At 38.8% G+C, this 144,179-nt stretch overlaps 3 protein-coding genes across 8 annotated transcripts; 2 read left to right on the forward strand and 1 right to left on the reverse strand.

Annotated features, from left to right (window-relative positions):
* Positions 1-2,806: 2,806 nt before the first annotated feature.
* LOC127448923 (sodium channel protein type 2 subunit alpha-like) lies at positions 2,807-71,953 on the reverse strand. 2 transcript variants are annotated; one of them, XM_051711878.1, is made up of 27 exons: positions 71,785-71,953; positions 61,439-61,761; positions 59,472-59,590; positions 59,262-59,351; positions 56,521-56,649; positions 56,192-56,283; positions 53,139-53,390; positions 52,751-52,814; positions 52,366-52,507; positions 49,600-49,806; positions 48,643-48,918; positions 45,360-45,698; positions 45,103-45,232; positions 41,549-41,787; positions 41,263-41,436; positions 40,731-41,087; positions 36,675-37,163; positions 27,676-27,808; positions 16,200-16,354; positions 15,897-16,070; positions 15,411-15,533; positions 11,436-11,717; positions 11,275-11,328; positions 10,807-10,944; positions 9,064-9,168; positions 8,415-8,685; positions 2,807-5,228 (listed from the first exon to the last, which is right to left on the reverse strand). In XM_051711878.1, exons 2-27 carry the CDS (start codon positions 61,706-61,708, stop codon positions 4,033-4,035), a joined length of 6,000 nt encoding a protein of 1,999 aa, XP_051567838.1. In that variant the 5' UTR covers positions 61,709-61,761; positions 71,785-71,953; the 3' UTR covers positions 2,807-4,032. The 2 variants fall into 2 exon arrangements, with proteins under 2 accessions (XP_051567838.1, XP_051567836.1); XM_051711876.1 differs by having other exon boundaries at positions 55,892-56,283.
* A 9,947-nt stretch (positions 71,954-81,900) lies between these two features.
* LOC127448925 (uncharacterized) lies at positions 81,901-98,828 on the forward strand. Of its 5 annotated transcripts, none has more exons than XM_051711883.1 (12): positions 81,901-82,034; positions 84,800-84,891; positions 85,502-85,602; positions 85,702-85,906; positions 86,218-86,443; positions 87,802-87,914; positions 91,257-91,469; positions 92,088-92,196; positions 94,596-94,737; positions 94,924-96,267; positions 97,383-97,432; positions 98,546-98,828. In XM_051711883.1, the coding sequence occupies exons 3-12, from the start codon at positions 85,511-85,513 to the stop codon at positions 98,551-98,553; spliced, it is 2,502 nt and encodes an 833-aa protein (XP_051567843.1). In that variant the 5' UTR covers positions 81,901-82,034; positions 84,800-84,891; positions 85,502-85,510; the 3' UTR covers positions 98,554-98,828. The 5 variants fall into 5 exon arrangements, with proteins under 5 accessions (XP_051567843.1, XP_051567842.1, XP_051567845.1 ...); XM_051711884.1 differs by having other exon boundaries at positions 82,017-82,034; positions 84,751-84,891; XM_051711882.1 differs by having other exon boundaries at positions 81,924-84,891.
* A 9,476-nt stretch (positions 98,829-108,304) lies between these two features.
* On the forward strand, positions 108,305-130,047 carry LOC127449531 (fidgetin). Its single transcript, XM_051713018.1, has 3 exons — positions 108,305-108,446; positions 109,168-109,359; positions 128,840-130,047. The coding sequence occupies exons 2-3, from the start codon at positions 109,329-109,331 to the stop codon at positions 130,045-130,047; spliced, it is 1,239 nt and encodes a 412-aa protein (XP_051568978.1). The 5' UTR covers positions 108,305-108,446; positions 109,168-109,328.
* Positions 130,048-144,179: the final 14,132 nt, after the last annotated feature.

Below are 144,179 nucleotides of genomic sequence, written 5' to 3' on the forward strand. Positions count from 1 at the left end.
TTAGTGAAACACAGCGGACCATGTCATTTCAACATGGTGAAACACATTGAAGGGGGTGACCCACACCATGTATAATAAAAACACTTTTTACAGAAAACTATTATGAGTACAGTCTTCATCTCATGTGAGTGTACACCATTCAGATCACTCTTCACCAAAGCACAGTTCATTTGTTAATGTGTAAAAAAATTTAAATTAGCCCCAAATTACTGAATGCACCTTTAATAAATAGTGTTACAACTACCTCCAGCCTCACAGCCAAGAAAAAAAGTCTTATATGGTAGCTACCACCTTCCCAAAAACACAGTTGGGCACCTGAAAAATTCAGCTGAATGGTTGAATTGAATTGCTATTTTGACTGCTATTTATTATATTTGGATTATTTATTAATTGTTGAATGGCACACAAATTCCAATACAGCTGCTGATAAACTGGATACAAAACACGTCCAGAATAAATGTCTTAGTCTTTTCAGTTACTGGCTTCCCAAAATCTGCTTTATTTGGGAAAACTACAGTGGATGTCTGCAAACTTTTTGCTCTGCTTTAGAGGAAATAAATTCATTTTGCACATTCAAAACAGAAGGTATTACACGTTTGCAAATCATAAACATTTTCAAGGAACTCCCAAAAAAAGAATGCATTTCTCTGATGTGTACTAAACAGACTGTGTAGCAATGATACAGTTTGTGAATTTGAGATGTACTTCCAGACGAATATAATAAGTTTAACTTTGGTACAAAAAATATGATCTTATTCTTTTGGCTTTTAAAATAATGTCACCATGTAATTAGTTAATATAGTGCATGCAGTTTACTACCACACTACGAATGAATTATGACGACCACTGATTGCTTCATAAATTTTTATGTACATTTAAAACCAGGACCTGGCCTTCACATGTAGCACTGTGCAAAAAATGTAAAAAAATAAATAAATAAGTCAATAATAATAATAATAATAATAATAATAATAAAAACAATAACATGAGCTTGAAACTACTATTTACAATATAAACAATAAAGAGAATGAGATTAAAGCACATTGATGGTGGTCCCAGTACATACACTCAAAACATATATATCTCTCACTCTCGCACATAAATAAGATCTCATAACCTTTGTCTTTCACACACTCAAACACACACACACACACACACACACACACACCTCTTGCACACAGACTGCATGCATCCAAATGACAGTTTAAGTGTCGTGTAAAAGTGCTCCTCTACAGAGTTGAGTACAGAGTTGAGATACAACGTGCCAGTATATATATATATATATATATATATATATATATATATATATATATATATATATATATATATAGTTGTGCTCAAAAGTTTGCATACCCTGGCAGAAATTGTGAAATGTTGGCATTGATTTTGGAAATGTGATTGATCATGCAAAAAAACTTTTTTTTTTTTTTAAGGAAAGTGATCATATGGAGCCATTTATTATCACATAGTTGTTTGGCTCCTTTTTAAATCATAATGGTAACAGAAATCACCCAAATGACCCTGATCAAAAGTTTACACACCCTTGAATGTTTGACCTTTTTACAGACACACAAGGTGATACACACAAGTTTAAATGGCAATTAAAGGTTAATTTCCCACACCTGTGACTTTTTAAATTGCAATTAGTGTCTGTGTATAAACAGTCAATGAGTTTGTTAGCTCTCACATGGATGCACTGAGCAGGCTAGGTACTGAGCCATGGGGATCAGAAAAGAACTGTCAAAAGACCTGCGCAACAAGGTAATGGAACTTTATAAAGATGGAAAAGGATATAAAAAGATATCCAAAGCCTTGAAAATGCCAGTCAGTACTGTTCAATCACTTATTAAGAAGTGGAAAATTCGGGGAAGTCTTGATACCAAGCAAAGGTCAGGTAGACCAAGAAAGATTTCAGCCACAACTGCCAGAAGAATGGTTCAGGATACAAAGAAAAACCCACAAGTAACCTCAGGAGAAATACAGGCTGCTCTGGAAAAAGACGGTGTGGTTGTTTCAAGGAACACAATATGACGATACTTGAACAAAAATTAGCTGCATGGTCGAGTTGCCAGAAAGAAGCCAATGCCACAAAAAAGCCTGGTTACAATATGCCCGACAACACCTTGACATGCCTCACAGCTTCTGGCACATTGTAATTTGGAGTGACGTGACCAAAATAGAGCTTTGTGGTCACAACCATAAGCGCTATGTTTGGAGAGGGGTCAACAAGTATTGTGCTCCCTGAAACAACCACACCGTCTTTTTCCAGAGCAGCCTGTATTTCTCCTGAGGTTACCTGTGGGTTTTTCTTTGTATCCTGAACAATTCTTCTGGCAGTTGTGGCTGAAATCTTTCTTGTTCCGTTTAAAGTTCCATTACCTTGTTACGCAGGTCTTTTGACAGTTCTTTTCTGCTCCCCGTGGCTCAGTATCTAGCCTGCTCAGTGCATCCACGTGAGAGCTAACAAACTCACTGACTGTTTATACACAGACACTAACTGTAATTTAAAAAGCCACAGGTGTGGGAAATTAACCTTTAATTGCCATTTAAACCTGTGTGTGTCACCTTGTGTGTCTGTAACAAGGCCAAACATTCAAAGGTATGTAAACTTTTGATCAGGGCTATTTGGGTGATTTCTGTTATCATTATGATTTAAAAAGGAGCCAAACAACTATGTGATAATTAATGGCTTCGTATGATCACTATCCTTAAATAAAAGACCAGTCATATTTTCAAAATCAATGTCAACATTTCTCAATTTCTGCCAGGGTATGCAAACTTTTGAGCACAACTGTATATATATATATATATATATATATATATATATATATATATATATATATATATACAGTATATGCATTTCTTTTTCTTTTTGTTCAAAATAAAATGAGGATGTGAGACATGTGGCTGTCTGATACGGACACATTCAGCAGGGTTACATTACTGTTTCCTGTCACGTTCACCAGAGTGTACATTCAGGCTTCTTAAAGTCTGCTAACATTATGGTAGTCACTGTAAGGTAAATACATGTCTCATATTACCCATCGTCTGTGGTTTGCAAATTGAGGGTTTGAATCAGATACACTTTGACATTTTCAATAATTCAGTTTGTCTTTTTCTACTATCAACAGTGGAAGATTATGTTTGTTTAATCCATTTTCTGGTTTGTGTTCAGTAAGGCAGTGTATACTGTGTAGGTCTACATCATCATCCAATAATAATAATAATAATAATAATATAAAAACATTCTATTTTGTGATAATCCTGATTAGTACAGTAGCATTCTGCTCTCAGCTTACTGAGTGATTGATTTCCAAGCACTTGGATCCTACCTGTGTAAATGTGTGTGATTTTGTTCGGCATGCGCTAATGCTAAAGTAAATGAGGTCCTGATGTAGGTGCATTCAGATAATTCACTACCAGATATGATCGACATTCCCCTTCACAGACGTGCTCTTAAATGAAGTAATTCAGACAATCAAACCCATGAGTAGAAAAGTTCAACATGATTAAAAAAAAAATGAGCTAACAAAAATGTGCAGGTATATAATACGCCATTCAATAAGAAAGACACCAGCGGTAGTGTTAGCACTAGCTACTGGTGACTATAACAGTTTCTTTCAGTCCTCAGGATTGTTAAACAACACTTAAAACTAAAAGACAAACTCACACACCACTCTATACTTGCCATTTTGTTGGGCACCAGCGTCTATAGGGAAACAGCAGTCATACTCTTTTAAACATGTGTGTGTGCACGTTTGTTGTGTTGACACTGGCACTGTCCTTAATGAACACTCTCCATCAACACCATAAATGCATCCTAAGGCTAGCTCGGTGCGCACACACACACACACACACACACACACACACACAATAGTCTAGACACACGCATATACACACACTCCGCTCCACACACGCTCAGTTTGGCATTAGTTCCAAAACAGCTCGAGGTGAATTGCACCTCGTTGCTCTTGCTTCTCTCTGTAAACAGTGTCTCAATTGAAAAGAACAGTCTCCGGTTCAATCCCTCGTTCATTTTTTTCTGTCCCTTGCATCTTTTGCTTTGTCCTCCTTCTCTCTCCTCTCCTTCTCATATTTGACCTTCTCTGACTTGGCCACGCTGTTATAAGATGGTGGAGAGGCAGAGGAGGGAGTCATGTCCGTTTTGTCCGATGCAGAGTTCTCTTGAAACTTTCCGATTACGAGCACCTCCTTCTCCTGGATACATATGCCTCTGTCCTGCAGCTGTTGCCGGTACGCTTTGGAGGCCTTCTTTACGGTTATCCTCATGCGGTACCGTCGGAAGGCCCTCTGGATGATGACAGCGGACATCTCCTCCTGTTTACGGCGGAGGGTTGTTGTGATGGGCTCATAGGAGACTTTAGAGGGGTTGGAGGCCATGAAACGATCCTCCATCTGTCCTCGCAGGGCATCCATCTCACCCTCCTCCCCAAGGACCCTCAGCGTGAAGGCAAACAGGATGTCGAGGCAGTGGATTCTGTCCCCACTGACCATGGGCAGGTCCATAGCTATCAGCTGAATCTTGTTGGGCTTAGGGATGCGTAAAGGAGGATCCAGAGCATCCGCGAAGTCGGAAAGCTTGTCGTACTCCACGAACTGTGTGGCGTCGGGGTCAAAGCGCTCCCAGACTTCATAGAACATTTCAAAGTCATCCTCGCTGAGCGGTTCGGCACTCTCCTCTGTGGCTACACTAAAGTTCTCCAAGATGACAGCAATGTACATGTTCACCACAATCAGGAAGCAGATAATGATGTAGCTCACAAAGAAGAAAATACCGACCGAAGGGTTTCCGCAGTCACCGCGGTATGAGCTGCCCGGGTGCTCTGTTTCGCTGTCACAATCTGGAGTTTGCTTATTCAGGATGGGCGCCAAAAGGCCGTCCCACCCTGCAGACGTGGTGATCTGGAACAAGCAAAGCATAGAGTTCCCAAAAGTCTCAAAGTTGAACATGTCGTCAATCCCTGCCTCATGCTTCACGTAGGCAAAGTTGGACATTGCAAAGATGGCATAGATAAACATTACCAGGAAAAGGAGAAGGCCAATATTGAACAAGGCTGGAAGTGACATCATCAAGGCAAACAGGAGGGTACGAATGCCTTTGGCTCCTTTTATGAGACGAAGAATGCGACCGATTCTGGCAAGTCGGATGACTCGGAATAAGGTTGGCGATACAAAGTATTTCTCGATCAAATCTGAGAGGAACATGCCTGACAAAAAGAGAAACAAACATAAAAATGCAATAAGTGATGCCCCTTATCTCAAGAGTCTATAAGTTTCATGATATTGTTACAACAGACAATTTAAGGTTCAATTAGCATACTTGACTAGTAGTCAAGTATGCACTGCATTCTTAGCATTGCAAGGGATGCCTCAATAGTTAACATTAGAGTAAACGGTATTCTTCTATGGCCAGTTTTCTTTATCAGGTCAACTACTGTCACGACAAAGCCGAGTAAGTTACTAAGTCAGCATATTTATTGGCAGCTACTTAAAGGGACAGTTCACCCAAAGATGAAAATATCCTAGGTTTGTATTACTTTCTTTCTTCAGCAGAACACATTTGAAGAAAAACAGAAAAATATCTCAGCTCTGTAGGTCCTTAAAATGCAAGTGGATGGTGATCAGACTTTTTAAGCTCCAAAAATAACAGACAGTCAGTATAAACTTCATCCATACAACTCCAGTGGTTAAATTAATCTTAGTCTTCTAAAATGATACGATCGCTTTTGGTGCGAAAAAAGATTAATATTTAAGTACTTTTTAACTATAAACCATTGCTTTCAGTAAGCTTCACGAGAGGGCAGAGTTCACACGGTCTCTGGTGTGATGTATTTGCATTGGCATGTTACGGACGTAATCTCACATTCTCCGCTCAGTTGAGATATCCAGGATAAGCACACAAATGCACCATTGTGAGTTAAAAAACATATACAAATACAGATCTAAACCGAAACCACTGAAGCTTCTGTACAGCGTTACTTCTACTCAGTTGTAAACAGCGCTGCTCTTCTGGGTGTGTCGCACATGCCACCAAAAGCGATCGTGTCGCTTTAGTTGACAGTCATTTAACAGCTGGAGTCATACGGATGATGTTTATGCTGACTGTCTGTTCTTTTTGGAGCTTCAAAAGTCTGATCACCATCCACTTGCATTTAAATAACCTACTGAGCTAAGGTATTTTTCTATTTTTCTTCAAATGTGTTCTGGTGAAGAAAGAAAGTCATACACACCTGTGATATCATGAGGGTGAGTAAATGATGAGAGAATTATCATTTTTGGGTGAACTATCCCTTTAAATAATACACAAATAAAAATATATTTATTCGACCAAGCATTCATGCCTGAGTCTGCATATTTATGTAGTTTCAAGAAACCCCTTAAGTAAAGAATACCTTTAGGTGTAATTGCAAGGCAGCTTCAGGATTTTTCTTTTTACCTTTTGTGAGGGCATTTTTTTAACCATATAAAACACATGACACCCTTTCATGTAGAATACTTTTAATCAATTTATAAAAAATGCATTTTCAATCTAATTTATTAGGTTGTTACCAATAAAATTTGATCATCATCAACTCAATATGACAATATGTTTGACTTGGCCTAGAATAAAATATAGTACAGTAGATTATACAAACAAAACAGAAGAAATTCATTATGGGGGCATTTTTTGCACCCACATTTTGAATTTCGGTGACATTTTTGCCCCAAGCCCCCATTCATTTCAGACCCTGTTGTAAAGTTATTGTCACTAAGGGTTTTCTGAACTTTAGGGGTTTTTGGCAACTGGACACTGGCCTTAAAGGAATATTCTGGGTTCAACACAAGTTAAGCTCAATCTACAGCATTTTTGGCATAAGGGTGATTACCACAAAAAATTATTTCGACTCATCCTTCCTTTTCTTTATAAAGAGCAAAAATGGAGGTTACAGTGAGACACTTACAATGGAAGTAAATGGGGGACAATTTTTGGATGGTTTAAATGCAGAAATGTGGCGCTTCTAATTTTATAAAAGCACTTACATTAATTCTTCTGTTAAAACTTGTGTATTATTTGAGATGTAAAGTTGTTTAAATCATAATTTTTACAGTCAGGGTTTTATGATTTGTTGACATTACATCGTCATGGCAACGAAGTTGTAAAATTGGCTATAACTTTACACATAAAAGGTTGGTAAGTCATTTTATCACACTAAAATCATGTTTGTATGCATATTGTTTATGTCTTGTGGTTATACTTTTGAAAAAGTTCAATTTTACATTTTTGGAGGGTTTAAAGGCAGAAATGTGAAGCTAATTATTTTATTAAAGCACCTGCATTCATTCTTCTGTTAAAACTTGTGTATTATTTGAGCTGTAAAGTTGTTTAAATTGTAATTTTTACAGTCATTTTAGAGCAAGGGTTGGCAACCTATGGCACGTGTGTCAGCATTGGCACGCGGAGAGATAATCACTGGCACACCAGCAGTGGTGAGAGAGGAGTAGGCTATTTTATTTATATAAATTCCGTACCTGCATTCTTATCTACATCTTGATGTAATCCTTCCTCGTGATCACGCAGCCTGTTTTCATGAGCTGAATGGGAGGCTAAACAAAAAGTTAAAATCTGACGAGACTGCAGTATACCCAACAGATTCGTGCAGCGCATGCAAGCAATTCGCGCATCACGAGCCGGCAGCGCTTCACTTTTGGTTAATCTTGCGAGTAAATGCGCCCACTTTTTGCGTGGATGATAGCCTACATTCCTTGTTTCAACACGTGATGTGATAAAGAAAACACCACTATTAATCCTTGAGATTTCGAACCCAGCATACACACCCTCCTTAAACCTTGGTCACACTCAAAATTACATTGAACGATTAAAAGAGAAAACATAAAACCACATCGTGGGATTCAAAAATCCGAGTCTATACAAAATATAAATTAAACCTGTAAATAAAGTTTTATTTTGACCAGGAAAATAAAAAATGGCACTCCATGTCAAAAAGGTTGCCGTTTTAGGGCTTGTTGACATTACATCGTCATGGTAATGAAGTTGTAAAACTGGCTATAACTTTCCACAGAAAAGGTTAGTACGTGATTTTATCACACTAAAATCATGTTTACACACATATCCTTTATGTCTTATGGCAATACTTTTGAAACAGTGAGTATTTTAACGTTCAGAAATTGGCCCTCATTCACTTTCATTCACTGTAACCCAGATTTTTGCTTCTTTTTTTTTTTTTTAAAGAAAAGGAGGGACGATTAATTTTTTATTTTTTTTTTGGTAATCAGCATTATGCCACAGATGCTGTCGATTGAGCTTAACTTGTATTGAACCCGGAACATTCCTTTAAGATATTATTATTATTAAAATAGTCTGTAGAGCCATCAAGAATCCCTAAAACTCTTACCAACAATTGACAGAATCACCACCACAAAGTCAAACACATTCCAGCCAATGGTGAAGTAGTAGTGCCGCAGGGAGATCATCTTGAGCACACATTCTCCAGTGAAGAGGACGATGAAAACCAGGTTTATCCAGTAGAGGATGACGTCCATCTCCTTTGTTTGGTCGTCAGTTTCCACCATCATGGTCACCATGTTTAAGCAGATCAGGATCATAATGACAATGTCGAAGGCTTGTTTGGTGATTAAGTCAAAGACAAGGCCCTGAAACTTGTTCTAGTGGGTAATAAAAAAAATAAAAAATAGCATTACGAATGGGTCAAGTCACACTTTTTTGCCATTCGAGATTAGAATTTGCCTATTCTAAATACAGAAGAAACAGACTTGGGACAATTCCACACATACAACGTGAGTTCTTTTAAGGACAGTGTTATGTTTATTGATTCCCTGAACACACTTTAGCATGCAGTATTTCTGCACAAAAACCTGTGTCATATTCAATAACCACCCGCAATCCAGCTTCCTTAGTCCTTTAGTGAATCGGGTGCTAAAATTACACAGGCAGCGCATGCAAATACATAATGCTATCAGCAGCTGAAATGTATTCTTACTGACTTCCCCCCTCAATGTGAGTGAGCTGTGTGTGTACCGTACCGTAGGCCTGGGAATTGGCTTTTGAGGCTTTTTAGATCCCAGTTTCTTCATGGCATTGTAATATTTCTTCTGTTCTTCTGTCATGAAGATGTCCTGACCTCCAAGGTAAAGAGCAAATACAGAAGACTGGTTACAACCACAGTTTCATTACATGTCATAACACATCACAAACACAAAGCAACCAGGCTTCTCCCAGATCTTCACCTGTGAACTTAAGGAAATGTCAGAGGCAGAGCCAGTTCAACTCATACCTGGTTCTATGTTCACGTCTCTCAATAGACTACCATTGTGTGCTTTGTAAACAAAACCAGTTCAATAAAGTACCATTGTGTGCTCCATAAACAAAACCACAGATGATGTACGTATAGCATTACGTCACTTTGAAAGTAAACCGAAAAACAAACAAACATACAGAGGTTGATTTTTCACATCTGGATACTTTATATTGTAATAAGCGCCATATTCCTAATCAGTTGTACTAAACAAAGATGGCAATAACTAAGGTACTAACAGTTAAATTAATGTGTTTAAAGGAATATTCCAGGTTCAATTCAGGTTAAGCTCAATCAGCAACATTTGTGGCATAATGCTGATTACCACAAAAATGTATATTGACTTGTCCCTCCTTTTCTTTAAAAAAAGCAAAAATCTGGGTTATAGTTAGGCACTTACAATGGAAGTGAATGGGGGCCAATTTTTGAACGTTAAAATACTCACTGTTTCAAAAGTATAACCACAAGACATAAACAATATGCATGTAAACTTGATTTTAGTGTTATAAAATCATTTACAAACTTTAAAGTTAAAGTTATAACCAATTTTACAACTTCGTTGCCATGACGATGCACTGTCAACAAAACCCTAAAACTCTAAAATGACTGTACAAATTACAATTTAAACAACTTTACAGCTCAAATAATACACAAGTTTTAACAGAAGAATTAATGTAAGCACTTTTATAAAATTATAAGACTCACAATTCTGTCTTTTAAACCCTTCAAAAATCATCCCCATTCACTTCCATTGTAAGTGCCTCACTGTAAGCTCCATTTTTGCTTTTTTTTTAAAGAAAGGGAGGGACGAGTCGAAATAATTTCTTGTGGTAATCAACATTATGCCACAAATGCTGTCGACTGAGCTTAACTTGTATTGAACCTGGAATATTCCTTTAAGGGTGAATCTCACAAAGAAATGTTTGGGTTATATTTCACCCTAAAATTAAAAGAAACAAATATAATTTTAGGACTATTAAGATTTGCATTGTTTCATCGGGTAAGGTTAATTTTATAATAATTTCTACTAAAATTTTCATTACTGTAATGTAAAAAAATCTCACTCTTTACTTTTACAGGATGCAAAAAAAATCTTATTTAATGCAGTACAGTAATGAAATTCACCAAGAAGCAATGATTTAAAAATATAGATATATATTTTTGTCTAAATCACAGCCAATATGCATTACAATTTAATTAATATATATATATATATATATATATATATATATATATATATATATATATATATATATATATATATATATATATATATATATTTTTTTTTTTTTTTCACTTTACAGTAATGACACTGAGATTTTTTAGCACAACATTAGGCTACTGACAATTGGGGGACATTTGTCAAATTGCAAAAAACTGTGATGGTTCTAAAACAGACTTCATGTTTTTTATGCAAAATCTTGACTGTTTTCATGAGATTCACCCTTAAATCTTCAGTGTATATACTTATCTTTTTCTTTTGCTGATTGAAGTTATCGATGATGACACCGATGAAAAGGTTGAGGGTGAAGAAGGAGCCAAAGATAATGAAGATTACAAAGTAAAGGTACATGTAAAGGTTTGATTCATAGTCAGGCTGTTGCTCCAGCTGTATATACAAGAAAATAAAGAGGCATGTTTTTGCACGATCACAGATGCATTATTACTTATGCTATATAAAACCTTCATAGTACTTAATTGACCTATCTTCATAACCACACTCCTGAACATAACTCACTTTCACTTTCTTGTTAAAGTATGTTATTTTATCTTATACAAGCTTAATATTCAGAGGGCGGGACTATATATTTGCCCAACCAATGTAAGACAGGGGGAGTGTTTGGGAAACCTGTTTTAAAAACAGCTATTTCATTTTGTACCGCTAATGGAGGATAAAATGCACAATTCACCTTTAACACTGAGAACAAAAAATACTTACATCACGGGAATCCACAGCGGCATACATGATGTCCATCCATCCTTTAAATGTGGCCTTGTGGAAAAGATACCAATTATCAATAAATAGTGAATCTACTACAATAATCCACCTAATACTTGGCCCATGCATTTTAGATTCTCCGAAAATTCCTGCTTTCTCACCACTTGCAGTAGGGCCAGGTATCCGGCTCCCACATTATCGAAGTTAATCTTCACGTTTTTCCAGCGCGCTGTGTCATTGTTTTTGATCAGGGCAAAACAATCAGACTTGTTGTTGACCACACTGATAGGAATCATCTCATCATTGGTGATATTAACACAATGATAGTATTTCCCAGCAAAGAGGTTCACCCCCATGATGCTGAAGATCAGCCAGAAGATCAAGCACACCAGCAGCACATTCATGATGGAAGGAATGGCTCCCAGCAGAGCGTTCACGACAACCTGGAAGCAAATAAAATCATGTCACACACGCATAAGCTCACATATATGCACTTACTGCATGCTCTGAAATCTTGCTATAGATATGGGAGCTGTGGAAACTACAATATAATATCAGAGCTTTTATATATGAATGGCTAAGACTTGCTGGTTAAAGCTAAATCCGTTCCTGAGAAAAAGATTCTCAACATGAATTATCGCTGGCTGAGAGTGTTTTAAGCTTTGCGAAGTTAAGCCTATTTTATCCTGCTTAAGACTGATTACCTAAAGAACTGAGTAAATGTAACACTAATATGACGAATAGTCCAAGGTTTTGTTCACACTGCACACAAATATGATTTGGTTTTCAAATCAGTTTTTTAGGACTGACTGTGTACATTGTTTTGTAAGTGATGATCCGCTTGTTCAGTGTAGATACTGTATACAGTATCTGGTTGCTATGGTAATGATGTACCGAAAGTGTCAGCCATATGCCAAGAGCCTTTCTACCACAAGTAGCTGTCAGTGTTGAAAGAGAGTACGGAAAATTGAAAATGTTTGGTCTGCTTATGATCATGATGACATCTCACTGTGGTGCTGAACTCACATAAGAGAACATTTTATGCATTCACACATTCATTTGTTCACTAGATGTTAATGTCACATACTGTAGATCGCTATATGTGAAAATGAGTGTATTGTACAGTTCCAGACAATATTTTGCATATGAATGTGGTTTGGATTGGGTGTGTAAACATCAGATTTCATGTGGATTTGTTTAGACTACAAAAAACTAAACTTAACTCAAATATTGGACATCAAAATATCAGATTTTTGCTGCCTGTGCCCCAAACAATTTTAGAAACACTGGATTATGGCTTGTATCATTCTGCCTTGATATATTTAATACCTAATTACCTAATTAATTAACTCAAATTAATTCAAAGTAGCACATAGCACACTGGACTTCAACATGTGAACATCTTGGAGGTGTGTAACACACATTTGTTGGAGCTACTAGAATTGTGGAGGAAACAAAAATGAAAACAGAAAAAAAACCTTGTGGAGACACGATGACGTCACAACATTTGTTTACTGCAAATGAAAAGAGACACATAAAAGAGAAAGAAATTTAAGGTCAAAGGCACAAACAACACAACAACCACCACAGAATCATCAGAATAGGTCAGAGAGTTTCCACCACTGCACATGCATGCAAAGAAGCATGCACATTAAAGATAAAGGTCCAAAAATACTACAGTCTACATACAATATTCATTTATTCAACATGTGATCAGCTTGTCCTTGTTAATATTCAACATGCAAAAGGAAAATAATTCCAAACCACAATGTCTGAAAAAATTTAGCAGTATTAGCAATTAACAAAGTACAACATGATCCCGGATCAACATCCTTGTTGGAGTTAGGAGTTAGGGAAAGGGTTAGGTCTGGGGTTGGGAGCTAGGATAGCATTTGTATGAGGGGTGAAATTATTCCCATCAAAAAAAAAAAGAAAACAAAAAGATTAAAAACAAAAGCATATGGTTTGCCACCCATGGTCCGATATATGTTTGTACCATGGTTAATCTCTAACGACACCTCTGAAAATACATTTTCGTCTCGACGGAAATGTTTGTTGACAAGGTTTTTTTTTTTCAATGCTAACAAAGACAAGACAAAAAAGATGCAAAAAATAATAATTTTGCAAGATATTACCAATGCACTAACAATGTTTTAAGAAGATAAACAATCTAGAAAGAATAGATTCACTGTAAGTAATCCAGTCATAATATGTTGGGGATTTTCCGACTTTAGCTGCGTAAGCAAAAAGACCTGATCACTGTTTTCCTAACAAGTAACTAATTTCCCCACTCAAATAGATCCAATATACCGTATATGACATAAAGCAGCTGTGTCCACAACATAAAGGTAATATTACAACTCATGGTAAACCATAATGCAATATCATAAACTGTTTAAAACACAGAAAAGTTAAGCATGAAGAAGTCTCTAAAGCATGAAGAATTCACAATACAAAACTTCTAAAAACCAGCCAATACCCCAGAATACTCATTATACACCATTATTTCAGGGGTTTGGGTTTTCTTGACAAGGACAGTTTTCACATGTTGTAATTTACTTTTCTTTTAAATATTTGATAGATGTTTAAATTAATAATTTTATTACATTTTGCAAAATGTTTGAACATTTGGTTACAGTTTCTCACAATTGTGCTCATTATTGTCAACTAAAATATGTTATTTTCATCAACTAAAATTATATGCTATTTTAGTCAGAGTAAAATTTGCTAAAATGAACGAATATTGTATGGCATGACAAAATACTGACTAAATGTAAAGGACAGTTTGTGATCTACTCATGGGTACAATCATAAAATTAGAATTAATCTAATAGAAATAAGGCATTCAATTTAAGTTTGATTTCATATAGAACCTTAAAGGGATAGTTCACCCAAAAATGAAAATTCTCTTATCATTTACACACCCTCATGCCATCCCTGATACTGTATGTATGCCTTTTGTTCTTTTGCAGAACACAAATGAAGATTTTTGGAAGAATATCTCACCTCTATTGGTCCTCACAATGCAAATGAATGGAGACCAGACATCTGAAGGTTCAAATATCACATAAAGGCAGCATAAAAGTAATCCATATGACTCCAGTGGTTTAATCAATCTCTTCTGAAGCAATCCAATCGTTCGATCATGATTTAATGCTCAGTTACACTTCCTAGCGCTTGACGCATGCGCAGAGTGCTAGATGGTGCTATAGGAAGTGTAATCGAGCTTGAAATCATGATCGCCAAGGAGACTGCTGTCAAGATATATTGTGAAAAGGGAATTACATTTTGGTCTGCTCTCATTCAAAACCAATTGGATCTCTTCAGGAGACATTGATTAATCCACTGGATTTGGAATAGTTACTTTTATGTTTCCTTCATGTGATATTTGGACTTTCAGATTTCTGGCAACCATTCACTTGCATTGCATGGACCTACAGAGCTGTTTGTTGCTACAGCGTTGTTTGTGTTCTTCTGAAGAAAGAAAGTCATACACATCAGGGACGGTGTAAATGATGAGAGAATTTTCATTTTTGGGTGAACTATCCCTTTAAAGTCAAATAAAAATCGAAAACATTTTCAAATTCAAAATGCTACATATGCTTAGATAATGGAAAATAACACAGAGGACTGAAATACTTTAGATACCTTAGAATATAATTTAAATAACATAGTTTAAATCAAAATACAATGTTATCACCATTACTTTACCATGGTACTGTCTATTTTTTTAAGCCATGGTGAGAAACCTCTGCTAGTGAGGTCATGTGAATACTTTAGCTCTAGAGATTCATTGTACCCCGTACTTACATTCAAGCTACACAAGAAAACATAGAAATCCTGTAGTAGTCCCAGAGTAGTGATGCCACCCCTGTCCACAGAACCGTTATACAAAGCGAACTGTGAGAAATTTGAACCGTTACACTGCAAACTGTTATCCAATAAATTCTCTGTGATTTCGGGGTACGTTACATTTAAGGTTAGTGATAATGGTTATGATTGTTTGATAAGAACCTTTTTCCAGGACCAACCAAGGATGTTTACACAGGAGGATGTTCTACTAGGGTAAGTCATATTCTGCATAATGTGAGTGTTTTGTGTGTGCTTGGTTACGTGTATGTATCTGTTTGTCTTACCCTCATTCCCTCAAAGCGTGACAGTGCTCTCAAAGGTCTAAGAGCACGCAGTGTTCTCAGGGACTTAATGGCACTTAGTTCAGAGTAACCAAGGGCATTTGCTACCAGACTCACCAACGACACCTGCAAAATGCATATACATATGCACACATACAACCAAACATAAGCACACCCAAACATGTAGGTTACACCTGTAACATCTGTAAGTTAGAAAGTAATGCAGTATCTGAGATCATGTGTTTAAAGGAGCTCAGCAACTCCGTTTACAATGTAATTGAATACAGATTTAAATGTGCTATAGGCAATTTTTTGAATACTATATCAACTATATATTAGAGCAAAACAGCTGAGATTGCGTACAGCACCTTTAAATTGTCACACATGTGAGTTGTTCACAACAGCTCATTTAGTTGATCTCCAAAGCATCTTTAACACACTGTCCACCACACAAACAGTTGCAAATCAACATGTGAGATCCATACATACATCAACTATCAAGAAGTCAAGCCAGCACCAGGCGTTGGTGAAGTATTTGGCGAAACCGTATGCAACCCATTTCAGAAGCATCTCCAAAATAAAGATGTATGTGAAGACTTTATCCGCATATTCCAACACCGTCTTTATCGTCTTACGCTGCTCGATGTAAATGTCCTCAAATGCCTGAGTATGCACATATATACAAAATTAACATAGGAAAGCTGAATGTTGAAACTGGTCAAATAACACAGTGTACTTTTGGCTTGCTTGTAACAGTTGTGGGTGGGTATGTTATTGTGTGTGGGAGCTCACCAGCGCTCCACTGCTCAGTAAAATCATGAAGATGATGAAGGACTCAAACCAGTTGTGCTCTACAATGATGAAACAGGTTTTCCTGAGATTCCACCAACTCTTCCAGTTTCCCTTCTCCGTGTCCACCTGACAGCACTGAAACCTTATCACACAGCCTGAGCAAAAGACAAACGGAAAGTGTACAACACAATAGTTGATCAGAGTGAACAAAGTAAACATTTAAAAAAAGTTCAAGTCAATATTAACAACCTTACTTTGATTTATTTTTGTATTTATTTACATTGATTTATAAATCAATAAATCCAATTTTGCTTAGTTCCAGCAGTTTTCAAAGCTATCTATTTCCTCTAATTGTCATAACTTTTATTACATTCATCACAACCAGCATTGAATCACAAAGGTAACATACACTGAACAAAAATATAAACGCAACATGTAAAGTGTTGGTCCCATGTTTCATGAGCTGAAATAAAAGATCCCAGAAATTTTCCATATGCATTGATTAGATTAGATTAGGGCCTAATGAATTTATTTCAATTGACTGATTTCCTTAAATGAACTGTATCTCAGTAAAATCTTTGAAACTGTTGCATGTTGCATTTATATTTTTGTTCAGTATATATAGTAATGTTAACTTTTACTTCTGAACAAGAGTATAATTGTCGCCCATCCTTTTCCCCCCAAAGTGATATATTTCGAGCATTGTTATGCGAGTTACTCAAAAAAGTTATTCACTACACATTACTAATTACTTATTTTAAAATTGTAATCCGATTACTTCACTGATTACTTCATCTAAGAAGTAATCACATTACTAATTACAATTTAAAGTACTTTATAAAACTCACAGAAAAGCTTTTGTTTGGTCATTTAACGAATTCAAAATAATGTATTTCCTACTTGTTCATTGACTCGTTAGGGGAGGTACTCCCTTCAACTTCAAATGCAAACAGATGTGCAGTTTATATTAATGCAATTCATGTTTTAAAGGGTTCATGTCAAGAGGAATAAAATTTTCCTTGATATTCTGACATATAAGAGGTCATTCTACTATAAAACATACTGTAAATTCAAGAACTCAAAACTTAATCACCAATACAATAAAAGCATTTATTGAAAACAAGCTGCCAAAATGTCCTGGTTACGTTCGTAACCTCCGTTCCCTGATGGAGGGAACAAGACTCTGTGTTGATGTAGTGACATTAGGGGTCACCCATGGGAGCCCCAAACACCTCTGATCTTTGAGAAAAGGCCAATGAGAATTGGCGAGTGGTATTTGCATGCCACTCCCCCAGACATATGGGTATAAAAGGAGCTGGCTTGCAACCACTCATTCAGGTTTTGTGCTGAGGAGCCGAGACAAGGTCCTGGCCATTTCAGCGGGTAGTTCAGTGTTATGGCAGGAGGGACACAACGTCTCGTTCCCTCCATCAGGGAATGGAGGTTACGAAAGTAACCAGGATGTTCCCTATCTGTCACTCATTCGATGTTGTGTTGATGTAGTGACACTAGGGGTCCCTATACAAAATGCCACAACTAGCTGAACTGTGTTACATGAACTGGCGGTGCGAGACTGGCAGACCATTGTGTGCCTCGTAGCCAGTACACCCGGACGTCACGTAACCTCCCCCAACGCTCTTATGAGCGTCGTACGGTACCCTGCACCTCGGGGACAAGTCGACTGCCCAAAAAATGGGTCCGGGATGTGATCCAAATAGATGCGCAAAGCACACCAGACACAGCAATGACAAGGCTGGGTCTGCCTCCTCCTGGGGCAGCGCTTGCAGGTTCACCACCTGATCCCGAAATGGGGTCGTGGGAACCTTGGGCTCAGTACCATGTGAGAGTATCCCGGACCAAACTCCAGGCACGTGTCGCCGACAGAGAATGCATGCAGGTCCCCTACCCTCTTGATGGAAGTGAGCGCAGTCACTGGGGACGAGACGCGGTCCGGGAGGATTCAGCCTCATCGCGCCTCTAAGGAACCTGGTCGTGCTTCCCAAGAGACTTACTCTTCATGCATCATGGTGCGCCGCTATAGCAGCCACGTACACCTTCAAGGTGGAGGGGGACAGCCGCCCCTCCAGCCTCTCCTGCAAGAAGGAAAGCACTGACCCGACTGCGCATCTCTGGGGTGTTCGTGTCGGGAAGAACACCACTTAGCAAACAGACGCCACTTCAAGGCATACAGGTGCCTTGTAGAGGGAGCCCTAGACTGAGTGATCGTGTCTACCACCGCGGGCGGTAGGCCATTTAGGTCTTCTGCGTCCAGTCCAAGGGCCAGATGTGGAGATTCCAGAGGTCTGGTCGTGGATAATAGATGGTGCCCTGTCTCTGAGAAAGAAGGTCCTTCCTCAGGGGAATTCACCAGGGGGGACCAAGCCACGCTTGGAGGCGTCTATCGTAAACATGACGTGTCTGGACACCTGCACTAAGGGGAGCCCTGCCCGCAGAAATGCAAGGTCTGTCCAAGGGCTGAACAGGCGGCGGCAGATCGGCGTGATGGCCACGCGATGTGCCCCGCGGCACCATGCCCATCTTGGGACTCAAGTCTGAAGCCAGTGCTGAAGTGGTCTCATATGCTGCATCAACCCGAGCGGCGTGACCGCCACCGAGGACACCATATGCCCCAGGAGCCTCTGAAAATGTTTCAGAGGGACCGCCGTTCTCAGCCTTAATGCCTTCAGACAGTTCAGCACCGACTGCGCACGCTCGCTCGTAGAGACTGAGTCTAAATCCATGCAGAGAAAAGAGATGCTCTGAACTGGGGAGAGCTTGCTCTTTTACCAGTTGACCTGAAGCCCCAGCTGGCTGAGGTGGCTGAGCACCAAGTTCCTGTGCGCACACAACAAATCCCAAGAGTGAGCTAGAATTAGCCAGTCATCGAGATAGTTGAGGATGCAGATGCCCACTTCCCTTTCGTGAAGGCGCGAGGTGACAGGGACAAACCAAAGGGGAGGACCTTGTACTGGTATGCCCGGCCCTCAAAAGCAAACCACAGGAAGGGCCTGTATCGAGGTAAAACCGAGATGTGGAAGTACGCGTCCTTCAGGTCTACCGCTGCAAACCAATCTTGATGCCGGACGCTCGCTAAAATGCATTTTTGCATCAGCATCTTGAACAGGAGTCTGTGCAAGGCCCGGTTCAGTACTCGCAGGTCCAAGATTGGCCACAACCCACCGCCTTTCTTTGGTACGATGAAGTAGGGGCTGTAAAACCCCTTCTTCATCTCGGCAGGAGAGACAGGCTCTATCACACAAGGCAGCGGCATTCTCGCCCATCACTGATGTGAAGCGGACGCCATTGAACCTGGGCGGACGCCTGGCGAACTGAATCACGTAGCCGAGTCAGATGGTCCTGGTCAGCCACCGCGACGGGATGGGGAGCGCAAGCCACACCCCCAAGCTCCAGGTGAGGGGGACCAAGGGAACAATCGCGTTGGACGTACCGGTGAGTGGGGCCTCGCGGCGGGGCACCATGCCTGCCATAAATGTGCAGTGCCCGGCGGTCATGATAACAACAGCTGTGGACACCAAATGTGTGACCCAGGAAGTGAGGAAACCGCTCTTTTCTTGAAAATGTGGGTACCGCAGCCCTTTGGGCATGAGGCGAAATCATAAGAAAAGGAAAACAAGGATTCTCCTTCCGGCCCTCCAACGGGGGATGGAGTGGTCTGTTTACCAGCTCCAGGTCTGTAGCGGGTCTCCGTCTCCCTGGGTCGCCTGTCTCAGGGGCGCTTCGAAGCCTTCCTCAGGTTCTTAGTTGCAGGCTGTGAGACGGGTGGCGTCTGCTTCCTGCGGGTGGCTCCATGCCAGGGCCGGCCTCCTGGGGCGGGCTGCGGCAGAGCCGGTGTTGCTGCCACAGGGGGACGCCCTTGGCAATGAGCATACGGGGTGCGGGATCTTGAACCGTGCCGCGGCAGGATGTGCTGGATAGCCTCCGTCTGCTTCTTAACCATCGTGAACTGCTGGGCAAAGTCTCTACGGTGTTGCCGAATAGACCAACCTGGGAGGTGGGGGCATCAAGGAATCGTACCTTGTCATCCTCCTTCATCAAATCAAATCCCTTTTATTGTCACACAACCATATACACAAGTGCAATAGTGTGTGAAATTCTTGGGTGCAGTTCCGAGCAACATAGCAGTCATGACAGTGATGAGACATATACCAATTTACAATAAACATCAGATTTACACAACACAATTTAAAATCTAATATACACATAATTACACACAACACAATATACAAATAATAACATACAATGTACAGTATACAATACACACAATATTGAATACACATTATACAATATTTTTTTTATATACAGGTGCATCTCAATAAATTAGAATGTCATGGAAAAGTTCATTTATTTCAGTAATTCAACTCAAATTGTGAAACTCGTGTATTAAATAAATTCAGTGCACACGGACTGAAGTAGTTTAAGTCTTTGGTTCTTTTAATTGTGATGATTTTGGCTCACATTTAACAAAAACCCACCAATTCACTATCTCAACAAATTAGAATACACCATAAGACCAATAAAAAAAACATTTTTAGTGAATTGTTGGCCTTCTGGAAAGTATGTTCATTTACTGTATGTACTCAATACTTGGTAGGGGCTCCTTTTGCTTTAATTACTGCCTCAATTTGGCGTGGCATGGAGGTGATCAGTTTGTGGCACTGCTGAGGTGGTATGGAAGCCCAGGTTTCTTTGACAGTGGCCTTCAGCTCATCTGCATTTTTTGGTCTCTTGTTTCTCATTTTCCTCTTGACAATACCCCATAGATTCTCTATACGGTTCAGGTCTGGTGAGTTTGCTGGCCAGTCAAGCACACCAACACCATGGTCATTTAACCAACTTTTGGTGCTTTTGGCAGTGTGGGCAGGTGCCAAATCCTGCTGGAAAATGAAATCAGCATCTTTAAAAAGCTGGTCAGCAGAAGGAAGCATGAAGTGCTCCAAAATTTCTTGGTAAACGGGTGCAGTGACTTTGGTTTTCAAAAAACACAATGGACCAACATCAGCAGATGACATTGCACCCCAAATCATCACAGACTGTGGAAACTTAACACTGGACTTCAAGCAACTTGGGCTATGAGCTTCTCCACCCTTCCTCCAGACTCTAGGACCTTGGTTTCCAAATGAAATACAAAACTTGCTCTCATCTGAAAAGAGGACTGTGGACCACTGGGCAACAGTCCAGTTCTTCTTCTCCTTAGCCCAGGTAAGACGCCTCTGATGTTGTCTGTGGTTCAGGAGTGGCTTAACAAGAGGAATACGACAACTGTAGCCAAATTCCTTGACACGACTGTGTGTGGTGGCTCTTGATGCCTTGACCCCAGCCTCAGTCCATTCCTTGTGAAGTTCACCCAAATTCTTGAATCGATTTTGCTTGACAATCCTCATAAGGCTGCGGTTCTCTCGGTTGGTTGTGCATATTTTTCTTCCACACTTTTTCCTTCCACTCAACTTTCTGTTAACATGCTTGGATACAGCACTCTGTGAACAGCCAGCTTCTTTGCAAATGAATGTTTGTGGCTTACCCTCCTTGTGAAGGGTGTCAATGATTGTCTTCTGGACAACTGTCAGATCAGCAGTTTTCCCCATGATTGTGTAGCCTAGTGAACCAAACTGAGAGACCATTTTGAAGGCTCAGGAAACCTTTGCAGGTGTTTTGAGTTGATTAGCTGATTGGCATGTCACCATATTCTAATTTGTTGAGATAGTGAATTGGTGGGTTTTTGTTAAATGTGAGCCAAAATCATCACAATTAAAAGAACCAAAGACTTAAACTACTTCAGTCTGTGTGCATTGAATTTATTTAATACACGAGTTTCACAATTTGAGTTGAATTACTGAAATAAATGAACTTTTCCATGACATTCTAATTTATTGAGATGCACCTGTATATAAAATGTACAGTAGGTTGTATTGTACTGTATTGACATTCAGGCTGTCAGTTGATAGTCAGTTGCCAGTGTGTTGTTAAGAGAGAATATAATTTATGACAGTCCAGTGTGAGATAATAAGATTAATAAAGTGCAGTGCTGATGTATATTGATCGTGAGAGATCAAGAGATCAAAAGTCTGATCGCTTGGGGGAAGAAGCTGTCATGAAGTCGGCTGGTGCGGGTCCTGATGCTGCGATACTGCCTGCCTGATTGTAGCAGTGAGAGCTGCCCATGGCTCAGGTGGCTGGAGTCTCTGATGATCCTCCGAGCTTTTTTTACACACCGCCTGGTATATATGTCCTGGAGGGAGGGAAGCTCACCTCCGATGATGTGTCTGGCAGTTATCACCGCCCTTTGCAGGGCTTTGCAGTTGTGGGCGGTGCTATTGCCGTACCAGGCGGAGATGCAGCCAGTCAGGATGCTCTCTACAGTGCTGGTGTAGAACCGTGTGAGGATGTGGCGGTTTGTTCCAAACCTCCTCAGCCATCTCAGGAAGAAGAGGCGCTGATGAGCCTTCTTCACAACGGCCTTAGTGTGGACAGACCATGTGAGTTCCTCAGTGATGTGGACACCGAGGAACTTGAAACTGCTGACTCTCTCCACTGGTGCTCCATTGATGGTGATGGGGCTGTGTTCTCTTTCTCTTCTCCTGAAGTCCACCACAAGCTCCTTTGTCTTGCTGACATTGAGGGAGATGTTGTGCTCCTGACACAAGCATGTCAGAGTGTGCACCTCCTCTCTGTAGGCTGTTTCATCATTGTCAGAGATCAGACCTACCTCCATCGTATCATCAGCAAACTTAATGATGGCATTGGAGCTATGTGTTGCCACACAGTCATGTGTGTACATGGAATACAGGAGTGGGCTGAGAACACAGCCCTGTGGGGCTACAGTGTTGAGGGTCAGTGATGAGGAGATGTTACTGCCCATTCTAACCACCTGGCATCTGCTTGACAGGAAGTCCAGGATCCAGCTGCACAGCGAGCTGTTTAAGCCCAGAGCCCAGAGTTTCTCATCAAGCTTGGAGGGCACTATGGTGTTGAATGCTGAGCTGTAGTCTACAAACAGCATTCTCACGTAAGTGTTCCTTTTTTCCAGGTGGGAGGGAGCAGTGTGTAGTGTAGATGCAATGGCATCATTAGTGGAGAGGTTGTTGCGGTAAGCAAACTGCAATGGGTCCAGTGAGGAAGGCAGCACAGAGCAGATGTAATCTCTGATTAGTCTCTCAAAGCATTTGCTGATGATGGGGGTCAGAGCAACAGGACGCCAGTCATTTAAGCAAGTGATTTTGGATTGCTTTGGTACAGGCACAATGGTGGACATTTTGAAGCATGTGGGAACCACAAGCAAGGAGAGGGAAAGGTTGAAAATGTCTGTAAAAACACCAGCCAATTGGTCCGTGCACGCTCTGATGACACGGCCCGGAATGTCGTCTGGACCCGCGGCTTTACGGATATTCACCCGTCTGAAGGATCGGGTTACATCCGCTACAGAGACGGAGAGTGAACTAACCTCTGTAGCTTCGGCCGCGAGAGCTCACTCCATGAGGGCGGTGTTATTTCCCTCGAAACGAACATAAAAAATATTTAGCTCATCCAGGAGAGAGGCAGCGGTGTTCACGGCAGAGTTTTTATTCTCTTTAAAGTCCTGGTCATCTCGACCAGGTTGAGCCAAAGGTGGTGCTCCTGGACCACCATGGTGGACATCGCCTGCCCGAGAGACTGCGCCGTGACCTTCGTCGCCAGGAGGGTGAGACCTGCATCAATCCCAGGTCAGAACTACCCTCGTGCAGTTCTCTCAGCACCTTGGCTTGGTGCACTTGCAGGAGAGCCATGGTGTGAAGGGTGGAGGCGGCCTGTCCAGCGGCACCGTAAGCCTTAGTCGCCAGTGACGACGTAAGCCTACAGGCCCTGGATGGGAGTCTCAGATGGTTCCGCCACGTGGCGGCGTTTTGTGGGGAATCGCCGAGTACCCCCTGGCAGCCCCACCGTCGAGGCTAGTGAGAGGGGAGGAGCCCATAAATCGGGTCTGGGCAGTGATAGGTACCCGCCACGATCTCGTGAGCTCATCATGCGCCTCCGGGAAGAAAGGAACCGGGGCGGGGCGTGGCCGTGAGCGGCACTCTGAGCCCAGGAACCAAACGTTGAGCCTTGAGGATTCAGGGGGAGTGGAGGGTTCCACTCCAGCCCGACGCTCGCAGCCGCCCGGGCAAGCATGGCCGCCAGCTCTGCTTCAGCAGAGGGTGAGAGCCCAGTCGAGTCCTCGGCGTCAGACTGGATGAGCCCACTCTTCGATGCTGCAATCAAGTGCTCATCCTCTTCGCGAGCCCCGAATGAGATCGCGAACTTGCCCTGAGACGAACTGATGGTCTCATCCCAGAACTCAACCGGGGCACACGAGCGTACTGGGGAATGGGAGGTCCGTGGGGGGTTTCCCGGCGGAGAAGCTCCCGCTGAGGTCCTCAAATCGCCCCCAGTGCTAACCGCCGTGGCCTCATACCCGTATGTAGAAGGACAGAGTCGGGGAGCCGCTGGGGTGGCTTTCCCTCTGACAAAGGAAAGCCACGAGCGCAATTTTGCCATGGTCATGTTCTCGCAATGAGGACTTGACCCATCCATGAACGATGTCTCCACGTGGGCAGCGCCCAAGCACGTGAAACAGCGATCGTGGCAGTCAGAAGCGGAGAGATAGCGACCACAACCAGGAATTATACACAGATGGAAAGGCATCTTTAAAAAGATGCTTCATCTGTGCCACTCTTTTAGTAGGAAAATATACTCTTTTATTTGGAAGAATATACTCTTTTAGCTCAGCACAACCGCTCGGCTCGGAAGAAAAAATCTGAATGAGTGGTTACAAGCCAGCTCCATTTATACCCGTATGTTATTCCACTCGCCAATTCCCATTGGCCTTTTCTCAAAGATCAGAGGTGTTTGGGGCTCCCAAGGGCGACCACTAGTGTCACTACATCGACACAACGTCGGGTGAGTGACAGACAGGGAATGCCCCATTCTCTACTTCCGAGACTTCCCTACATCACTTGGGGTACTCATTAATTCAAGACGGTCTCTACGGCACCAACATCAATGCCTACTTTAAAATCATCACATCCACTGGTGCTCACTTGGCACGTAAACAGAGACAGAAAGAAAGACAAAAGGCCAACTGTTTTGTTGCTTAAACTACTCAACAAACTGTACTTTCACCTATCAGCGCTATTTTTAATTGTTGGTGTATGTAAACATGCATTAGATGGACGTCTTTGACAGTTTTGATTTGTTTCCGGTGATGTGCACCTCAGTGCAGGATGAAAGTGGATGTGTGCAGCTTGTGAAGCAGTCACAAAACGAGTCTTTGCCAAGGAGTTGTCACTGAAGTATAAAACACTATTGAACCCGATCAAAAATGTCAGTAAACAGTCCAATTCATTAATATTTCAAATGTCATGTTTGTTTATGATGCTGACACACTGTCTAGACCGGGCGCATTCGTTGACGCAACGCAGCGGCTTGAGGCTGTCTACACCAGGCACATCGACACAAACTTTCTGAAACATTTCTTTGTGTTGTTGGCAGTAGTATCGCCAGCGCAAAATGGAATGGGATGCTTCCATGGTTCATGTTCCGGTTGCTAACTTGTTTGTAACGTTTGTTTTGTTTCCTAGTCTTGGCCTATTCCTGTGTTTACCCTGTTTTTGTTTTTGATTTATTTGTTATTAAAGTTAAGTTGCATCTAGATCCCGCTCTCGTGATTTCCTTCAAACATTACACATTTCTAATGTTTTGGTGCTTGTTTTTTCTCTTCTGATTGAGTTTAAAAAATGGCTGAATTTGAGGGGCTGCATGCTGTTAGTCAATCATAACAGAGGTTTAAAGGAGGAGCTGAGGCAAAAATCCAGCTTTTCAGAAATATGGTCAGAGACAAGGTGGAAAATAATCATATATTACAAAATTATGACTCTTTTGGTGAAAAAAAAACATTATGAACATTATCAGTGGACCTTAGGGAAGATAATGAAACTATAAAAAAATGAGCGTTTTATGACCCCTCTAAATGTATTTTATAATATTATTTTAGAAATATTTGTAACCCAAGTAAATAATTAACTTAAATGAAAGTCAGTAACTGTAATCTCATTACAATATATGAAATGTAATGCACTACACTACTTTTTGCAATAAAGTAATTTAAAGTTTCACAACTGCCTATTACAACAGACATTAATGGTTAATTTTAATTGGTGCATCACCACTTTCGTCACCATGTTGAATTTATGTAGTCATTAATAAAGATCACAATGACATATAAAGAGGGCATTCAAAAAGAAAGGTCAGAAGTTATCACTTATGGTTTGGATGAAACATCACACCCTGAATGCTAAAAATGTCTTTATCTATTGGACTGTAGTGGACACCATGCACCAGAGGGTTAAATGACTGCGTTAGCTATTGGCAAGATTTTATGAAGACAGCATTACTTACAACTGTTACCTAAAATAATGCCTAAAAAACTATTTGGCTATTGTTTAAAGGGATAGTTCACCCAAAAATGGAAATTATCTTATCATTTACTCACCCTCATACCATCCCAGATGTGTATGAATTTCTTTCTTCAGCAGAACACAAACAAAGATTTTTAGAAAAAGATCTCAGCTCTGTAGGTCCATACAATGCAAGTGAATGGTGATCAGACCTTTGTAGCTCCAAAAATCACATAAAGGAAACATAAACATAATCCATATAACTCCTGTTTAAATCCATATCTTCAGAAGCGATATAATAGGTGTGGGTGAGAAACAGGACAATATTTATGTCCTTTTTTTACTCTAAATCTCCACTTTAACTTTCAGATGTGAAAGTGAATCTAAACAGGCACCACATGTGACTTTCAGATGTTTAAGTGAAAGTGGAGAGTTAGTGTAAAAAAAAAAAAAAAGGACTTAAATTTTGATCTGTTTCTCACCCACACCTATTATATCATTACTGAAGATTTGGATTTAACCACTGGAGTCTTATGGGTTACTTTTATGTTTCCTTTATGTGATTTTTGGAGCTACAAAGGTCTGGCCACCATTCACTTGCATTGTATGGACCTACAGAGCAGAGATATTCCTCTAAAAATCTTTGTTTGCGTTCAGCAGAAGAAATAAAGTCATATACAGTACATCTGGGATGGTATATGAGTAAGTAAATGATGAGAGAATTTTTATTTTGGGGTGAACTGTCCCTTTAACATTAATCAACAGCTTGTGTGTCTTAGGTGACATCAGCTGAAAAGGGCAGAGCAGGTTTTAACATTTTGATGAAAGATAACAAAGAAAAATATTTAATAACATGAACACTGATGAAACGTGCACATCAAGACCGGGCCCATGTATTGAGAAAGTAACTGGGGTCAATTTGGATTTCATGGTGATTTTAAGGGAGAAGATCTGTCTATACAAGCTGGACCTTTCTCACACACACACACACACACACACACACACACACACACACACACACACACACACACGCGCACACACGCACAAACCTTCAGTGAAGCAGGCCTCTGGATCCAGGGACTCCTCCGGCTCCAACTCGATGGACTCCGCCCCCTCTCCAGGGGGTCGGATATCCACCGTGCTCCCCTCTGAGGAACTGAGAACCGCATCTACCGGAAGCTTCTAAACAGATATCCATGCAGCCACACAATTAGACACAAGAAAGCAAACACACAAATACACACGCAAGATTAGGCTGTATTGAAGCACGTAATTTTATCCAAAATGCCTTAACAGTTATTCTCACTATCATGCAATTTCAGATCATTCAAAAGTACCTACAAGCCCGTGGATTTAGAGATTGATTCAAAGGATTTTTTTTTTTTTTTTAATTAGCAGCCAGGCATGAATACAAAAGTCTCTGGCTTCACCATACTGTTTAATCTCACAGTCAGCTGTGGGTACATTTGATGTGCCTTCATTCCTTCCTCATGCATGTTTTTTTGTTTCTCAAGGTGCAGTTTTTTCTCATCCAAGCTTGTGATCTTGTCATCAAATGTTGAGTGCATTAAAGTATTTGCATGTCCCTTGCAAACGTCAACCCTTTACCTCTCCCCACCCCTTCCAAAAATAAATGATTGCTATCAGATAATCCCAATACATTTGGATTAGCATGATTCAGATTATCACATGAGCCCACCCCACTGAGTGCAATCCCTTGATTGACATGAAAACACAGGCTGGAAGTCCATTCCGTTAAGCAGTGGTCAAGCTTCGGTCCGTCAGTCAGTTTGAAGAGGAGGGGAGCCGCATTAGTGTTAACTAACACCAGAGCCACATGCTAAGTCTGAGACAGCATTTGATTAGCTTTGACTGGGGGAAAGAACAGTACCAGAACTGGAGTAAAACGTAGGAAGACCAGGTGATATAGTATTAAGAAAACATATTTGCTTATCTATCTTAGCTCAGAGAGATTTTCTGTTAGATGACATCATTTTCCAATGATATTAAACACTACAGAGTCCCAGGTAACAGACAATGTACAGTGACCTTAGGTACTGGGTAAAAACTGGACAAAATTACATTATTTGACATAGTAATTATGACACATTCCTGACCACAGCGTCGTTTTAAGCCTAATACAATTGGGGGTGACTAAGTTACAAACCCCTCTGTTGGCCTTGTAGCCGCAAGAAGATATAAAACGGTTGGTCAGAGAAAAAGAGAAAGGGTTAAAAAAGTAAATCTAAGAGGGTGCTGTCTAAAACTGAGCTGGAGCACTGGTTGCCATGGCACCCAGCTAATGCGGCACGGGGGAATGATGTAAGCATGCTGTGTGCAATTTCAGAATCTTCCAGAATGTCTCTAACATTTTAAATTGCAAGAATACTATTAGAGGCAAACCTGCAAAAAAATCTGCCCTGACCCCAAAGAGACCCTTGGACTGATCTTAACCTTAACAACATTTTTGATGTTGGATCTAAAGCAAGTCTTATCTATGGATCAATGTGTAAAGGTTAAAACCTTCTGGGCATTATTTTAGGAGCGCTGGCATTAAGTGCAGCGCTATGCCATAAGTCATAAACGCAAAGTCAGTGGGCATGACCATGAAAGTTTGGTATTTTTGTGCAAGCATGCGCTAACTCTAGGCGCAAGTGGGTTTGGCGAAATTGATCGTGCAATGCGTAAATGGGCTGGGTCAAGTGCAGTTTAATTCTGTGGTTTTCTCCGGTTACTATTCCACCGTCTGCATCCTATTATATAGTCCACTTCCTCAAGCACCATTGATATAAACCAAGACAGCACAATCATAAGAAGTTGGTAGTGTAAATGGATTGTATGCAATGAATTAGAAGAATTGAAAATTACGTTCTTTTGTGCATTAACCACGTCCTTGATGATTGTCGGGCATATTTCTATGACAGTGACACGCTTCTTTTATAGCTAATGTATGCATGGAAAATTTGATTCTCATCAGAATTTGGATGTAAGTATTATTAATAATTTTCATCTACTGACACACAAACCATGGCTAGTATTAACAGTGATTGTATCGGCATGTACTTCACTTCTACCGGTCGATTTTGAGAAACGAAATTCATTTATTGAAACATTAAAAAATTACACAAAAAATATTTCTACATTGAATTACACTTCAAACGAAACAAGCATATAATAAAATAACAAAGTAGTCAAAAAAATCATACTAATTCCAAACATTTTACTCTCTCCAACTTCTTCCATTGGCCTGTTTTGCAGTGACTTAAAAATCACTCTACTACAACAGGTGAAAGAATACCATTACAAATTAGATCATAAGTACAGATCATAAATACAATTGTAAATGTAAACATATTAATAATAATTGAAAAATAAACCATGACCTATAGATAGTTTAATACAAATCTCATAGGCATAAATGTTTGTTTAATAAAAAACGGTTACAACTCTTATCATCAGGGATATAATTTGATGTCCCTCTATATTTTCAGAGTTTGGATATGAAATTTGTTGGTGGAATATCCAAACTGCAAATGCATGAGCTGAGTTTAAACGTTGCGCTGAGTTAAGATGTGGTTTTCAGACGTCTTAGCGCAATGACCTATTTCTCAGGAAAATAGCAAACTGCGCTTTGCGCCAATTCATTAACATGCAATACACCCACAGTTTGTGCGCATACACCCACAATAGTGCAAACACTCCTACCCACGCCCACTTTTGCTTTGCGCTGGCACAAAAATTGTGATTAGAATTAGCATTCTCATGAAAATTGGACAAGATGTTGCGCATGGTCGTTGCACGTAGCGCAGTGCTTTGCGTGCTCACGAAAATAGAGCCCTCTGTTTCATAGTCCCCTGTTACTCTCTGGTATCTCTTTAACTTTGGTCTTTAAATCAGATTAAGGACAGATCTATGGTTTCATTAGCAAAACCAACATCTTCATTAAACTAGGTTGTGGGGAAAAGGTGGTACAGAAGTTGAAGGCCCCGGCACACTCACGGCAGAGCGCTTCTTCGTTCTTTGCTCAAAGCAAGAAAGAAGTTCAAAACGGCTGAGCAACAACATACTGTTTGCGAGCATTCAGACACCAGCCACGCTGCTGAGGGAGAAGAATTTAGAGAAGCATTTACCTGTAAATATGAGGTCTCACAAGACTACAAGTAAAACATCATCTACATAATATGACAATAAAATGTGTTATAAATGACTTTATGCCTCATTCTATGAGCATAATTCACACAAGATCTGTAGAAGAAGCTGTTTTAACTACTCAATGATGATTTAAAGTAATATATAGAGTAAATAATGTGTAATTTGTAATGTTTACCTTTTGCATTCATGGCGCTAATGCACCAACATGCAACATGCATAATATATTTTAAATTATGATGATACTGATACTACTGCAAAGATAAGTGTTCTAAATGCATCACACCCATTCGTTCTTAGATTTGGTCTGAAGTGTGCCGGGGCCTTTAGTCAAGTTTCAAGGTCAATATTTTTCTTCTTTCCAACAAAGTGGATCTAACCAATAAAGAACACTTTCTGATTTTTATATATGTGAAATCTAAAATAATTTAATAATAATTTAATCAAATTATCAATTCTACACCCCTGCAGGTTGAGACAAAAGCCCTCTAGGGGTCAATTGGTCTCATGACACTTTAGTGCACCATTATTGCAACAGTTTACAGTGCAATATGAAGTATCACAAGCATGAACCGCTCATACTAGCATATTTGTGAACAATAATCAATATTTAAAATGGTTGTTTAATATGGAAAAAAAATAAAATTATCCTGAGACAAACCACAATAGGTTTACTCAAAGGCAGTTAAAACCTTGTACCAAGTTTGTAACTGACTCAATTACTGCAGCCTTCCACTATGGACAAAAGTACCTTTCATCATTCCAATATGGATCATTTCGAATGCAGATGCAGTTAAACTTGCAGTGTGCCGTGGACTAATCTACAATGACTTGGAATAATTAAAACCATTAAATGTATTTTTCTATCAGCTCACTTCTACGCAAACACGCACACACACAAATGCACTCGTGTACACTCAACCACAAGCTCTCTCACTCTCTACTCTTGGGTAATTTAGCTCTAAGTGCTCACTGAATGCTTGTACAAAAAACCAAAAAAAACATACAAGCTAATGTAACAAAGAGATGATCGATGGGCTACTGATGTAAAATGATGATCTTGCTCATTCCATATGACTGAAGATACTGCAAAGAAGCCCAGTGCTACAACAGAAACACAAATTCATGTAGAAAACAACAAACCAAACAAAATACTGACAGCTGTCTCTCTTTGGTGCAAATAGGGTTGTTTAAGAGGGAGGGAAGGGCACAGGCATTGAGAAACGAAAAACAAAAAGGGCAATCCGATCCAAAAAGAGAGATAAAATGAGAGAGAGACGAGAGTTTGGTCTGATTTAGATGACATAGTCTCCATGGTTAGTGTGGGTGAGGAGGAAGGTGAGTCTCTTACAGGGCTCTCTCAGAGAAAACGTGGGGTTCGTCTGTCATAACGCTGCAATAACAGGTCACACACAAAGAGGAGATACACACTTCACATAACATGGATAATAACGTCAGCAACTTCAACACTGAACCACTTAAATTAGATTTAGAAACAGATCAAGTTAGAAGAGGGGAGAGAGAAAACATTAAGCACAGTGACAGTTTCACTGGAGAAGCATGGAAATGTACTGAAATACAAACACACACACAAACACACTCTTTTATGGTGGGGACATTGCATTAACTTCAATTGTTGAATTTTTTTTTATTTTTTTATTTTTTTTATATTAAGCTAATGATATTTTATATCTATGGAGCCACTAGAGGATAGGGAGGGAATTTATTTTCTGTCATAGTTGTGCGTTTCCCTTCAAACAGTTTTGCATTTCTTCACAATATGCTTTGCATTCCCTTTGCTATAGCTTTATCTATTCCTTACAAAAATTAACCATGGTTTTACTACAGTAACCATAGTGTAATTATGGTATTTTTTTATTACAACCATAGTAGTGACACAATTTACTATGGTTTTACTACAGTAATAATATTTTAACCATGATTTTCATAGTAAAAGCAAGGTACTTATACAGGAAAACCAAAGCTATGGAAATAAAAATCAGAATCACCCTGACATTAAAAAACAAAACAAAAAAAAAACTACTTTTTCTATAGTAATACCATGGTTACGGTGTGGTACAAAAACCATGCCTTTAGGAAAAATAACAATGGTTTCCTTATAGTAAAACTGCAGTAGCCATGACTTTAGAAATATATTTGGTGGTAAGAAATCGTCTCCGGTTACACATGTAACCTCGGTTCCCTGAGATGAAGAGAACGAGACATTGCGAGAATTGCTTTTGGGGAATTCCTTCTCCGATGACCTAGTTGAAACCCTTGTACAATAATGCCAATCCTCTGATTGGCAATGGTGTTTGAGCTGCGTCCCTTTAGGCGCACAGTTGGCCTATATAAGCGGGCGCAAAAGCACCATTTCTTCACAATTTTCTGACTGAGGGACAAGAGCCCATCGCTTGCCCCTCGAAACTCTAAAGTAGAAGTGCAGCTAGCTTTCACAATGTCTCATTCCCTTCATCTCATGGAGCCGAGATGTTCCCTTTTGATTCAGTCCACTCAACATTGCTAGAATCCGGGGTGGACTGGGGAGAGAAATCAGCCTGGGATTTTACAGAGAAACTGGCCCAAAAGTCACTGTCCTTTTCTACATATCGCTGCCCCCTTTGGCATATTGCAGCGCCATTTTGTGGCCCATTCTGCATAACACGGTGGCTCATTTCAGCTTAGTCCCAGTTCTCCTGATGGCCAGTCCGCCCCTGATCGGCCCCAACGTGCGTTGGCCAACCGGAAAAATGCCTGGTATGCCAGATTACCAATCCAGCCCTGGCTAGAATCTCTTTTGGGGAACAGAGTCCCATCATGCCGCACTACATAATGTCATACCCCCAGAGGAATAAACACTTGAAAAAAGACAAGTCTTCAAGTATATAAATTAATGAATAACCCCACATGGTGAAAACCAGATAGAAAGTTAATCTTAGCCTGGGAATCTATATGAACCATATTAATATACACAGTGTAAATTTAACCTTTTCACAACCAGGGTTTTATTTTTCTTGGAAGTGCTTAAGAGTGAGAGGAAGAGCTGCTCCTCTTCGGTAGAAAGTGCTTCATTGCTTGTGACTGCTTTTGTGCCACATTGAAGCGCTCTGCAAAGCCTTGCCATTGCCAAAGAGACCATCAGGAGACACCGGAGTGTCGAGGAGGGTGGCTTTCTCTGCATCACGCATCTCCGTGAGAGTCAGCCAAATATGCAGATTCAGAACCACCAGGTTTCTCATTGCTTTACTGATGGCCTGAGTGGTGGATTTCGTGAGCTCCGTATGGACCTCCGAAAAGAATGGTGCACTTCTCCCGACCGCGGTCTGCTGACGACGGCTGGTTTGCAAATACCACTCGTCCAGTCTGGACTTTTCCAGCTCTTCTGGAGGGGATCACTCAAAACTGAGCTCCTCAACCACCCTATCGAGGCCACGAAGAATCTCCTTGTCAGTGGTGTATGCACATTCCTCACCCTCACCGGGGGGAAGGGTCAGCAACATCCAGCGAGGGAAATGGCATCATCCCCATCATCAGAACCACCAAACGTGAAGAGGCCATGCACTCCAATAGAGGGTCGGAGCTCATCATGTGCATATTGTATTCTCGACGACGTTGGATCAGAAGAATGAGGGGCTTGCAGGGCTTGCGCCGGCACGAGATCCTCCTCAAAATCATAAATTTTTACCTCACGGCCCCGCCGTGCCTCCTCATGTGGTCCCTCTGGATCTAACACAGAAGAGGTGGGTGGGAGGGCACAGGAGGCTGGATCATCCCTCACAACGTCCGGAGACTCATGCCCTCGCAGTGAGGGCAGTCTGTCTCCATGAGTGACTCAGCTCTCATGTTCAGCTCTCAGTTCTCATGCTGTCATGTTCATCTGACCGTGGGATGTGCCGCTCGCATAGGGAACACTTGCAGAACAACATCTTGAAAAAGACGTGTTGCACACAAGATACTCTTTTCGTGAAAAGCCTTAAGGCTTATGGATAATATATAAAAGGATACAGTACTCCTGCCGGAAGGCTGTGTGAAGCGGGTAGTTCTCTCGCTGAAGCGGCGCATCGTTCAACAACGAGCATCTAAAGCAAAGAACCAGTTCACTTGGCAGCGAGACAGAGAAAAGCTTCACCAGAACCAGAAAGGGGAGTGGTGATTTCTCTCACTGCAGGCACTGAAGCACAGGTGATGAGTCATCCTGTCCACATCTAGCAGAGAAGAAGATCCCGTCTGCTGGAAGGTGTATGTCAACGGCGAAGCAGAGAGGGTCTCCAAGATGAGAAGATGTTTACTGTCTTGAAGAAAATTCTTAAGAAATCGTGATTTCGTGCCTGCTTATATAGGTCAACTGCACACCTAAAGGGACTAGGCTTAAACATCAATGCCAGTCAGAGGATTGGCGTTATTGTACAAGGGTTTCAGCTAGGCTGTCGGAGAAAGAATTCCCCAAAAGTGATTCTTGTGATGTTGAGTGGACTGAATCAAAAATGAACCATGTACTATTTTATTAAAGCTAACCATGTTTCTTTTTTCTTTTCTTTTTCTTTTTTTTTTTTTTTTTTTTTTTTTTTGTGTGATAAGAACCGTGGTTTGAAAAACCATGGTACATGAATCACAAATTAACCATGGTGTTACTAAAGTAAAACTCCCCAGTTTTTTCCCCCCAGAATGATTATTATTTTTATAACCATTGTTATGGATTTCATGTATCATTACTATGATTTTATCACAAATGTAAATAGTTACTGTAGTAAAACCATGATTAATTTTCACAAGGGATATATATAAAGATAAAGCAAGGGAAACCAAAATAATTGTGATATTTAAATAAATATAAATGTAAATACTTCCCTCCCTGTTTTCTGAGGGGCTCTGTATCTTAACCCTTAACCCTACCCCTAAAACTAACCCTCCCTTATGACGTTTCAAACCTATATGACTTTCTTTTTTCCGTGGAACACAAAAAGAGATATTAAGCAGAATGTAAGAGATTGGCAGCCTCAGTGACTATTGACTTTCATTGTAAGAAAAAATATTAATGTGACGGTCCATTTCGGTCCATACCACTCTGTCTGTCTCCTGTTTTCCATTGAAGAAAGGAAGTCAATCAGGTTTGGATGACATAAATTTGATTAAATAATTACTTTTTTTTTTTTTTTTTGTTAACTATACCTTTTTAACTTAAGTTGTTTTCCTCATGGGGACAACTGACTGGTCCCACATTGATTTTATTTGATTTATTATCCTTGTGGGTAAAACTTGACTAATACAGACAAACAATAACACACACACACACACACACACACACACACACACAAACACACACACACACACACACAGAGATAAGCATACTCAATTTCACCCTGGGCAAGGATGCTGAATTTAGCAATTTCCTCAATGCACTCATTCATAATCTGGGATGCATGATGCCATGCCTGCTCAGTTGGTCGTAAATAATACACATTAGAGTGTGTGAGAGGTTGTGTGTGTGCCAGACAATGTATGTTTATGAGAACATGTTCTGATATAATGAGTATACTCAGTAACTCTACCTGCTACAATGCTCAGAGGTTTGTCTTAACTAGCTGCTGATGAACATGGTCAAACTGGCCTGAAGCCCATGGCACAACAAAAACAAACACAGATACACACGCACAATGGGCTGCAGCTCTGAGCAGAAGATAATGTATGACTCAAGACAACTGTTTGTCCCCTTACAGGGAAAGAGACATTGACTCCTGATCATTTGCAAACACACCTACATCAATGAAATAAAACAAAGTTTTCATAAATTTAAAACATTATATTAAATAGCAGCTCTCTCCAACACTGAAACAAAGACTCAGACATGTATTTAATGCATATTAAAAGTGATATATTTGGTTGTAGAGGGCTGGCTTACCTCTTTACTGCCCTCCACATCAGACGAGTCGCTACTGAAGTCCTCCGTGTTCAGATTTTCAAAGTCCGACTCTCCCACCGCAATCGGTACTGTAACCGTGAGGCTGGGATTGTGGATGAACGACATATAGTCGCCCTCCTCAATTCCATACTTAACATGACCTTCGACCCCATTACCAGGAGAGATGCAGCCCTCCTTCAGATAGTCTTTAGTGAGATCAACGGCGACTGGAGCATGATTAGACAAGCAGTTCTTGCCGTCTCTGTGGAGGTCATCAAGGGGTTTCTCCTCATCTAGAGAGCGTGGTTTGGAGCCAGCCAGGCAGATGCTTTGCACGAATTGACGCAAAATGGACTTCACAAGCGCGATACCTTTCTGGATTCTACCCACTGCGATCTGTAGGTTGTTCATTTCACTGTCGTCATCTGTGGCGGCCAGATTGTCAGCACTGAAAGAGCTCAGCAGTAAGGCCAGGAACAGGTTCAACACCTGCCACACAACAGCACCAAAACAACATACACAAACTCAGAATCAGAAAGGTCAACGCTGATGAATGAATTCTACTCTGAAATGATCATGATGTGTAGTCATATTGGTTACATCAGGGTAGGGGTTAATTCTGTTTTGATTAATCAGAGTAATTTCGATGTGCTTTAAATAAATATTTGTGTATGTTTTACTGATGTACTGTATTTCGATGTGTAGACCTCATTCACAATAGACATACAGTATCTTTGATGGCATGCACGGAACAAAGATGTGTAAAGCTCCTAGATCCCATTTGATTTTTCACAACTCGTATTGTCTGGATTTTGCTGTCTACTGAGTGTTCTTGGAAAGATATTTTTCAACGTTTTTTTGTTTTTTTTCACGGAACGATCCAAAAACACTTTAAATTACAGTACAGCCCACTGAAGAGACTATAAGTCTATCCATCACAGCATTGTTGTCATTCCCATCAAAAATCAAAGATGGTGCTGCTGTGAATAATGTCTATTCATCTTCCAAAACAATCTATGAAACTGTTGCCTTGGACGTACTGTAATATTCCATTCAATCGGCATGGATGCAGCATCATGCAAACCCAAATGCTTCTGATTACTGATGCCATTGTAGAAAGCCATATTTTTTAATTTATTATGCAACTGACAGTGTCCAAAAATGGCAGATAGAAGTAGAAGAAAACAGCTTTAAATGAGCCATTGATATGAATGGAGTCTTTGTATCATGCAAGTCTTAAAGGGGTCATGATGTGCCTTTTTTATTATTTTAATATGTTACTTGTGGTTAACTTATAATATTAGTACAGTTTTTTGCACAAAAAACAGTCATATATTTTCCACCCTCATTCTGACCCTGTCAGAAATGCTCGGTTTTTGTGCTACTCTCCTTTTAGACTTGACAGTAAACGCCCACTGTTATGATTGGCTCTCTGCTCTTGACTTACCTGCTCTCTCTCCTTGCCATCTCACTGCTCACCATTTCTGGGCGGGGTTACAGAAGTGATAAGGTAAAGTAGGCGTTGATGTGTTATTGTGGAGGCGGTCAGATGCAAATGTCTACCACAGTGTGACATCATAATGTGGAGGAAGTAGAGAACGAGGCATTTTGGCAGCTCTTTTGCAGTGAGGAGGAAGTTTTCAATTCTGAAACTTACAGTATGTTTTTATAGTACAATGACCTCTTATATGTCAAAAGATCAAGGAAAAATTTATCATGACCCCTTTAACATTTTAAACACATTTTTCAAAATTACTGTTTATTTCTTTAAGTGTAAAATTTGTTTATAAGGAATAGTTCACCCAAAAAATGAAAATTCTGTCATTATTTACTCAGACTCATGATGCTGCAGACTCGTGTGACTTCCTTACTTCTGTGGAAAACAAAAATAAACTTGTTTTGAAATCTTCCACACATCTTTTTGCAATATAATGAAAGTGACTGTGGGCTGTCAAGCTCAATAAATGTCAAAACATCAAACCTCACTGTTTCTTGCACATCTCATGACCAGTGCGGTTTTATGCTATTGACGTGTTGCCATATTTGATTTGGAATGGATGAAAACGATTAATGATTTGATTTGACTAAATTTTTGTCTGTTCTTCAAACAAAGTGATTGTATGACTTCAGAGGACTTGGAATATAGTACATGAGTTGTATCAACTACTTTTACAGTGGTTTTATTTTGTTTGAGTCACTATTCACTTTCATTATGTAGCAAAAAGAGGTTTGAAAATTAGCAAATGTTATTTTCTTTTGTGTTTCACATTAAGGTGAGTAATTAATGACAGAATTTTAATTTTTGGGTTAACTATTACTTTAAAGGGTCATGAAACCCCCCCCCCACCCCCCCCACCCCCATGTTTGTTGGCCGGCCGCTGTTCCAGGTGTATTTGTGGAGGCTGTTCTGTTTAAATGGCGCCGATCGCGTCCTCTCGCCATGCGTCTGATCATAAATAGGATATCACAACCACTTGTACAAAAGCAGAAGACCGATGATATAAAACTGAAAACTCAAAGTCATGTCAATTCTCATTTTTATCTACTTTACATCAAATTTCCGGGATTTAGGCCAGTTGTTTACCGGTGTTACGTCGTCATGATAATGAAGTTGAAATACTGGATAACTTTACACAGACAAGGTTAATAAGTGATTTTATCGATTGTAGAACGATTTTAGAGTCATGTTACAAGGTATTATGCTGAAGTATTGTGGCTATACTTTTAAAAACTGAGTGTTTTGTGTATTGGACCCGTTTACTTTCATTGTATGTACCTTACTGCACGCGATTTGTTTCTTTAGAAAAAGAGAGATGAGTCTAAATTATTTTCTGTGGCAATCAACATTATGCAACAAATCCTGTCTATATAGTTGATCTTGAATAAATATCTAAATTATTGTAAAGTCTCAAAGCAGTGCTGGTTTTGGTGGTAATGTCTGCTGTTCTCACTTCATTCTCAAAAGTTTGGACAAAATATCCACATCTTTTTGCAGATTTGAAAACGGTTCTATTATTTTCACTCTTCGCACTTTTGTCCCATGACTAATGTACAATCCCAAATGCATTTGTTTTCATCTTCACTCTTAATGTGAGGTTCAGCAGCCATCTCTGTTGTCTGTTTTGGAAGTAGATCTTGACCACCTCCATTTTCCCTCTTCCCGCCCACAATACCAGCCCACATATTTACATATTTTCCCGCCCATTTCGAGATTGTTTCTAGTCTGAGCAGCGAAACATTGAGGATTAAGTAGGTGGGTTGCCCGACCCTTTAAAAGGAAAAAAAATATACCTAATGCAACACGGAATTTCAATATATTATGTGAAAATCAGGCTGAAGCTGAACTCAGCTGTACCTACACCTACTAATTCAGCTGAATGTACTGAACCAGATGTGAACTGTCCCCTGTGAATCTGCCAAGTGTCTAAACAAGTACCTCAGATAACTCACAGTGACCTTTATTTTGCTGAGTACGACGTATTCTTGGATCCAGGGTCAGAAATTAAGAGGGGCTTGGGGGCTATTGTTATTCATAACATCTGAAATAGATCTTAATATTCTATTCTAAGCCTAGTTATAAAAATTATCACATAAAATAGGACTTAATGTTAATTTTAGGGGTAGGAGGAAATAAATTCTCAGTCTTCTGTAATTATTCAGCTTGATAATTTATGTTAATAAATGTATTAAACTGAAATATCTGCATAAAAGAATTACAGCATAATTGTATATGTTTAAAGGAAAAGCCCTCATAAATGTAAAAAATGCCCCTGAAAATTCAATCCAGGGACAATAATTGCCCTTTATGGAAAAGTAAATTTGGGACACTGCCAGCATCATTTTTGGTTGGTCTTGGAAAACCATTTTCATCAAACAAACAACCCAATCCCCCTAGTCCTAACCCCAAACCTAAAATCTGATTGATGGCTCAAGATGATCGATGAACAAGTTCTACTTGGCAAATTACAGTCACCAATGAGGGACACACAAAAGGGAAGAGGGAAGATAGCGAGAAACCCTCTTTTGTCCGTATCTTGGTTACATGATTGATCTTACCACCAGATTCCCAATGACCATGACCATCATGAAGACGATGAGACACATCGTTTGTCCTGCCACTTCCATGCAGTCCCACATTGTCTCGATCCATTCACCGCAAAGCACTCGGAACACAATCAGGAAGGAGTGGAAGAAATCATCCATGTGCCAACGCGGCAACTCGCAGTCCTCTGAGATATGGCAGACGCATTCACGATAGCTCTTTCCAAACAGTTGCATGCCCACCACAGCGAAGATGAAGACGATGATGGCCAGGACAAGGGTTAGATTCCCCAAAGCACCAACTGAGTTACCAATGATCTTGATCAGCATGTTCAGAGTAGGCCAAGACTTCGCCAGCTTAAACACTCTTAACTAAGACCAGAGAGAGGAAAAGAGAGCGAGAGACGATAAGGAGGATAAGGAATTTAATTAACTTTTCTACACATGGAAAACACCATTTCATAATTCCTTGATTTTCAGACTTTCCATGACTCTGAAAACCCTGAATGTAGAGACAGAATGGTGGTGGGAGGAGAGCATTGCTCACCAATCTAAAAGAGCGCAATACTGAAAGCCCCTCCACATTGGCCAGTCCCAACTCCATCAGGCTCAGGCTCACGATGATGCCATCAAAGATATTCCAGCCTTCTTGGAAGTAGTAATATGGGTACAGAGCAATAACCTTCAGACACATCTCTGCTGTGAAGATTCCAGTGAACACCTGTACAGATTATATTAAAACAACACAAAACAGCAAAACAAAATAATTTTAGGCTTTATCAATACATTTAAGCATTGCTCTGAAAGTTAAACAGTTGACATTCAGAGCTTACCAGGTTGCCCACTGACAGCACATGGCTGAACTCTTTAGTCATTGGATAGTGTTCCATAGCCATGAAGAGAGTGTTGAGGACAATGCAGATGGTTATGGCCAGATCTACAAATGGATCCATCACCACCATGTTCACAATCTTCTTCACCTTCAACCAGGCTGGACAGCAATCCCAGATCAGGAAACCGTTGGCAAACTTGTACCAGCAAGGAGGACACTTCTGCCGTGATTCCTCAAGTTCTGTGGACAGATCAATACAGCTCCAAAAGTTACAAGGGTTCATTGTCCTTGTGAAGCGTAGGACCTACAGTGGCCCCAAAATGCATTTGGACACTTACTGTAAGTTGCACTTAAAAATGTATAAATGTAGTTGACTTAGATAAGAAAACAAGCTAAAAAACACTACCCAAAATTTTGTTAGCTTTCAAATGATAAAACAATAAAATACTATTCAAAATGAAGACAACAATTATTTGGACACTGTCTGGTTGTCAAGCGTTAGTGGCATATGTCCATAATTAATATGATGAACTACACATGTGATTACTCTGCTAGGACACCTGTGTGCACATGAGGGGAACTGATTTCAAACATTCACTGAAAACTGGGCTTGTGAAGTTCAAACCCCTTGAGCTCCATTGTACCCTTGAGCACAGCCCTACATTGCTCCAAGAGGGCTGTCCCTGTAACCTAACATGGCGCCACTCTATGACGATGCCAGGAACAAATTCTGTTGACCCAGGTCATGTGGCAATCAATAAAGATTCTATTATCTGTTGATGTATGAAAAAATTACACCATTGATTTTGAATGTGTTGTATAACTGAAGCAGCGATGCACAATGAATGGCATCATGACGTTAACACAATTGATGTTTTATGGGCAATGAAATATAAACCAACCTCAATGTTGTCCTATGTTCAACACACAGTGGGTGAGTAATGAATGGCTCATTTTCAGAGATTGATCTACACAAATATGGGGCATATGAATGTGGAATTGATATGTGCCCATTGTTACATGTAAATAAAGATCGACCGATATGGGTTTTATAATGGCCAATGGCGATATCCAGAGAGCCGATATATCACACAATTTAATATAGTAAATAACAAGCATAAAATTGCTTGCTCTTATTTAGCACTATATTTATTCAATTTCACACTAAACTTTAACTTTGTAAAAAACTATCTAAAAAAAAATAATATTGGATTTTAAATGGTAGATAGCAATTTCTTCTGATTTATATTTTGGCATCAAATTTTTGTAATTTATTTGCACATGAAGAAATATTAATATATTAGGAAGAAGGAAATAACAGTACACACAGTAGTCCAGCAACCATGGATGGCATATCCATGTTAGCAATCGCATTTTCTCAAAAAATACAGAATCAAACCAACTGCACATACAATGCATAGTGAATAAGACATTTACGTGCAGCACACGTGAAGCTCTTTTATTTTGAAGTTGCACTCACACGCTCATGCAAATCCAGTGCAAGCCGCAATCTTCTGACATTTTAAACGGCCTGGATCACCTGCTTGGATTGTCACGGAGTGACCATCATGATTTGTGTATCAGAGGAACTTTTGATCCTGATCCTGAAGTTTTGATTCTGGCTGATAGAATACATGCTTCAGAGGAAGATATTAGATGAGCGCTCGACTGGAAGAAAATGCTGGATTTTTGTGAGGTTCGTGAATTTTAAACGAGATATCTGCATATTTGCAGATGGTATATAATATAATTTTATTGATATTTGCCTTATATCATTATAAAAGAATGTTAAAAGTGACAGGGAACTGCTGAGGAGGGGCTGATAGAATATGTGCTTTAGAGGTAAATAAATGAGCTCTGCACAGGATGCTGGATCTGCTCAAGTTTTGTGAGGTTTGTTTATTACATCTATTCAAACGAGATATGTGCATATCTGCAGACGGTATTTGATATTAGTTTTATTGATATTTGCCTTTTTATCATTAGACAAGACAGTTAAAAGTTTCAGGGAACTGCTGAGGAAAGAGAAGGAGAATGAAACAGGCGAGCACTTTAACATTATGATCTCAAACGCATCTGCCGCAGCTCTGATATGTGGACCATTTAAATGAGACTGTGTTGCACACTGGTCTATTATTGCAGTAACACGATGGCACATAACAACAAAACGAACCGTGACTGATCGTTTACATGTCTCAGTCACTTCACATGCAAGCAGGCGATTCTCAGCGCCCACAAGAAACAAATCGGCCAAAGGGGAAAATGTATCGACCTCGGCGATATATCGGTCGACCACTACATGTAAACGTACATCTAAAGAGCTGGTTTATGATATGGTTTGTGAAAAGTGTGTATGAGGGAGTGTATGTGATGAGAATATGAGGTTTAGTGTGTGTGTGTGTGTGTGTCTGTGTATGTGATGAGACGTTAAATGATAGTTCACCCAAAAATTAAAATGCTCTCATCATTTACTCACCCTCATGCCATCCCAGATGTCTATGACCTTCTTTTTTTTCATAATACAAATTATGATTTTTAGAAGAATATTTCAGCTCAGTAGGTCTATACAATGCAAGTGAATGGGTGCCAACATTTTGACGCTCCAAAAAGCGCATAAAAGCATCATAAAAGTAATCCATATGACTCCATATTTTCAGAAGTGATATGATTGGTGTGGGTGAGAAACAAATCAATATTTAAGTCCTTTTTTACTTGAAATTCTTCTCCTAGCCCAACAGGGGGCAGTGTGTATGAAGAATGTGAATCACCAAAAACACAAGAAGAATGTGAAAGTGACCTGTTTCTCACCCACACCTATCATATAGCTTCTGAAGACATTGATTTCACCACTGGAGTCATATGGATTACTTTTGTGCTGACTTATGGGATTTTGGAGCTTCAAAATTTTGGCACCATTCACTTGCATTGACCAAAAGAGCTGAGAAATTCTTCTAAAAATCTTCATTTGAGTTCAGCAGATGAAAGAAAGTCATACACGTCTGGGATGGCATAAGGGTGAGTAAATGATGAGAGAATTTTCATTTTTGGGAGAACTATTCGTTTAAGTCTTACTGAGTGAAGAGGTTTGCGCACATGCTCAGAGGAGATCAGAAATAATTGTATTAGTGCGTCAGCAGTGTGAGCAGCTACGTGACTTTAAAGTCAGTGTTTAAAGGTCAGAACATGAGTGTCAGAGTGTGTGCACATGTGTGTATGTGTATGAGTGTGAATGTGGCAGTGTCCTGTCAGCATGTGAGTCAGGGTGTGTGTGTAGTCTGTATGTGAATGTGTGCAGTAGGCATGTGAGGATCTTTGTGTGTGTGTGTGTGTATGTGTGTGTGTGTGTGTGTGTTTACTTAACAAACCTCCCTAAAATTTAACTAAATCTGACCAACTTCCCTTTGGAAAGGGATGTCTTCAAATGGCAAGGGTTAGGGTTTGTCAATAGTAATTATTATTAACATATCAATAGAAGTCAGTGGGATGTACCCATTTATATAGCTGAGTAAACAGGTGTGTGCATGTGTGCGGTCAGGATGTGTTTGTACTTCAGACCTTCCATAGTATTTGTCAGAATGCTGGCCACACTCAGAGCTCTTTTTCTGGCCACTGTCTCGTCCAGATAATCAGACAGCTGGTGTGATCCAGAACGCTTCTTTCGCACTTCAGACTCGGTGGTTGTGCCCTAGAAACAGACAAACAAATCAATACACATGAGTGTAGTATTATTAAAATACAAGGTCTAGTACATTTCCTTGTGACTGAAATGTAAATAGGTATATTACGTGTGTGTTTAAATTAATTTGCTCTACCTCAGGTAACAAACGTCCGACTGGTGATGTCGGCACCGAAGTCCCGCCCACCAGAGAGACCACACCATTGCAATCGACCGTGCAGTGCATCTTCCCATTGGCTGGAAGCATAATCCGCGGGGCTAGGCTACAGTGACTGACTGTGGAACTTCGTCTCTCAATGCATCGAGGTACGAAGAGCGATTCGCGGCGACTGTCGCTATCCTCAAACGTACTGTGCTCATCATCTGCAAAATCATTCTCCGAGCCAAAGTCCCGCGCTCTACCACGAAAACTGAACAGGCTTGCACGGCTGTTTCTCCTTGGGGAGAAAAGAGAACCGCGGATGCTGAGCAGAGACTGAAAGATAAAAAATATAAGAGACAACATTAGGTACCGTAAACATTTACATTTATTTTTATTTTTAACCTTGTGTGACCCCTGGTCCACATGTGTGGACGTTGTATTTTGGCTTCGCTATACGCAACACATAATTTAAACCGACTGAATACTGTTCACAAGTATATACACTGTCATTTAAGGGTTAAACTTCTGGCGGAACGTGTCATGTGACACCAAAGCTCTAATAAACATGATGTCTACATATGTGGAAAATGGGACCTTATTCCCTCAAAAGTAAAAAAATACATGTTAGTTATTTTGAATAACTTTCAACATTAACACATCTGTGGGTCATTCCGCTTCATTTCAAAATACATTTTGATATATTTTATTTTGTTAGCACTGTACAATATGGTTGTATTCATTAACATTAGTAAATGCATTCCTATATATTTACTGTGCATTTTCACATTGAGAATCAATGAATTCATCCAAAAGCTGAAAATGTTGCTTTCAGAGGCTCTATATGGAGTTAGGATGAAAATAGGATGCGTTTTGAACCGTTCTGAGACCAGTGCAAGCAGACAGCACGCTGGAGGTTAAGTCATTCACTAAATAGCAATGACTTGAGCAAGGGAGCATCCTATAGCTTTCTATGCAGCCAAGTGCATTCACTCCTAAAATCTGACCAAAAGTTCAGTTTCATGCTGCAGATGATGTTTGGACCACAAAACATGTTTGGAAGACAATGGTAATCAGTATCCAACACTCCTGGAAACATAATAAACTATTTGATGAAAACAAAAAGACTTCTATAGTTTGGTATTATTTAAAATTTCACAATTTAGTCCCGCTGTCCACATATGTGGACATAGGATTTTTTTTATTTTTAATTTTTTGCTTGTTTATTAGGTCCTACTAGTTACAAATCAAAAAGGGAAATGGAAAATGCACACAGCAGTCACATTCGTGTCTCAGGAGATTAAAGACAGGGTTTTACCAAGATAACACTTGCCAGACATATCTAAAGAACTACTTGTACAAAATTGGATGTAGACTTGGTTGTGTTTGTTATGACATTAGAATGACTGCCCTTGGCAGCTGTTGGCAGTTCCACCAGTAAAGAGATTCAGTATAACTTTTAGTTATTCTTCCTGTTTAATGTTATCAGACATACTCAGATGTATTTTATTAAGTTCAGATGAATTAAAGGTTCAAAAACCATTAATTAGCATCTGGATTATATTTGAAGCATCTGTGTATTGCATCTGTGCCACCTTAAATTCACATCTGAGCCCTGTATACCTCAGTGCACAATTACAAGTTTTTGTAATGCTGGACTCATGCTGAGGTGTTTAAAATATGGGGCAAAAAAACAAACAAAAAAATGCCCCTGTCCTGAAATCCTCTGTTTTTCTATATGTTATTTAATTTATTTCTTAACATTCTACTTTAGGCCTATCTAGCTATGGGTTTAGACACCACAGCACAGCATCAGAAGCAGAATTTAGCCAGGGCTGGTTGAAGATGGCCCAGAATTTTCTAATGTAGGGTCGGGAATCATTAGGAATTTAACGATTCTGATTTGACTTCAAGATTCTGATTCCATTTACAATTCTTTTAGTAATTTTGAGGATTAAATATTTGGGAATAAGAAATGCAATTTTTATTGAATTTACTGAACTTAGCAACCTGTTACCAAGTGATGAGGTCTTTTAATATGATCTCATATAAAAGCAGATTTTAGAGAAAAATGTTAGTGCTGGGAAAGTAAAAAAAGCCAATAATTCAAAATGGACTATCAAATAATGATATTCTAATTTCATAATGAATAGTGATGTATGTTTTACATTGTAGACTCACAAGATGTTCATAAAAGTAATCAGATTATACTGGTTGCACAGTATGTTTCGCACAGCTGATTTACCCTGCATCTGAATGCCCATACTTCTCTACTATATTATATACAACAGTATGCCAAAAACAGTATGCCAATGGAGAATCCACAGTATTCACGAAGCAGTAAGCGAGAAATACCCGGATGTCCTACTATTTCCGGTGAGATTCTGATGTGCGGATTGACTAGACACTACTCCCTATGGCTCAGTATCTAGCCTGCTCAGTGCATCCACGTGAGAGCTAACAAGCTCATTGACTATTTATACACAGACACTAATTGCAATTTAAAAAGCCACAGGTGTGGGAAATTAACCTTTAATTGCCATTTAAACCTGTGTGTGTCACCTTGTGTGTCTGTAACAAGGCCAAACATTCAAGGGTATGTAAACTTTTGATCAGGGCCATTTGGGTGATTATTGTTATCATAATGATTTAAAAAGGAGCCAAACAACTGTGTGTTAATAAATGGCATCATATGATCACTATTCTTAAATAAAAGACAGTTTTTTTGCATGATCAGTCATATTTTCAAAATCAATGCCAAAATTTCACAATTTCTGACAGGGTATGCAAAATTTTGAGCACAACTTTATACCAAGATAACTGTTCCTTGTGCTTAAATGGTGCTTGTTTAACGAAACCAGAGCAGATAATTTTCACGGTTGTTGTTATTACGCCATATACTCAGATCACGAGTCAATACACACATTCCCGAATGAAGTATGTCCTAAATCTAGTCATACTTTTTGCATGCATACCTAAAAGAACATACTATTTTGGCAGCAGATAAGTGCATCCTTCATCAAATACAGTACATGTGATAGTACTCGGTTTTGGACGCAGGGTTAGTGTTCCATCTGCATATGCGGAAGAATGCACACTCGAGAACCATTAATGCAATCGAAAGTCATCGAAATAATTCAGTTGAATACTTTTTATAAATGGAATGGATTTTGAATAATTATATTTTATTATATAATAAATATTGTATTTGAAGAGTTAAACAAATGTTTACCAAACTACATTTCCCAAAATGGTAATACCACACAAAGCAGGAAATCACCTGATTTGGAGTGGAGCACTTTTTCTCATATGACAGTCGGTTGGCATCTATGGAGAATCGAAATCCAGGCCGTCTGATACTGTCCTCTGACGCTGACTTATGGAACTTCTCCTGATCGGCTTTCTCTTCTTCCTCCCTTTGTTTTCGTTTCTTCCGCCGGTTCCGTCTCTCTTTCGCACTCTTGGAGCTGAGTCTGGACCCCCCTGAGGAGCTCTCCTCCGACAAGCCCCCCCTCGCACTGTATTCCCCACTCTCTGTTGCTGCTGCAGCGGCAACCTGCCAACCAATCACAGCACAGGCACCGTTGTCAGGGGCAACCAGGGGTAGACTTAGTTCCAGCTCACATAACGAAAGCAGAGATGGAAAAACAGTAAGGAGGGAAGATTAATTTATGTGAAAAAACTAAATAACAGGTAATATTTGCATTGTTGACCTGTCTGTCTGTCTGTCTGTCTATCTATCTATCTATCGTGCAACTGCCACAATACAGAACTTACAACAAATTGTCACGATTTTGGAGTTAGTCTGCCTCTATCTCTTTCTACTCTCTCTCTTTTTCTGTTTTTCTCTTTGTATCTTCCTCTAGTTTCTCTCTTTTTCATGTTTAATAGGAGAAAGGACACTCCCTCACTCTCTCTCATTATCTGTTGGTTTCCATGGTGACATGGCAGTGATAGCCGCAGCAGTTCCGTGAAACTTCAGAGATGACGAAAGCAGAGGATGAGATGAAAGATCAGAAAACATGTATAAAATAATGATCAAAACAAAAATTATGAGAAAAACAAACAAACCTGGAAATTAAAATAACTGTAAAAGTGTCAGTGTGTCAGTGCATGTTTTCTGTTAATGTAAGGCTTGATACTGTACATGTCCTCATTTGTGCATTCTAATATACATGCTGTGTAAGTGTGTAGGTGTGTGTATACTGTATACATTATATGCATATGTGTCTGCTACCTGTGCCTCTTCCTGCTGCCTCTTTAGCTGTTCCAGCATGGCTTGAAACTCTTCTTCTTTCTGCTGGGCTTCTTCTATGGTGGCCTGGTTCTGCTCATCATATGCCATGGCCACCACAGCCAGGATGAGATTCACTAGATAAAAGGAGCCCAGGAAGATCACCAGCACAAAGAAGATCATATAGGGCTTTCCAGCTGCACGTAGTGTCTGCGAGAGAGAGAGACATGCAATAATACACGTACACACACTTTGGCTGCTTTTTGAAAGAGAGAGAATGAAAAAGCAAGTAAAATGTTACTGATTGTTGATGTTGGAGGGATGTTGGTCTAATGTCTTGAGGAGGATAAAAGACTTTAATGATACTAGGGTGTGGCCTAATACCTACAAAAGTATACTAAGGATTGGCCTAGGTTTAACAGAAGGATGATTGTGTGATCTAATGCCTAGAGGAGGGAAAAAGGGGTGTGCCCTCAACTTAACATAATTATTCTGGGTGTGGTCTAATGCTTTGAGGATGACAAAAGGGGTGGGCCTTGATTTTACAGAGGGATTTTGGGTGTGGTCTAATGTCTAGAGGAGGGCAAAGGGGTGTGGTCTTGAATTTACATTAAGGATTTTGGGTGTGGTCCAATGCCTATTTGATGTCTAAGGGGTGTGGCCTTGGCTTTACAGTAATATGTTGGCTGAGGTCTATTGCCTATAGAATGACAAAGGGGTGTGGCCTTGACTTTTCAGAAGGATTTTGGGTGTTTTAATGCCTAGAGTGGACAAAAGGGTGTGGCACTGACTTTACTGATGGATTTTGGGTGTGGTCTAATGCTCAGAAGAGGACAAAGGGGTGTGGCACTGGCTTTACAGAAATACAGTATGTTGGATGAGGTCTTTTGCTTAAAGGATGACAAAGGGGTGAGGTCCTGACTTTACAGAGGGATTTTGGGTGTGGTCCAATGCCTAGGGGATGACTAAGGGCTGTGGCACTGACTTTACAGATGCTATTTGCACCCTGGTGCAAATAATGGTATATGCTGTTTACACCACAGTGCAAATAGTGGCAGATATTATTTGCATCCCAACCCTGGTGCAAATAATGGTAGATAACATTTGCACCTATATTTAAATACTAACATACAGTATGGCATTCACTAGAGAATGACAAAGGGGTGTGTCATTGACTTTTCAGAAGGATTTTGGGTGTGTTCCAATGCCTAGAGCGGACAAAGGGCTGTGGCACTGACTCTACAGATGCTATTTGTACTCTGGTGCAAATAATGGTATATACTATTTACACCCCAGTGCAAACAGTGGCAGATACTATTTGCACCCCAACCCTGGTGCAAATAATGGTAGATAACATTTGCACCCATATTTAAATACTAACATACAGTATGGGCATCACTGCAGTGTCTTTATTGTGTTTATTTAGAGTCAGACACAGACACACTACATTAACCACTACCCCTAAACCTAACCTTAACCTTACCTTAGAAAAAATAACCTTGGTTTTACTACAGAAACCATAGTTTCACCATGGTATTTTCTGCAAATTTACAGTAACCACAAAATTATCTATGGTTACTATATTACCATCATATTACTGTAATAACACCATGGTTAATTGCATTAAAACAACTGTGACCAAATCACTGCGATGAAATCAACATTATATTCATTTTTATCTATTATTATAAGTAGTATTAAAGGAAATATTAAGAGTGGAATCAGGAAACTGGATGGGAAAGAGTGGGACAAAACACAGATTCGAACCGTGGTCGCTAGGACAATGCTACACACTCACATACCGTCTTTACACCCCACAATACTGCAGCGACATCTATTGACTAGTTTGTCATATATTTCTGGGGTGCAAATAGCTGCGCTGTGTGGCAGATGATATTTACACTGGGGTGCAAATAGACACTCTTTAAAAAAAAAAAAAGGAATCCACTCATGCGTCATGCATGAGTGCAAAACAGATGTGATGCAAATATTGCCAGCACACTGCTAGGTAACATTAGTAAGTGATAGCTAGTAAAACTGATACTTTGCTGTTTTGACCAGCTTGTCAGTCGTCCATGATTTTATTTTATTTTTATATCGCAGGGTGAAATGTAATTTGTATATAAGGTGAGAAATATTAGGGAGTTTTTATTCGGATGGCATTCTACAAGTTCGTGAGTTTTGGTGTCAGGTGTTAGATGCCACTCGCACTGGTCCGGCCAAATAATTTTCCACATCAGCCTTGACTTTACAGAAGGATTTGGGGTATGGTCTAATGCTTAAAAGAATTTGTTTCTTACACCAACCTATCGGTTCGCTTCAGAAGACATTAATTGATCGAATGGAATCGTGTGGATTACTTTTATGCTGCCTAAATATGCCTTTTGGACTGTCAAATAGCCAGCAGCCTGATGGCACCCGTTTACTTACATTATAAGGACCTAAAGAGCTTCAACTTTTTCTAAAACTCTTAATTTGTGTTCTGCTGAAGAAAGACAGTCATGCACATCTGGGATGGCATCAGGATAAGTGAATAATGAGAGAATTAAAATTTTTGGGTGAACTATTCCTTTAATGGAGAGGATGAAGGGACATGGTGTATACACTTTACAGAAGGATGCTGAGGTATGGTCTAATGCCTACTGAAGAATAATAGGGCATGGCCTACATTTTACAGAAGGATGCTGGTGTATGTCCTAATGCTTCTGGTGAGATATTGGAATGTGTCCTAAGGTGAATGTGGACACTAAGGTCAGGTGAGAGCTGTACCTGCTGGTAGAGGTTTTCCCAGAAGTCTTGTGTCATGAGTCTGAAGAGTGAGAGGAAGGCCCAGCTGAACGTGTCGAAGCTCGTGTAGCCATAGTCAGGATTACGGCCCACTTTTATACATGAGAAGCCCTCTGGACACTGCCTGTTAATCCAGACATTTTGATATATTGAGTTTGTGAAAGAGTATTCAGTGATTAAGATTAAGAAATGTAGTACACAATGCCAATGGAGGCCATTCTTATACAGTATACACTTAACCAACTAAAAAGGGTCCAATGTTAGATTGTCAAGCAAATAGTTCTGCAATAGTCCAACTGACTCAAAAATGGTTTGAAGTTTTGCTTTAAATTGGACTAGCATATCAAATTTGAAAGAACCTACTCACCCTGCATCGCTAGAATTTCCACAAAGCAAAGCATCTCTACGGCCTGGGAGGTAATAATAATTGTCTGAGAAGGGAAAAAGCACAAGATAAATGTCAAGGAACATTATAAAAAGATAGGTGGAACATATACACACACACACATATAAGTTTCTAGCCCTCAATCCTCTAGCTGGTCTAAATTAAGGCTAGTCTTTGAACCATACTGACTGCGAGGTAATACACATACACAGTAATAAGAGTGCTTAAAGCACTGAATGACCAATTTTTTTGGGGGCCAGTGGACCATTCCTTACACCCGTAAGGATGTGTAGTGTCATCGAGCGTCTCAATAACACACACTCAGACAAACAGAGGGAGATGCACACAGACACATACAGACTTCACTTACTCTCATCACTGCTGTACTCTGTCCAGTTAAAGGTGGAGTTGCGCAGCTGTAATCCGACGCTGAAGTTGAGCGTGGAGGTCTGGTTTTCAGTGACGTTGACCTCTGGCATCTTCACACATTTCTGCCGAAGGTTTCCCATGAACAGCTGCAGCCCGATCAGAGCAAACACGCTCAAACAGAAGACTGTCAGGATCATTACGTCTGACAGCTTCTTCACAGACTGGATCAGAGCGCCAACGATGGTCTTCAGCCCTGAGGAACACGCAATGGCGGTCACCAACTCACCAATACACACACCAACTCAAACAGTGTGAGGAGCCATTTAGACTGAATGCGTTTTTGCACTACAAAACGCAGCGAAACAAATAGAACAGAATGCAGGTGTCTCCAGACGCATTTTGAAAAGTTCTTTTAACTTGTCACGGCGTCTAAAAAACTTAGCGTTCCTGCACGAGACAAAGACGTCTGTCTAGCGCATGTTTACATTAAAAAACAATTGAAAAACAGCGCAAAAGAGTGTTCGGTGTGAACGGCCCCTGAGACCACATATACATACAGCTACATTCCTTGACCATAAAAAGTAATTATCCACTTAAGTCACACTTAAAAATCTATGTCTTGTGGAAAATTAAAAAAAAATTTGTATTTTTTTGGGGGGGGGGGGGGGGGGGAGTCAAAATAAATCAATTGTTCACTCAAAGTGTGAGATAAAGTGTCTCATCCTAATTTTTTCCCCTAACATATATGCTGTTAATTCTTTCTAAGAAATGTAACACTTTAACACTTTACAATAAGGTTCCTTTTAGTAACATTAGTTAACAACATTAGTTAACATGAACTAACAAAGAACAATTGTATTTTTATTAACTATCATTAACAAAGATGAACAAATACTGTAAAAAACTATATTGTTAATTGTTTGTTCATGATACCTAATGCATTATCTAATGTTAACAAATGGAACCTTATTGTAAAGTGTTACCAACATTTTTCAGAATCTTCACACAGGTGTTTTCCATACAAGGACAGTTCATAGTGACCCAAGCTCCAAACAGAACAAAAACACCATTAAAGCAACATGGAAGTAGCCAATACTTTATATTACAAGTCTTCTGAAAGGAATAGTTAACCGAAAATGAAAATGATCTTATCATTTATTCACCCCCATCCCAGATGTGTATGATTTCCTTTCTTCTGCAGAACACAAATTAAGATTTTTAGAGGAATATCGCAGCCCTCTTGGTCCATACATTGCAAGTGAATGGTGACCAGAACTTTAAAGCACCATAAAGCACATAAAGGCAGCATAGAAATAATCCATAAGACTCCAGTGGTTTAATCCATTCAGAAGCGGTATGATAGATGTGGGTGAGAAACAGATCAATATTTAAGTCCTTTTTTACTATAAATCTCCACCTTTTTCCAGCCATGACCAGTAGGTGGCGATAAGCAGGAAGAATGCAAATTGAAGAAAAACAAAAAAAACAAACAAAGTGAAAGTGGAGATAGTAAAAATCTACATAAATATTGATCTATTTCTCACCTACACCTACCATATGACTTAAGAAGACACAGATTTAACCACTGGAGTCATATGGATTACTTTATGTGCTTTTTAGGGCTTCAAAGTTCTGGTCACCATTCACTTGTATTTGTTTGGACCTACAGTGCTGAATATTCTTCAAATAATATTTGAAGGCAAGAAAGAAAGTTGTCTTTGACATCTGGGATGGCATGAGGGTGAGTAAATGATGAGAATTTTCATTGTTGGATGAACCATTCCTTGAAGTAATTTGGTGGCTTTCTTAGCTTTTTACAGTGTAATTGCCATGAACTGTCCTTGTATGGAAAAGAGCTGCTTCAAAATTTCTCCTTCCTTGTTCCACAAAAAAAAGAAAAAAAAAAAACAGCATACAGGTTTGGAAAGACATGGGATGAGTAAATAATGACAGAATCATTTTGGGTGAACTATTCCATCTAAATTTGCCATTTTCCACATATTTTAAACTCTATTTTTGACATTTACTATTTCATTTGATGAGTATAACAACATAAAACTAATGAAACATAATTTTTGTGCTTTAGATTTCTGTTATACATTTGTAAAAAAAAAAAGAAAATAAAAAAACATCAAAAGCCTTTGGCAATTACGAAATGATATGTAAAATTAGTGTGTGCGTTAGTTGAATGAATGTTTGTGATATTGCATATTAACAACATATTAAAGCATGCAGTGTAGGACAGTGAGTGCAAGTGTTGTGTATGTGCTTGTGTGTGTGTGTGCGCATCACAGCAAGATCCTGCAGTGCTTCACACACTCACACGCAACACAGTACGTAACAGACACGGCCGACGGAGCACATGCACATAGAACAGCAGACAGAGGAGAAGAGAAGAGTCAAGGGTCTCAAATTCTCTATCTCAGGCTATAGGCTTCAGCAATGTCTCATGCAAAAATAACAACACAAATCAAAAAACGCACAGTTGTCTATTTCCCAAGGTATGATGGGAAAGTTTCCCAAGGCATGAGGGTCTTTGGGAAATAACAGAGCAGAGCCCGGCTAAAGGGGGTATAAGGAGAACTACAGAATGTGTTTTTAAAAGCCTGGAATCCCATTTTTACGCCCGGGCGGATTCCTGCTTTCTCTGACCGCTGGGAGTGACAGAATGAGAGAGAAAGGCCAGTGGAGGAGATGAAGTGAGCGAGAGAGCTCAGATGGAGTGAGAGAGGCAGCCTGTGAGCTAGCCCTCACCTGGAATCACTGATATAGTTTTGAGCGCTCGTAAAACCCTGAAGGTTCTCAGTGCTGAGACATTGCCCAGATCCACAAATTCTGTTACATATCTGTAGGTGGAGGGGAAGGGGAAGGGGGGAGGGGTCACGCACACACGCACACCCAGGCACAAACACACACACACGTAAGGACAGGACAGGGCAGCAGAGGGAAACGTCACACAGAGACACACACCTGACTGACACCTGTGTTTGCGCTTACATACGCGCGCACACGCATGCGCACGTCTATATACACACACGCACATACATCCCTTACCTGGGATGACTGAGATAGTTTTCAAAGCTCTGAGCACTCTGAAAGTGCGGAGAGCTGACACATTGCCTAGGTTTACAAACTCAGTTACATACCTGTAGAATCAAATAGAGAGTTACCACATTGCACACGCACACACAGGCGCACACTGACAAACATACTCACTCAATCGCAACCAGTACAGCTTCACCAGCTTCAATGTGTCCAAAACTATCCAAGTAAACTCTCAGTAACAGTTCAGGAATAACAGCATAAAGCATTTGGATCATTTCTCATATGCCTTTTAATATGTGATAATAGACAGAGGGGCATCTGTCCTCAGAGATACTCACGCCATCAGAATGACACTGAAATCTAGCCAGTTCCAGGGGTCTCGCAGGAAAGTGAACTTCCCCACGCAGAAGCCCCGGGCCAGGATCTTAATCAGGGACTCGAAGGTGTAGATCCCTGTGAACGTATACCTGGACATATGCAAACAACACCTCAATAATATGGCTCAAAAAATGAAAGAGAACAATGAAGTTGTATGGAATTCAAACAACCAAGCATGAAATGGTTTGACGAACACGATTTTTGTTTCTGTGTTGACAAATTTCCGATCACATCACCTGTAGTCAGACCTAAATACAGGTCTAAACAAGGTCTAAAACTTTTTGTGATCGGATCACAAAAACCACATGCGAATGTGGTTAAAAACACATGTAACCGCATCACATTTGAGGTGTAAATGCGAATCCGTCCTGTAAGCTTCCCGGTAGCAGTGAAGCACCACCCCTCACATGTCAATCAACTGCTGCTCTAAAACAAGAGTTTAAACTTTGTCGGTTACAAGCAGCTTTAAAAGGGGAAAAAAAACATCCAATCAACAATTTTAAAAAGTGGATATATTAACAAGCATGAGAACTTCATGGATCTTCTAAAGAGTGTCTGAAATCAACATGCACGAACACTTATGAGAAGCAGCTCAGGTTGCTACAGGTAATGCACTAAAATAACGGACAGTTCGAAAAGTTGCTTTTGTGCTTATATTAAATTTCAAATGCATTTGGGAGATTTAACACGCTGTTTTTTTTTTTTTTTTTGTGCTTTCTTTGTCTTTTCTGACTTTGTTGAGGTTTATTATCATGCAGAACAACACTAATAGTGATTGATGTATGTCATCATGATACAGAGACCCTCCCCTCCAAATCCAATCACAAGTGGTCACAGGAGAAGCATTTAAGTGACCAGGTGTAAACAGTGATTTCCAAATGTGATCGGATCACCCGAGACGCATCTTAATACCAGGTGTAAATGGGTCAGAGGGTCCCGGCAAAAGAGCTCTGCAGCTACCGCCCACTTTTAATGACACACCCAGTCTGTGCCCTACACTATCAAACTACTTGTATATTTGTATATACCTGACTATTCTGCAACAAACTTAAAATAAATAGTTTCTATACTTTTAATTAACAACTTTTAAATTCAATTACGTCATTCGAAATGCTTCATGGGATTGTAGTTCATTCCGTCGTGTAACTTTGTGTCTTGGATCTTGTCCGATTTTCAAATGCTATTTGCTTCAAATCAAAGTTTGTGATGTTGTGATTCACCTTGGGACGGGTTGGTTTGGTTCATGGATCAGAACTCTTTTATGGAGGATTTTATGAAATCACTATGGAAAGAATTTATGGGAAAATACTCCCGGAACCAAGTTGGCTGAAAAAGTGGGTGGGCACTGTGGTGCACTATTAAAACAGGAAGTTGGGGCAGGAAATATCAAAGAGATGGTCCTTCTGCATTAATAGCTCATTGACTTATTCACAGTACTGTCGCGGCATCTTTAATTCCTTACAGGAATGAAAACAAGGCTGTAAAGGAATAGACTTAAAGGGATAGTTCACACAAAAATGAAAATTCTCTCATGATTTTCTCACCCTCCTGGCATCCCAGAAATCCACATATAGGGAGCATAAAAGTAATCCATATGACTCAGTGGTAAATCCATGTCTTCAGACACTATATGATAGGTGTGGGTGAGAAACAGATATATTTTAAGTCATTTTTTATTATCATAAATTCTCCTCCCTGCCCAGTAGGAAATGCACAAAGAATGTGAATCACCAAAAACACAGAAGAAGAATGTGAAAGTGGAGCAGGGAGGAGAATTTATAGCAAAAAAAAAAAAAAAAAAAGACTTAAATGTTGATCTGTTTCTCACCCACACCTATCATGTCGCTTCAGAAGATATGGATTAAACCACTGGAGTCTTATGGGTTACTTTTATGTTTCCTTTATGTGATTTATGTGGATTTTGGAGCTTCAAAATTTTGGCACCAATTCGCATACATTGTATGGACCTACAGAGCTGAGATATTCTTCTAAAAATCTTTTTTTGTGTTCAGCAGATGAAAGAAAGTCATCCACATCTTGGATGGCATGAGGGTTAGTAAATGAAAAAATTTCATTTTCAAAGTCTCTTCAATGGGGTGTAATGTTATTTAAAGTGTTTTGGATCATTCCGCTGATGAAACATTTAAAAAAAAACATCTTTCCAACAAATTTCAGTTGTCAAAAAATTCCAGAAAACATGTGGTGGAAAATTAGATGTGATCGAGGAGCTTTCTACAGCAGATGTCACTGAAAAGACAGTAAGTCTATGCGTCTTCTTTTCATTCACGTCAAAAATCCAAGATTCTGTTACTGTGAATCAGGCATAGCCAATAGACTTTTGTTTATTTACTATTCATAGGTACAGTAGGTGGTTTTTAGAATTTAGGGGAGGGGAAAATCCCATGCTAGGGAGCATTTTACCAGACAAATATTTGCATATGACTATGCAAAATGAGTCATAAATATTTTTGGTTCATTTTCCCATATTTACATTTCAAATATATTGGTGTTTTCTCTTGTAATTTTGTCAACTTTTAGGAGTGAAAAGCTAACAGACATGGACTAAAAGACACAAAACACCAGTTTTGATTTCATTCGGTCTTTAACAACACCTAATGACTAACTTATGTCACGTTAGGCCATAAAGTTTGAACATTTATATCCAGCAAATATGCATGACTATGTTAAAAGTAAGACTTACTCCACATTCTTGGCCCAGTCCGGAGGATTACTAAGGGTCATGAAGGCGCAGTTGGTCAAGATTGTGCACATGATCACAAAACTGAACAGCGTGAGCAGCAGTCAAGGAATACGCACAAACAATACACAACAAACAAAAACACACATACATAAAACCCATTTACAACCTGCCAACATGCTTGTATATGTCCATTCAGCTGAAAAAGGATATGAATGCACCAGGATCTTGATGGAGATTCTCCTCAAAGGATTGAATGGGCTCAAAATGTACAAGGCCGGCGTAGCGTTAAAGCGGAATATAGCCTTCCCTCGATTCAATACTATAAAGGTCTGAAACAGAGAAATCCATAAGAAGAGGATTGTGGTTACATTGTATGTACAGTACAGTACAGTGTCTTTACAATCTCTTTTCAAATCAGTTTCAAAGGATATTATCATTTCATAGAATTGGACAAATTTAAGACTTTAAACGGTACAAGACTGCAGTACAGCAGGCAGTCTAAATACTGTTTTGAGGAGGAACTAATAATTGGATTTGCAAAAGTTTGTGAGGTTGGTGGTATTATGTTTTTTTAGAGCTACTCAGATTTGTTTTAGGCATGTTAACTAGATATCCACCTGCAAAACTGACCACTATAAATAATGTAATGTTTTGTAATGTAACGTACATGGTAATATATAAATTAACTGATTTTATCAAAGTAAAAAAATATATATATTTATATGATTAAATCAACCTGACTTCATTAGGTTACACCAACAATAAAATGTATGGGTTAGATCAAGTAGAAGTTACTCCTTAAAGTAAAAGTTTACCCAAAAATGAAAATCTGTCTTGATTTACTCCCTCATGTTGTTCCAAGCCTCTGTGACTTTACGGAACACAAAAGGAGAAGTTTTATGTATTTTCAGTACAATGACTAGGTAGAGTGACTCAGTTAAAAAAATTCTCTCATCATTTACTCACCTTCATGCCATCCCAGATGTGTATAACTTTCTTTCTTCTGCAGAACACAAATATATTTAAGAATATCCCAGCTCTGTAGGTCCATACAATCCAAGTGAATGGTAATCAAACCTTTGTAGCTCCAAAAATCACATAGAGGAAACATAAAAGTAATCTATTTGACTCCAGTGGTTAAATCCATGACTTCTGAAGCAGTATGATAGGTGTGGGTGAGAAACATTAGTATTTAAGTCCTATTTTACTATAAATTCTTCTCCCTGCCCAGTAGGGGGCGATATGCATGAAGAATGTGAATCACCAAAAACACAATAAGAAGAATGTGAAAGTGAAAGTGGAGATTGGCTGAGCAGGGAGGAAGATTTATAGTAAAAAAGGACTTAAATATTGATCTGTTTCTCACCCACACCTATCATATGGCTTCTGAAGACATGGATTTAACCGCTGGAGTCGTATGGATTACTTTTATGCTGATTTATGTGATTGTTGGAGCTTTTAAATTTTGGCACCCATTCACTTGCATTGTATGGACCTACAGAGCTGAAATATTCTGCTTAAAATCTTCATTTGAGTTTAGCAGATGAAAGAAAGTCATACACATCTGGGATGGCATGAGGGTGAGTAAATGATGAGAGAATTTTCATTTTTGGGAGAACAATCCCTTTAAAAATGACCCAAAGGTATCATAGGTACTCCAGGTGGCTCATATATCATATTCTAAGTCTTCTGAAGACATACAACAGGTTTTTAGCACTAAACACACTATGAAAGAAGATTTTCTCTGAAAAAGCACAAATATGATGCACAAGTTGCATGTACTACTTTTATGATACTTTTCGGCCCGTAAAGTCAGCCACGATCAACTCCTGTTGCATCAAAACAGGCCGGGATATTCATTAAAATTTCTCACTCTTTGGATGAACTACTCCTTAAACGTGAAAACTGCATGTAACCACTTTTTACAGTGATATTCTGCTTTGTTTTCTGATTTATGTCTGTAAAATAATAAGTATTTATTACAGTTGGATGGACAGAAATTCTTATCAAGTCTATGCAGTCTTTTAGCAGTGTTTTGTGTACAACTGCTTGTAGAGACTGTCATGCCAATATCTGTAAAACTTTTTTTGTGTGTGTGTGATTATTAACAGTACAAGTCTGAAGTACAGCTAACAGTCTAAATGCTCTCTCTTATTTCTCTCATTTCACTTTCGTACTTTTTGGTTGCTGTAGTAGGTGTCCAGGTCCTCCAGGGGGACAGACACTAGGTTGGGCGGAATGTCTCCGTAGATGAAGGGCAGGGATTTTCCCGCCTCCAGATCGCTGTTGGGTTTCGGCCCATTTTCGTCATCATCATCAGGCCGTCTCTCGCCTTTGGGCCTTTGGGCCGCCTCCTCTGCGATGCGGCGCTCGATAGCAGCGAGAGACTCGGGTGTGAAGGGCTGGAAGCTGTCAGGTCTGGGTGGAACGAGCAGCTGAGCAGCCATATTGACATCCTGCACTGGTAGCTGCACCAGCTAATCTCCGGTCACTCTGGGAGCTGAAGGAGGGAGATCACACGTTCAATAAACCACGTACACACAACAGCTACAGGAGGTCAATCATTGGAGTGGATGTCTTTAATCTTTTTGGATTGAGTCATTCGGTGGCAGTTGAAAATGTGAAATAACAACCAACATGCATTTATTTACATAACACAGGAAGCTAAAGAGAAGAAATCATAACTGGAACCAAAAAAGAAGCTGTTAATATTCATGCAGTGACATTAGATACAGCTTATGTGCAAGTTTACAGAAATAGTTGATTATACCAGCTCTGTGTGTTACTGTAGGGCACATTGTTTTTTTTTTTATCTATCAGTCCAACTGGAAACCAAGTTGTGTTTACAAGACACTGGGTTGATACAATGAGCGCTTTTGACATTCCTGAGCATCTGTGTGCAGATGATACACGGTTATATCTTCCACTGAAAATTGAGAATAATAATTCTTTAAAGTCCCTCACGGACTGCTTGGATGATGTTAAGCACTGGTTGTAAAATAACTTCCTCCAGCTCAATATAAGTAAGTCAGAAATAATAATATTCAGCCCACCTAAATATAATGGAGAAAGCCAACAGAATAGCTCCTGATGACTGTGAAAGACGACGTAAAAATGATTGGCATCACACTGTATTTGACTCCACTCTTAAACTTGATAAACAGGTTAATCCTGTTGTAAAAGGCAGCTTTTATCTGCTTGATTTTACTAAATTAATACCTTTACTTAATTTTAAAGATTTGGAGACATCTGTGCATGCTTTTATTACATCTTGCCTGGACTACTGTAACAGTCTTCTTTCTGGAATCTGTCAGCTTGTGCAGAATGCTGCAGCCAGGTTACTGACTGTTGCCCCAAAATTATTGAATAATCTTCCTCTCAAAATTTGCTTGTCTCCTTTAGTTGAGACTTTTCTCAACTCTTTATATTGGCCTTTGAGTCTGAGAAATGAAATTGAGGACATACAGCAGTATGCTCTGACATGTTTGCAGTCTGCGTATCTTGTGTTTTTACATAAGTGATATGCGTGTTTGTGATCATTTTACAATGTTGGTTTGTTTGTGAAGCACTTTGGCAAAATCTGTGGTGTAAAATGTGCTGTATAAATAAAGCTGAGTTGAGCTGAATTAAGACTTTTGAGGTAGGACCAATCACTGGATTCCCCAAAAGTTTTGTTTGCCAACTATTGTTGCATTGTTACAAACATAGTTCAAACGGTTTAGTGTTTCCCGAAACCATAGTTCCAACAAATATTCGCAAACAGCATCAGAAAGTTGTTTGGTTGGAACAACAGCTCTCCACTTGAGGTTATAAGTATAGTTCTTAAAAGTCTTCTTTGTTGATGTCATTTGACTTCTCTGAGGCTTCTGTACCTGTAATCCATATATATCTTTCATTCTTTCAAAACTAGACACCATTTACACTCACTTAAGAAAAAGGGTTGTATGGGGGTTACTGCAGAAAGCGGTGTTCTAAAACATCATGTAAATGAAAATGCTGTTTTCCTAACGTATTTTAAAGGGATAGTTCACCCAAAAATGAACATTCTCTTATCATTTACTCATCCTCATGCCATCCCAGATGTGTATGATCTTCGTTTGTGTTCTGCTGAAGAAAGAAAGTCATACACATCTGGGATGGCATGAAGGTGAGTAAATGATGAGAGAATGTTCATTTTTGGGTGAACTATCCCTTTAAGGGAATGAGAGTTTTCTGCCTGAGAATGCAGCTTAAGTATCCATGTAAACACATTAGAGGAGTTCTTGTAGATTTTTGAAGACTGCACGTGTGCGTACGTGCTCAAGTGTGCCAGGAGTACCCCGGAGAATTGCAGCACAATCCTGCTGCCACTACATGGTGCATTTAAACGTGAACCACATTTAGCCAAATACATTTAAACTCAATTCCTGTCATTTAATCATAGAAAACATTCCCTGTCTTAGGTCAGTTAGGATCAGTATATTTTAAGAATATGAAATGTCAGAATAATAGTAGAGAGAGTGATTTATTTCAGCTTTTATTTCTTTCATCACATTCCCAGTGGGTCAGAAGTTTACATACACTTAGCTCTGCCTTTAAATTGTTTAACTTGGGTCAAATGTTTTGGGTAGCTTTCGACAAGCTTCTCACAATAAGTTGCTGGAATTTTGGTCCATTTCTCCAGACAGAACTGGTGTGACTGAGTCAGGTTTGTAGGGCTCCTTGCTCGCACACGCTTTTCCAGTTCTGCCCACAAATTGTCTATCGGATTGAGGTCAGGGCTTTGTGATGGCCACTCCAATAACTTGACTTTGTTGTCCTTAAGCCATTTTGCCACAACTTTGGAGGTATGCTTGGGGTCATTGTCCATTTGGAAGACCCATTTGCGACCGAGCTTTAACTTCCTGGCTGATGTCTTGAGATGTTGCTTCAATATAGCCACATAATTTTCCTTCCTCATGATGCCATCTATTTTGTGAAGTGCAGCAGTCCCTCCTGCAGCAAAGCACCCCCACAACATGATGCTGCCACCCCCATGATTCACGGTTGGGATGATGTTCTTTGGCTTGCAAGCCTCACCCTTTTTCCTCCAAACATAACGATGGTCATAATGGCCAAACAGTTAAACCTTTGTTTCATCAGACCAGTGGAGATTTCTCCAAAAAGTAAGATTTTTGTCCGCATGTGCACTTGCAATCTGTAGTCTGATTTTTTATGGCAGTTTTGGAGCAGTGGCTTCCAGGGCTGGAGTGGGATTCATATTCAGCCTGGGATGTCATGTCCAAGTCAGCCCACACCCAAAAGGGGGGTTGGGTGTGAAGATGATAACAATAAAACAAGATCACAGCAAAAATATACAATATATGTAATTACTTGAAAATTATTTATGCTCTCCATGTCATTATACCACATACGGCATTCACTAAGATTTCACTTTGTCATAAGACATCATTGTATGTGTTGTAAAAATAAGTGAATGTTAAAGGGATATTTGATCATTTCCTCACCCTCATGCCATCCCAGATGTGTATGACTTTCTTTTGCAGAACATGAATGAAGATGTTTAGAAGAACTGTTGGTCCATTCAATGCAAGTAAATGAGAAGCAGTGAGAAACAGATCAATAATTAATCATTTTTTACTATAAATCTCCACTTTCACTTTCATAAGCACTCTTCTCTCTTAAGAGTTCTTCTTCTGTTTTTGGTGATTTACATATGCATATCGCCCCCTACTGGGCAAAAAACTTAAATATTGATCTGTTTCTCACCCACAATTATTATATAGCTTCTGAAGACATGGATTAAACCACTGAGTTGTATGGATTACTTTTATGCTGCATTTATGTGATTTTTGTACCTTCTGAGTTCTGATCACCATTCATGTGCATTGAAAGGATCAACAGAACTGAGAAATTCTTCTAAAAAGCTTCATTTGTGTTCAGTAGAAGACAGAAAGTCATACACATCTGGGATGGCATGAGGGTGAGTAAATGTTGAGAGAAATTTCATTTTTGGGTAAACTAAGTTTATTTTAAAGAATATCTAGGCACATAATAACACTATAGAACTGTAAATATTTATAACTCTTTCAAGATGTACAGGCTCACACTTTAAATGGTCAGTGCTTTGTATTTTAGATAATTAAAATAGCAACAGATCCAGTGAAACAATTAAGTTTGAGTGATTGTGTTTACATTTTTACATGCCATTCAAAAATGTGCCATTTTACAATGATAAGAGTGAAATAAAAGACTTCAAATAACACATTTGTACTTTTCTTTTACTTGGAATGTAAATGTTCAGGACAAAGGCAAAATTGTTACTGTCTCTTTAAGAGGGTTTTATCACATGATACAACATTGAAGGCACTCTGTGCAGTTTATTTCGTTGAGTTTATTTTTTTGAGAGCTGTAAAGTCCCATTATTTTCGTACCGTGTCGTGCTGTTGCATCTGTATTCATTTACTTTAAGTATTCTGTTATTTTGTGACAAAAAATAATTTTGCTATTATCATTCTGCACTGCTAGGGAAGAGGATTTCAGAGATTAATTGATTGAGATTGTGAGACTGCAGTCAGTATTAAACTTGTGATGATCTTGTACCTGAAGCACGTTCATCCATTCAGCTATTAGTAGCCTATCTGTTCTCGATGGATCTTCCGTGATCCTTCCCCCGCTGTCAAGTGAAGCAAATCAGTTTGGTCTCTCACAGGCTACTCTCTCATTTGTTTGGGTGTGAGATGATAAAATACAGACTGCGTCCACTATAATATGGAACGCAATTCTGATCTTTTATATACCGGATGTTACGGACTGTTGGCAATTGTTATGCGACATATGATGAAAGTTTGTCAATCAACATGCTGACCTAACCAGCCCAATTTTTGACCGGCCAAGCGGGAATTCTCCCGATCTTCCCTACTGCCACTCCGGCCCTGGTGGCTTCTTCCTTGCTGAGCAGCCTTTCAGGCTATGTCGATATAGGACTCGTTTTACTGTGGATATAGATACTTGTCTACCTCTTTTCTCCAGCATCTTCACAAAGTCCTTTGCTGTTGTTCTGGGATTGATTTGCAGTTTTCACACCAAACAATGTTCATCTCTATGATACAGAATGCATCTCCTTCCTGAGCAGTTTTATTGCTGCGTGGTCCCATGGTGTTTATAATTGGGTACTATTGTTTGTACAGATGAACGTGGTAACTTCAGGCATTTAGAAATTGCTCCCAAGGATGAACCAGACTTGTGGAGGTCCAAAAAAACAATTCTGAGGTCTTGGCTGATTTCTTTTGATTTTCCCATGATGTCAAGTAAACAGGCACTGAGTTTGAAGGTAGATCTTAAAATACATCCACAGGTACACCTCCAATTCAGTACACCTATCAGAAGCTAATTGGCTAATTGTCTAAAGGTTTGACATCATTTTCTGGAATTTTCCAAGGTGCTTAAAGGCACAGTTAACTTAGTTTATGTAAACTTCTGACCCACTGGAATTGTGATATAGTCAATTAAAAGTGAAACAATCTGTCTGTAAACTATGTTTGGAAAAATTACTTGTGTCATGCACAAAGACTTGCCAAAACTATAGTTTGCTAATATTAAATCTGTTGAGTGGTTAAAAAATGAGTTTTAATGACTTCAACCTAAATGTATGTAAACTTCTGACTTCAACTGTACCCTTTGTTAACAGCATTGTGGAAGAGCCCTTTGTGAAAATCTTACTTTCATTTGGAATGACCCTTCGAGTGGCGTCCCTTTTTTGCAGTGCCCTTCAAGGGCACAAAAATGCCATTTGGAATTCGGCCAATGTCTATACACATTTTCTGCTATTTTTTTTTCTGTGTTTTCTGTACAATCATTTGCAAAGACTCCCATGCCATTATTTGTACAATTTTTTGTAGAAATTATTTAATTATTGTAGTTTAATCCATTTCTGATAAACCCACCCTTAAATACCATTGGAAGCTAAGGAAACAATATCATAATTAAAGCCGATAAAGATGCTGTTAATATTCATAAAGTCATATTAAATACAGCTTGTGTGTGTGTTTACAGAACTGGATGATTATACCAGCTCTGTGTGTTACAGCAGAGCAGGGGTGTCAAACTCAGTTCCTGGAGGGCCACATCCCTGAAGAGTTTAGTTCCAGCCCTGCTTCAAAATGCCTCCTTGTAATCTTCAAGCACTCCTGAAGACCTTGATTAGCTGCTTCAGGTGTGTTTAATTAGGGTTGGAGCTAAACTCTGCTGGACTGTGGCCCTTCAGGAACTGAGTTTGACACCCCTGCAGTAGAGCAGCATTGCCTGTGGGTCAAGAGGGCATAAATAGCCAGTCTGGAATTCTGCCTTGAGTGTTGAGGTCAGACCTGCGAGCTCCAAACTGGGCTTGTACACAGAGCGAGTCAGCTACTGTCCCAGGGGCTCCATGACCCCTATGAATCCCCCTCCCCTCCAAGATTCACTCTTTTAGAGAATGGAGACGTGTGTGTAAGGGAAAAAGAGAAAGAAAGAGGCAGAGATGATGGCACACTGTGAATGCCTAACTACAATGAAAAGCCTCATACTTCAAAATACATAGTGAAATGAAAGCTGCCACATTATAAGTCACACTGAGGCCAAAAACCTCACTGGAATGACGATTACATTCTTAGGAGAGACAGCTGAGTGTACATCTGGCCATCTGAAATTGATTTTAAAATACAGCCTAGAAATCTGTGCATTTATACATCTTTAATGAAAGAATCTTGCAGCTCTTGGTGGATTCAAGACTTTAAAGCCCAGATTCTTGAATCAAGATTGTAGTTATATTAAAGGCAAACCCATCTCCAGCAGGCTTTGCCAACTATGAAGGATTTTTTTAAGGAGGTCTAAATCAATTACGTGTCTAGAGAAAGTAAGGCACGTGCGCCCATCTATCAGAATGATTCTGCTCAAGATTTTGTTCTTTAAAGGTACAGTATATCTCTTTGCCTCACTCCCCCAATGTAGCTCTAGACCTGATTTAAAGGTTCCATTTATACAATGCCATTGTAAAAGTGCAAATAAACTGACCTAATCAATTTATCCATAATACAGCTGTCTAAATGTTCAACTATCAACTGCAAACAGCATTTTATCATTTAACATTTAATTCTTGTATTTTCTAGAACAAAAAACAAAGATTTCTTTCACACAATTTGCAACAACAAGCAACAGTTGACACTGCTCCAAACCACCCACAATGCACACCTCATAGTCCACATGCAAGTACAAGGCCATAGTAGACCACATTTCGCCAAGCACACCAAAAAACAGAACTAACATTACCAATATACCTTATTTCATAGTATTGTTTTAAACAATCCAGTTCCTGCCCCTTTGTGAGATGAACAATAACATGAAAACACTGATGAAAATAGGCTATTACAAGCATGTGAACAAATAAAATGCAATACCTTTTTCCATTTTTCACAACAACCCCATTCTTACACACACAAGCACACATACTCAAATGCACTATAAGTTTGCTAATCATGTTATTGTGCAGATCTGTATGACTATAGAATGTGAACTGCATTTAAATCAATCAGTCCTTATTAAGACAGCTTGATTTATTCAATTGAAACTTACAGAGTTTAGTTTCTCTACATTCAAGCATATATCCAAACTGTTTTCTAGACCAAATATTCCTGGGTGCCTTTATCGGCACCAGACTAGATTTCAGTGTGCAACTGTGACTAATATTAGACAAGCAACTGTTTGAGTGTGTGTGGGTTTGTGTGTGTCTTTCGTGCGTGTGAGCACTGTGAGCTGTCTCTCTCTCTCCCTGCCGTCACCCAGTCAGTTCAGCCTGTTCCCTCTGAGGGCAGAGATAAAAAAACAACTCCCTCATCCATGCATCCACCCATCCACCCATCCAACCAAGCACTCATCCAATGAGCCACTTATTCAACCCCCCTCCAAAAACAAGCCAACCCTCTGGGGTGCCATTATTCCCAGCTCTGCCCCATAATGCACACCTGTCTCCAGGGTCAAACCATACCTCAGAGAGACCTCAATCCTTTTGGCAAAATTTGAGCATTCAGTACAGTATGCTTTTAAAAATCCTGAATACAACACATGGTTTTTCAATGTGCTCTAAAAAACCAACTGTCAAACACTGAGAAATTAAATGATATAAGCATATATTCAGCAGCATGCATGTTGATTTTTTCCAAACGTGGCCCTTGTATAAAAACTGCTATTGCCATACAGAGTTTATAATTAAGGCCTGATCACATATTCATGACTTCCAAGGCTCAAGTGACCATAAGTGCAAAATATATCACCTCCTTGGCCTCTGCATGCTACATTTTTACCAGGATATTGAAAGATCTTGACAGTGTGTCAGTTAGAATATGGAATGAAATATTCCTGGCCAGCTCCACTCTGGGCATCCAAAGTGTATAAGAATTTGCCCTCCAACCTTTTTGTCATCACAGTCATGGACAAATACATATTTAGACACTCCATGTATGTATAGGATTTTTGACCGATGTGGGGCAAGTGACCAGCCACTCCGATTCACACAGTAATTCTGCTTGATCACATCTAAACTCAAAAAGAGCACAAAAAAAATCTACATTTTCTAAATGTAATGTAGCATTGTTGTTTTTAGTCGCGAATCTGACACGTTTTCCTCAACTGTGCATTGAAAGCGTGTTGCTTCAACGTGGTTAATGGGAATTCGCAACAGCTGCTGTCCATGGTGCTGAAACACAGGTGCGCGCGCTTCCGCCTCGGCTCAGCTCAGGTCATCTGCCACGCGTTTTTTTTTTTTTTTTTTTTTTAATGATCGGTTTCTATGGGAGCGTGACAACGTTGACGCTTACGTATTTCACACTGGTTATTCAGGTATTATAAAAGTTGTACGTTTCATCTCAAGGCCGTTCGAATGCAAACCGAAGGTTACAATGCATATGTGAGTTCTCAACACTTTCAACGTTTCAGCAACGTCAAATCCACAGCTACGTCTGTCCATGCAGTCTATTTTTAAGGTACAGCCTGTTCCGTAGGATTCCACTGATTACTATCGATTAAGATTGATTTATATTAGCCTATTGATAATAATACCAACCAAGTCTTAAGAGTGCACTCTGTAAACAACAGCCAAAGGCTAACCAATTCAAAGAGGACTGACGTCAATTTAAGCATTTTCTCTTGAAGAGCCGACTCGTTGTTTCAAAAAGTCAAGCAATTTTGAGCGCCTTCAAAGTCATATCCATAAAAAGAGGTTCTGGTCGATGGAAGAAGCTTCACTATTCACTTGTGCATTGATGTTAATAACGATGATTATTTTTATTTTTGCCTTGACTGGCGACAGAAGCCCAAGGTGATCTTCAAGGCCCTACCTTTATAGATGAGGATTCATCTCGAGCGCAGGGGCGAAGCAGCTGTCGCCATGTTGACGTCTCCATTTATTTCCATTCCGCAGGCTCGAGGTCCACCCAAACCACAACGAACATGACACCATGCATTTACGCGGCCATTTCTTCAGCTTTAGGTCAAAAACACCGCCCGGAGCTGCGAGAGCTGTACATTCCCACCGTTGACGACACCGACTGAGGAACCGAGATTGATGTAATTCCACGTAACGAGAGGCAAACCCACCTAAAGGGTTAAACGGTGTCTAGGCGACAGAGAAAACGTCTCTGGGCGTGCCTGTTTTTCACTGACCAAAAATGTCTCCGACGTCCCTATCGTTCAAATGACTTTCGGAAGAAATAAAAGCTCGTATTAGCACCCAAAGCAGGCACAGATTGTGTTTTTCACCTCCTTCTCATGTACAGCCAGTGCGCGACGGTGGGTGAGGAGATGTGAGGAGATGTGAGGAGAGGAGGGGGTCGGATTTGCTCCCCATTTCAATGACAATCATTATCAATATAAATAATGTGCATAGGCGACCATGGCAAGGTCTTGTGAAATTCTAAAATGAGAGTTACAATTCTATTAACCATAGAGAGCAATCGACTCTTGTCCTCCGTTCAAGCAGCATCTCTCTTATTTGGATAGATTAGCCAAATTCAGCACCACCATCATCTCCAAAGGCAACCAGCGGACAGAAACCCAAACATCTGTCTAGTTGTCTTACATACAGACACAAATCCCGTGTTAAACCCCTGATATAGCTAAGAGAGATCATTCCAGCGAACCAAATCCCGTGTAAACTCGTTATATCAGCCCGGATCATCCCAATTACTGCGCACAGACATATGCCTCAGCTCTAGAATGAAAACGATCTTGATATGGATAAGATTAATAATTTTGTATTACGTCATTTGACCATGATCACATTCTGTTCGATGCACACCAGCCAGATGGTGACCTTAAAACGAATGCAGCATCATATTCTTCATTTGCTTAAAAGACATCAAGTCATAATCATCGATTGCCTCCTGACAATCAAACACCGATTAACGTTTTCATGATCCTGGGCGTCGTCATTGTACCTAAGGAGTTGAAAGGCAAAATATGATTTTCATTTTTCAGGCCTTTCTAGACGTTTCTGAATTGATCTTTTACTCACCATAGCAATGCCTCTCAGGCTCGAACCTGGATGACGGTGATTTCGTTTAACTTCTTATTTTTCCACTTTGTATTCCCTTTGCTGTGCTGTTCTCCCATTAAAAAGCGGTTATTGGCGAACAGACTGAAAGATCCATTAAAAAGGGCGCTCTCAGCTGTCGTTCGTCTCCCCAAATATCACGGACGATTGTCGCTTCCGGTTATCGGTGGCTTGGGTGGTGCAAGTGACGCGTGCGCGAGCTTCACGACTCGATTCCAGTGTCAGTGCCTGGATCCGCACGTGAGGCCCCTGCCGACAAGCTTTACGAAAACACGGAGGTATGATGCGTTTGCACGGATGTTGCAAATATGAAGCAGTGATTAGTTTCTTTATTTATTTTAATGGGGAAAACATGCCATTTGACAGGTAGGCTTGCCTACTTCTTTGCCTTTATACCAGCAATTAATACATTCATTCACAATCATATTTAATTTGGCACTTTAAATGCATTCTTCTACCTATATATTTCTTTACTTTAATAGGCAAACATTTTCATAATTATATAAAGGCAAAGAACAACTAACATTATTGAGTGGCCAATGTACAAGAAATACAGTGCACTGCTGTCCAATACGTTCATTTACCTACCACTGAAAATCCAAATACTAAGTTGACTTTAATAAATTGATTGAGTAAACTCGTTCCCTGAATTAAATTGAGTTAAGGTGTCTCCAAAACTTGTGTAATGAAGTTCACTTAACTTGGTGATCATATAGAATGAACTTAAGCATTTAAGTTAAGGTAACTAGATGCAAGTAGACTTCATTCAGATTTGCAATTTAAATGTTGTTGTTTCTACTTATCATTTTTAACTCAAATATAGGTCATACAATAACAACTATTTGCAACGAAACAACATAAATAATACCACAAAAGATATAATTATTATTAAGAAAATAATACTACTAAAACCTTTACTAACAACTATTTAAATGCCCTCATAAGTTCCCTTTGACCAAATAAATAAATAAATAAATAAAAACCCATAATTAAATAATTGAAGTGCAAGGCATTGTGGGTATTCCCCATGGCCTCAATTGTGTGCTCAGTCGTTTGAGTTATTAACACTTAAAATCTTAAGTCTATAGATTTTTAAGGAGCATAGATATTTGAGTTATGAGCCCAAAACTTGAAATTTCAAGTAATATTTAATTAAGACAACTTGATTTTTCCAGTAATGACAACATTCTCAAATGCCACTGTTGATACATTTTGTGTGAATTTCTCAAGTATGATACTGCAGGCAGGTATCGTCTTTTGTATGACAAATTGCTTGTTATGTTCCCAATTTGTAAGAAGCTTGGGATAAAAGTGTCTGCTAAATGACAAAATGTAAATGCAAGTGCAAAAATGTTGCTGTAAATGTTAGAATGTTCTGTTGGTATAAGACATGAATTTGATGATCCTAGGATTATTATTGATAAGATAATGTTATTAAAATAAATAATAACGAATAAAAAAAGAACGACAGATGTCACATTTTTAATTATTTGAGAATGTTTGTAATATATTGTACACTAAGCTCACCTCACCTGTGCAACAAGTCTCAAAAGGTGTGCAGCCTCAGTGAATGTAGTAGGCTAGCCTATAAAAAAGTACCACCTGAAATGCACCGATTCTAGAAAATTCGCAGGATTCTGCATTACGGACCACACCAAAATATGCATGTAGACTTCTCTGTAGAAACAAAAAGTTGAACATTTCTGTGAGTTTTTTTAAAATGCTTTGCACATTTTCCCCAGGGCTTTGCGCGCAGTAAAGTGTTATTGTGTTAGACTTAGGGACTGAGGCTGTTCATACTTCAAATCCCTCAATTTTGCATACACAGTCACTCTCTCATGCTTGAGAGAGGCTGCTGTCACGCACCTGGGGGCTGGGCATGGGAGAGGCAAGCTGATCCAAACAATGCAATGACGCCCTCTGATGGCCACAGGGAAGTATAGTTACAGTTACTAGAATCTTCAGGAACTGACTTTAGTAATTGCAAAGAAACTTGGGAGGGTCTCTTCTGGGGGTTCTATTCTTTTGTGTTTATTGTGGATGAAAGCACTGGTAAATTCGTGTGCTCTTCGTCCTTAAAATAAAAAACACTCAAAAAAGATCAGCGATTACAGCGATTCATCCGTGCCAGCGCGTCGCGCCTCCGCAGGGCTTGTGGTGATGCATGACGCATCGCGCTGGTTGTGACATTCCCTGAGCTTCTCTCTTTAGGCGCTCTCGCCCGCCGGGTTGTCAACCAGGAATAAGGCATGTATGCAATCACCACCAGTCCACCGCCAGCTCGCTGTGATGAGCGGACACTGAGCACGGGGAATATTCTCACAATGGACCAGCTGGCTATGACAGAAGGGTTTACCCCACCGAACGGATTTATAAATGGATAAATACGCCCAGTGAAAGGTCCTATAGGCTACACGTCAATTGCGAAACGTTTTATGGCGTTCCAAATCATTGAGAAAATTTAGGCAGAAATAAACATTTAAACATTACAAGATTCATTTAAAAAAGGATGCATATTGACCACGTTTACATGCACTTAAGAAAACGGCGGAAAGCGGCGTTCTGAAACGTCATGCAAACTAGAACGCGGATTTCCTTGCGCCGTTTAAGGGATTAAGAGACAGCGATTAACGAGATCTTTTCTGTCATGAGGACAAATTACCATTTAGAAGGATAGAACTTCTACATTTGCAATGTTTGGGGCAACAGTGACCTCTATTGTCGAATCGTGGTAATATCTCCAGATTTACGTAAACGACCGCAAGGCTGCATTTCTCTGACGTTAATCATTAGCTGTCCAATTACAATAATCCATCAGTGCTAAGAATCGTTCTTTTTGGACAAGGTCTCTTTACGTAGCGTTGCATGCGCTAGCTACATGCTTTACTGTGCTAGTCTGAATGCAATCCAATCTCTGGACATCATCATTTCGCTGTGGCAGTCCTAGGTAGGGTTGCCACCCGTCCCGTAAAATACGGGATCGTCCCGTATTTAAAGATGAAATGATGCGCCATGTATCGAATCAATACAGGACGCAATTTGTCCCATATTTAAGCTGGTCTGATGGCGTAACCGCGAAATCGTTCAAGATTTCAATTTAACCTTGATATTCCTTGGAAATTATGCCTATGGTGGGTAAGGGACCGTCTGAAAAGTCCTCACATTGTGCTAAATCTATGGAGGGTGTGATAAGGGACCGTCTGAAAACTTCAGCCAGCAGCACCAAAGCTACAAATATTGGGTTATAGATATTAAGGGGCGGTCACACTAGGCATTGAGCATGCAACATTTTTTCATACAACACAACAGACCAGGATATGATGTAAATAATATATATATATATATATATATATATATATATATATATATATATATATATATATATATATATATATATATTATATAAAAAATGATAAAATATTTTGTCTACTCATTTTCCTGCAACAGTAAATCTCACAGCTTTGAAATAATTATCATTTGAATTGAGCCAAGGTGTCAGCATGTTTCAGTCTCCTATTAATCACGTGTTCACGGTTCAGATTTCATCAAGCTTGAACTTTGGTACTCAACGTAATATGGAATTTCTTCATATAATCTTGCGTTTTCGGTCTGCAGCATTCGGATATGTTTGAATGAGAGTGAATGGAGTGCGAAGTGTAGTGTGACCGCCCCTTAATGCCGCTATATTGGTGGGTCATGGATGACTGGCAATCAAAAAAAGTGAGTCACAGTGGGCAAAAGTTTGAGAAACCCTGATTTAACACACCTATAGGTTTCTCTCGGAGAATGGGCTGAATGTGCTCATGTAAACACATAAGCGGTGTTCTGATGGGTGTTTGAAGAGTGCGCATGAGTCCCAGCAAACACACAACATTCCCCTAATGTTAGCGTATGGTTCCCGTTTGGTTATTTTTTTGGGAACCAATTCCTAACGTTCTAAGAATGTTCTCTTTAGGTTCTTTATTTTATAATCATAAACTAACGTTTCCAGAAGTGTGCAGAGTGTTTTTTTATAGTATAACCTAAAAATAACTTATACAGAACATTCTCTAATGGTTATTTTTAGGTTTTATTTTTTTATAACCATAAACGTAAGTTTCCAGAACATTGCAGGTGGTTTTTGTGGAATAACCTAAAAATAACTTATACAGAATGTCCTCTAGTGGTTATTTTTAGGTTCTATATTTACGACAGGGGCGTAGTTTCCAGGGGAGGTAAGCCCCCCCCCCAATAATCATAACAAGCAAGTACAACCCCCCCCCCCCAATATTTATATCATGATCAATGGAAACATGTAGATGCTTCATGCTGCAACCCCCCAATATTCAAGCCAAATCTACTCCCTTGATTTGCTATATAATATATTATATATTTTAGGTTATATTCTGAGTCTAATACATGCACGTGCCTTAGGTCCGCACACGCTTTATTCGGGCATCTTCCAAATCGCTTTTTTGCGCCCTTGAAGGGCACTGCAAGAAGAGGATGCAACTCGAAAGGCCGCTCTAAATTAAAGTAAGAAAATATTTTTTTCCATGAAGGGCCTTTCCACAAGACTGCTAGCGAAGAGTGCATTCATACAGTAATGCCATGCTCCCTTCGGAGTGCCCAGATCAAGAGCTGAGTGAATAAGGCATAAGGAGGATCACTGTTGATTGGAAAAAGTGGGCTAGTGTGTTTAGGCTACATGAGTGTAAAATGAAGATTGTATGTAGTAGATAGCAGAGACAGTTTGGCAGAGATGGACCACTGGTATTAAAATGAATGGGAGAAATTAGAACGCCATGATGCAGAAAAGGAAGTCCCGCCTTACAGGTAAAAGAGCCAATAGAGCTTTTTCACACTCCAGGTTTTGGAACGCGGATGTAAACGATTGCTGGGTAATCTTCGACAGTGGTGAATGGGAGACCACAGCAAATATTACTTTCACTTACTCATTTGCTCCAAGAGCAAAAGAAAAAGTACATTTGAATGACTTTCCAGAAAAAAATTAAAATAACTAGAGAGCGGTGGATTAAGACAGGCAGCGGTGTTCACGGCAGAGTTTTTATTCCCATTGAAGTCCGTGATGATATTAATTCCCCGCCACATGCTTCTATAGTCGGTGGTGTTGAACTGTCCTTCAATCTTGTCCCTGTAGTGCCATTTGGCTGCTCTGATAGTTTTGCGGAGGGCATAACTGGCTTGTTTATGCTCCTCCGCATTCCCGGAATTAAAAGCGGAGGTCCGCGCATTAAGTCCCGCACGAACATTGCTATTCCATGGTTACTGGTGAGGGTAGATCCGTATTGTTTTGGTCGGCACTACATCATCTATGCACTTCCTGATGAAACACGTTACGGTATCAGCGTAGACCTCGATGTCGTCATCAGAGGCGGACCGGAACATCTCCAAGTCCGCGTGATCAAAACAGTCTTGTAGCATAGAATCTGATTGGTCCGACCAACACTGGATCGTTCTGAGGGCAGGTGCTTCCTGTTTCAGTTTCTGCCTGTATGCGGGGGACTAATTTGTAGCCATCCCAGAAGGGAGAGTAGCAATGGTCCAAAACCCGGTCCCCTCGTGTGTTGAAACTGATGTGTTGGTAGTATTTCGGTGCTATTGACTTGAAGTTGGCTTTGTTAAAGGTCACAATGAACGCAGCCTCAGGGTGCACAGTTTCCTGCTTGCTTATACTCCTATACAGTTCCTTGAGTGCCTGGTCTGTGTCGGCTTATGGGGGGTGTACACAGCTGTGATAATGACCGCTGTGAATTCCCTCGGTAGCCAGAATGGTCGACACAGAAGCATGAGAAATTCCAGATCAGGAGAGCAGAAAGACTTGATAGAATGTATGTTCCTCTGATCACACCAGGATTTGTTGATCATAAGACATACACCAAAACCTCTGCTTTTACCTGAGAGGTCTTTCACTCTGTCTGCTCGGTGCACTGAGAACCCCACGGGTTCGATGGCTGAGTCTGGAATCTCCGCAGACATCCAAGTTTCTGTAAGGCAGATAATGCAGCAGTCCCTCGTCTCTCATTGAAAAGAGATCCGCGCTCTCAGCTGTTGTCCAGAGACTGAATATTTGACAGTAGAATGCTGGGTCGATTTGCGTGACATTTTAGTCTGACGAGAACGCCGGCTCTCCTTCCCCTTCTCCGGCTACGTTTCCACGGCCGGGCTGCCCAGACAAAGGGCTCCGCTGTTGTGTTTGTAAACAACAAGTCAGCATTGAGGTATTTAAAGTCTGGTTTTCGGTGTTCTATTGCAGAACCAATGTCCAGAAGTTTTTGTCTATCGTAGACAATAAGGCAGGCAACATCCAAGACAAAAAAACATAAGAACTGTAGACAAAACAAACAAAAAACTGCAACATTGGGTCAGAGCTCACAATGCAGCAGCCATACTCAGTGCCATCTTGAGCAACGATTTTGCAATCCCAGTTAAGCTGGGGTCATAGCGCAGGGTCAGCCATGATACGGCGCCCCTGGAGCAGATGGGGTTAAGGACCTTGCTCAAGGGCCCAACAGTGGCATCTTGGTGGTGCTGGGGCTTGAACCCCTGACCTTGTGGTCAGTAAGCCAGAGCCTTAACTTTCATACAAGTGATCATCAATCATTTGAAGACAGCTCATTGCCTTGTGTAATGAGAGAAACACTACAGTGACAATTTGTCATCTCTACAACAGTCAAGCAAGTCTTTCAATCCAAAATACTTACATACCCATGACAGGAAAGTATGCGCTATCCGTGTTTTTTCTTGGCTACCACTTCCACAGCTGTATTGAAAAATTCTGTTACAGTTTATTGTGATAAATGTTAGTAAGGATGTTGATGTGAAAAGTCTTGTAACTGATGTTGGTGCAGCAGGGCAGGTGTCCCTCATCAGCGCTGTTCAGAATATCGGGGCTCTTTAGCCATTTGACATGGTTGAATTGCTCCATAGCGCTTTAAAATCGAAAATTCTTATGTAGAATTCAAATGTGTCACTTGCACCACCATACTGAGGGAAGCTTGATTTAATTTTGCATGTGATCGGCTTTGTGCCATCCTGCCACCGGAGCTTGCAGCCCAGTGGACGTGTGCACGTGTAACGGTAGCCAGCTGCTACGTGATGCCTGTGCAGAGTGGAAACCTCACTCTCCTCACCTTAAGAGATGCACTAGCGACTGAGGCAAGAGGCCATGGTTTTTAAAGCCTCCCTGGTAGCGTGTCCAACTCCCATGCCGGGGATTGCCGGTTCGAATCCCACTCAAAGGTGATTGGCTGTTATCCGCCATATTAGGTGTTCCAATTTCTCCCATTCATTTTAATACGAGTGCTCTGTCTCGGGTTAAATAGTCTTTCTGGCTCAATTCAAATTGCTTACCTCCGCGGTGTGACGCACCAGCTGAGCAACTGCCATCGAGATGAATGGGAGTGCAAACGGATAGCTTTATCCAGGTATTATAGCTCCTTGCTTATATACCATTATATCTCAAATAAATTAGCAGTTTCACCTTTACTACACCTGGAGTCATAAAAATGTTTATAATGTAAGATCAATTCTTAATATCTTCTTACCTATGGAAACTTTTTATCTGAATAAATGTTGTCTATATTTGGGATAATATATAATATCCTGAAATCATTTCAGTGGAATGTGAGTATAAGCTGGCCCCGATACACACAGGGCAATTAAATTAGCACTTAAGTGTGTCGCTACATGCTCTCATTAGAATGACTATGATGAATATCTATCCTCACCCCTCTAGTACTAAATACACACACAGACATTCATGAATGTCTATTTGGAGATGCTAGTTCAGGCACATGGACGGAAATGCAAACAGACACATGAGAAAAGATTCAAGGTCTGACTTTTCTTTGTGGAATTGGCCCCTGGTCATAGGACGTGTGAAATAAACAGTCTACTGAGAGTTGGCACTGGGGCCTGCTACGATGGGAGTGAGGTCATGTTATCGACAAAAATGTAAACACTACTACACACAAGGCTATATTTGTGCACCGCACTGTATGTGCGCTCATTTGATACAATGAAACCACAGTACCTTAAAAGACTGAGAATTTTTTTGTAGTGCATGTTACATAATTATTCCTTGACCCTGTTCTTTTGGGCTGTAGAGAGTGGAAATCACTTTTGTGCTTTTATTTACTTTCACACGTGACTGTTAAGAATAAAAGAAATACATTTTTCATGTCTGATGCTTGAAGTTACTTTGCACATCTGTGTTTGCATAAGTAAATCTATTCCCTCTCCTTGTCTGTGGTCCCCACATGCTTTAAGTCAAGTCAACCTTTCTTTATAGAGCACATTTAAAAACAACAGAAGTTGACCCAAAGTGCTTTACAGATCAAACAAAACAAAAAAATATATAAAAACAGATTGATTTAAAGTTAAATATAACACATAATCAAATAAATCAAAACATTTAAATACAACATCATGTATTTATCCATTTCAAACTATTCAATCATCTATTCAAATACTACAGAATATAAATATGTTTTTAAAGAAGATTTAAAAATGGCTAATGATGAAGCTGATCTCACATGGAAAGGGAGACTATTCCATAGATTAGGACCTATCACAGAAAAGACACGGTCACCCTTAGATCTATAGCGGCAACCAGGAACCTTCAATACAAGTTGATCAGAAGACCTGAGCGCTCTGGTGGGGGAGTAAGGGTATAGAAGGTCACTGATATATTGGGGCGCGAGACCAGATAGCGCCTTGTAGACAAAAATCAGAATTTTTAATCGACCCTGAATTTCACAGGAAGCCAGATTAGAGGTGCTAAAACCGGGGAAATGTGATCACTCTTTCTTGACCCTGTTAGAAGCCTAGATGCCACGTTTTGAACAAGCTGTAGGCGGGATAATGTTTGGGGCAGTTTGGGGCAGACCAATGTACAATGAGTTGCAATAATCTAACCTATAAGTGAAATAAGTGAGTGGAAGTCTTTATGGCAAAGAAAATGTTTTATTTTAGCGATAGATCTCAGGTGGAAACGCTACCCTTGACAACAGCAATGATCTGCTTATTGAAAAGTAATGATGAGTCTAAAATCACTCCAAGACTCCTCATATGACCTTGTACATTTGACGACAGAGGACCTAACTGGGCAACCAGGCCAGGTAAGTAGGACCTAAAATCAGAACTTCGGTTTGGCTTTCACTGAATTGTAAGAAATTGTTTGCCAGCCAATGTTTAATATCTTTGAAGCAATTTAGGGCATTCTCAGATGAACAATTCTTGTTTAAACATCCACCGTTGTGCCTGTACCAAAGCAATCCAAAATCACTTGCTTAAATGACTGGCGTCCTGTTGCTCTGACCCCCATCATCAGTAAATGCACATGGGGTACAGTGTATTTTTATTGTATACAGTCTTCTTATTTTGTGTATACTGTATATTGTATATTATTAGGTGTATATTGTGTTGTGTAACAGATGTGTAGACTGTGTTATGTGTAAATCAGATGTCTATTGTAGTTGTCATACTGCTATGTTGCTTGGAACTGCACCCAAGACTTTCACCCACTGTTGCACTTGTGAAAATAAAGGGATTTGATTTGATTGCCCTACCATGCAAGAAAAGCGTTGGCATGAATTATAACTACTGCAATGGAGATTTTGCACAAACACACACACACAGCTCTTACATCTGTGCTAGTGAGAGACAGACAGCAGCAATAAGCTGATTACTCATCTCTCATGTGATTGGCACAAGAAGTTCTTGAAGATTCCTTGTTGACTAGTGCACACACACTTGTAGCTTGATCCATTCATGCCCACACACTAGCTTTTCCTCCCCCACCTTTTCTTAAACAATAAAAATAACTGACAACATTCCTGATTTATATACATACAAAATATAGGTTTATCATAAAACTAGTCCTAATTATGTGAAAGCATTTTAATGTTTAATGCGTGTTTAAAATTTCTAAATCAGATATTCTAAAACTCAATTAGTATGTTACATTCATCTCTCTCTCTCTCTCTCTCTCTCTCTCTCTCTCTCTCTCTCTCTCTCTCTCTCTCTCTCTCTCTCTCATGTCACATGACTGGGCATGTCCATAAGGTACTGACAACTCAAATCTAGAGGATTACTAAAGCTGGTCTTTGCCTCTACTTTGTCTTTGCTCGTTTCCATAGTCTTTCTTTTGTTTAATACATCAGAACGCCAGGTAATTGAGACGAAAACATCGACAGAAGACTGCAGAGGTAAGGACATGAACATGAGACAGGTGCCACAAATAGTAACTGTGTCAAAGCGTTGAATTCGTTTAAAGCATTACTACTGATTAAGTTAATCCTGTGCTTCGATGTAACACACGCTTTGAAGTTGCGGAATGTGTTTGTATTGTAAAGCTTCACATTGACATTTCGTAAACTTAAACATATGAAGATTTAACAGAGATGGGCTAAATGTCTGTGTTGTAGAAGTAAATGGTTTTTTTTTTTTTTTTTTTTTTTTTTTTTAAAGTGTCTTGACTGATAATTTGCTGACCATCTTCTGTAAAGTCGGACAGGTGCGTGCGCCATGCGTTTGGCATTTTGGGTGTGTCGCGTTCATTGTAGTTCTCATGGGAAATGCACACAGTGTATATGCAAAATACCGCTTTGCACTGATAATCAGCGGCAGTGAGGCGTAAAGCGCGCACGCCCATCTGTGATAAGCGTTTCACGCACCAGCACGCGAGTCCCAAACACACCCAAGGGCGTTGGCAAAGCGGGCTTCCCCAACTTTTCGCCCCCAATGTTCGTCACTTTCACGATTTATTATGAATTAAATACTTTAAAAATCAAACAGTTCTGAATTGCTACAAAGGTAGGAATTTATAATAAACTGTTACGATTTTATGTTTTGGGTGGGTGGCAAGTATCCTCAACCTCTAGAAGTCGAACTGAATATTTTCATATATGAGGTTGGCAGTTTTTGCAACCCTGTTACCAACATTTTGGAAACTGGATTGAACTAACTTGCGTTAACAAACCTCAGTACTCAAAGGGGCGATATAGAGGTATCTTAAAGTGATAGTGCAACCAAAAATGAAAATTCATGCCATCCCAAATGTGTGACTTTCTTTCTTCTGCAGAACACAGATGAAGATTTTTAGAAGAATATCTCTGCCTTGTAGGTCTATACAATGCTAGTGAACGATGGCCAGAACTTTGAAGCTCCAAAAATCACATAAAGGCAGCATAAAAGCAATTAATAAAACTTCAGTGGTTAAATCCAAGTCTTAAGAGATGATGTGATGTGATAGGTGTGGTTGTGAAACGGATCAATATTTAAGTCCTTTTTTACTATAAATCTGCACTTTCACTTCCACATTCTTCCTCTTATATTTTTGGGGTGATTTGCATCCTTTGTGTGATCATTATCTACTTGTCAGGGCTGGTCAAAGATAGGTGGAGATTTATAGTAAAAAAAAAAATAAAATAAAAAGGACTTAAATATTGATCTGTTTCTCACCCACACTTAATATTTTGCTTCTGAAGATATGGATTTAACCACTGACATCTTATGGACTTGCCTTTAAGTGCTTTTTGGAGATTCAAAGTTCTGGTCACCATTCACATTGTGTGTTGTGAGGACCTACAGAGCTGAAATATTCTTAAAATCTTAATTTGTGTTCTGCTGAAGAAAGAAAGTCATCCACATCTGGGATGGCATGAGGGTGAGTAAGTGATTAGAGAATTTTCATTTTTGGATGAACTATCCCTTTAAAATATTTGTGCCATAAAATCAAATGTGTTATTATTCATGATGGTAAATTTTACTACTTACCTACTCAGCAATGTTCTTTTGTTGCTCCGCCATGTAGTTCATTTGAAAGAGAAAACTCACCGCAGAAGCAGACAGTTCACACTAATGTCCGCTTTCATGGCCCCTTGCAGCAACATTAAGAATGCAACGCGTGCTTTACGCAAACTTGTGTTAAATTATTGCAATCACATTTCGGAGCAAAATCGCGTTTGTGGCACTTGGAGCGTCTGTTCACGTACTTGCATAGAGTATGTTTCGGGCCTTAAACCGGGATTTATTTGATTTCGTTATATTCTAGCAAGCATTAAATAAATACAAATTACATAAAAATCAAACTGTTTAATTGAAAATAATATAGGATTGCTCAGTTAGCTAGCATTTTTTTTAATAAACTAATAATTATATACTTTTTCTTACAGTAACTTTTCTATCTTTTCTTGATGAAACAATTTTTGAAAATCTGGAAAAGGAAATGGGAGTTGCCTACTTGTCTTCCACCATGTTGCAAAAAAGGGTCCTACATATGTTGCTCCATGTTTTAATTTTTTAGATTACTTTTTTTTTTTTTTTGCCTTTATTTTTAAAGGACAGTTAAGAGAGACAGGAAGTTGAGAGAGAGGGTTGTGGATCAGAACATACTATGAGCTAATGGCTCTTAAATGCCATGAGCAGTACCCACTGCAACACAGTTCTGACACTTTGTTCCTGTTTTTAATGGCAAGACATCATGCTGCTACAGGTTGTGCGCAAATTGTTGGACATAGCAAAATATTACGGGTTTGGTCGTTAAAATATGCATTGTTACAATTGTTTTTTACAGTTCAACAGTTAATGCCAAAATTATGATTTTAATTCTTGACAATACAAGTGAGTGAACAGGCCAAAAATAAAAAGTTTTAGGGCAGTAGGGTACCTAAATTAGATGTTTCTAAAACATGCTACTTTTCATGTTATGTTAATTTTTAAGTTTAATTTATCTAACATTTAATAGTTCTCTCTCCAAATAACATGGGCTTTGTGCCTTTATTGCTTAAAATAATCAGACCACTGATACTGTGTGTATATATATATTATAGATCACTCAATGAGACACCAATTTGTACCCTGTTTATGTAAAGTGCCTCTCTACCTTCATATATTTTAACTTGTTTTTCACCATGAAAATAGCCATGGAAGCTGGCATGGCGTAAGCTAACTAACTAACTAATTATAATAGAGAGTCCAGAGAAGAAAATCCACAGTTGATGGAACATCTGAAAGTATTCCCTGTACGGCTCTAGCTGAGATCGCAGAGAGTGTTTTCACAAGGTGGGTGATCTGACTCCTCACAAAACATTCTGCCATCAGTGTGTAACAGTGGATGCCACCAATGCCTCTGTTCCATATAACTAATTACCAGAAATGCAAAGCCATGGGCTGTTGTATCTGGTAGCTGGTTTTCTCATGTATGGTGCTTAACATGATTTACCCAATCAACATCCATGTTTGACCTGAACAGATTTCATGTCCAGACCAATTCAAGACCTGTCGGTCCAAGAGCCATGAATTTTCATGCACTGAAACAAACTGAAAATGCTCAATTTATTGCAACACTCATTTCATACAACTAGTCCAATTTTCACCTGCCGACACACAGACCAAGACCATTTTTATGTGGTCTTGAGAGGTCTCACCACAAGATCAAGACTAGTTCTGCCCCTGGAACAACATTGCTATCAACCAATCAGATTTTAGGACTTGGCTAATATTTTAGGCGGGGGTTAGGAGCTTGAACAACATGCTTATCAGCCACTCATTTATATGTTGATCCAGGAACATGTCCTACTTTGGTAAATCATGTTGTGCCATGTGCTGTTTGAATGAACCGGTTAATTATGACCTACTAAGTTTACAGTGTCATCTTTTAAACTGCCTATAGCACAAACACATGGATTCCCAAGAAGATCTCATTGACAGGGACATTACTCTTATTGTACAGCTCCCAGGAGGACAGGAGACCACAGCCACAGTGCATGGCAGGTGAAAGAGAGGGAAAGAATGAGGGTAATGTAATGAAACTGCATATATATTTATGAATTCTTTCATTTAAATGGCTTGTATGGGTGTGTGTGTTTGCAGTAAACCTGTGATGGATGTTCTGGTCACTCTTTGTGCTCAACACCACCTCATTCCCTCCGATAATGTCATCAAGCTCATGTCCACTAATCAAAATCACATCAATTTCAAACCTAACTCCCCAATTGGCTCTCTCGAGTTTGAGAGGGTTGTCCTTCAAGCAAAAGGAAGTGATGATGCTAACAGGAAAAAACCTCATATGCCTGTGGTGAGTCTCGTAGAAATGTGATCAAGCTTATCCCATAACGAACCCTAATTAGCATATCTTTATTCAATAATTTAATTGTGCGGTCACTTTTTTGTCTAATCTCAAGCAGGTAATCTGGGCCTGTTTGCCCTTTGGTACATTCAAATAAAGGGTATCACACTATGTCCAAACCAGTTGTGATGTGCCAAAGTGGCAAGGGTAGAACATTTTTTTTGATCGCTTGGTTTCTGTGGCTTTGCGCTGTGTAGCTCCGCACAGTTGATCAGTTATTAATGGTTTAAATTTATCTCTTTAAAAATTTAATTTACCAGGCGACAGTTCGTCTCTTGATAAACTACAAGAAGTCCCATAAGGCAGTGGTGCGGGTGAATCCCAGAGTGCCACTGGCCGAACTCATGCCTGCGGTGTGTGAGAAATGTGAGTTCGACCCTGATACAACTGTTTTACTGAGGACATGCCAGTCAGAGGAACCCCTGGATCTCACCAAGTCGCTTAATGACTATGGAATGAGGGAGCTATATGCCAAAGACACAAAAGGTCAGTACAAGAAAGGAAAAAATGGGGACCTGCATTTTGCCCATGTTTAAAAATCAACATAATTTATGTGACATCAATGTATCATACTACAGATTAAAGGGAGAGTTCACTCAAAAATGAAAATTCTCTCATTTACTCACCCTCATGCCATCCTAGAAGGTTATGACTTCTTCTGCAAAACACAAACAAAGATTTTTAGAAGAATATCTCAGCTCTGTAGGTCCTCACAATGCAAGAGAATATTGACCAAATCTTTGAAGCTCAAAAAGCACATAAAGGCAGCATAAAATAATCCATAAATCTCCAGTGGTCAAATCCATGTCTTCTGAAGTGATATGATAGGTATTGGTGAGAAACAGACCAATATTTAAATCTTTTTTCACAATCAGTCTCCAACTTTGACCAGCCCTGACAAGTAGGTGGCGATATGCATTAAGAATGCGAATCGCCAAAAAAACAAAAGAATGTGGAAGTGAAAGTGAAAGTGGAGATGTATGGTAAAAAGGACTTAAATATTGATCTGTTTTTCATCCACACCTGTCATATAACTTCAGAAGATATGGATTTAACCACCAGAGTTATCTGGAGTACTTTTATGTAGCCTTTGTGTGCTTTTTGGAGCTTCAGAGTTCTGGCCACCATTCACTTGCATTGTGAGAACCTACAGAGCAGGACAGTTTTCTAAAAATCTTTGTTTGTGTTCAGCAGAAGAAAGAAAGTCATACACATCTGGGATGGCATGAGGGTGACTAAATGATGAGAGAATTTTCATTTTTGGGTGAACTATTCTTTTAAGCTTTTTGGCCGCATACTGTATTATGGTCAACCGACATGAGTTTTTCAATGTTGATTGTCAAAGTAATGCTGAAAATTTTACAATGGCAAATGATGCACTGGAAAAAGTTGCTGAAGTTTTATACAATATTTACTCAAAATTCACAATTTTAATCTAATGATAATGCTGCTGTTAGTTTGGAAAACAACTAAATCTGTTAATTTGCCAAGTGGGCAGGGTAATGGCAATAATATGAAATGGACAAATATGGTCCGAATAATTGACCAGGCCAATATTTATTAATCTTAAAATGTTTTGTGAATTTTTTCTTGAACGTTTTACAAAAAGGCATCTGTTTGCATCTACAGGTCCATTTATTAGTGCATCACGGTAAATGTGAATGTAGAAACATGAATCTTCTGTAGTGTTTCATTTTCTTTCTGCTTCAAGTGGTACTAACCAAACTCATACATTTACCAAACTTTAGTATAAAGCATGCTCTGATTTTTTTTTTTTTTATCTGATCTGTTTTCTGATGTGATCTCAAATTTGTTGAACTAAAAGGCTCTTTTGTGTACGTTAGTGTCAGGTGGTGAAGAAAAACAAAAAACACCAGGAAAAGAGAAGAACCACAGTGAAAAGGAAAACAAAGGCTTCTTTGCTTTATTCAAGAAGAGTAAGAAAACACCTGAGCAGGTTCGTACATCTGTCTCACCATCTGTCTGTGTGTCTGTTTATCTATCGGCCTGTCTGCATGTAAATTTAGAGGTGCGGGTTGTCTAAATTAGGAAAAGATGGGCAAAATATAACAACTGCACTAGAACACTTGTGCAGATTCACCCGTCTGTCTCTGCATCTGTTTGTCTTTATGTTTGCCTTTGCCTCTGCATTTCTGGCCTTAAAGGGATAGTTCACCCAAAAAATGAAAACTCTTGATTTACTCACCCTCCTGGCATCCAAGATGTGTATGACTTTCTTATGCAGAACACAAACGAAGATTTTAGAGGACTATTTCAGCTCTGTAGGTCCTCACAATGCAAGTGAATGGATACCAAAATTTTGAAGCCCCAAAATCCACATAAAGGGAATGAAAGTAATCCATATGACTCCAGTGGTTAAATCCATGTGTTCAGACATGATATGATAGGTGTGGATGAGAAACAGATCAATATTTAAGTCATTTTTTTTTGTCATAAATTCTCCATCCTGCCCAGTAGGGGGTGAGATGCACAAAGAATGTGAAACATTGAAAACAAAAGGAGGAGAAAATTAAGGTAATGGAAAACTTAAATATTGATCTGTTTCTCACCCACACCTATCATATCACTTCAGAAGACATAGATTTAACCACCAGAGTCATCTAGAGTACTTTTATGTTGCCCTTATGTGGATTTTGGAGCTTAAAAATTTTGGCACCCATTTACTTGTATTGTATGGACCTACAGAGCTGAGATATTCTTCTAAAAATCTTCGTTTGTGTTCTCCAGAAAAAAGAAAGTCATACATATCTGGGATGGCATGAGAGTGAGTAAATTATGAGAGAATTCTCATTTTTGGGTGAACTAACCCTTCAAGTTGATGGATACTTTTTTTCAATTTGCATATTTAAAATGTGCATATTTTATATTTGGCATATTGGATCTAAAAAAAAAAAAAAAAATGCAATATGCTAAATTTTTACTTTTATTTGTACTTGCATCTGCGTTGTGCAACGTTCATAAATAATTAGAAAATGCGTTTTAAATTCTGATTCAATTCTTGAATTTAAATTGAAGTAGAATTAAAATATATTGAATGTCCAAGACTGCTGTAAATATTGTTTTTAATTTTATATATATATATATATATATATAATTCTTTTTCCCCATATGATTTACCCATTATCATATTATCATTATATCTATAACATATGATCTATTTACATATGAACATTAGATAATGATCATAATTAATGCTTGAAATGCTAATTATATACATAATTATATACAGTTTACGTGTGTGTGTGTGTGTGTATATATATATATATATTAGTGCTGCAACTAATGATTATTTTGATAATCGACTAATCTAACGATTATTAGAAGGATTATTCGACTATTTGGGCGATTTATTGCAACGATTAATCATTAGCTCTAAACTGACTATTCAGCTTGTGCCCGGAGTTAAAAGGTTGTATTAAATGTGCTTAATAACAATAAAGAGGACAAAATCATCTTTTAAAGATACCTCTAAATGACATTCACTGAGTTGAAGGGAAAAAATACTTTTTATTATGTTTAATTCAGTAAAAATTTCACTACAAAAAAATCCTATTGTTGTCAAGTACATTTGTCTTGTTTTCCATTTAAGATGGTCTAAAAATCCTTAAAACAAGATACATTTACTTGAGATGTAACACATAAGATATTTCGACTTGCTTTAAGAGAATGTATCATAAATATAAGTGTATTTTGTATATAACTGTATTTTTTCACTTGGTTATACTGCTGCGAGTGCAGTAAAGACAAAATACACTTATATTCAAGATACATTCTCTAAAAGCAAGTCTAAATATCTTCTATGCTGCTTCACAGGTGAATTCATCTTTTTTTAAAGGATTTTTAGATATTTTAAAATATTTGTATTTTTAATATTATATTCAACATTCTCAGATAAAAATAAATAAAAAAATGTGTGCAGTATAGCTGCTAAAGTAAATGTACGTTGTTTTAAAGGAGTTTTAAATATTTATATTGGAAAACAAGCCAAAACAAAAACAAATAAAAAATGTATTTTGTTGCAGTGTATAATGGGGTGAAGACTACCCTCTCTCACCTTTTTGTTCACTTCAATCCATCTTTAACTCACAAAAAAACAAACTCTCTCTTATTAATAAAGCTGCGTTTTGCCAATTTTATTCATGATAAGAAATGCACAGTGACATATATTATGATTTAGTAAGTTGCCATCATGTTATAATCTAGCTGCATTAAGCGCGCGCACTCGAGGGATGAGTGTCCCCACGACAGAGTGTGCCTCAGCAGGGTGCAGTTTCAATCTCTCCCCCTTAGATCTGGACACTTCACGCAACTCATAGAAGAGGCGCTGACCGCACAGAGAAATGCCAGTTTCCTTGTTATTTGAACTTTAATAAAGCTATAACGCATTAAATAGAACTGCATTAAATTTCCTTTAAAGACGCTCGACACGCAAGTTTTGCTTAAGCTGAGCATCAGCTCTGGCTCTGCTTATTCTACAACAAGAGTACTTCTGTATTTACTTATTTTATATTTTTGCATTTTAATTCCCTCATACTTTGCGATCTACTTCACCTGAAGCTCTTTGGAAAGTTTAGAGTGCGTCTGGACTGTGAGATGTGTTTTCTTCCTCTCCTCAGTCAGATGCGAACTGCAGTGCTGCTCTTGTGTGCAATCATTAGAGTTTCATATGATCTTATATTACGTTAAGATCAAACGACTATTCGACAACGGAAATTTTTGTTGACAATTTTTTTTATTGTCGACTTTGTCGATAACATCGACTTTCAGCCCTAATATATTATTATTGGTATTATTATTATTCAGATTTCATTATATTTAATACATTAACTTTATGAACCATAGCAGAAAAAAGTTTCATTTCTCAGATGTTTTTAAGTCTTTAAAGACTTAAAAATGGAAATTGAGATATGTTTTGATGGCTGTGTTAATTGTTTTAACGGTATTGAACTTAGTTTAAAGACAAAGAAAGATTTCTTCTACATAGCAGGGAATAAATTGGCATAATTAGTCCAAATGAATGATGAATTATTTGTTTTGTTGTTCATTGCTACACAACAGACAATTTCATTAGTCCAGTGTTGAATGTCTTTGCATACAATTCAGTGAATTCTGAGTTGTGAATTTTGCCCTACGCTGACTTGTGTACACGCTTTACCTTGAAATGAATAGTTGATTTTTCTATAATGTTTCCTGATCTGTTGCCTTTTGGCTTTTCTGGAATGTTTGACTCTTCCAACTGGTGTTCCATGAGGGTTTTTTTTTTTTCTTTATTCGGCAGGCTGTGACCGTCAGCGCTCCATCCTCTCCTGAACTGAATGCGGTCGGAGTGACCTGTCTTAATGGCCACTCGACCTTATCTACTGCACCTGCTGACATGACTAAAAAGAGACGTGCTCCGAAGCCTCCTTTAACAATGTCGCAGAGTGTCTCCTGTGAACTTCATACTACAGAATTCACAAACCTATCTGAGCACAACACTGCAGGAAAACAGGTTGGCATGCTGTGAGGATTTCAATACTAGTCCAAACCTGGAGTAGCACACCTGAATTAATGTGCTAAGTGGATGATTTAGCAATGAAATCAGGTGTGCAAGATAAGCTTTGACATGAAAGCAATGAGGGTAGTGCTGAAGGTTCAGACCGCCTGCATCTGAAATGCTTTTAGACTTGTTGATTCAGGTTCAGTTTATTAGCTTGTGTCTTTATTCTCATGGTATTGGACTGTACACCTGATAATCAAATATTCATACAGTATATTCATAGATGATTGTGCAGTGCTTCTGAAAAGAACCCTAATTGGCAATAGTATACTGTAGATATTAAAATAATAGTAGTATGTGCGTGTCTCGTATTTTCAGAATAGCTTTTTACCACACTATGCTATTTCTGCAGTGTGCAATATGTGAATTTTCTGTATGCATGGGGTGACCCATTAATGACCATTGCCGAACAACATAATGAGGTTGAATGACAACAATGTACGTATAGTACAATACTGTTTGAAATGTATATCATTCATAATGAGTCGGCAGTATGAATACTGTGCAGTGGGCAGTTATTAGTATGCTAGTATTCCATTGCAAACATTGCCTCTTTGTGTCTTTGTTCAGGGTCTGCTCAGTCGGATCTCTTCCACAGAGTCCTCTCTTAAAAGGACTAAACGGAGAGCCCCGCCCCCTCCATGTGATGGCCCCTCCCCATCCAATTCAAATGGCAAAGGTATGCCTATTATATATGTTTTTGTGCTTGCATTTTTGCATTTCAGTGTATTTGCATTTGTGGAAACTGCATCTGTGCATGTTGTGCTGGTTGCCTAGACACAAAGTTAAGAAAGTGTACACTGGAAATAAAAATGTATTTAACGGAAGAAAAAAACATCAATCCTGATCCATCAACTGCTTAAAGAAATGGTTCACCCAAAAATGCTAAATCATTTACTCATCCTCATGTCATTCCAACCCGTGTGACTTTCTTCTGTGCAACACAAAAGATGTCATGCATGTTTAACTGGGTTTGACATCAATAATGATCACATAAGCACCCATAAGCTTAATATGACGTGTCTTGGCGTGCCCTGTTTGAATATATGCACTGAATAAATCCAAATGAAATTTGAGAGCTAAGGCGGAGGGGAATATTTAAATATTCTCACACAAAGCTATTGTATTGCTTCAGAAGACTTGGCTTAAAAACGAGTCAGAGGGACTACTTTATTTATTTATTTATTTATTTATTTTTCATGGCTTGATGCTTGACAGTGCTCTTTCCCCATTTAAAATGTTATTTTATGGAAAAATGCATGCATGTGGAACAATTTTCTAAAATTGTTTTGTGTTCCATGAGTTTTGTGCCGATTGTTTGGACTGACATAAGGACAAGTAAATGATGACAAAATTGTAATTTATGGGTGAACTATCTGCTGAAGTAATTGTTACAAACAATACATGCCCCCTCTCACTTTGGAAGTTACTTTGGTACCAAAAGTGTCCATCAAGAAGAAAAATGTGAATGCTGTCTGTGTTTCCAAACTGTTGGATTAATAATTTACTCTTGTTTTACACTGTTCTGCCAGGAGGGGGCACTTAACAGGCTGTGCGGTCTCCTCTTCTCTTCTCCTCCATGCTTGCTTCTCTGTACCTGCTTTCATCGGTGATGGGCTGATTCTCCTCTGTGTCTTTTTGTCAGCTGTCTTCTGCACACTGCACTGAACTCTGAAACTGGTGTCTTGTCTCCCTTGTTTAATGTCACACTTAAAAAATGGCCTGTCTTGATCACATTGTCAGTTTGCAAAAACACAATGTAGCCCTCTAGAGGAGTAAGTAACATTTTTATTTTCTCTTTTCTCATGATGGATAAACACGGTTCTGACAGGTCATTTGTTTAACTCAGGTTTGCCTAAATGAAATGTGTCGGTGTCAAGTTATGACTGGGGCAAATTGTGAAATGATAAATGCTTGTCATTGCTGATGGATTTCATTTTAATACCTTTTGAGTAGTGAACCAGTCTGGCCATTCTCTGTTGACCTCTCTCATCAACAAGGCATTTCCGTCCACAGAACTGCCGCTCACTGGATGTTTTTGTTTTTGGCACAATTCTAGAGACTGTTGTGTGTGGAAATCCCAGGAGATCAGCAGTTACAGAAATACTCAAACCAGCCCATCTGGCACCAACAATCATCCATGCGATTATCTAATCAGCCAATCGTGTGGCAGCAGAGAAGTGCATAAAATCATGCAGATACAGGTCAGGAGCTTCAGTTAATGTTCACATCAGCCATCAGAATGGGGAAAAATGTGATCTCAGTGATCTGGACCGTGGCTTGATTGTTGGTGCCAGACGAGCTGATTTGCGTATTTATGTTTGTGGTTTTAAAGACGAAGCATTTCATTTCTGCGGCACTAGTGGCACCAGACAGAATTGCAATCTGAGGGTAAACCATCATTCATTTGTAGTTCTGTTTGGTGCTGTTAGTGATGCGCAATTTACACACCGCAGCTTTAATGAGGAGTGAGAAGCGTAAAATCCAATCTGTAGCACTTTCTCAAAATAATAGTGCCTTAGTTCTGTTTGGTTATTCAGTGAACATCAGCAGAAGTTATTCTGATATGCGGCAACATTGCTGTGATTTAGTTTTATTAAATGTCAATAAATCATTGTTAAATGTTTCCTGAAGGACGTTTTGAAGAATTCCTCAAATTCAAAATTCAGTGTAACTTTATGAATGGAAAAATGAAGTCATGAGCCACAAAATACATCCCATTTGTTTTTATTCTGCGTTGATTTTGTTTTCCGCTTTATTTGTTTAATATCATTTTAATATCAAAATATTTGTTAACCTTCTGTGTGCTTGTCTTTTTGTCTTTTTTAGAAACTCATTGTTAATGTTTAATTTTTTTGAGAAATCAACTTTTGAAATACTATATACTAATAAAGATTCATATTTTAATAAATTAAATAAAGTATATATGCTTTATGTTGGTTTTCTTCTTGTGGTGTTTTGAGGTGCTGTAATAGTAAGGGGTTACAGTTGAGATGGTTTCACAGATAAACAAAGGCACAGCAATGTTTTCACAATTGTGTGTCTTGTGTTATGTCATAACCTTTTTTTTCGCATTAGTAGAGGAAGCTGAAGAGGAGGACAGCAGTTCAGACAAAGACAGAGCTTGCATAGCTGGCCATTGCCCTTCAATGGCTGAAGTTATGACTGAACTCGCAGAATCTCTGCAGGCACGCCAACAGAGGGTGCTCTGTTCTGCAAAGTACGTGTGAATCCAATATTTCAAAAGTGCCTCTTTAAAATATATATATATATTATATACATACATAACTTTGGTACACATTGGATTGTCAGACCTTATCTGATGTTGCAATGAGTATGAGTCCTGTTCTTGAAGCAACAGATTCCTGATGTCTTCCTCTCAATTTCCTCTTCATTTCCTCTGTAGTTCTTCTACATCCCAGCATTGTCCGACAGAAGACCATTTTCAAGGTCTGAGGAACCCCTCTGAAAGAGACGGCATGACCACCTTCACTGTGGTCCCTCAGAGGCGTCAACCAACCAGGAAATGTTTTGAGGTGGCGCTGATGCTGCAGGCACCAGACACTGCTAAGGCTGAAGAGAAGCTGTGCCCTGGAGCCCCATTAGACCTGGAGATCCATGGCACTGAGCTTGTGGAGGAAGCAGTCCCAATTGAACCTTTTAGAAATGGGGACAATGGTTTCGACAAGAGTGAGCACTTATCAGGGATTCTACAGCACTTGGAGAAAGAGAATCAAGAGTGGACAGACAGCGAGACTGAGAATTTGGAACCAAAATTTGAGAAGCAGTCCATTCATCTGAGAAACATTGAGCTAGAGGGTCTAGAATCATTTCAAAGGGGCCTCAACAATCTGGAACTATTTGGCAGTGCAATAAATGATCTAGAAATAAGAGCTGCAGAGCTTAATAATTCAGAAGTAAGAGAAAGTTTGACAAGTAATTTGGAACTAGCTGATAAACGTGAGAGGTCACCAATCGATTCAAATATAAAGGGAAGCCTTGTGGAGCTAGATGAGATACCAGAATATGCTCTGGTAGAGACCAGAAAGGAAAGGGACTGGATGGAGGAATACAAAGAGAGAAGAAGTAAGTTTCTAGGTGGTGATAATGATGGTAGGAGAAAATTAGATTCTTGGGAAAGGTTTGAGAGCAAATTTATAAACACAGCAATGAAGACCAGGATGCAAGGGATCAATAATAATTTTCCCCCACTGCCACCACTTATCTACTGGTATGAGGATAACAGTGAGAGCAAAAATGAAGAGGAAAGGGACAAAGAAAATGAGAACAAGCAGGATGAGGACGCAGCTACAAATAACCAATCGCATGATAAAGAAATTGAACAAAGGCCAAAATTGGATCTGAGTCATCCTCTTAATCAACTCATTGGTGCTGACTTTGATAGCCATTTCACCTGCTCTGACTGCAATGTTAGACTTAACTCGGAGCCCAAATATGCTCCTTTCCCACACCTTTCCAAACCAAAGGTCCACTCTACCCAAACTAACCCTGAACCAAACTCTCCTGGTGTGGAATGCAAATTCAGCTCTACTTCAGAATCTTACAGAACTTCCTGTTTATTGCCTCAACACAGTCCTGGCTGTACGTCAAAAGCACATTCTACCTTTGACCCTTGCCCTCCAGAAACAGTGTCTCCTTTTGCTTTGGCTGTATTTCAGAAGGCTAAGCATTTCAGACCAGGGCTGGATTCCCAACGCTCCAGGAAACAGGAACTGCCCATGCACACAAAGTGAGTGAACTGATGAAAGAAATTACTAAAATACTTATAGACGTGCCAAGATGTTTAACATCACTTCCAGCTTTGGCCACGAGGGGCAGTGATTCGAATTTCATTAAGCACAGACCATTTTCAACTAAAGAACTTTCAATCTGCTTTGGCCAAATTCACAGTGAGAATTCGTTAGATTAATATGAGATGGCATATTTGTAAAAAATCACATAACATTGTTTGTTTGAAAACGTACAAGTTATACCCCAAACAATCACATACACTTCTCTCAACTCCTTTTAAACCTTAATTTTCTTTTGTCTGTCATACACAAACAGTATTTACCAATTACTTGTATGGTCACAGGTTCACATTTATGGTTAGTTTTAGGTATAGGTTTTGGGTTAGGGGTTAAAATGACAAAATACATCACACACCCGCAGTATGAACCCAGAAGTATCGCTTTCTTCCATCGTACCCAACTTCCTAGGGCATACTTGCTAGGGCAAATTCACTAAACGGTTGCAGCACTTTGCATGTGGTATTTCAATTAGGTTTCCAGTTGTTCCGTATTAGGGAAATCCCCTATTTTGGCTGAAATTTAAGATGTCCTGTACAGAATGGCTATTGTACCATATTTTAGCAGCAAGATGATCCAGGTGCATACTCCCCGTCAGACAGCGAAACATCCCATGTTAAAGGGATAGTTCACCCAAAAATGACCCAGCAGAACACATTTGAAGAAAAATAGAAGAATATCCTAGCTCTGTAGGTCCTTAAAATGCAAGTGGATGGTGATCAGACCTTTTGAAGCTCCAAAAATCACAGATAGTCTGCATAAATGTCATCCATACGACTCCAGCGGTTAAATTAATGACTTCTAAAGTGATATGATAATGCCAACGCAATTACGTCACGTGCATACCTCTGCTGAACAGAAGCAATGGATTTTAGTTAAAATTACTTCAATATTGATCTTTATGGCATCATGTTGCTTTAGAAGACATTAACCACTGGAGTTGTATGGATGATGTTTATGCTGACTGTCTGTTCTTTTTGGAACTTGAAAAGCCAGATCATCATCCACTTGCATTTAAGGACCTACTGAGCTTAGGTATTTTTCTGTTTTTCTTCAGATGTGTTCTGCTGAAGAAAGAAAGTCATACACACCTTGGATATCATGAGGGTGAGTAAATGATGAGAGAATTTTAATTTTTGGGTGAATTACCCCTTTAAAGGCATTCGAAATGCTCAAGGAGGCACACAACTTTCTTGCACCTCAAGGGGCGGCCCAGTGGGTAGCACTGTCGCCTAACAGCAAGAAAGTCCCGGGTTCAGGTCCCTTGTCAACTAGGCCCTTCTGTGTGGAGTTTGCATGTTCTCCCCTTGTTCTCATGGGCATCCTCTGGGTGGGAGCTCCGGTTTCCCCCACAGTCTAAAAAGACATGCAGGTTAAGTTAATTGGAGACCCTAAAATGCCCGTAGGTGTGAGTAAGTGTGTGTATGTCTGTGTGTGTTGCCCTGTGATGAACTGGCCACCTGTCCAGGGTGTTTCCCTGCCTTCGGCCCAAGACAGCTGGGCTAGGCTCCAGCACTACCCGTGACCCTGCATAGGACAAGCGGCTATAGAAGATGGATGGATGGTGCACCCCACCTCCAGGAAATGCAGCACTAGCCAATCAGATTGGAACTGGAAATTTCAGCCAGCTTTTGCTATTTTTGTGCATAGAATGCATTTGACAGTCAGTGCATGGACTGTGAGTGTGCCATCTGAGGCTGAGACTAACTTGTTGACATGCTACACATTTGATGGAACTAATGAGGTAGAAACATGCTGTCCGACTGGAAACTAACAGGAAAAAATTATGTGTTGGCCTCTTTCAAATTTATTGTTTAGTTCATTGTTAGAAGGGCAAGGTGTGCTTGGGTCAGGGATGAGCTGTGGATGTACAGTTCAAGATAAGTGACGTCTGACACTCATAACAGTCTTTCCCTTTGTTTGTTTAAAGGGCGTCTTCCTTCCTCTAAGCATGTCTGCATGTGTTTATAGTTTTTGACAGATTCTTTGATGCATTCCAAAGCTCATTTCCCACATGATTTTATTTGTATGTGTGTGAGAGCCAGAGTGTTTTGTTAAAATATATTTTTAAAACTGGAAATAATCCCAGTGAAACAACATAAAGTCCATTGCTTGTGACTTCATGAATGACTGATGCAAAAGCTAAATATGGACTTTAAAACACTAGCAGAGAGTATCTTGAAATATAGGTCTTCTGTTGTTTTTGTTTATTTTTTCCAGGTAGTTGATGACCAGTCTGATTGTTGGAGAGTTCCTTTGGCCTGAATCAGGAAGGAAGTTTGGACAGCATTTAACCAACTCTCACATGAACAGCCAAATACACTTTGGGTGAAATTTCTGATGACAGATTTAGTTTTTTAGTTGATTTTTTTTTTTTCTTCTTCCCAAACATACATTTGTCCTGAGAGATTTGCCAGGAGGTATATGCTATTTTTTTTCTAAAGAGTGATTGTTTTAAAAAAAAAAATATTTTGGACATGAATAAACACAATTTGTTCGTAAACTTCACAAGCAAGTTCTGTAGTGTTAAGTACATTAATATTCAGCTACTCTGTCTCAAACTTCTAAGTACGGATTACAGAATAAACCTTGTATCTGATTTGAGAAATGAGACACTCACAAAGCAGGACAGAACATCATGAATGTCACTCAGATTTGGAGAACATAAAAATAGCAAAGAACCACATCAGACGGAGAGTGGGTGGCAGACTAAAGATGTAACTAGCACCCAATTATGTTTCTGTTTGTTGCTTTAACACAATGTTCAAGAATTAGAGTCACCTACAAATACTGTAGATGGTAGTTTTCTGTAACCACTGGGTGGCAGGAAATGTTTTATATTTGCTTTGCGCAGGTAGGTAAATGGTCTCACTGATTCTTAAAACACTTTGAAATGATCATGATCACCCAGCAAAAGGAGGTGTCCCCAATTTTCTCAATACCATCAGATATTTATAAAAACATTTGAGTCCAATTTTAAAACCAGGCAAAATCAAAGTCAGCCTTCATTCTGAGGTCTTTCAACTGCTATGAGGTCAACAATGGAAGCTGAAAGTTACATTTATATAGTGCTTTTTCTGACACTACACTCAAAGCGCTTTACATTGTGAACAGGGGGATCTCCTCAACCTCCACCTGGATGATTCAACGGCAGCCACTGTGCACCAGTATTCTCGCCACACACAAGCTATTGGTGGAGAGGAGAGAGTATAAGGCCAATTCATGGATGGGGATTATTGGGTGGCCATGACTGATAAGGGCCAATGGGGGGAATTTGAGCAGGACACCAGGCTAACACCCCTACTCTTTTTACGAGAATTTTTATTTTTAATGACCACAGAGAGTCAGGACCTCGGTTTTAACACCTCATCCGAAGGACGGTGCTTTCTTAAAATACAATGTCCCCATCACTATACTAGGGCGTTAGGACCCACACGTTTGTATTAAAACGAAAGGGAGAAATTGGAGCGCTAATATGGCAGATGTAGAAAAGGAAGTCCTTTCAGCTAAAAAAAAACTTTTAGATACAGACATTGCCTTTATGATACCATTGTAGTCAGATTTTACTGCTGATTTGAAATGTTCTTTTGTTACTTGATGTTCAGACATTCAAGTTGTTTGATTGTGATCTTGAGCCACAGTTCTGGAGATTTCCATCATTCCCCATTAAAGTAGATAGGTGCTGTACTTTCGCCACTTGTATCCATAGAAAATAGCTCCCCGGGAGTGTTTCCACAATGAGGGCCGAGTGGACTGACTTGCCTTGAAAAGCACTTTGGTGCTGTGCAGTGATACAAATAGAAGCTTGTGAAAAGGTTGTAGCTGCGCTTTTTCGTGAATGAAGCACGCCTGTTGACCAACCAGCATCCAGGCCCAAACTATATGCTTTATAAAGTATTTTTATTTTAAGTAATTGTGCTAAAATTGTCTGTCACAACCATGATATGCCAAAAAACAAAAATTGTGCAGATATGAGCCCTTTCACACATATAGCCTTTTCCAGAAAATTAACTGCATTTTTCATGTAAGGGGTCATGTGTGAACACAACCTTTTTTGAATTTTGCTCTGGCAATTTCCCTTAATGAGAAGTTGTATCATTACCTATAAATTTCCATATTGATGGTATGTGTGAACAACACCTGTGGTACATTTACCAGTAAAGGCAACCCAACTATTTTTCTGTAATTTATCTGGTTGTATGTGTGAACGGGCCATTGTTCATTTTTACAGAAAATGTAGAGTTCTGGCAAACTTGCCACTCAATATTTTCACATGAAAATGAGCTCGCTTTTCTTCACTGGTAGTGGTGAACAGCAAATCTTTAGCGACAATGAAGAGTTTGTCGCAAAGCTTATTTCCATGTGAAAATGAGTGGTGAATTTGCAGCATCTCTAGATTATTTGTAAAGGATTGTCTCTCATTTTAAAGGGTTAGATCACCCAAAAATGAAAATTCTCTCATCATTTACTCACCCTCATGCCATCCCTGGTGTGTATGACTTTCATTTTTCAGCAGAGCACATTTGAAGAAACAGAAAAATATCTCATTTCAGTAGCCCCTTAAAATGGATATGGATGGTGATCAGACCTTTGAAGCTCCAAAAATCACAAACAGTCAGCATAACGTTATCCATATGACTCCAGTGGTTAAATTAATGACATCTAAAGAGATATCACTTTTGGTGTGAAAAAGATCAATATTTAAGTACTTTTTAACTATAAAACATTGCTTCCGGTCAACAGCAGTATGCAAATTCATGAGGGGGTGGAGTTCACGTGGTTTCTCGTGTGACGTATTCACGTTGGCATGTAACGGGCGTAATCTCACATTTTTCTCTCAGTTGAGACATCCAGGATAAGCACACAAACGCACCATTGTTAAAAACATACAGATACAAACAGGGCCAGTCAACCCATTAGGCGACATAGGCGACTCCCTAGGGCGGCATCGCTTCGGGGGTGCCAATCTACCAAGCAAATTTTAGCTTGTGTCCAAACTGTGTCAAACAAAATGCGCCCTGTGCGTTCCGATAACGTGTTGTGGCACCCTCCACAGAACAAATAGACTGAGTACTAAATGCCTTACTATCATACTACTTTTACTGTTTCTGTCATATCTGTGTTTGGCAAAAACCGTGAGAGAAGTATGGATAGCGTGCCATTGTGAACACGACCATCACGAGTGCGAGGCTCATGAATCGGAGCAATGCCTGATGCTCTAAATAATCACTCTTGAGTCGGTTCTTCTCAATGAATTTGTCTAACATGTGGGCTGAATCATTTGAAGCACTTTGTTACGCAGTAAAGCTTTAGAAGACAGAGAACAAAAACAAAGATGAATGAAGTGAATATTTACTTACAGTTCATTGAAACAAAACACACAACTGCATTCAGTCATTTGCCAGACAATAAGAAGGTCTTGTGCGAGTGCTTGTGCAGCCTGTGAGCGATTGTCTACTGCAGGTAAAGAAGTTTTATAAATAAAAGTGAAAGCACTTAAAAGTTCCTAAAATTACCAAACCACTACCATGATTATTGGACATGTTCCTTAAGTAGCCTACCATATAAATACCATAATATAGTATATAAATACCAAGGTTTTACCATATTGCACCATCACTGTACCATGATACTGCCACAGCAGGCTTTTGAGAAAGGTTACTTTCATAAACTTTAACTAGTGCTGTGTAATGTGAAAAGGCGTCAGTATGTTTTTAATACATAGTTTCATTAATGCTATACACTATATGTAGGCTACTAAAGAAAATGTTCAAATGATGCTCCTAAAATCAACAGAAATTAATGCTTTGTTGTTGTTTTTGGAAAGAATAAATAAAAATCTCCAGGGTGAGCATGCCCCCAGACCCCCCCTACAACATCATGGTACAATAGATTGTTCAGTTCTTGTGTGAACATGCCAACACGATTACGTCACACCTGCATACTGCTGCTGCTGCTGACCGGAAGTGATAATTTATAGTTACAAAGTACTTAAATATTGATCTTTTTTCACACCAAAAGTGATCATATAACTTTAGAAGACATTCATTTAACCACTGGAGTCACATGGATGACGTTTGTGCTGACTGTGCTTTTTGGAGCTTCAAAAGTCGGATCACCATCCACTTGTAAGGACCTACTGAAATTAGATACTTTTCTATTTTTCTTCAAATGTGTTCTGCTGAAGAAAGAAAGACATACACACCTGGGATGGCATAAAGGTGAGTTTGATAAGAGAATTTTCATTTTAGCGTGAACTATCCCTTTAAGTACTGTGGGTTGTCAGCAGAAATTGGATCAATGGATATGTAATCCACTTGGGGGCAGTATATAACAAGAGAGAAAGGGTTTCGTAAATGGAGTCCTCGCTACTCTCTTTTTCTCGCACAGATGTACACACATCAAACACTTTCACTCACTATCCTGATGGCACTCAGGTACCCCACAGATCCTTTCAACTCTCATTTTCTTAATGATAAGCACAAAGGTCAAATCACAAAGGAAAGCTTTTTACACAGAGACACAGGGTTTCCAGTGGCCTTTAAATACCTGCCACACTCTGCTAGTAACATCTTTTCAGTCTGTCAGTGTCAGTACAAGTTTTATAAACTTCATAAAAACATGTTTAAAAAGATGTTGGTATAGTTTGAAATTTGCTGCAAACTTCACTTTTAAGAGAGCAACCAAGTCCTGGTTAATTCAGCAACAAACCTGTACTTGCTTGTTTTGATAATTGGTTGGGGTTACCTCCCCATCCCCCCCTGGAATCTACACCCTTGTGTACTCATGTCTAGTTTTTAAACCTAATGTCTTTAAATGTGTGCCTTTTTGTATTTTGTTATATTCAGTTTTTAATTAGTTTTATGGTATTTTCCTGTACTTTTCATTTATTTTCTTTTTACCTTACTGTTTTAACTTTGTAGTCTCATAAAAGTCCTTCTAGGGACGGGTGTTGCAAATTAGCATTCACTATAAACACTATGATACTAGCATTGGATAGCTGTTCTCAGATTATCTATGTATATTGTATCTGTCCCTATCAAATAAACCATAAATAAATAATAGCTTTATTCTCTGGGCAGTCAAAGAGATAAAAAAGGAGGAAGTTTATTTATCTTCCTCGCTCTTTGTTCGAAGAGGACTTTCTCCGCAACAGCCTGCAGAGTGGCTGCGTCTCCACCTTTTAGACCTTCAGCCATTTCAGATTTTCCTTCTCTCATTTTCAAGGCGTGTTTTCCTGCCCTCCAAGAGCACCTCTCTGTGGTGAATAGGAGCGGTTTTCCAACAGGCACGGCTGATTGAATAGGACCTGCTAGGCGCAATGAGGGGCTTTTCATAAAATTGGCCTATTGAAACCCACGTGTGCCTGTAAACACTGCAGGTATATGTTTGCCGAAGCCAGTTTGGGGGCTGGTGGACTTGATTGGTCATCTGACCGTTTTGTGTTTTATAAAGCTAGTTTGATGTGTGTAGGTGATGATGGAACTGATTGAAGTGCTCTTACATTAAAATATGCACCTTGTGCAAAGTCTATTGGTGGTGAATGAGACGGAGGAAGCGTCTAGTTCTCCCCAGTGGAATGGTGCCTTTCTCACCTCCCTCATCAGTATTCCAGCAAGTTTGTGGCACACACACTTCCTACTGGTCACTGAAGCCAGATCAGCGCTCCCCCAACCCCCGCGCAGCACAGACATGCCCGGCGAGAGCAGAGCGCCACGCACACTCATGAATACTGATCACCTAAAGCCCTAATTAACAATCAGAGCCAAACTTATTTACATAAAGTCTGTCTCAGATGGAACAGGCCTCAGATGAAGCTGTCAGACAGATATATGCACTTAAAATCCAGTGAAATCTATTGACCATGATGGCTCTAAGTTTAATGAGAGGGCAGCCTTAAGCTGTCACAGTCTTGGTCTGCAGTATTCATATGGTGCATCTGGTTATTATATAGGTGTAGCATAAAATCAACATAAGGATTTTAGGATAAATTATATAAATATTTAAAGGTATATTCTGGGTTCATTACAAATTAAGCTCAATCGACCGTATTTGTGGCATAATGTTGATAACCACAAACATTTATTTTCGACTCGTCCTTCCGTTTCTTAAAAAAAAAAAGCACAAATCTGGGTTACAGTGCGGCACTTACAATGGAAGTAAATGGGGCCAATCCGTAAATGCTAAAATACTCACTGTTTCAAAAATACAGCCACAAGACGTAAACAATATATGTTTTAACATGATTTTAGTGTGATAAAATCGCTTACTAACCTTTTCTGAGTAAAGTTATATCCAATTTTTCAACTTTGTTGCCATGACGACATAACGACATAATGCAAAAACAAGGATTTAAACAACTTTACAACTAAAATAATGCACAAGTTTTAAATGAAGAATGAATATAGGTGCTTTTATAAAATTATAAGCTTCACATTTCTGCCTTTAAACCTTCCAAAAATTGGCCCCATTCACTTCCATTGTAAGTGCCTCACTGTAACCTCGATTTTTGCCTTTTTTTAAAGAAAAGGAGGAACGACTCAAAATTAATTCTGAGGTAATGAACATTATGCCACTATTGATGTTTTGCTGTTAATTGAGCATAACTTGTATTGAACCCGGAATGTTCCTTTTAAGGGATAGTTCATCCAAAAATTTTAATTTTCTCATCATTTATTCACCCTCATGCCATCCCTCTCTTCTGCAGAACACAAATGAAGATTTTTTGAAAGAATATTTCAGCTCTGTTGGTCCTCACAATGCAAGGGAATAGTGACCAGAACTTTGAAAGTCCAAAAGGCAGTATAAAAGTAATCCATAAGGCTCCAGTGATTAAATCCATATCTTCTGAAGCAATATGATAGGTGTGAGTGAGAAACAAATCAACATTAAAGTAATTTTTTAACTGTAAATCTACACTTTCACTTTCACATTCCGCCCCCTACTGGTCAGGGCTGGTCAAAGGAGGAGATTGATAGTAAAAAATGACTTAAATATTGATCTGTTTCTCACCTACACTTATCACTTCTGAAGATATTGATTTAACCATTGGAGTCATATGGATTACTTTTTTGCCTTCTTTATGTTGTTTTTGGACCTTCTGAGTTCTGGTCAGCATTCACTTGTTTTGTATGGACCTACAGAGATGAGGAATTCTTTTAAAAATCTTAATTTGTGTTCTGCAGAAGAAAGATAGTCAAACACATCTGGGAAGGCATGAGGGTGGATAAGTGATGAGATAATTGGGTGAACTATCCCTTTAAAGGAAAGTGTATTTTTTAGGTGCTGTGACTGGTCCTGATGTGTGACATTTATTCCACATCTCCATTAATATGGTCAATAAAAATCCATGTGTTATAATACATGTAATTATTACAAGAAATAGAAAAATGTTGTATGAATAGTTTTAGATGGAGTATCACGTCACATCAGAGGGCATGTCACCCAAGATTCAACATTTTCAAGGTTCCCTCATTGGAGCGTCCTACTTTTTTCATTCTGAGCACAAAATGCAAGTAAATAGAAGGTAAAGAACATGATATTTTTGTTTGATTTTTCCCACTTTTGGGTGAAAAGAGTTATAGTTTTCAACTGAAGGTATGTCTGACCTTTCCAACTGTCCAAAAATGTCAGTTAGGCTTTCAGGCACGGAGCTGAGTTTCTCTTTAACATCGCCTCCTACAATCTCTGACATTTCCTCTGATGTCACCACATTCTATCCCCCAAAATGCTGTGTGGATGGCCTCTCCTCCCTGCCCTTACCCAGAAAGAGAAAGAGAGAAAAGACAAGCAGACAGAAACTATATATAGTCGAGAAATGAACGATACAACCACAGTACTTGGACAACAAATGTTGTAATCACAGCATACAGTATACAATTTGCCAACCCTCCATTTTTTATGAAACCATTAGATTTATTTTGCTTGTACTCATTGACAACTTCTTCACATTAAGCCCTATGCAAAATATTGCTAGTTTTTCTGTTCTTTGCCTTTTTTCTTTCATTCTTTTTCATTTTGATTATAATGATTTTAAGTGTCAGCTTATTTGAAAAGTAAACAGACCTGAATAGTTTGAGGGAAAGTAATTATAAATCATTTTAAATGTCAAGTAGCGATTCTGTGCTCTTTCTTTCTCTTTACATCTTCATTTGCTTTCAGTGTTTAGGTCTTTCTATTTCTCATTCTGTCAGATTATCTCTGTTTCATTTTCTCTGCCATTTGACACCAGGGCCATTAACATGTCATGACTTCACTGGCTAATATGCAGAAATATTCGTAATTTATGCAAAACTTGTGCCTTTTATGCAAAATGATAATCGGGGACAGAGACATGAGTAGATGCGTAATTAGCAAACATAGGAAATGTGAATTAGAGTGAAATGATATTGAGGCTTGTGAATGAAGATTTGGGGTATATATGGGGATTTTTTCTGGGATAACTTAATTTGAAGAGTCATGCACATTGTTTCTAATTTAGTTAATATACAATGCATTACACACCTAAAAATACACATACAAAAGGAAAGCACACATGTAAACGCAAGCAAAGCAGTTTCTTCAGTGCAACAACATTCAATAATGAACATCACTCCAGTCCCCCTGACATATTACCTTAGAAAAGAAGAGAAAGAAATGGAGGGAGAAAGAAAGAAAAAGAAAGAGAATAATTATGCCCTATATTATTCATTAGGGATTTGTCAGTCATAAAGAGCATCATTAAAGTGTGCATTGACAGGCACAGAAAAAGCATTTTAATGACCATGCACAGGGTCGTAACCACCATAGTCATTATTCAATATTCAGTCAATATTCAGAATAGTTGTCAAAGAACTATTTCAGTGGTTGATTCTTTAACTTTGAAATTTGGTACCCCTTAATCTTAAATATTTGCTTACATCCTCCATTTTTATAACACCGTGTGTATCAAATTATAAGCCTGGTGCATCAAAAATAATATAGACCTACACGTTACATTGATGTTCCCTTTGTTAAGGGTTTATAAAGGAGTTCATTAATGGCTAATAATTCATTTACAATACATTATGAATCATTAATATGCGGTTATATCTACATGCATATAAAGGGCAGCTTTTATGTTTTTCAACTTTCATGAACTCACATTTTATAACTGCTTAATAACACTTATTCAACATTAGTTAGCTATAAAAAAAAAAAAAAAAAGTACCTCAATGTAAAACAGACAGATGTAAAGCATTGCCAAGATTACAAAACAATAAAGTTCTGTGATTTAATGGTTATCAGTCTTTATTAAAGATATGCCCTGAGAAGTGTTATTGCAGAGGACTTTAGGTAACTAGGACTAAGTTGGGACACCAGGTCGTGACAAGGAAAGTGACAACAATTGAGTCTCACTTAATCTCAATTTAAACATCTTTTTTTCTGCATTGTGAAATATAAATCATCAATTAGGGCATTTATGTTTTTGATTAATGTAAATATGAATAAGTGTATTTATTAAGCATTTATAACTTGTAAGTTCAAATGCTCCCTATTTGACAAGTATAAATGTCACCCTTCTTATTCATATTGTTATATCTGCATATCAAGGATTTACATTGCGATTGTATATAACTTATTAGTGATTAATAAACCCCTTTTATAAACCCTTAACAAAGGGAGAATTAATGTAGAGTGTTACCCTATTATCTATTACATTATGGACTGGGTTTTCAATGACTGCATCCGTCTTGACTTGCAGTAAGTTTGAATTTAGCTCTATAGCCTACTGTGTGTGCAAAACAAATAGCAAATTGTCTCCTGCTACAGATACATGATAGGAATTATATTTTTTATGTTTATGTTGATCCCCGAAGGATGTTTAAATCCGCTAGCTTTGATGGTGTTTTAAAATGATATACTGTGTATACGAGAGAGAAAGAGAGAGACTGGACTCGGAGTCTTCTCGCAGGACGCATGCGCAGTAGGTACGAAGCTTCTCCGCGTTCTTTTCGGCAGCTGGCGTGAGCTTCTGGAATTCCAACATGGCAGTAGATGTGGTCAGTATTTCTATGCTGGTCAGTCTCTCCAACCCCAACTTGGAAGCATTCCAGAACATCACCGACTCGGAGTAACCCGCATCCCAGTTTAATCTGAACAGGTAAATCTTTGACTTTCTTTGTGTCCACCAGCTGTCCGTTTGTAGCGGAGAGAGAGGCCATGACACTGCACGGACAGCGCGCTCGGACACTCGGACACAGGCCCGAGGAAAACAGAGCGGGCGCAGTTTATCCTCTTTTGTGTTCTGAACACCATGAATTTATGGTAGTTTGAGCACAAGACAAGAACTTTTGTTATTGGAGGAGAGTTTTATGATAGAACAGCATATGTGTGTTGCGTGTCCAGACGAGAGTGACAGAGAGACATTATCACCTATCAGCACAATACAATGAGCCTATGTTATCTTTATAACTCTTCAACGCTCTTATACTATTGAAGGTTTTTTTAAAAAAAATTTTTTTAATTTTTTTAATGACTATTAGAGAACAGCATTGCCAGTGCGTCAGTAGAGTCAGTTTATATACAGAATGTACAAATATTTTTTTTTTAAATAATATTTAAATCAAATGCAAACCATATTTAATATTTATTAAATATGTATTTATTTAACAAGAAAAATAAATATGAAACTGGTAGCCTAAATCTATCAACTTTAAAAAGCAAAGAACACAAGAGGAAGTAAAACAAATAACAATTACAATTAATTAACAATTTCTTAAGCTTTGTATATGGAATTAGGCCTATAAAATATGCAAACACATATTTTTCTGCTTAAAAAAAAAAAATCATTTTCATCTCTCCCTTTCTCTCTTTCTCCACAGTTTGTGGTTCCTGTGGCAGAAGACTTCGTTTGCATGTAGGTTAAATACGAGGCAAGTTCTTGCATGCACTGAAGAAGTCTTTCTATACAAGCTGTGGACATATTTGAAGTGAATAATATTACACTCCCTGACGTCTGTTCTGTCTCTCCATCACCTTGCTGATGTCAAGCAATATGATCAGCGGTGTATATGGTAGGTGATATTTCTCAGTTTAAATATGAAATGCATGCGATAGTAGCGGATTTCATATTATCTTTGTAAACTATTTTTTTTTTAATTGTATTTATAAATATATATCAGCATGCTTATGCATTACTGAAGAGGTTTATCATTGATTGCATCTAGTTATTTGTTTCAGTGGTAATGCATACTGTATGTACACTGTGTCTTCCCGGTTCGATTCACTTTATATATATATATATATATATATATATATATATATATATATATATATATATATATATATTTCTTATATATATATATATATATATATATATATATATATATATATATATATATATATATATATATTTCCTATTTAAGCGCTTTTCCGATCTGTTTCTCATTTGGATATTTCATTCATACTGGTCGTGCAGGACGCAGATTGATTTTCAGCGCTATGATAGTATTTTCCTGGACGCGTCAGGGGAAAGAGAGTCGAGATTGGAGGTTACAGACCGCAATAATGTAGCGGCAGAAAAGCTGTATCTCCGGTCAGTGCGACTGCTGCACGAGCGCGTAATAAATGCCCGCCGCTGGGATTATGGCGGGAAATCAGCCGTGAGCTCGAGGCGCGGCGGTTGGTTAGATGTGCATAATTTGGACTCAGATGTGCTGCGAAATGACAACACTTCATTTTCCAATATATCAGTCCTCCCATTTTCTCTCTGTCGGCCTCTCTTTCTGTCTTTGTCTGCCTGTCTCGCTCTAATTCAGGTAGAGCAGATTGCTTTCGCCTTGTCTGTAGTGTTTGTCCGTGTGAACGTGGGTTCACCGAGCCAGTCACACACAACACATAATAAATATATCAGAAGTTTGATGGGTAGTTGTGAATGAGGAGTGGATGGAAATACTTTCACATGAACAACATTAATCGCTGAGTGACATTTTCTGTTTTCTTCTAGTCCTGTGTGTGTGTGTGTGTGTGTGTGTGTGTGTGTGTTTGTGTGTGTGTGTGTGTTTGTGTGTCTCAGAGGCATCAATCAATGTAAGGCAGAGGCTTTTCTGAGATTTATCTGTATAATGGCAGGAGAGCAACAGATAACACAGTCATGTATATCAAACGCGCAAGTATCTAATTTATTATCTCTCTCTCTCTTCTTTCTCTCCTCTGTCTTTCCTTCCTTCTTTTTGACAGGCAAAGTGCCTTTACAAAGCCAAAAAAGAATAAATTGTCATCATTTACCCATGCCGTTGCAACCCAGCATTGTTGTTTTGTTTTTGTTTTGTTTCACAGAAAGAGATATTGGGCAGAATGTCCAAGTAGCTCTTTTCCATACAACAGAAATGCATAATGATTTTAAATTTCAAGCTCTAAAAAGGACATAAAGCATTTTAGGAATGTCAACAGTACCTAGACTATTTTGTAGAGACAAGCCTCTTCTATTAAAATGAATGGGAGGAATTGGAACGACAAACTGCCAGTGGATGTAGCTGTATTACAGGTAAAAGAGCCAAACATCTTTTAGATACAGACATCGCCTGCCAATCAACTCAAGAACATGCATGCGAATTAGCTAGAGCAAATAGCGTTTTTTGTTGTTGCGTAATCTGAGGTAAAGAAGCACAATTCATGATACAAGTGTTGGCATAATTTACTGCTGATTTAAAATACGTTCTTTGATCATAATCTTGACTAACTGTTTTGAAGATTTCGGCCTTTCTCCATTCAAGGAGCTGTTTTTTTTTAAGCCACTTGGTTACATACACAAATAGATGCCCAGCTTGCCTAGGAGCATTCCAAAGATGGCCGCTAAGTGGACTGACTTGCCTTGAAAGGGACTACTACTTGCCTTGAAAGTCAATACTAAAAAAAACCCCGATTTGGCAGAGGCTATGTGCACTAAGTGTAAAATAGCAACAAAAGACCAAAAATCAAGACGTTATTCACTGATAATCTTCCCATCCACAAATATTCACAAATAAATATTGGTACCATGAAACGATAGCCAATGGCATCAGTGATGTTAAACATGGAGTGGCGTGCCCAAAGACATCATTTTTAATTTGTACATAAGCGCAAATGATTTTTGGGAGTAATGGCAATTTTTATTTTTTAACTATTCCTTTAAGGCTGCTCTGAGGAAATTCTGTGCAGCCTCCAAATTCTGTGTAAAGATGCAATGCAGCATATAATAAAATATCCTGGAATATGCCAGTTCCGACTCATCTCACCCCCTAATATCGAAGGTGGCTCTGAGGCTGCTTTGGTTCTTCTGTGTGAAAAGCTGCTTTATTGTTTCATGCTCTGTTAGTTCAAGTGAAAATGAGCATTCTGTCATTATTTACTCACCCTCATGTCGTTCCAAACCCCTTTACCTCTCTGTGCACATTAAACAGTCTGTGCAAATGAATCTTTTCTTGGTACATACAGCATTGGCCACCAAAAATTATTTGGACATTTCTGGATCCTTAAGTCACACTTTAAAAGATATGCATTGTATTACATTAGACAACAAGTGGAATTTGCAAACATGTTAGACCTTTTCTCAGAACTAACATCACTAGTCTGAGCCAGGTGTCCTATAGCCCCAGGTGTAGTTCACCACATTAACTACAGACGTGCACTACTAACATTTGACAGCCAGAAAGTGTCCAAATACTTTTTGGTCTTAATTTTGAACAGTATGTGTATTGTTTAATCATTTGAAACCTTAAAAATCTTTTTGAGACCTAAAAATACTAATCTTTTTGTGATATTTTGTTTCACAATGCAAAGTGTGACTAAAGTGTGGCTTAACATCTAAAGACATTTAGTATTAGTTACAATAGGAAAGAGTTTGTGTGACTGGCCGAGTTCAGAATGGCATACTACCAGGGCCGTAGCTAGTGGAGTGAAAGGTGGTTATGATTCTTGGGGCCCACAGTTCCATAAACTAATTATAAACGTTCTTTTTTAATAGGAAAGGGGCCCAGAGCAATATACAGTCAGGGGGCCTAGAATACCATGCTACGGCCCTGCATACTACCATACTACAGTACTCTTACTTCTGCCATGTAGGGTTAACTCCAACCTAGTCTCATAGAATGAAAGTTACTATAACTACATTTTTGCTAACTGACTTTTACGTGCTGTGTTCTACGTTTTGTCACAGTTTCCTCGTGAAATTAACGCTAGAGGTGCTGTTTTATTCACTTTCACACAAATCACAGCTACAATGGCTGATTATGACTTTATAAACACTTATTTTTCACACTATTACTCACACACTACATTTACATTTATGCATTTGGCAGACACTTTTATCCAAAGCAACTTACAGTGCCCTTATTACAGGGACAATCCCCCCAGAGCAACCTGGAGTTAAGTGCCATGCTCAAAGACACAATGGTGGTGGCTGTGGGGATCGAACCAACAACATTCCGATTACCAGTTCAGTGCTTTAGTCCACTATGCCACCACCACTCCATACTATGATGTTATGATATCAAAACACTTTTACTATAATGCATAATTTGAAAAACGATACATTTTAACGGTCGTATTACTGACTCACCAACATTTACACACTCATTCCAATGTGATAAGCCTCCACTGTAGCTCACCTGATAGTGTTGGATTTTGTACTACGGTTCGAGCAAAGCCAAGTACGCAAACTGACACAAGAGACGGAAGAGTCATAGAAGTGACACAATATGATATGCTTCATATGCTTCAGAAATCATGCAAAATTATTGGTTAGGTTTAGATGTTGGTTTAGAGTAAGAATATCTGTTTTGTGTCTACCTCTCATTTGATTTTAGGACACTGTTGGTTAGGTTTAGATTAAAGTTTTAGGTTAGGGAGTTACAGTTTACTCATTAAACGTCCATTTAACATTCACCTTAAAAACCTTGTCTAATTACGGCACAATTTCACTTGCTTTTGGCGCCCCCGGCTGAACATTTCACTGGGAAACTGCAGGCAAAATATAATGAAGCATGTAATTTACAAAAATGTTGCCATGGCCACTTAATGTTCATGAGATCAGGCTGGTTAAGTCAGCTTCTCACTATGTCATTGACACCAGTGTAGACTCTCGCACAGTTTCTCCCTCATACTTTATTCCCTCACCTGTCTAATACACACACACATTCTCTCTATCCCTATTATGCAGAACAACCAGTTTGAGTGTGTGCGCTCACATAAGGGATGTCAGAAGCAGACGGTGTGCGGCCGCCCAGCCTGCCCCAGCCCAGTGCTCTGCATTGTGTCTTTAAATGAACACGGTACTCTGTTAATTAGCAGAGGAAAATGGCATGTGGAATTGAATTGGTCATTGACATGCGAGGCGTTCATCTCTCATTTAGTGAGATATGAAAGTGATTTAAGCCCTTGCTATGTCTTTTATGAAGGTTTTAAATAATCAATCTGCAGAAGAGGGAGCGAGAGAGGGAAGCAAAGGAAAGAAAGGGGAAGGAAGTGATGGAGATTGCCTTGTCTGACTTAGATTGAATGTGTCAGAATTTTTTGCATAAAGAATGTTTAAATGACATTGCTCACTCAAATGTTTGATTCAGTCTAATTCATTCGGATTAAGATTCAACTAGTATTGCAAAGAAGAGATTTTTAAATTCTCTTTAAACCATTCCATTTTACAGTTACTTTACACTTTACAGTCACTTGTAATGATGGTTGTGTGACCCATGCAACAACTAATCCAAAGAGATGATTAATGATGTAGATTACTTTTACTTTTTTTTTTACGTATTTATTTTATATGCTAACACTAATACACACAACAGTTCACGTAAACTGATAATATACTATACTTTTACAGCATTTATGAAAGTATTAATTTTTAATATAAAAAGTATATGTTATATGTTAAGTATATGTTAACATTAGTTAATGCAATATGTAGTAACATGAACTAACAATAAATAATAGTATATTCTTAAATTAGCATTGACCAAAATTAATACACCCTGTAAAAAAAAAATAATAATAATAATAATATATATATATATATATATATATATATATATATATATATATATATATTGTTCACTGTTAGTTCATGATACCTAATGCATTAACTAATAATAATAATGCATTAACTAGTAAAGAGTAAGGTGATTCTCACAAAACCTGTCAAGAAAACTTCCTGATCATATTTAACCGCAAATCAAAGTGAAAATAAAAAAAAAAAAAAATACATTTTGAATTATATTTTGTATAAAGAAGATGAAGCCTACATTTAGGGCCATTTAGATTTTGGCATTGTGACATTGATTATTTTCAGGACATTTGCAATTCTCATTACCGTAACTTAAACAAAGACTTAATTATCTTGGCAAAATATAATTTCTAATTTTTTTCTTTTGAGTTTAGAGTAAAATAGAAACCAGGACATTTTCTTCACAGATTTTGTGAGAATCTCCCTTTGTATTTTGTATTTTTTAAGTTTTCATATTTTAGTGGCAGTGATTAAATTAGTGTGCTGACAGTGTGCTGTTCTTTAGCTGTTAGACAGTTTTTTTAATGGTAAAACCCTCAAGGAAAAATGACATCTTTAAATTCATCTCCTTTTAAAGCACGGACGCTACAGCTGCCCTCATTCTGTTTTTTGTGCGTCTCACATCCTGAGCATTTTTATTTTATTTTATCTTTTCTTTATTTTTTTTTTTTTCTCCCAATTTGGAATGCTCAATTCCCAATGTGCTTTTAAGTCCTCGTGGTCGCATAGTGATTCGCCTCAGTCCGGGTGGTGGAGGACGAATCCCAGTTGCCTCCGCATCTGAGACCGTTGAGCGCATTGAGCGTGTTGCCACGGAGACATAGCGTGTGTAGAGGCTTCACGCCATCCACCACGGCAACCACGCTCAACTCACCACGCGCCCCACCGAGAACGAACCACATTATAGCGACTACGAGGAGTTTACCCCATGTGACTCTACCCTCCCTAGCTACCGGGCCAATTTGGTCGCTTAGGAGACCTGGCTGGAGTCACTCAGCACACCCTGGGATTCGAACTAGTGAGTTAGCGAACTCCAGGGGTGGTAGCCAGCGTATTTTTTACCACTGAGCTACCCAGGCCCCATTTTTAAGGTTTCTTTAAAATAGGTCCACTTTTAAAAAGCCATCTCAAGACATGTTCTGTTCCATTCTGTTGCATAGTGTCTACCTGTTTTTGAAGGGGATGAGCACATTTACATGCACACCAATACGCTGGTTCCTCCCAAAAATCAGCTTATTTAAAAAATCAGACAAAGCAAGAAATCTGCGTTTACATGACATTTGAAATAATCACGTTAATCTCTGCTTTTGGCATCAAACTGTGAAGAGACATGCGCTCAACACTTGCGCACATTGGATGAGCCGGTGAGAATTCGGGTAAAGTTGTTTACATGCTGCGTGAAATTGGCGTAATGGGCAAAAATCTACCCGTGTCGACAGGTTTATTCTTAAGCCGTTTATGAACTTACATAGATAAAGGAATGCCATTTATTGGGTTTACATGACCACAGACATTGTCGGCTTGCTAAACATAGAATGTGCATGTAAATGTGCTCAGTGATGTTTCTAATTTAAAGATAAGGTGAACACAAAACCCTAATTAGGAAGGCTTCATTATAACCAATTAGTCGAGTCTTTCAGGCAACCCAACAAACATGTCCCTTGTCACTTTACACTTTAGAAAACTTTTTCACTATACAAAACCAATGTTTGGGTTCTGTCTTAGATGTGACTTTCATAAACCTCTAGGTGTAGAGGCTACGCTCTGTCATTCTTCTCGCTATCACTCCACCTCTCTTTCTTTCTCCCCCTGTATTTCTCTCTCTCTCCTTCTCTCTATTGCAGCACTCAGCAGGCCAGGGCAGAAAGTCAGGCGTTTTGAAGAGAGGACGTTGAGAGTGAATGGCTCATTCACATTAAAGAAGAATTAGAGGGCTTCCACCCTGCCACTCTCACAATGGTCAAACAGCATGACACAACAGGAGAACTGTTCACACAAGCTAACACACACACACACACACACACACTAAAAATCATGGCCTTTGTGTCCAGTAGAAGAGAGTGTGGTTTTGTATTAAATGTATTTTCTGTTTTATTTTTAGATGGTTAATATGATCTTGGTCTATGCAGTACTGTGTTGCAGGTGATGCAGTATTTGGCTGATGTCTAGAGAATAGAGGAGAGTACAAATAGAAGAATAGTATATAAGAATAGGTCACCTTAAAATGAAAATTCTGTCATTCACCCTAATACCATTCAAACCTGTATGATTTTTTTTCTTAATAAACATTGCAAGGCTCAGAACAGACAAAAAAGCAAAGTTGTCGATATGCCTTGTGCACTATATTCTAAGTCTTCTGAAGTTCCCACATTAATCTCTTGTGATGCAAGTTATTAGAATACAAAGTCAATAAACTAGAGAGAGTGTGAGAAATATTTTAACAACACTTAAGTTTGTGCACAGTGCTGAAAGTGACAAGTTAAACACCCAGTTACTCTCAGCTCTAAAATATTTAATCAGATGAAAATTGTTCTTTCTAAGTGTAATCTCTATAAAATTATTTTTTAAAATCCTTATCTGTAATCATGAACAACTGGAAAGGTCATAGAAAAGACATGGAAATATATTAGTCAAAAAGTGTGGAAACTCAGTCTAAAGCCATATGATAGCTTTGTGTGAGGAACAGACTGAAATTTAGTTATTATTCACTGATCATCTTCCCCTCCAACGTAGCTATCAAATCTTATTTACACTTGAGCACATTAAAACCTGGCATAACATAATTGGTCACGTGAGAACCAATGACATTTGTGCAGAGTTTCTCCTACTTTTTTTCTTTGTATGGTGTTAAAGGGATAGTTCACTCAAAAATGAAATTTCTCTCATCATTTACTCACCCTCATGCCATCACAGTTGTGTAGGACTTTCTTTCTTCTGCAGAACAGAAGATTTTTAGAAGATTATCTTAGCTCTATAGGTCCATCACTGATTTATAATATTTCTATATACAGTATATATCATTGAGGTCCATACAATGCAACTGAAAGGTGACCAAAACTCTGAAGGCCCAAATGCAAATAAAGGCAGCATAAAAGTAATCCATAAGACTCGAGTGGTTAAATCCATGTCTTCAGAAGCGGTATTATAGGTGTGGGTAAAAAATAGATCAATATTTATGTCCTTTTTACTATAAATCTCCACTTTCACTTTCACATTCTTCTTTTTTTCTTTTTCTTTTTTATGTGGCGATTCGCATTTTTCGTGCATATTGCCACCAACTTGTTGGGGCTGGTGAAAGGTGGAGATAAAGGACTTAAATATTGATCTGGTTCTCACCCACACCTATCATTTAGTTTTAGAAGATAAGGATTTAACCATTGGAGTCTTATGAATTACTTTTATGCTGCCTTTTTGCTTTTTGGCCTTTCAGAGTTCTGGCCACCATTCATTTGCATTGTAAGGACCAACAGAGATGAGATATTCTTCTAATAATCTTTGTCAGCAGAAGAAAGAATGTCATACACATCTGGGATGGCATGAGAAATGATTAGAGAATTTCCATTTTTGGTGAACTATCCCTTTAAGTTTGTTGCTCTTGTACCAATATTAGAACATGAAGGTTACTAAATGATGACAGAACTTTCATTTTATGGGTGAACTTTTAATAGTAATGAAAGTATGAAGTAAAATAAATAGTGCCCTGTTTGCATTTACACACACACACACACACACACACACACACACACACACACACACACACACTCACACACACACACACACATAGAGCATAAGCATTGCTTAAAATAGACACTACAGCACCAATAAGCTAATGAATATCTTCCTCTAAAACCAACCATTAAAAAATCTTCCTTTAAAGTATGGCACATTGCTGTAAGTGTGTGTGTGTGTGTTTCTACTGTGATAGGCCTTCTCCAGAGAATTTATGGCCAAGGGGTATATTGGAACAACAGAAAATCATTCTCTAAAGCACCAACACACACTCTCTTTCTCTTATACACACAGAAGTACACACACACCAGATCAGCAGCTTTGCGGCTAATGGGATTGTCCAGGTAGTTCTGTACAATAAACCCGAAACGTACAGACAGCATTTGAGAGAACATTCCAGCAAACCATATCTAATATTAGACTTTACAACACATCGCTTTTGTCTTTAGACTTGGTGGGTTTAACACTCAAGAGAAAACCACAACGGAATTTATGTGATTTTGGACCGAATATATTATTTTAATATCTAAATTTGCACCATTAAAAAAGTTGTACACAAAGAAATCAATAGTATTTTCAAAAAAAATTTAAAATCAAAATTATTTACACTCACATCAGATGAAGTTTCCAGCCACATCAGTAGCCTAATAAAACCTGTTTTATTAGTCCAAAATGACTGCAATATCAGCCAGTATAACAAAAAAATTACTGAGTGCACCTTTAAATAAATCACTTTCATCATGTTGAATGGTACTTTATCTTTATGTTGTAGAACAGTCAGTGAGTTGGTGGATGTTAGTGTTCATACATTATAAAGAACCCTTCATAAGCTGCTTTAGGTTGAGACAGGAAATCGCTACACACATCTCAAGAGCTTTGCCTGATGTGGTTTCTAATTGAGGCTTCATTTTACACTGTGTTTTCATCATGTGAGGCTGTTTTATATTCTTGGCTAGTCCTAATTAGTGGTGCTTGCTATTGTTCATTTAGGGTTAGGGATTTTAACAAACTCACGTCATCAACACATACTCATTCTAGACAGTTATGAATGCTATTACTATTACTAATGCTTTTATGTGTGCTATTACTTTTCTAATCAAGACTAGACTCATGATTTTTGCCTGGCAGACAATAAAACAGGTGAAAAATCCTTACAAGTTCAATAAAACAGGTGAAAAATAGACTTACAGTGAAGGAAGGACCCGAGCCATTTCTAGGAAACAAAATATCATAGAAACTTGGGGATGTACTTTTGACTCTAGCAAGTAAACAGCCACCCAGAACACCTCCAGGATCTAGGAATTACCTATCAATGCCCTAACCACCTTTCAAAGAACCCTAGCACCCTAACAAATAACTAGCAACAACCCAGAACACCATAGCAACTCCCTAACAAGCTATAACACACTAGTAACCACCTAGCAATGCCCTAACCACCTTTCAAAGAACTCTAGCACCCTTATAAATAACTAGCAACAACCCAGAACACCATAGCAACTCCCTAACAACAAGCTAGAACACACTGGGAACCACCTAGCAATGCCCTGACAACCATTCAGAGCACCCTAGCAACATCCTAATAACTTAGCTACAACCACTGAGCAAAAACCCTAGCAACTCACAACAAGCAACAACCCAGAACACCCTAGCAACCACCAAAACACAGCCTAAAATGTGCTTACGTATTCATAGAATAGATTGTATATTGTTTATTTGTATCATATATGTTAGGATTGTCGATTTAACGCATAAATTCAGTACGATTAATTATATTAACAAACAAAATGAACGCAATTAATCATGTCCCCGGACGGTAATAAGGAATATTCCTGCCATCAGAGCAATTCATGCTTGAAGTACCACATGTTTTCAGCAGAGGGCAGTAAGCAAAACTCCAGCGGTATAGGCAACGTGCAGCTGTACAGACAGCAAGCCACACTCAGGCTTGCTTGACACTAGAGAAAGCACTAGACAGAGCGCAATTCCGAATGCGGGGATCTTGAGTCATGTTTTTCTAAGTTTCAAATTACGTTTAACTTGATACAGTGACTTAAAAAATGAATGCGACGCAACCTATGTGAGACGCTCCAAAAGCTTCCATCTAACACGTGTACATTGACGCGTCCTTAGAAAAGCCATTTAAATAAATCTGTAATGGACAGACTGACAAATTCAATTGCAAATTGCCAATGTGTTATCTTGAATAATATGGAAATAAACAATATATGTCCTTCTAAAGACACATTTTGTATTGTCTTATCAATGCTTTACTCATCTGCCACAATAATCTAATGCATTTAAATTATCTGAATTATTATATTTATAAAATGTATTATATTTATAATTATTATATATTAAATTATTGTTATTTGAGGGCCTTTCTCAGCAAATATTTATATTGACCTGTTTCAGTGATGTCATTTTTCCCCGCAGCCGCCATATTTGTGACCATCAGCGGAAGGAAACAATGGCGGTGAATGGAAAAACACCTGAAAAACAATATCAAGAAAAACATCAAAAATTGCTTTTGTTCCATGCCAAGTCCCAGAAAAAGTTCATACAGGTTTGAAGACAGCACAAATATTACCAAATTGACCTTTTGCAGACATATAAAGATATTTTATCCATGATTCATCCACGGACACAGGCGAGTCTGATGTGTGACCGGCGAGTACACACACGCCCACCAGTACAGCACCATAAACATCTCTCATTCAGAAGTTACTAAATGTTTTTGTGTTGTTTTCTGGTCTGATTTAGTCACAGTATTAAAAAAAAAAAAAACGTCTGTGATGATCCCGTCTGTATGAATGTAAGAGCTTAATTTAACTCCTGAAGAAGGTTTTTTCGCATCTCACAGTGCATCACAATTAAGGTATATGGAATATTGGTCACAAACATGGCGGTGCGGTCATACTGTGACGTCACATGAAACAGGTCAATATGTGATTGTTATTAATTCAATTAATTAATCTGCATTTCTTGTAATTAATTCTATGAATGTTTTTAATCGATTGACAGCCATAGTATATACATATACACTGATCAGCCACACCATTAAAACCACCTGCCTACTATCATGTTGGTCCATTTTTCCTGCTTCCAACTCATGAAATTCAAGAAGTGACTGTTCACTTGCTGCCCAATATATCCCACCCCTTGACAGGTGCCATTGTAACAAGATAATAAATGTTATTCACTTCACCTGTCAGTGGTTTTAATGTTGTGGCTGATCAGTGTATATACAGTATATCATATATCAAATTTGTGATTGTATAGCAATGCCTTAGCAATCACCCAGAACACCCTAGCAACAACCCAGAACACCCTAGTAACCACCATCAATGCCTGGACAAGCATCCAGAGCAACATCCTAATAACCTACTAACCCTGAACAACCTAAGTAGAACTCCCTAGCAACCGCTTAACAGATGCTTAGCAATGCCACTCAGAACATCATAGCAACCTCCTAAAATGGTCTTACAAATTCAAGTTGTTTTGGAACATGGTAGCTGGATTCTAGCTGGTCCAAGATGGTCATGAGCTGGTCTTAGCTGATTTATGCCCTGTAATTTGCTTTGGTAAGAAAGCATCTGCTAAAAACATAAATGTAACTTTGTCATTTAGGTGTTAACAGTAAAAGCTATAGCTCATATAATGAGTTTAATGGGTGACTTTCAAAGTACTTATTTATTTTGGTTAAAGTTTTTTGAGAAGTGTGGCACCGGTTTTCTAACACTTGTGTGTGTGGGTGTGAGGGAGTGTGTGTGTGTGTGTGTGTTTGCAGTAAGTCCAGCATTTTTCCTATGAGATCACACTGACTGACCTCATGTTGCATGTATTGATCAGGGGGATTTGCTGCTCGATAGAATTGAATGTAATTGGGCAGTTTTTAATTGAGATGGATAGAACATGTAAATTTTGCTCCATCAGTCCAAAATCAATATCCATCTGCTGTAATATAGAATATATGTCTCTTTCTTTGTTTTATATTGTCTGCTGAGTTCCAGCAAAACATTGGACTGTTTTTAATTCTCAAGGCTTTGCAAATCCACTAGGGCTATTTGTTTAATCGTAATCGCAATATGACCTTGTGCGATTATCAAACTGCAAGAGCAGCGATTTAATTAAATAGTCTGCACATGCTGCTCGCTGCTCTTACTGTATGTACAACATTCTGTTCTCTGTGGTGTATTACACTTACTCCAAGCACACATGAGACTCATGATACAGTGAAGAGCGGTTTAAGAGCTGTTCTGTTCTGTCTGTACTGTACTACACATAGGCAAGGCAAGTTTATTTATATAGCACATTTCATACACAGTGGTAATTCAAAGTGCTTTACATAAAGAAAATACAAGATACATAAAACCAATTAAGAACAAGAAATGAGACGCCAATGCAGAAGCCGCTCCACAACCCCCCACAAAAACTCCCACTCAATCTCCATTATTATCATCAAAATTGGTATTATTAAATCTTTGCCCATGACATAATTCTTATATAATTATAAATAATTATTTTTATGTTAATCATATCACACTTCAAATTGCAAACGCAATTCTTTTCAAAATAATCAAAATTAATTTTTTTGTCCAAATCGTTCAGCTCTAAAATCCACTGTACCTCAAAGGTCAAGGTAAATACAATGTACTAAGCCCTTGATCTTCACCTTAGATCACTTTATAAAACTGGAAAACATGACATCAATAATGTGTTTGTGTTAATAAATTGCATTGTGGCATGTCAAACTAAATTATAAAAATTTTTATATATACATTGGGACATAATTATGCATTCAGAAGGTAACAGGGTTGACAGTTTTGTTTTTTTTGTAATTTTGTTTTTTGTACTTTTATTTGACAAGCCTTATGCGCAAGGTAATTAAACTACAAGATGCTTCTTAGAAGAGAATTTAATGCTGATATTTCTACAAATATACACTTTTTAATCATCACTTCTCATCAGTAATACAAAATCATGGTAACAGGGTTGATGAATTAATGTCCCCGACTGATAAACTACAAAACCTGAGATAAAGTGATAAAACAGATTGTCCTTGTAGAGTTTACTTCTTGAAAGAAATTTTGTTTTTTGATTAATGTAGTTCATTACTTTAAAAAAGGTACAAATATGATGCTAAGAAGGTTAACACAAAACCTGGGGACACAACTTTTTGACATCATGACTTTTTAATACTACATGATGTCAACAAATAAAAATATACATTATACAGTATATAGAGAATAAAGACTATATGTCTAGCTTTTATTTCCATATATATTTGTTTTCATAAAAATGTGCATATGCATATTTGTTTTTATACAAATATTTAGATATTAAATATACATATATTAGCTATTCATTTTTATTTGGCCTCTCTCTTTCTTTCTGTCTCTCCTTTTTCTTTCCTTCATTTTCCCCCTCTGTGTAGCCATATGCCAAAGTTCTTAACTGAAGAAAAGCTCTTTGTTTCATAAACTAAAATCTTGGTGCGCTGCTTTGTGATGTGTGGAGTTAAAGCTGAAATGACAGATTCTGTATTTTTAGGGGTAACATCTGTTGTCGGGTTCAGTTGCTAATGCAGAGAGCCACATTATTGATCAATCATTATTACAGTATGCTGAAATATTATGTTCCTGCGTGATGTGTGTGAGTCAATAAAACTGAAAGAGAGATAGAGTGTGTGTAATATGAGGTTCCTTGATTACATTAAAGATCTTTTATTTTATTCATTTGAGATGAAGCCTTCTGCTGTATCTCAGTATCAGACCTTAATGATATCATCAGGGAGCTATTTTTGATGTGTGTGGGGGGTATAAGTATTGTAGTAATTACAATACTCATTAACTATGTGCAAGCAGGTATGTGTCTTAAGGATTAGAATCGAAAAATGTATTATATGTACATATATACAGTAGTATATAATAAGTACATAGATGAAGTTGTGTTTGCCTTTCCATGATAATCTAAAGTAATATAATAATTCAAACTTTTAATTACTTAAGAAACTAGAAAAAACAACAACAACAACAACAGAGAGAGAGAGAGAGAGAGAGAGAGAGAGAGAATATATATTTAGTAACAAGTAGGAGAGAGGGGAAGGAATAAGAGTTGGATATGGTGTAGAGTCCACTTGGCAAGACTAATAAAGTGCTATATGGTAGTCTGGGGGAATACTACGTAATTGTTGGATATAGTCCAGAAAAGGTTTCCATTGACGATAAAAGTTTTTCAAAGAACCATTTATTGTGTGTTTTATTTTCCAGTTTGAGATTTTTCAGTGTGCCTTTTTCAAATGATTCCCAATACAATGCATGTAAAAGGGGGATGAGTTTAGTTGCACATTTCTTATAAAAGTCAGGTGGGAATCCATCTGGGCCAGGCGCTTTGCCGCTCTGCATGGATGGAGTCTATCGCTACCTCTATTTCCGCTGCCGAGAGAGTTTGCTCAAGGTCAGAGCTACTGGTATGGTTAATCTGTGGGATCTTCAGTGACGCAAAAAAAGTAACAAAATTCACAGGGTCCGGTTTAGATTCAGAGTTATAAAGTGTTTGATAAATGCATTTCATTTGGTCATTAATAAGATTATTGTATGAGGTTATTTGGCCTGCAGTTGTCTTTAAGGCATTATTCGTACGTAAGTCAGCTTGTTGCCGAAGCTGAGAAGTCAGATCCCATCGTAGGTTTTATGAGGACGGCAATAAACAAAGCATAAAGTATGCTTTGTTTATCGCCATCCTCATAAAACCTACGATGGGATCTGAGTAGCAACCCCTCTGCACTCTGCATGGTCAATAAATCAAATTCTGTTTGTAGTGTGAGACGCTTCTTATGAAGTTCGGGTAACAGATTAATTGAAAGTTGCATGTCATTTTGGAGGATTGATAAAGTAAGGTTAGAGATTTTAAGTGTGTTAGTTTTATTTCTGTGAGCTGTGTAAGAGATAATCTGGCCACGGATAAATTCTTTAAATGCCTCCCAATGAGTTGAATGAGAGGAGTCTCAGGGTTACACTGAGTAAACAAATCAATCAGAAATGTACAAAGTCGGAAAGGAGAAGGGGATTCAAATGCCAAAACCTGCTCCAAGTAGTATTTGGGGGGAAAAAATCCAAGTTTCAATGGGGCATGATCAGAAAATAACAATACTTTGATTTTCACAATTTTTCACAGAGCTAAGCAGGGATGAGTCAACAAAGAAATAATCTATACGAGAAAAATAATTATGAACTGGGGAAAAGAAAGAATAAGTTCTGGAGGTGGGAAATTTGAAGCAACATGGATCAATATAATTATGGGTTTCCAGAAAATATTACAAAACTTTAGCAGATTTAGACAGAGAATAGGGCTTTTGGGAAAAACGGTCAAGGTCAGGGTTTGTAACTAAATTAAAATCCCTTTCTATTATTAATTTATGTGAGTCCAAATTCAGTAGTAAGTTGAAAAATTTGTCATCATCCCAGTTTGGGGAATAGATATTGAGAAAAGTTGCACAGGTATTGTAAAGTAGACCAGAGACCAGTACAAACCGCCCATTAGGATCAGAGGTACTGTGAGACACAGAGAAGGGAACATTCTTGTGGATAAGAATGGCAGTTCCTCTGCTTTTTGAATTAAAATTTGAATGTAAAAGCTGCCCAACCCATCCATGTTTAAATTTAAAATGAGAAAGATGAGTGTCTTGGAGAAAAGCTATCCCAGTATCTAAATGTGAAAAGTGTTTAAATATCCTATTTCTTTTGATAACATTATTGATTCCTTTAAGATTCCAACTCACCAAGTTAAGGGAAAGACCTTAGTTGCTAGACATCATATAGAACCTATTTTGAATTATCAGTAATTTGGTTCTGCCAATGGGAAAGGATAAGAGAGAGAAAAACAGGAAGAAGGGGCAAAAAACAAAAAGTAAAATAAAATACAATTACAAAGACAGTAAGAACGTAAAGAATATCTATTGACAATAAAACATATTTTGCTACAATATGTATACTCCACCTCCCCAACTGAGGTAACGTAACCCTCCCCAAAAGAACCTATACCTGTTTGCATGTGCATAGTGTCATGCAGAGAGATTGCGTTCCTACCTTAGATATGAACAGTCTAGCAAATAAAGCAAACTAAGTTTAAGTTGGACAAAAAAATAAATAAAAAAATGTGATGCTAAAGATGAACAGTGGTTAATGCACTATTAAACAAAATAGTCTTGCATATATACAATAATGTCAAGTGTCTCTGTTTAGAGTCTGCCCATAAGTGAGCCAAAGTATCTGAGCCATATTGCGGTAATGTTGAGATGAAAGGATCTCTGGGAAATGTAGTTCCAGGCTTAGCAGTGTGGTGTAACATCAATTTAATGTGCAATCCGTGAAAACAAACTCAGTTATACCAGAATAAGTAAAAAAAGGGTGGGGCGTTGTAGTAACATACCACAGTCGCCAGAGCCGTTTATAATCCTTAGGGCTGGCGAAACACATTTAATAAAGTTATCAGGAAACGTAAAGTAGCTGGCCAGCCAGCAATCCCATTCAAATTATAGGTTAGACTACCCTTCCTTTAAAAGCAAGAAAGGTTGAAGAAATTGAGTGGTAAATAACAACAGACCTGTATAACGTTGCCACTGCTGATTGTGAAAAACAAAAACAATAATGTTCTATTACCAACACTTGTAAATTATAGGTGCAAACAATCATCCAACAGAATTGTCTGAAGTATATGAGTGCGTTATAATTACTCTCCTACGGCTAGTATTATGTGACATGAAGTGCTTGTCCATGAAGGCAATGGCTTTCGCTGGAACCGTGAAGGTCACTTCTCGTTGTTAGAAGTGAAGACCAGATGGGCTGGGTGGTAAAGACGGAAGGAGATGTCAGCTAAATGGAGTCTGCGCTTCGCTTCATTAAAAGAAGTGCGGAGCAGTGCCACTTCGGGGCTGACATCTGGGAAGAAGTGGATCTGGATGGAATTGGTCCTCGATGTTGGCTGGCTAGCCGTAGTGTTAGCTCACAAACTCTGTAGCTGTGCATGCGGACAATTAACGGCCTTGGTCTTACCCCTGGTGGAGGCTTCGGAGTGGAAGAACGGTGAGCTCTATCCACTTTTACTTCCATATCAAAAGCCTCAGCGCCAAATATCTCCAGTAACAGGGTCTTCACAAAGTCTGTTGATCTTGGCTGTTCAGCTGACTCCGGCAAACCCACAATCCGAAAGTTTTCCCTGCGAATATAGTTACTTAGGTTAGCTGGGTCACTTTGTTTTGGAGCTCGGCCATGTTATCACCCGTAGTAGAAAGGGAATTCTCTACTCCCTGTATTCTGATTTCGTGGTCAGTAATAGATTGTTGTGAGTCTCCAGAGTATCACTGCATGTTTTCTGAAAAGCCTCAATGGAGTCAAGGTTTTCCCATCACAATTTATCTGTTGCCTCTTGAAAATAGCTGTGGCTAATCCAGATTCATTGTAAGTTTTAGCTGCAGATGCTCCGGTCGATGCAAGTGCCTCCTTTGTCTTTTGTCCACTCTTCGGCATCACGTACCTTCGCAGTGTTTATTGTAGCACTATATAAAAGATGAAAACCAAAGGAAAACGTACAAATAACAGTTTGCAAAATATAAACTTTAAACGTGTGTAGGAGTATGTAGACATATAGACAACATGTCTACTCAGCTTCTATGCTCACCGGAAGTCAGTACAGCTGAATTTAAACTTCACCATCAGCTCATGCTGTGAAATTAAAGATTGTGAAACAGTTCAGATAGCTACTAGTGTGCTCAAATCTAGATTTGTTCCAGGAACAATAAGTTAAATTGTTAAAAAACGTAGAACCTTCATTTTACTGTTTTCTATTACTACTGGCATCTGCGATCTCTTTTTATCTCACTTAATAAAATAATTTAAACTCATCAGTATTTCATGTCTATTGGCTTATTTTGTATTTATTTAATAAGTAGTTGCGTAATATGCACGATAATGGACAGTCAGACAATCCTTATTGCAAAATAAACCATGACAGGGTGATCAGGATTCCTTACATATTATTATTCATTTTTGCTAAATTAATTAATGTCTTTAGACAAGATAAATATGTAGAATTAGTCATTCGTAATTTGTAGCAACTGCAGATGTATTCTAATAATGTTAATTAGCCAAAATTACTCAAATTGTCTCTCAGTGGTATAATTTTGTACCACACTTTATTTCTATTGCCTTGGAAATGAAGAGGAATAATTATATAGAATATATATATACAGAAAGGCTGTTCCATATTGTAGAGTGCATCTAAATGCGTTCAGCATGAGACGCGGATATAAACACGGAGACAGTGTGCAAATGCGAAAGTCGTATTACGGTAGTTTCCTGTTGAAATAAACACCAGAGATGCTACAACAATGACTTTTTTTCACTTTCACACTAATCATAAGTAAAACGGCAGATTAAGCCTTCAGCAATTGAGTTTTTAAGATCTCCTTTTCTTGTATGACACTATCGGTTATGTTTAGGTTTAAGGTTTAGGCTAGGGATGTTGTTTTTTTTTTATTTAAACTCGATAGAGCATTTACCTTAAAAACCTCATGTGTTCAGGAGAACATTTAGCTCGCTTTTAGCGCCACACAGTGGACGTTGACCTCAGAGCTGCTGAGATACATGTAATGAACTATGTAATATTATTTTTTGCAAAAATATTACCACAGTCTTGTAATTTTCATGAGATCATGCTGGCTTGATTCGATGTAAAAAAAAAAGGTTTGTTTTGGTAATTGTTTTTTTTATATATTTCTTTGGCAGGCGTGACAATGCAGTGGAGCCCTGAGCAGTCACAGTGGGCAAAGCAACACTATGACATCACCTCCACCACCCATTCACCAGGGCACAAGATTGAAGCTCTTAGAGATCCAAGGCTAGGTTCGTCCTCGGCTGCAGCATTCCAGCATTCATGGGCAAACGACGACATTTCTGCACTGACTGCATCTAACCTGCTTAAGAGGTATGCAGAGAGGTATTCTGCCATTCTGGATCTACCCTGTGATAGTGGACTGATTGGATATCCAGATGCTGCCATTTCCGTTAGCGTTAGTGGACCAGGTGTTGTGAATAACGTCCCGCCTCTTCTTAATGGACAGAAGGTAGAGGCAGAGCCATGGTTGGACAGTGTGTATACTCCACTGGGTTGTGTACCTGAACTTCTCCCTAAAGCATCATTAAGTGTGTCAGACGTATCTGTGAGTGTGTGTAACTCATCGGTTATAGGCAGTGGGAGTCTTCCAGACCCTTGTTTCTCCTGCAGAAGTTGTAACAGTCAGTCCGGCAACCAGGAATACAGCAGCACGCCCTATAGTGCTTCTTACCTGCAACCTGTAGGCACATACGGTGGCTCTTTCTTCCACCCCACCCCTTCCCATTCTAGTCTGATTCCAACCTACAGTTCTAACACTTCGCCTAACCTTGCTCCATACAGTTACCCAAATTCTCGGTACCCTTCGCAGGCTGTCCTTCCTGCTGGCTACACCCCTCCTCCACCTCCCTCAGCATACCTGCCAACAGGCATAACTCCTCCAAAACCTCTTCCACCTATGGGATACTCATATCCAGCCACCAGTCTTAGAGGTAGTGTCTCTGAAAGTGATGCTCCAAGTGCATCTAGCCTTCCGAAGGCCTATTACCCATCAACCCAGGGAGAGATTGGAGTGTTTGAGGAATTTGATTTTGGTGGGAACTCTAATTCTGACTCTAGTTCTGAAGGAAGCCCCCTCTACAGGCCATCAGGGGATGGCACAATGGACAAGGATACCGGATTCCGCCAATCAGCAGATGTCACGTCATCTTCATCATTCAAGGCAGCCAATCATGGAGACTCTCATAGCAGCTTGGAGTCTCTCACAGAAGCCATGAGTGGACCGAACAATGGTACATCTGGACAGCACTTCCCCACTACCTCAACTTCTGTTGTCACATCTCACCAATATCTCTGCACTGACACAAGCACACCCTGTTGACCCCCAGGCTCACACTCCACCCCAGTACTTGAGTTTGTGAAGTGTGAGAGATCCCCTTTTATACCAGAGTTGGAAGGGAGGGACTTGCTCAGAGCCAAAGTGTAGGGGCTCAGTCCAAGGTCCTCAAAGCACAGCTGCAGCAGGGGAATTCTGTCTGGAAGTTCAGGTAGGGAGTTGTTCTGATAGCTGACGAGGGGCTCTAAATGACAGGAGTTGCATTTCTCCTTTCCCTTACCTGGAATGTGAACAGTGACGTTTACGGCCCTTCAAGCCGAGCCTAACAAATCATTTCAAGATTGCAAGAACTGACCTACTCCTTTAGATGGTTATGGAATGGACAGACCGATATATCCTCCAGGACAGACACATATTTCTAAGATGGGAGAGTACAGCAATGGAATTTATATGTCTAACAGATGTGTTGTGGCTGCCAGTTGAGACAAGGAACCGCAGTAACAGATGCAGCAGTTAGACTCTAGCTACGGTAGACTATATTGCCATGGTGTTCATTCTGTGTATGTATGTGTGTTTCTGGCTTTATAATGGTTATTTATGTGGTGAGCTTTAATTGTGAATCCAGTTCCCCCATTTCTACTGGAGAATTGACAAATCTTGGCCATTTAAAGAAATTTTGTGTGCGTGAGTGAGTGTTAAAACCTCAGGAAAGTGCTTGTTTGATAAATGTGTGTGTGTGTGTGTGTGTGTGTGTGTGTGTGTTTGTGTGTGTGTGTGTGTGTGTGTGTGTGTGCGCGCGCGCGCGTGTGTGCATGTGTGCATGTGTTTAGTAGGAAGAAGGTGTTTTCACACATCGTCCTTAGAAAAGAGCCCAATTTAGTAAACTTCATTGAATCAGGTGGTCAAAAACAAGCAAATGACACTCTTTCTGTTTGTTAATCTGTTTGCACTTACACTGCATTTAAAAATAGGACACATATCTTTTGCCCTAGGATTATTTTCACAAATCAAGATGCAAAATTAAAATACTTTTAAAATACCACTATCTTTACTTGTTGTGCCCAGACATCTGTATGTAAGCCATTCATACTGTATGTTGAAAAGAATAAATACTGTGGCACTTTTCTGAGCAGCCAAACATGACAACATTGGCTGAACTTATGTCATGAGTTGTAGGTGGGGCTACCTGTTTGCAGACCAATGACAGACTGGCATGTTTAGGAAACCTGTTTGGAAACAGTCATTAGTAGTGCTTGATTTAGCACTATTACTATTGCTCTGAGCTTCACACAATTTTTCTTCTTTTGTACTTTCGGCACCTACCTCGTCCTGCACCTTTTGTGCTACGGACATGGATAATGGCTCAAATTGTGTGGCGTATTGAGATAAATGATGGGGTGTATGAAAAAAAAATTTCCATAGACTTAACATTGGAAAGTTATCAAAGTGATCATATCTCTGAATCAGAATGTCGTAGAGTCTTGGAAGTAGACCCATTTAACTCAGGCTAGCAAGCAGTCATTCAGTAACACCCTAGCAACTGCCTAGCCAGACCCTAGCAACCATATAGTAACATGACCCAGTCAGATCTCATCATCAGAACATAATAGAGACATGGGGGTGAGCTCATTTGACTCGAGGCAGTGTACTGAGGTCCTTGGTCGGACAGTGAGGCCCCTGTGGGCCTCTGGCCATGTCTCTGCACAAGTACATCGTAGAGACGTGGGAGTGAGCTTGTTTGGAGTAGTACTGTAAACCCATGGGCCCTAGATTATCATGGGACTAGAACATCATAGAGACTAGGGGGTGGTGTTGTTTGACTGGAGGCATTATACTGAGGCCCTTTGTAGGCTGTTGTGTGGCCCCAGCTATATCTAAGAACAGGAACATTGCACAGACCTGGCGGTGGTCTCTTTTGACTTGGGAATATGTACTGAGGCCCTTGGTGGGACATTGTGGCAGCACTTTTTGCCACGGCAAGCACTAGTACAGTACCTATTTAGTTATTTTTGCAAATACGTTTGGTGCTGCTAGTAGCACAGATACTACAGCATCCACACAATTACAACAAATTTAAAATGCGTAATAGACTATGATATGTAATGTGAATATGTAAAAGACTATTGTGGAAAGTAAGGAAATATTACTATTACTATTTGAGAAACAAATAATATGTACTGCAAACATAATACATATGGAATTCAGACTATTCTGGCTACTTCCTGAGATGGACTGAGCCTGCATGGGAAAATGACATACATACATTATACAGTATATTCAATTTTACAACCAAAAATAAAACATTGCTTAAAGGGCCTAGTGTGAAAATGCTCAGTGAGAAAGACAGGGGGAGGGGAGAGAGAGAGAGAGAGAGAGAGAGAGAGAGAGAGAGAGAGAGAGAGAACACATGACTTTGCATCTTTGTCTTCACTTAAAGTTTTGTAAAAAATAGTGTTGAGTTTACTTCATCCCAAGCACTGGAAATTTGTTCGGCTGACCTCACTACAAATGTTTGTGTTTACTTCCTTTCTCTGTATTTGTGAATGCTACCAAAGGGAATTAAGATATCAGACTTATTTATAAAAAAGTAAATCACCAAAGCAGCAATGTGGGAGCCTACTCACAAGGAAATGCTCTGCCAAAACGACTCCCTTTGTATGAACACATTTGAGGCAAATTTATTTCTGTGCAGTTCCAGTTCAGAAGGGTAAATTGACTTAATTCTAAGAGACAAATGGAAGAAATTCCTTGAAGTGGCTGCTTAAAGATCTACCGGGTCAAAATTGAATTGAATTGAACCAAATTGAATTTCCCCTGCTGAACCTAATGAAACAGACCTCAATCCTGATGATGACTCTTGCTCTGCAATGGGACACATCACTGTATTGTTTCTGTGATATAAACTGTTACCACATACTCAGTTTGCTCAGAACTTTCCTGTTGATAGCAAACTTTAAAACTAAAATGTGAGTTATTTAAGTTATTGTATAATTTTTTGGTGATTAAGACACACACAATACTCTTTCCCTCAAACACCTACACACATTCAACTTGTTCTAGATGAAAGCACAGGCATATTGTACCTTAACAATTTCCAACCATTTACCAAAAGTGCCATTTATATTTCTTTATTTTTAAAGAGAAATGTTTTCTCCAACAACATGTGTTTGTACTGCTTTCATTTGAAGGGAATGTTTTTTTTATTTTATTTTTTTACGTTTTCTGTTTCAGCCTGCAGCTTTTCTGTTTGCGTCTTGATCATATAGCAACTTAAGAGGATGTTAAACTATCAGTATCAGATCAGGTGCTGATCAAACCATTTGTCACCATGTTTAAAAGTGTTTTTAGGGGTTGGAACTTTAAAACTAAGGCACTGAGTGACTTTTTTTCTTTTTCCCCCCACATGTGTTCAGTAGATATTTTCACTCCAAACGTAATAGTCTGTAGCACTCTATGTAAAACTTTGTAGACCTCTGAAAAATTAAGCACAATAGCTCCGTTCAAAAAACCAAGTGAGTTGCCTACCTAGACAACATTTTAAGGCATCTAGGTGTGCTTTCAATGTGAAGTCTGTTCCAAAACACAAGGCAGCAACAGTATGCTGATACCTCATTTTTGCCCAAATTCTAAGGCTGCTTCGATGTATCCTTTGTGCCTAAGGAATTATTAAATACTACAAACTATCAAAACATCTTTAATCAATATATCTCCAATTAATTAAAATTTTACTATTTCACCCAATTTTTTTGGATGCAATGTACAGCATTTGGTGCTCATTAAAGGATCACGTTGTTGAGCAACATGCCAGTGTCATTCTCAACCTTGTGTGTTAGTGTAGTCTCGTGTGTGCTTCACATAAGGAGCTCTATTTGTGTGGTATGTGTTAGCAAACATCAACGGCATTGCTGCCTATGAAGAACATTTTAAATCGTTCACTTCTAAGGTTTCATGACAGTTAAGATGCTGCCTTTAAAGGAAGATACCTTTGTGGGCAGCAAGGCAGCTCTCTAGGTTTTGGAGCAGAGCTGTTGACACTACTTCGGGTGCTTTCCAATAAAGGATTCATTAGTTGGACATTTTTAACAATCTTTCTTGGATTTACCCAAACCCCTTGATCATTCCCTGAGATGTTATCATTCCATGGAAGTAAAAAAGCAGTGTTAAAGGTGCACCCAGTTTTTTTGTTTGTTTATGTTGCACTGGCTTATATGGCAGGTGTCTTTGATTTATACTGGCACCTATAGTGATGTGGATGTATCATTATGCAAAAGCGATCATTTAGTTACCGATGCCATTGTAGAGAAGCAAGGGTGAAAATGTCCGTTAATGGGGGGTTACCCAAATAAAATAAGCTACTGATATGACTGGATTCTTCATTTCAAGTGAGTGTGCATAATTAAACATATTTTACAGAAGTAATATTAGTTTTCTTTAAAACGCAACATGAAGAAAAAGAACTGAGTGCACCGTTAAAGGACTGCAGAACCTACTGTACCATGTGACATAACCACACTGAAGTATTGGAAACACTCAGTTCAATCAGCAGAGGTGAGAATAGGTTCCATGGAAAAATGGACTATGAAAATTACATCACAAGCTTTAAAGGTTTAGGACCACAGACATAGCAAGAAACCAAAAACCTCTGAAATCCTGTAATGTTTTGCAGTTTGCAGTAATTGTGCACTAAACTCTAAACCAAGTAGTTTTGTTAAAAGTATGACTTCCGTTGGACAGCTGTGTTTGCTTTTTCAGAGTGCTGCAATTAGTGTTAAAGGGGCATTACAAGTGCACATAGTGTTTCACTGGGTAAATAGTTCTTTCTGCATTTCAAATCATCAAATTATTTTTCTTTTTTTCTTTTTTCTTTTACAGTGTGTTCTCAATATATAAAATACACTTACAGTCTAGAGACACATTTAGAACAGAGTTCTGAGTTCACTTCAGTCAAACAAAAAGTGTATGAAGGTATGTTGCAATATTTTCAGTTGACTCTATTGTGTTTGTTTTCATGATTTTTGGGGTATTGTAAACAATTTGCTAAATAAATCTGTTTATCTTAAGGCCATTTTGTTTTCTTTATTCAATGGATCTGAAACACTGTGCGTGTGGGGGGGTGGGGGGGTTTGGGTGGTTTACGAGGAAATTTTTTTTAGGTTACGAACTGGTAATTACAAGGGTATTATGCTATAAATGTGGTTTATGAGGACATTTCTAGTGTCCCCATAATTCAGATCGCTTAAAAAACATACTAAATGATGTTTTTTTGAAAATGTAAAAATTCAGAAAGTTTTTTGTGAGTGTTAGGTTTAGGGGTAGGGTTAGGGGATAGAATCTATAGTTCATACAGTATAAAAATCATTATATCTATGGAGAGTCCTCATAAGGATAGCCGCACCAACGTGTGTGTGTGTGTGTGTGTGTGTGTGTAGGTTTACTTGACTACACTTTGGGAACAAAATTGTTCCCAGAACTCTAGGGGACATCCTGAATGGTAAAAATGGTCCATAAATATTTAAAATAACTTTATAATAATATATATATATATATATTTGTCATGAAATGCAAAACGTTTAAAACATTTAGAAGGTGTCCAAATGGGTGGCCTAGGGTAGTCTGCATGACCGTCATCTGAAATGAAACATGGCTTGACTGCACACTGTAGATAGCGATGCATGTCACATCCGCGAGACCGTAACACCAAAATCAGGTGAGGGACAATTTTACTGTAAACAACAGTTCCATTCAATGCAAACACAGTACAACATGACAAGCTATGATCATCCGTCCGTCCCGTCACCAGTGCTTGAAGTGAACAGGCCAGTACTCTCTTCTATCTCAACTAAACAATTTTGGCCAAAAACTGCTCATTCAAATATAAAAACGTCTGACTGACATATTAAATCAATCACACTTCACTTTCTTATGTGATGTTTTGGGGTGTTTCACATCTGTGTGCATAAGTAGTTTGTCAAACATGCCGAGATATCTCATTTACTTACAACTATCTGCCTCAAACAAAGTTTTTAAATATCTTTAAAAGATACAATGGCAGAAACCTTGTAAACCTTTTTAACAGGTGCTTTATCATACTCATATTTTGGAATTAACAAAATAAAATGGGTCTATCCATTTAAAAAATAAAAATTACAGCCTATATTTATTTCCTTTCATAATGTAATGCATTCAGTATTAATGCATCCAGCCAAGTATGTCTCTTAAGAAAATAAGCTAAATTACATGTTTTTGGAGATCAGGAAAAAAGTTTTTAAATAAAATTATGTATGCATTTTTATTATATTATTTCAATTTTATCAGTAAAGAAATTCATGAAGTCATTACTATTGTGCTGTGACTGAATATCTGGTTCAGTCGATGCTTTATTCCTAACCAATTTAGCCACAGTACTGAATAAACACCTAGGATTGTTGTGGTTATTTTCTATAAAATTTTCTATTTCGAGTTTGCTCAAATATGCAAAACAGATGTCTAATAATTTTCTGTTAAGGCTCACAAATGTAAAAAAATGACTTGAATGATGACAATATTTTAAATTACCCATTTTATCCCAAGAAATAAAAAAAATAAATAAATTATTATTAATTAAAAATTAATAGAAGTATCGGTATTGGTATCGGTATCGATGAAATTGGACTTTAAATTATTGGTATCAGATCGAAAACAAAATAAGTGGTATCGCCCGTCCCTAATACTTAATACATACTTAAACATGCTTAAATACTCACAGTATTTTATGCATTTAACACATGCTAAAATCACTCACAGTATTGTATTCATTTTTAACCAGACTTTAAGGACATGTATTGCAGTTTAAAACAATAGAATTCTGATTACACACGTTCTCATTGCACATGTTTTCACATATAACACTTATTACAGTTATTCACTAAAATGGAAAATACTCTGGGCTATAAATCATTAAATAAGACAGGATTAATATAAAATTGACATACCCAGTCATCACATGTGTGCCAGAATGTGGTCAAACTCCACACATGCAATCCAAATGCATCCTTCAAAAATAACCCATAACAAACACTCAATTTTAACATACGAATCTTCTGAACATATTTTATGCAATTTATGAGCATTTTGTGTAAAATGTGATATTTACCCAAAGAATTATCAACTGATGAACAAAACGAGAGCTCCCCAACGTAGGCTCTAATGTTCTAACCAGCACACGTGTGTAACACAGCGGGCGTCGCAAAACTCTTTAAGAGGCTACGTCCAATTAATGACCAGAGTTAAATTACATGAAATTTCTCCAGTGGTTATACACACACACACACACACACACACACATATATATATATATATATATATATATATATATATATATATATATATATATATATATATATATTTAGCAACATTTAGTTAAATAATCAAATTACTAAACTGAAATCCATGCACATTCTTTATGTGTAGGCCTATGATAACATTAAGAAATATCTTTAGTATCTTCTTTATTGTCTCCAAACAAAATAGCTTACTTGATAGTATAACGTCATGCCACAGTAGATTCATTTATCCTAAACTCTACAAAACTGCAAAGAATTACCTTGTGTTCAATGTTACTTGATGAATTGTTCTTAAAGAGACAATAAGCATATTAGCAGCATCCATAACATTTCTGCAGTTTTAAGAGACACTACATAAAAAAATAAAATAAAACAAACATGCTATTTGGAGTCTTCTATGTTTTGCAGATTTAACATTTAATAACAATTAGTCAATTATTTAACTAAACATTCGACAATTGAAATTCCTGAAAATGTACATATATTATTATTATTATTATTACTACTATGAGAGACGCTGAGTTACGCTTCATGCCACCCTTGACTACCTCAGTGAAGGGTGACTGAGGTAGTCAAGGGTGACCTCAGTTAAAAAAGTCTGGACACACTACTGATAGGGTTTGTCTATAGGAATTAGCATTTATGTCCTCATCATTTTGAGAGCTAGGTAAATGTGCGTTCGTGTGTGTGTGTGTGTGTGGGGGGGGGGGGGGGGGGGGGATACTTAGCTATAGTTCGGGGACAAATTTGTACCCAAAAGTGAGCTATACCTTTGAGGACATTTTAGGATGAACTGGAATGATCCATCTGTACATTAATTCAATAATTTTTTTTTTTCCTCTCCAAATTGGAATGCCCAATTCCCAATGCACTCTAAATCCTTGTGGTGGTGGCCTCAATCCGGGTGGTGGAGGACGAATCTCAGTTGCCTCCGCATCTGAGACAGTCAATCCGTGCATCTTATCACGTGGCTTGTTGAGCGCGTTACCGCGGAGACGTAGCGCGTGTGGAGGCTTCACGCTATTCTCAGTGGCATCCACGCACAACACACCAAGCGCCCCACCGAGAGCGAGAACCACATTATGGTGACCACGAGGTTAGCCCATGTGACTCTACCCTCCCTAGCAACCGGGCCAATTTGGTTGCTTAGCAGACCTGGCTGGAGTCACTCAGCAAGCCCTGGATTTGAACTCGCGACTCCAGGGGTGGTAGTCAACGTCAGTACTCGCTGAGCTACCCAGGCCCCCATTCAATAATAATTTTTAAAGTTCTATAAAAATGCAAAAAGTTCTAACAATGAAAAAGCTTTCTGATAAGTTTAGGGTGTGGGTAGTAATGATAGTTAGCTTTATATACTTTAAAAAGTTTAGAAATCTATGGTATGTCCCAATTTAGATAGCTGAGCAAGTGTGTGTGTGTTTTTGGGTGGTTTACGAGGACATTTTTTTAGGTAACAAACTGGTAATTCCAAGGGTATTATGCTATAAATGTGGTTTATGAGGACATTTCTACTGTCCCCATAATTCAAATTGCTTAAAAAAATATACTAAACTATGTTTTTTTTTTTTTTTTTTTTTTTTTTAAATGTAAAAATGCAGAAAGTTTTTTGTGAGGGTTAGGTTTAGGGGTAGGGTTAAGGGATACAATCTATAGTTCGTACAGTACAAAAATCATACTGTCTATAGAGAGTCCTCATAAGGATAGCTGCACCAACATGTGTGTGTGTGTCTGTGTGTGTGTTCTTTTTTTCATTTCTCTTTCTGTGATGTGTTCATTCAATTTTCCCTTAAGACCCACAATATTATATAGATGTATGGTACTGCAAAAGTGCATGCACAGTCAACAGCACATGCATAACAACTGATTGCATATAAGAGGTTACTGAGGGCTTTAATTTTTAAGTGCTATTCAAGTAAATCAGATAATTTTGTGCATTTATGTCTTTGAATGTTTTTGTTGGTGTTAAGTGAATGTGCGTAGGAAGATGTCTTATATTTAACTTTTATTTCTTTTTCTTCAACCCTCACAATTTTTGTGTTACTTTTTCTTGTTTAACATTCTCATGATGACTAATGTTTTAATGCCTTTGTCTTTTCCCTTAAAGTTAAGTGTAATTTTCTCAGTGCACAACAATTAAAGCATGCAGGCCAGTAATTCTGTTTAAGGACCCTTAAATGGACAGTCTATGCAAATTAGGGGAAATTGTGCAAAGGCAGAAGAGAGAAAGAAAAACAGGAATAAATTATGCAAATAACAAAAGAACTTGACCATTTGAAAGCCTAAATTTCCAGTAATAACCACAGTGTTTAATTTTTTATTTTACCATGTTACGAAATGACAGTTTTCTCTCTCTCTTTCTGTGTGTATGAGTGTGATGGATTTGACACAGGGTGAATGAACACAAACAGCTCTAAATGCCAGTGTGTGTGTCTGTGTGTGTGCGTGGGGGCTTTCTGGATGACGGGACATTTGGAGGGTAATTATGCATAGTATTGGAATGAATTTGAAATTATGTGCTCGTTTGTGTGTGCTGTTTGTGTTTTCTGTTACTTCAACAGATAGTCAACATATTTAAACTTCCCTCTCTCTCTCTCTCTCTCTCTCTCTCTCTCTCTCTCTCTCTCTCCTTTTCTTCTTTCTTTCTCTGCGGATAAAAGTTCAATTTTGGTGAACGTTGTATGACGACAGGACGCGTGACCAATAGAAAACTGAAATGTCACACGTGGCCCTCTTGGCACAATGCGAAGAATACATATTTCAAAGCTGCGTGTTAATGTTGCAGGAAAGTCAGTAGACAATATATTACACTTTTTGAATATAATTTTATTTGTTGTTTGTGATTATTTATTTACTTACACCAGAAGCCTTCCTGGGTCTGTTGCGTTGTCTGAAAAAAAATGTGTGTTCTCAAAGCCTAGTGTGACCGCCCCCTAAGTGTGGATTGTTGTCTGTGCATCTGAGACTGTGCTGACTGCCCCCTTCTGACCAAATCTACATACATCATGATTAATTGCATACATGTTTATTGAATAACTTTTTATATAATTAATCACACTGAATTAACGTGTTAAATCAACAGCCTTAGTAAAAACAACAACAACAAAAAATGTAAAAACAGTTTTTTGTCAGTTCTATAAAAGCTGAAAATGCTAACATTTGCCATGAACACATTTGTCCATCTTGGATTCACATTCAAAGCCCACAGTAACATCTAAGAGAGATCTACAGCTCATCACACAGTCCAATCAGCTGCCCTGGCATTTAATCCTTTTTTTTTTTTTTTTATGTGCCCGAGTTGCAGGAACATTTTATTCTAGATGAGGGCTGATAACAGTGATGATGTCTTCTAATCTCAGACAATTATCTACATGTTATTGTGGTTAAGCCAGAATGAAGATGTATTCATCATCACGAATCCCTATTTTAATAGACACCTTAATTATCCCCAACACAAGTCATTAAAATGTAAGAGAGAGTGCTTATTTGAATAATCATAGTGTTGCCTTGGCAGGCATTGAGACATCTTGTTCAAAACTGAACGGTTACAAAAATGCCATATTAGATTTTGATTTGAGCTTTCTTTTTCATTATTTCAAATACATGTACCACTTCCTCTCAGAGATGGTTATAGTTGTTCTTTACCCTCTCTTTATCTGCAGTTATAAGCTCTCTTTTTTTCACAGTCTCTCCTTTTGTTAGCACACTGTTTACACCATTGATCTGATAAAATGACAGGTGTGAATTTTACCCCTGAAACACAAGTTTGTCTTTCAAGGATAAAATTCTCACCTTTCTATATTCAATCTGAGCATCGCTGCCAGTTACTGGAGGGAGAGAGGGAATCATGTATCCAATTAGGGATAAATATCTCAGGTTCAGGGGAATTTTCTCCAATGAAGAAAGGGAGGCCATGACTCCTGAAAAATTTGCAATCGTATAGGAGTGCACTAGTATATACTGTACAGTAGATGACTCTAGAGCAAACACACATGGGCTAGTTTAAACATGCACAACAAACAACAAAGGACTTTTGTTTTAAAGAGTCAAACTACTGCAAAAATATGTCTTTGGAAAAAGGTTCACTCATAAGATTTTACCTTTAAAATCTTTGACTTGCAGATGTAATACAGCTTGTAGGCTCACTCCAGCTGTTATTCAGAATGTTTGGAGGGCACTGGTTGCTAACATGGCTCTTTGCCAGGGTACTGAGCCTACATGATTTTGGTTGATATAAAAGCTGTAATCAGTTAGGAGAGGTTTTAGGAGACCTTGACTCTTTTATCTATATGCACTCCAGAAAAACTCACAGTATGAGATTCTTAAAATAAGTGATACTGTGAGGAAAAACAAATTGTGGTCAAATCACTCTGATGATGTTGATAGCTTTTAAGGTTAGGTCTCTGAGCTAAAAGTAAATTAGCAAATATATAAACAAACTGTTGAACACGCTCCTTTATTTAAAAAGTTTAATATTAATATAAATACTAATAAATTAAATTAAAACAATGGCATGTAGCATTCAAGTGTTCCTTAATTAAGTAAATATTGCTTCAAGTTTTTAAATAATTAAACTAATTATTCAAGACAAGTAAACAGTCAGTAATATAATGGAGAACACAGACACAAATGAAGTAAATGGTGCTTTAAGTTTGATCAGTTACAGCAGCATTCAATTAAACATTCAGAAATAAAAAATAAATAAATAAAAAAAATAAGGCAAAATAAAACATATTATATACTATATAACACAAAATTAATATATTACTTGGCAACTAGGCCTAATTCAATGGTGTCAGATTTTGACTGACAAGTAGGCATATCATTAAAATTAGCTATACAGTTTATTTCTTTCTTTCTTTCTTTCTTTCTTTCTTAACTTTTGTTCACGATTTTGTTGGTCTGCTTAAATTTATGTTTGAAAAAGCCCTAACTGCAAAATAGACTGACGAAATGTCACGTGAGAGTAGATGCTGTGATTGGCTGATTAACTTTATAGGGCGATAATGTATGGCTATCGTGTTTGCAACTATTCCGCAAACTGGTTGTGATGAGGAGGAGGGCGTGGCCGGGCCATGATGATGCACGGCCGGCGCTGAATCAGCTGATCAGTGGGAGAGAGAGATAAAGGGGCGCCAGAGGCGCCAGTTCAAAAGAGAGAGAGACGCACGTGGCCGCGTTGCATGTGAGTCTGTGTTTGTTTATGTTTGGTTTATGTTGAGCTTCTTATTAAACTTTATGTTTACTGTTCAGCCGGTTCCCGCCACCTCCTTGCCCGTCCTTTATCTGTTACAGTGGTGCCGAAACCTGGGAGGGAGGAGGGATGTGCTGTCACGGAGTCCTCGCCACTGCCATCCGCCAGAGGAGCAGCCATGGCCATCTGCCTGGGGACAGAGGGGTCGCTGCCGGCTGCTGAGAGCTGGATTAACCACTGCTGTCCACCGAAGAGGGTGAGGAGCGGTTCCATCCACCAGGGGCCAGAGGACTTGCTGCTGTCCGCTGGGGGAGGAGTGAGCTGGTGTCCACCAGAGGGTGGAGGAGCGGTTGAGGACCGGGCGACAGTATGTCTGGGAGCCAGCGTGCAAGTTCTTCTCTCTCTCCTCTCTCTCTCTGTGTCTCCGCTCACCCTTTCCCTCTCCCATGCCTCCCTTTGTCTCTCCCTCTGGTTTACAGGAGGTGGAGTGGACCATCAGCTGACAGAACAGCGGGAAGGGCAGCGTCTCCCCCCCAGAGATGGGGGGGGGGGGGTTGGTCAGACCGGTGGTGCCCCGGCCTGAATTGGGCAGGGGAGGAGTGTGACGAGGGCGTGGCAGGGCCGTGATAATGCACGGCCGGCGCTAAATCAGCTGATCAGTGGGAGAGCGAGATAAAGGGGAGCCGGAGGCACCAGTTCGAGAGAGAGAGAGATGGACGCAGCCGCGTTGCATGTGTGTCTGTGTTTGTTTATGTTTGGTTTATGTTGAGTTTCTTATTAAACTTTATGTTTATTGTTCAGCCGTTTCCCGACTCCTCCTTGCCCGTCCTTTATCTGTTACACTGGTGTAGTGCTGAATTTTGACTCCCTTGTACCCTTATATTTAGGAGTAGGTGTAGAGATGGGCTTTAGGGGTAGGGATCAATGAGGTTTGGGTTAGGGGTGGGCTTTAGTGATAAGGGCCAATCAGATAGCAGGGAGTCAGAATCTGGAGGGCAGTCGGATTTCGGCACAACACTGACCTGTAGTACAGAAGAGTTCCTTGAGCCTGAATGAGTCAGATTGGTGGAGATGGATGGATTAATTCACCTACTGTGACATGTTTACTTGTGGCCATGTCAAAAACACAACAAATTTGAAATTAACCATAATATAAAAATGAGAATATGTATGACATTATTATATTATTATAAAAAAATTTTTTTTTTTTTTTTGCTGTATTATTGTAGTTATTACTGTTGAAGCAATGTTAAATAATATTTGATTTGACTTGGTTTTAATATGTAGTATGTTAACATAAACATACAAAAAATATTACAGTATTGGTTGCTTGTAGGTAGTGTAATGTAAATGATGTTTCAAATGCCTTTAAAAGGATTGTTCACCCAAAAATTAAAATTCTCTCATTATTTACTCTTCCTCATGATATCTCAGGTGTGTATGACCAGAACACATTTGAAGAAAACTACAAAATATCTCAGCTCAGTAGGTCCTTAAAATGCGAGTGGATGGCGATTTCTCTTTTGAAGCTCCAAAAATCACAGACAGTCAGTGTAAACGTCATCCATACGACACTAAAATGTATGTCTTCTAAAGCAACACGATTGCTTATGGTGTGAAAAAGATAAATGTTTAAGTACTTTTTTAACTCTAAATCATGCTTC

This window comes from Myxocyprinus asiaticus, chromosome 12 (genome assembly GCF_019703515.2).
Source record: "Myxocyprinus asiaticus isolate MX2 ecotype Aquarium Trade chromosome 12, UBuf_Myxa_2, whole genome shotgun sequence".
NCBI lineage: Eukaryota > Metazoa > Chordata > Actinopteri > Cypriniformes > Catostomidae > Myxocyprinus > Myxocyprinus asiaticus.

Coding starts and splice junctions, on each gene's coding strand:
- LOC127448923 (XM_051711876.1), bottom strand. CDS start 61,708: ATGGCTGCTCAGCTGCTCGTTCCACCCAGACCTGACAGCTTCCAGCCC. Junction 52,815..53,138: donor AGAGTACAGCAGTGATGAGA/GTAAGTGAAGTC, acceptor TTCCCTTCTCAG/ACAATTATTATTACCTCCCA. Junction 41,088..41,262: donor TATTGCGCTCTTTTAGATTG/GTGAGCAATGCT, acceptor CTCTGGTCTTAG/TTAAGAGTGTTTAAGCTGGC.
- LOC127448925 (XM_051711883.1), top strand. CDS start 85,511: ATGGATTCCCAAGAAGATCTCATTGACAGGGACATTACTCTTATTGTA. Junction 86,444..87,801: donor ATATGCCAAAGACACAAAAG/GTCAGTACAAGA, acceptor TGTGTACGTTAG/TGTCAGGTGGTGAAGAAAAA. Junction 92,197..94,595: donor ATCCAATTCAAATGGCAAAG/GTATGCCTATTA, acceptor TTTTCGCATTAG/TAGAGGAAGCTGAAGAGGAG.
- LOC127449531 (XM_051713018.1), top strand. CDS start 109,329: ATGTCAAGCAATATGATCAGCGGTGTATATG. Junction 109,360..128,839: donor TATGATCAGCGGTGTATATG/GTAGGTGATATT, acceptor TTTCTTTGGCAG/GCGTGACAATGCAGTGGAGC.